The 138718-nt window shown below is 41.7% G+C and overlaps 1 protein-coding gene across 4 annotated transcripts; it reads right to left on the reverse strand.

Moving 5' to 3' along the window:
- Positions 1 to 30340: 30340 nt before the first annotated feature.
- NPR3 (natriuretic peptide receptor 3) lies at positions 30341 to 92540 on the reverse strand. 4 transcript variants are annotated; one of them, XM_080933779.1, is made up of 8 exons: positions 92327 to 92540; positions 78869 to 78991; positions 71542 to 71708; positions 47982 to 48117; positions 40931 to 41025; positions 38721 to 38856; positions 37046 to 37133; positions 30341 to 36099 (listed from the first exon to the last, which is right to left on the reverse strand). In XM_080933779.1, the coding sequence occupies exons 2-8, from the start codon at positions 78981 to 78983 to the stop codon at positions 35988 to 35990; spliced, it is 849 nt and encodes a 282-aa protein (XP_080789905.1). In that variant the 5' UTR covers positions 78984 to 78991; positions 92327 to 92540; the 3' UTR covers positions 30341 to 35987. The 4 variants fall into 4 exon arrangements, with proteins under 4 accessions (XP_080789905.1, XP_080789904.1, XP_080789903.1 ...); XM_080933778.1 differs by lacking the exon at positions 92327 to 92540 and adding an exon at positions 91804 to 92160; XM_080933777.1 differs by lacking the exon at positions 92327 to 92540 and adding an exon at positions 89980 to 90760 and having other exon boundaries at positions 37046 to 37130.
- Between the last annotated feature and the right edge of the window lie 46178 nt (positions 92541 to 138718).

A 138718-nucleotide genomic window follows, 5' to 3' on the forward strand; every position in this document is an offset into this window, starting at 1 on the left:
TTTGCAGATACTAATATTAGACCCAGTTAATCATCATACATTCCTTTTATTAGGTGAGGAGCTACATTCTTGAAACCACTCTCGGGAAAACAATCCTTCTCTTCCAGACCACCCTGAGCTGTAGACTTGGGGTTTCGGCAATGGTAGCATTGCTGAGCCAAGTGGCAGACATTTGGGCAGCCTAAAGACATCTGCTCTTCAGCCTCAACCCCTTGGAAGTGGTTGGGGAACTTCCTCTTTTCTTGTTCACTTGGCCCAAGGTCGTTTCTTCTACAAACACCATGAAGGTGTTAGTACCACCAGAGTACTAGACTTTATTGTGTCTCTCCCTATGGGCAGAGCCACCTGCGAGGAGGGCAGAAGAGCCAGAATAGGATGGATTCAATAGATTTTGTTTGAAAGCACTAATTCAGACAAGTTAGAGCCATCCAGCTATGTACAAAACGCTAAACCATTATACTACACTCAATTTCATTCATAATTTATTTCATTCTAATTGCTTGTTTATAGGCTAGTTGCTAGAAAATTAATAACCAATTTGCCCTAAAAGCATTGGGAGCTAATCTCCCAAAAGCTTCTCAACTCCTGTTGTGCATGAAGGATAGATAGTAAGAATACCATGAAACCTCTCAAGTCTTCAACTTTGCCTTTGGAATAAAACCACCCAAGTTGCAGGTCAGAACTTCAAAGTGTGGTGGCTCAGGTTCTTCACTCCTTTTAGCTGGACCGTGGTGGTCAGCAGGATTCCAAAGGGAAAAGAAAAAAAATAAAAGAAGGGACTACCAGAAGATAGTTTAGACTCCTAAGGAGATGGCAAGTGATGAAATAGCAGAAAGCCAGGTCTTCCATGAGAATAGGAAACAGTGTCAGGTACCTACATATCAGTGCTTCCTGATGGGTGACCATGTGGATCAGGAGTGAATGAGAGGACAAGAGTAAATAAAGGTGGTGTGTCTCTCAGAAATAGTGATGCTGATAGCAGTGAGCGAAGCATCTGACTTGCCACTGTTCTACCCAAAATATAAAAATAAAATAAAATACTTAAGAGCCTTGAAACCCCAACTGGACACAAGGCAGTTGGTGTTTTAACCTTCTTCCAAGCTCAGGGCCATATACACCCTTGGAAGTGAATTCTTTGTTAATAAATTCTCTCTGCTTCTATTATGGAGTTGGGAAGGAAGAAGACAGGGCAGGGGATTAAGGGAGGGAGAGAAGAGAAGAAAGAAAAAAGGGGATGGGGAGAATGACAGATGGGGAGGGGAGAAGAGAAAAAAAGGGGAAGAGGGGAGGGAGAGGGAAGGGAGAGAAGAATGGGGGTGGGACAAGAGAACAGAGCTGGTTACCCATATTATGATTAGAGTGAAACAATTAGACAAAGGAATATGTTGCCAGCAAATCCTTATAGGATCAGCTTCACCAAACTAAGTTATAATTTGTCTATCAATCTGAGACCTAAAATATGCCAACATACTTGAAAACTGCCTAAGTCTAGTCTCTACCACTCTGCCAACTAAACTCCTTAACTAGACCACAATCGGCAACTGTTTGTTGAGCCATGGGCACACTTAGATAATATTAACCCAGCCTACAGATCACATGTGGTGTCGTTCCCACATGATGCCTCTGGAAGCCTGTTTTCCTCTTAGTCCTTCTACCTAGCTAAGATGTGCTTTGACTGCTCAGTCCTCCAGAGGAACTCCTGGGCACTGATGCTTAGAATCCCACTCTTCACCCTCACGTGAGAGACCAGGCAGAGATCTCTTGCCTGCTCTAGAACAAGCAAGATGATGCCAGTCCCAGACTCAGGCTGATAATGGGACACCTGATGGCCTTCCCTGCCTACCTTCTGTTTTCTAGACTCATTTGAATTGTTTCTCTCTATCTATCAGTCCAACAGTCCAACCCTTCCTCCCTCTCTTCCTATATTTCTTCTTTTTCTTTCTTCCCTCTTCTTCCTGCCTTTTCATTCTTGCCTTTACATCCTCCATTTTTCTTTCTCCTTGGTTTTCCTTCCTTCAAAGATGTACCTTAAAATTGTGTGCATTCTCTTGAGCAGGTCAGAGACATTATACATAACAACGCCAGCACACGGAGGAGAGATGTATACGTTAGGTGCTGCAGATAGTAAAAACTACACTCTGATTGACATTCCCAGCATACTCTTGGGGAAGAAATCCTTACAGACATTTGTGGAAGGTTCCAGCCTCTTAAGCTTCATTTACATTTCATAGCTTTGACTGAATTTTTCTCAACTGTGTCTCAAAACATACTTCTCTGGTCCATGAACTGTTTCAGTGAAAACTTGGACTACCTCTGATCTAATTCCTGTAACTGCAAGAATCTGAGACAACCATTCATTTTGAAGCAAACCTCTCTATTTGAAAAATTTCCTGTGCCAAGTCTCTGTCAGGGTCCTCAATCACAGCACCCTCGGTGCCCTCTGATAATCATGGTGGCCTTCATCCTCCAAGAATAGCAGCCACTGAGACCCTGCTTGTGGCTTCTTCATAAACCCTTATTTGTTTATTGAACTATAGACAAGCCAATATGAAGTTCCTGCAGCCAAATCTGAGATGAAGGCTAGTAACATTTGAGATTTCCATCCTTTCCCTGACTATTCTTTCTCCTTTTTAATAAATTTTATTTATTTGTTAATATTATTTCTATTTTGGGGGATTATAATTATACTATTTCTACTTTCCCTTTTCTCCTTCCAGCCTCTGCCCCCCCCCCCAGTCTTTCAAATTCATGGTCTTTTTGTTATATTTGTGTGTGTGTGATCCAACTTTAGGTCCTTATGTTTGCAAGGCAACCCGCAGCCTTGACTTTTACTTGGTGCTGAATGATTGTGGAATTTCATGAAGTGGGCATCGAGGATGTGTTTTAGTGTCCTTGCATCATGAGACTAGCCAGTCTCAGAATCCTCACTGCTTTGTAGAGTTTCACCTTTGAAATGATCAAGGTGTAATTGTAACAGTGGCTCAGATGAGCCTGTAAGAATACCTAAAACAGGGAGCTCGACTGGCAGGAAAGGACATAGCTAGCTCTCACCTCTTCTGAAATGAGGAAACATGTGAAGGCTCTGGAAGCCCCCTAATAGGAGAAGTCTTTCTTTTAGGCCTTGAGCCAACACAAAGAACACTCTGTTGAGAGTGTTATTCAATTGTGAGTTTGGCCAAAGAGTGGTTGTGGGCTGGAGATGTTTTCTGTTTTGTTTGGTTCATATCTGTGTGGGCACAGGCTCTGAGCGAGTTTTGTGACACCACTTCGAAATTCCGGGTGGTTTCTCTGAGGCAGAAACTCTCCAACCTGTCTTTACAAACTTCCATTTGAGTCTGTTTCACCTCAGACTTAATCAGTTTGGCCTTATGTAGTCAGCACCTTGATGGGTTGAATTGAATTCTCTGTATCTCTTTTCATGAGACAGTTGTGCCAAGCAGCTTATTCATGTGCACCTTGTGCCTAACTAATTAATGGTGAGCACAGTTGTAGATTGTCCTGAAGCTGTATTTTAATGTTAATTCCACTTCCCCAAGAAGGGCTGCCTAGTCATGTGACTCCAACTGAACCTTCCCATTTTAATTAGTAAAATAAAGGAAAGTCAGTGACTGGGCAGAGCAAGGGAGGTAGAGAGGGCAGAGAGGTCAGAGGAGATCAGAGGACAGAGGGGAGGATCGTGGCAACATGGAGCTTCCCAAGGACCAGCTAGACCCAGGTGATATTGATTGGTGTTAAAAAGCTATGAACATTAAGGATTTTATAGATCTAATATCTCATATAGAAGGGCAGTTTTTATCTTTGCCTATTTGATGCAATCTTGTTGTGTAGAGGATTTATGGATTGAGAGTTGAATATATAAACCTGTATGAAAAGAAATTGGGCTTTAGAGTTGTGTTTGTAGGATTTGGGGGTACAGAAACACCCAGAACAGAGGCAGAGAACAGGTGGTAGTAAACTGCCAAGGAAAAGGAGTTGTGCAGAGAAGTTGGGCCGTGGTGGCAGCTCAGACCAGGTGCCAGGGGTGCGTGCAGCTCTGTATCAGGGTCGGCCTGAGGAGTGAGACCTCAGGGCTGGTAAAGAGATAAAGCAATTATTATTTTTTAATATTTACTGCAACACACATTCATGTGCAGTTCTCTGAAACAGCACCTCCTGCCCTGAACTCTGGCCTCCCTCTTCTCTTCCTGAAGATAAGATCTTCAAACAGTAACCTTGTTTAACTTTAAACAAGCTCTCTGCCCTCAGCAAAGGGAAAAGTCCAGTAGGAAATCCGCATTTGCCATTAGCAATGGCAGATAGGTCCCGCTAATGACTCTCATTCTCAAAGTTGCTTACAGAGCCAGAGCCAAGTTTTTGTCTCCTGGTAAAATCACAATGGGGAGAAAAGAGGAGTATTTCTAGCACAACTCATCTACCTGAGTAGGTAACAAGTGTTAGTGTTTCATTTCCTGAGATGACCTGGAAAATATGAGCAGCTTTTTCTCATCCCATATAAATATGGAAAATCTCAAAGTATTCTTCTGAGATCCCACCATCCACCAAGCTAGATGGGTGAAGACTATCATGATTCAAAAACAAAAACAAAAAAAAAAACAAATTATTGCATTAAAAACAAGTTATTCTTTCCTTCTTTCCTAGAATTTGAATTTATGATAACAATTCTCAGGTATTTGACTAACCCACATTTTTTTAAAAGTGCTATATATAAAGTAAGATAAGCATATGTAATATAAACTATATAAGAATGATATACATTACATACATTACCTAAATGCATACAAGTATTTACCTAAAATATATTCTATGAAACATAATTCATCCTTACTACATATCATTAGTGTTAATGCTCTGTTTGTCATTCCGTTCTGTTAAGCAGAAGTGTGTGGTTCAGCGGTAGAGAACTATCTGGTATAAACAAGGCCATGGATTCAAACCCTAATACCACAATAACAAAAACCACTAGCTGTGACTCAAAACTGATTTTCCAATCCATGATCAAACCTATGAAGAACACTCTGAAAGGAGAAAGGAAGATAGAAATATAGAAAGATAGATAATTGATAGATAGATAGATAGATAATAGATAGATAGATAGAAGATAGATAATAGATAGATATATAATTGATAGATAGATAATTTAGATAGATAGATAGATAGATAAATAGATAGATAGATAGATAGATAGATAGATAGATAGATAGATAGATAGATAGATAGATATCACTAATCCTATAAACCTCCCACTTCTGGAAAACCAAAAACTTGCCCCTGAGGATGCCATTTGGTCAAAAATGTTCACTAAAATGCAAGTAAACTATATTTATGAGATAAGAATGTCCTGTGCCGTGTATTATGTCACATCTGACATGTCATATATTCCATCCCAGTGGAGAAGGGAGAATGAACACAGATGGGAGTGGATGAGGGAAGAGATGCTGATCTTGAAAAAGGTCTAAGGAAGAGATCTAGAAAGACTTTAGGTGCTTGGTGTGCCTCCGTGCCTTAGGCATTGGTCCCCTTCCCATACACGTGTAGCCAGCTCATCCAGGCTGAAGTCTTCCTCAATCCACCAGGGATCCCTAGCTGTCCCTTTCCATTCCTCATATCCAGGGCAGGAATGAAAATTGCTCTGGACAACTGAAAGGGCTGAGCCAGAACCTCAGGATCCCCCTATGTATACAGCCCCAACTCCTTTCCTCAAACCCTGGCCCACATTCAGGCATATTGTTCACATTTCTCTTAATTTCAGACATCTTTCCCAATGGGAAAGACCCATTGCCTGTCCCCAAGCTTCCCAAGCAGCATTCTCAGATAGCCCTTCTCTGAGTCCTTTCATAACACAGACAAAGGTGTCCACCAGACAGCTGTGACAGGTCAGAGGCATATACCCCATCTTCACAGCTTCCCTGTAGCCACCTATCACCTCTAAAACTCAATCACTGACATAACCATAACCCTGAGCACATGCTTACGGATGTGCTTGTTGGGTTATTTGTTCATAAACCCCATTTATGTTCGTAAATTGTGAAATGTCCCTTTGGCTGCCCTCTTCTTAACCATTCACATTTTAAATCATACTTTAAGAACTCCCATTGTTTTTGTTTGTTTCCTTGCTTGCTTGCTTTGACTAGCTCACTAGTACTCCCTCCCTTCTCTCTCTCTCTCTCTCTCTCTCTCTCTCTCTCTCTCTCTCTCTCTCTCTCTCTCTCTCTCTCTCTCTCTTTCTCTCTCTGTCCTTGACTACAGGAGGATTCTCACCAGGGTTCCAATAGAACTTTCTGACTTTATCTGAAATACCCAGGCTCTCTTCAGCCAGAAGCAAACTTCAGAAGGTGTGAGGCTCAAGCACTTCAGAACCATAGTCTTAACCTATGCAGACAGTCTGTCATGACAGAAATTAAAACCCATGAGAGAGAAGGGCTACCCAAAGAGAGGCCAGTGAAACTGGAAATGGAGCAGAGAAACTCCAGGACTAGTATGTCCTTTGTCTCATTTATCCCTAAACTTCAGTGGCTTCCTTTTCCTTCCCCAGTCTGGTTATTCTTGCATTCTGAGAGCCAATAAATCCCCCCTTTGCCCTTTTGCCTAATCCCAGCTGGGTTTCTATAACTTGCAACCACAAAGACTCCTGACTAATACAACCCTTAATTGTTTCTTGCTGGGTGCTGCCCTGTTGTTACCAAGCCAAATATTCATGTCTTGTATTTACACCGTTTGTTTTGTTTAACTCACAGGCAGGACTTATATTTTCTGCTGTGAAATAGATCTTGTCTAACCTGACTCCTAGCCACCAATTTGCATACACTGATGTCAGTTGTGAGAAAACATAGCTTTTGTCCATTTTTTGAAAACAGCTAGTTTCTCCAGAGCAACTAAAAGAATTGCAATGACAGGTCTTATTTGGGGAAATAAAATAAAATAAAATGTTAAAAATTATAAAAAAACCTACTCATGTTCTTTTGTAGAAATTGTCAATCAGTACCCCAGAATATTAACTGGCTAAAAGAGGAGCTAATTAAGACCTCAGAAATAGGACAGAAGGGTTCCAAATCCAAGTGACACTCTCTGATTAATAGTGGCCCATTCTATGGAGCTACATCTCTGGTGTCTTGAATGTAGTAGACACCTCTTCTGAACATGCAGGCTTCACACTGTCATCCACAGCTACAGTTAGGAACCCAGCCATTTGCCTCAGTCACAAGCTCACTATATGCTGTCATGAAACAAAAACAATTCAGGCTTAGTAAATATTCAAAATATTCTTGCAAAAGAAGGAAAGACATATGCCGATGACTAGAATGAGACTTATCCATAAAGTTTGCTAATTACTACACCCAAGAAAACAAGCCCATCAGTCCAAGTGTGACCTATCTGGATTTTTTGCAGTCCTAAACGTTTATTTTTAAGGAGGTCCCTAAGAACTCTATTGCCTGACTCCCATATCCCATTCTGACCCCTTCCTCCTTTCCACCACCTATTTTTGGGCATTTAGGGCATAGGCTGCCCCTCCTTGTCCAGGGCTTCTGAGCATCATTACTAAGTTCTCTCTTCCTTATAATTTACATTTAAACTCTGTAATTAAGAATGGTACTGAGAAACAGATATTTATTTCATTTAATTAATTTATTTATTTATTCACTTTTCATCCTCAGTATCAGGCCCCCACCTCCCAGGACCTGCTCATGCAGATGCTCTCCGAATTCTGCCTTCCTCTTCCCCTCACACACTACATCCCTCCTCTTCCTCCCCACCCCCCCCCCACACACACACATCAAGACATCAAGTCACTGTAATACTAGTGTATCCTCTCCCACTAAAGCCAGACAAGGTAGCCCAATTGGGAGAATGAGATCAGTATGCATGCAGAAAACAGTTTCAGGAACAGCCTGGGCTCCAGCTGTTGGGGGCCCACATGAACATCAAGCTGCACATCTGTTACATATGTGCAGAGGACCTAGATCCAGCCCATGCTCACTCTTTGGTTGGTCTGTCTCTGTCTCAGTCTCGGGTGGCCCCCAAGGGTCCCAGTTATTTGGCTCTGTTGGCCTTCCAGTGGAGTCCCTATAAACAGGTATTTATATCAACTCCTCTAAGGCTTGGGGAACATCGTGGAAAAGGGAATGGGAAGAATGAAAGGCTGGATGGCAGGGAAAGGACTATAAAACGCCATCTTCTGCATAACATCACTTCCTCATTATATGGGTTTATAAATGAGCAGTTGCCTACACTAGGCCTGCAGAAGACTTTCCTGTCAATATAATCAGTCATGAATTGGGAAGGGGCTCACAGGGCCTTACCCCCTCCCTAGGGAACTATTGGCCATGGACTCATATCTGAGGAAAGGAAATCATCTTTCATGGATGAGCCTACCAGGTTCCAATAGATAGTTTCATAGTTATATAAACCCTGCTGGTTAAACTCAATAAAACATACACACAAAGGCATAAACATGAGGAAGGAACTTGCAGGAAGAAAGACAGGTCGCAAGGGTAGATAAAAGAGAAGTAGTTGAGAATATTCGGAATGCATTATATCACTGTATAAAGTTTTGAAAAAAATTAACTTATATTTTAATGTTTTATTTTTGAGATCATAATAAAATTATATCATTTCCCCATTTAGTTTCTTCCCTCCAAACCATCTCCTGTACCCCTCATCCTTGCTGTCTTTAAAATTTATTGCCTTTTTCCTTAATTACACACACACACACACACACACACACACACACACAATTACAAACTGCTCAGTCCACATAATACTACTTGTGTATATATTTTCAGGGCTGACCATCTGGTTTTGAATAATCAATTGGTTGGTTCTTTTCTACCAAAGACTATTTCTCCATCATTCCTTCTTGCCTATAATTCTTTGTCTAGTTTAATGCATTGGAATCTCTATTCAACTGTCACATGATTGTTTATGTACAAAAGAACTTGGGGGGTGGGGAGAGGAAGCCTCCCAGAAGTAACAAAATAAAATGCAAAAGTAAAGACAACTAAACAAAAAGCAAAACAAAGAAAGAAACTGGGGGGTGGGGAGGCTGGGGATGAAGCTTCCTCAGTGGAGCGATTATTGGGCCTGCAGGAAGCAAAGGGTTCCCACCCAAGCACTACACAGAGCATGTGCAAAGGCTCCTACCTGTAATCCCAGCACAGAAGTAGAGGCAGAAATACTAGGTGTTTGAGATTATCCTCTGCTACAAAAAAAAAAAAAAAAAAAAAAAAAAAAAAAAAGTCCAAAGTCAGCTTGGATTCAAGAAGGGAGGCAGTTGAATGTCAAGAGAAAAACAGAGAGGAAGAAGGAGAGACAGACAGACAAAGACAGAAACATAAACAGAGAGAAGAGAATTGAGAGCTGAAGAATTTTAGAAAAGCAATTGTTCTGCCAAACTCTACTTTTGTTAGTCTATACATGCAAAAAAAAAATACATTTGAAATATAGAAGTTACTACTTTATGTTTGCATAGTCCAATAATCCTAATTTCCTTTAGAATGAATGGATTCTTCCTTCTGGCTCAACGGAAGACACATACAGAAAAGTCCAAAAGCAAAGTCTAAAACATCAAAAATTCTGTCCCCTTCACATTACTAGTAAAATAAAACTGGATTCTAATGGTGCCACCCAATGACTTGCTTACTCTGATTACATTAATTCAAAAATTGAAATATCCACCTATGGAATCTTCATGAAGTTGCTGGTATAGAGTCGTTAAGCATGGGAGACAAGGCTCTGAGAGGTGACACTAGAAATATACTTTCAACTTACCAGCGATCTAAGGTGAAAACATTACCTGCCCAGAACTTACTCCTCTTAGAGAATCAGTCCTTTGTCTGGGGCCATACAGATAGTTCCTAAAGCAACTGCCAATGAACCTCACGAAGCAGCATCTGGGACCTGGCATCGTCTCTCCATGAGTTTTGGTGTCATCTACATCTTGTTTCTATAGAGTGATGCTCTGTCTCTCCCATAAATTATATTAAGTCAGAAAAAACTCCATCTCATCAAGGACTCGCTATCTCTCTTCGTGTACCGGAGGAAATGGGCATGATATAAAATGCAGACAGCAAGGATGGGAAGGTGAGCACCAGTCACAAGCCAGAATGAAGCTAAGGCACTCAGTTTTACAACCACAGGGAAACACACTCTGCCAACAGCATGAGTAAGTCTGGAAGATGATCTTCCACCAAGCCACAGAAGAAAATATAACCCAGCTGCTACTTTGATTGTTGCATCCTGAATCCAGAGTCTCTAGACAAGTTTTGGTCAGACTTCTAATCCTCAGAAATTACTATATGCAAACACATGTTGTTTTAAGATACAGTGCCTATGACCATTTTGGCAGAGCAATAAATGCAAACCCAGGGGCATATAGTAAAAGAAAAAATCATCCAGACATGTGTGTTTGCTCTGACCCCTGTGAAATATTATATTGGCTCACTTCTCAGCTGAGTCACTTCTTAGCAGGGTGACATTCAGGCAAATCCCAGAGAGCAGTTTAATGTCCAGTGATGCCCTTCCCTTCTCTGCATCTACATTCCCTCGCCTGTAAAATGAGAGTTGTATAACTGGGGAAACCAATGAACTTGTCAGGTCAAGAAGACTCTATGTTTCAGAAAGAAAACAATGCCCTTTGAATCCTATTTGATCTGAGAATTAGCATGTTAAGGATGGAAGAGAAATAAACAGGTGTTGACAACTCACACAAATTTCTGTTCTGAGGAGACATTCAGAGGACCCATTCAGTGACAGCCCTTAGAAATCTGTGAAATGTCTTGACCCAGACCAATCATAGACCATTGTTTGCCAAGTGGACTATCTTGGTCAGGGTTTGCAACAAAACACAATCATGATCAAGAAGCAAGCTGGGGAGGAAAGGGTTTATTCATTTTACACTTCCACATTGTTGTTCATCACCAGAGGAAGTCAAGATGAGAACTCACACAGGACAGGAACTTGGAAGCAGGAGTTGATGCAGAGACCATGGAGGAATGTTACTTACTGGATTGCTTCCCCTGGCTTGTTCAGCCTGCTTTCTTATAGAACCCATGATTACCAGCCCAGGGATGGTACCACCCACAATGGGCTGGGCCCTCCCCATGTTATCACTAATTGAGAAAATGCCTTACAGCTGAATCTCCTGGAGGAATTTCCTGAATGAAGGCTCCTTTTGCTGCAATAACTCCAGCTGTGTCAAGTTGACACACAAAACCAGCCAGAACAACTGACCCCTTGTCAACTTGGCACACACACACACACATCACTATTAAGCCTCAACCCTTATTTTCTTATTCATCCCCAAGATCTAAATAACTCTGAAAGTCCCACAGTCTTCACAAATTTCAATCCCTTTAAATATCCAATCCTTTTCACAAATAGCTCATAGGCTATTTTCATGGTGCTAAGCCTCAACTTCTCTGCATGACCCCTTCAGTACAAGCTAGTCCTTCAACTGCCACTGAGGCTGCACCAATGGCCTCTCCTGGCCTTTCACAGTGCCAAGTATCAGCTGCTACCCTTTCATGTTTCAAAACCAGTACCACCTGGGTGACTCATATACATTACTAAGTCTGTCTGCCAACACGAGATACAACTGTGGCTGCCGCCGGAACACAGCTTCTTCTCCATGCTCTCAGAAAAAAACTTCCCAGATTTCACCTCAGCGATGCTGGTCTCTTCTTAATCACTGCTAATTTCTTGGCTCCAGCTAACCAGCATCAATCATCCCAGTAATGCAAAGATTTTGCTTTAGTAGTTCTGGTATCTTATTACTCACAACTGATTCATCAGCCTCAGATACCAAAACCACAGAATCTTCACAATCAAAACAGTAATGGCCCTGATAAGACTCTTCAATCTTCCCTATGAAATTTCACAAGCCAGGCCTCTATTTTCTGCACTGTTCTCAACATTATCTTCCAAGATCCTACAGAACATCCCACAGAGCTCTTAACATCCCAATGGCTCTTCTACCTCAAAGTTCCAAAGTCCTTCCACAGTCATCCTAGGCTGTCACAGGATACCCCACTCCCTGTACTAGGTTTGTCTTAATGGGGGTTTATGTTTCTGAACAAAACATAACCAAGGGGAGGAAAGTGTTTGTTCAGCACAAAACTAGCCACTACATGGGCAAATGGGCTATTAGTACTTCCAAGCTTCTTTTAATATTCAATATTAAAAGAATATTCTGAAGAAGCTTATTTGTTAGTGGAGGTCTAACTCAAGTCTTTTGGGATTTTGTTTTTGTTTTTGTTTATTCCTAATGGAAAAAAAAAAAAACACCCTCAGACCAATTCTGAGAAAATGAGCATGGAATGCCACAGGCACACCCCTTCCCTAAGAGCAGACACGGCTTCGTGATGAAACTGCTGGCCTGACTTCTGGTTAGGTGGGAGAGCAGAGCCAGTGTTCTTAGAAGTAAGCTGGAGTAGCACATTCATGCGAAATAGTTCTGTGAGTCTCCTTTTCCTGATGCTACATAAAGAAAGGCTTTCAATGGAGCCATGGTAAGTAGTTTTTAAGATTTCAAAGTCAATGGGGGATATAACTGAAAGCATAAATTCAAAAACCATAGTGTGCTGAATGTTGGAAATAGAGAAGTGTTCTTTACAGTGTGAAAAAAAAAAAAACCTGCTCATTAGGGCCTCAGAATGAATCCACTCTTACAAGCCTAATCCATGAATAAACTAAGAAATAGAACTTTGCTAAAAAATTCCTCATGGATTTACAAGTTGCTATAAGTCCCTGAGGAGCAAGGCTTGACCTATAAAGCTGCCCAGGGTACACAGGTCTGTACAGTGTGGAGAAACTTTGGGAACTGACATCTCTCCACAACAAAGACACTACTGATACCAAAAACCCAGACCTATCTGGTTTTCTGTCCCCTGCGTTAAATAGCACTTGGTGTGGGTTTAAGAGTAACTTGGTGGCTGCTGGCTTAAGAAAAGGCAATTCTGAGAGACTTTTAAAAATGCAAAAACAGAAAAGTCAATCTTGAGTTCATAAAAGCCTAAGACTTAAGAATCAATGAATTGAATTTCTCTTTATCTTAAATTTTATAACTGCAACTATTCCAATAATATTTAATTTTTTTAATTACTTAGAAATATATTATTTAGAAAACAAAATGCATGTGCACATGCCTTTTTTCCTCTTGTCAAATGAAAGAACAATGTCAAAGAGCCCAGTTAATAGGTTTTAATAGATGTACATTTAATTTCATCTCCCATTCTTTTTATTAGTCAAGCGGTTCATAAGGAGGCTAGATCAACTCTTTGCCAACTCTTGGATTTTGTGATTAACTCAGCTAAATGCTAAATGTGTTGTTTGGATTGAACATATTTAAAACACAATAACAAAACTGAACTATAGTAACCAAGCTGATAATCAGCTACCTTGTAGGATAAATCTGTTATTAAAGTTTGCTTTAGCCAATGCAGAATTCCTTCCTCTACTGAATAAGAATCTAATTTGGGAGCACTGTATGAGCAAGAAAAGTGTTTAACTTTGGAGGGGAAAGGCATAAAATGCCTAGTCAAGACAAGAATTAATCCACCATTTGTAGAACATGCACGGTATAGAACATGCACTGTGATCATTTGATCAATTTAACCTGAGGAGCCTGAGATTGGTCCTGATCTTACAATATTAGCAAAACATCAGTTCAAACTCTTACTGGGTAGAGACCTTCAGAAGCATTTCAGTTGTAGAAACACTCAGAGTGTATTTTTTTTTATTTATCACTGGGTTGTCATATTTTCTAGATCATATTTAAGAATTCAACAAAGCAGACTTCTGGTCATGACAGCACTCACAGCAACTGAGGCTGCTTGCACAAGACTTGCACAAGATCAAGCCAGTTGGGGAAATCAGGTCCAATTCTTTGTCCTTTGAGTTCTAAGATAGAAGTCCATGGGTTGTCTCCATGGTGTTCAGGTCTCTACATTACCTCTCACTCTCAGTCTTAGGGACTCTGCCTCTTTCTTAGCTTTGCTATTAATGCAACATTTTGCAGCCTTGATTTCAGATCCATCTACACACATCCACTCACATTTTTTTTTCTGTAATAAAGTCATGGCATTTGGTGGTAAACACTAGCAGAGCAGCAACTGGGGTGAAAACTAAGAATGAAAATACTCTGGAGGGTTTATGTCATTAATCAGAGGGCTTTCTTTGTCAAAACTTCATTACAACTTGAGAACTATTTAAATTCTTGTCTTCCCTTCAAGGATGAACTCAGCTACACAAAGTTGACTGCCATACTTTCAAAATACCCATATTGATTGTCAGTTTAATTGCTAAGGCTGTGTGTGTGTGTGTGTGTGTGTGTGTGTGTGTGTGTGTGTGTGTATGTGTGTGTGTATGTGAGAGAGAGAGAGAAACATTTTTTCCCCACTGTAAAACCTGAGAAAAAACAACTTAAAAGAAAGATACTTTTTGAGATAGTCTCATGGCTGGCCTCAAACTACACAACCAGAGGTGACCTTGGTCTCTGAATTCTCTGCCTGTCTACTACTTGTGTACCAAGACTACAAGTATGTGCTACCATGCTCAGTTTATGCAGTGGTACGAACTGGTCCCAGGGCCTTATGCATGCCAGAGCATTTTAGCACATAGTTTCAGAAGTTTTGTTCCATAGATATCTGGTTCAATTGTGTCTGTGAATGGTTGAGATAAGGCATGGGAGAAGAGTGTAGCAGTCAGGGAGAAAAGAGATACCATGCAATGTGAGACAACTCTTTCCTTCCCCTTTTGTTCCTTCAGTATTCCCATCTCTGGGTGATTCCACCCAGCCAGGAGCCATCCCCTTTAGTATCACCTCTGGCAATGTTCTCACAAGATATAACCATAGGTGTGCTTTCTAAACTCTAGGCACTACTGAATCCAAGGAAGTTGACATTCAAGATTGACTTTCACATTGACAACAAATAGCATAGGATTATTGGCACACATTGTTGTCTTTCTAACCTAATCCTCATTCTGCCTCCAGACCCAGGTACTTTACTGACAGTTTTGTATCTCCACTAGAAAATCAGAAAGCCACTTAAAAAGAACCTGTCTTAGATGTACCTCACAATTTCTCCCATTGAACTTGCTCTACTTTCAATCTTCCTCCTGAATCTGTCCTTAAACTCTGATGATCCTTTCTTACTACACTCAAGCATCTTTAAATCTGCATCTTTCCATGTCTCATTGTTTTACTAAGATTTCTTGGCAACTTCCCAGTGTTCATTAGTCATAGGATAAAGTCTACATGTGACTGCACAATTACAGATGCTTTGAGCTGAAAACAGCAGAATGTCCACAACCTTCAATTAAGTTCAATAATAATGGTGCCACTTAACAAGAGATACTTGAAAATAGTGACTCTGACTTGGGTATAGCATCAATATTCAAGGATTCAATTTCCTTCCACCTTTCTCCTCTATAGTTATCTGTGAAGAAATTTGGATTAGGTTCATTATCGTTTTGCTCATAATGAAAAATACTTTTCCAATCAATACCTCATTGAACTATTGTTTTTTCAAGGAATTTTTCAATGTGAATACATTAATGGTCATGGGTCCAATTTCCTCAGTAGGGCGCACAATTTTGAGAATGTCTCCCCTCCCCACATGACCAAAAAGTATCACAGTCCCATACTAATTTGCATGGCACATTGTGATGCCTTTGTGTTATCTCTGTATAAAGTAAAATATTCACCAACCATGAGTCATGAGTTCTCCATTTACCCAGTACTTTTCTGTGTTGATCAGCAGTGAATGAGGAAATAAAGAGGAATTTCAAACATCCAATTTTCTTGTTTGAGAGCCACACAGAGAAGAGGCACACTAAACAGAATGGAAACACAAGACAACCAAAGGTATGTCCCTCTCTCCTTCCTTAGGAATTTCATGATGCTGACAGGAACATAAAGTTGCCAAACTAAACATAACACATTCTGATTTGATGCCAACTGCAAATAAAATCAGATAAACATGAAAATTATTAGAGATGAAAATGTCTATGGCCATTCCTTAAAGATTCTCAAAATGGCTTTTGTGAGCTCCAAATGAAGCTAGACACTTCAGTTTGAGAAGAGATGAAGATTTAGGATTAGGAGGGGGAAGATGACAGTAGTTTTAGTCTGACCTGAGAAGATGAAAAGCGTGACAAAAGACTCTACAATGGCCTTGAAGGTGATGTGGACTTCTTATTACTGGGGACACTAATAAAAAGGCATGTAAGGACAGCTCAACAGTTTATGTAATGAAACCAGGTGGAATTTGGTGATGAATGTTAGCTGAGTGACAATTTTGGAAGAAAACCAAGCATGAATATTCTGCATGCTTTCTGCTCTTGATCAGAAATTTCTTAATTTGTCAAAATGCCTTTGCAACCTGAGTATAAATTGAACTTCTACTGCCTTTCAAAGTAGAGCAGAGCTGCCCAGGGGTGACTAATTGAATTACCTGTGCACATCCTTAATTCCAGGGATTAGATTAAGACATGTTAGAAAGATAGTGTTACCTCAGACTCATTAAGATGCTCACATTCGAAGCAATAATGGTAACATCAATGGTAGTAAAACATGGAGAAACTGGAGGTCTTGTGTGTTGTTTGAGAGGCTGGGGAAGGTTCAGCCTTGGTAGAACACAGAGCAGAGGTTCCTAAAAATGTCTAAAGTAGAACTAGTACATGACCCAACAACCCTTTTTTGAAAATATATTTCAAAAACTTGAAGTGTAGAGTCTGAGAGCTATAAGCACACCATGTTCACATCAGCGATATCCACAACAATCCAGGGATGGAACAACTCAAATACCAAGCAACAGATAATGAATGAACAAATTAGGCATTTGTATGTATGTATGTATGTATGTATGTATGTATGTATGTATGTATGCATGCATATATAGATATTAATCAATTTTGAAAAGAAGACAGTTTATCAACTACTGTAACATAGATGGATGTTGAGGACAGCACAGCAATTTAAATCATGAATTAAAGAATGATACTATGTGATTCCACTTACAGAGCTATCTAAAATGGAAAAAAATAGGACAGGATGAGAGGGGGATCTCTTATGGGCCACCCAAGGTGACATCTTGCTTCCTGGTAGGAACTAGCCACAGATTTATTATTAGGTTCTTCCTATTGTTAGGTTCTAATGAAAATACCATGGAATTACCCTAATGTTTCTCCTACTTACACTTTTCTCTTTTGGAAAGCATGGGTCATTGAAGCAACAGTGGCACAGGCTAGAGAACAATGGTGCCCTTCGGCCTTGGAAGACTCTGGTGGCCTAAGAATCCTCTGATTTCCTCAACTGGTCCAGAATCACAAATTTAACAGTAAATCTTCTGTACCCTTGCCAGTCCCAAATGATTTTAGACTCTAGAACCAGTGGCCTTGAATCTACTTTGCAATAAAAGAAGCTTCCTGTCCTACCTTAGCCGCTTCTTCTGAAGTATCATATACTTCTTTTTAGAAGGAAGAAGTTGATCTTTCGTTGAAGCTAAATATGGTGTCATTCCTTTAAAAGATCTCAACAGTGGTAGTTCGAGATCATTCTTATGTCAATCCTGGGTAAATCAACTGGAAGAATTGGAAGTCTCAGAAAATGACAGGGAGCTACTATACATGTGCAGGGGGGAGGAGCCCAGGCTAAAATGCAAGAACAGAATTCCTTATTGGTGGCATTCATTCTCCTAAACAAGGAATTCCATGTTCCCCTGAGAGGGTAAATATGAGAAGGTCAGTTAACTCAAGATGACTCACCAAAATATATCCAGAGTAGTTGTATGCTCACCGGGAGACCCCCGTTGGCATTAGTGGCTGTAAATTATGGTCATTCCTAAGAGGTAACAAGAGAGGTTCTGTCAGCTGTGCAATTACTTTGTTTTGGCAGGACACTTTGGAGTCAAGAAAACATTGGCTGGAGTTCAAGGCCAAGATTTTGGATCAGCTGCCACCATATTTTTCAGAAATATGATGACCGTTCCTCAAGAAATAGTTTCCAAAGTAGGCTGCAGGCATGCCCTGCTCCCCCCTCCCCCCCCCCGTACATGCTCGAAAGGGATTTAAAGAATGAAGCCCTTAGGGACCTCTGAGCAGAAGGTGAGCGAGGTCCAGGTCATATGAGGAATTCTCCTCACCAAATATAGTGATAATTTAGAGAAGGATTTCAGTGAAGCAAGATGGACATGTGCCCTTTATCTCCTAAATGACAAAGAATGCATCGGTATAAAAACCTACCTAGGCTACCTGTAGAGGTCTTCTCTTAAATGCAGGTTGTGTGCTAACCATAACAAGGGAATTGTCCTATACTACTCAGTAGAGGTTTGTGTATGAGGCTAGAAGAATTGTATAAACAAGTGAAATACACAACAGTGGGCCTGGTGGCCAGTAAGATCCAGAGTGGGTTCTTCTCACTTTCTTATTATTCCAAGACTTACATGCATATACAATAAAACATTTTTCAGACTTTCAAATTTTAGGGAATCATTGAATCATTGAATTTGAATACACAGGTCTATGGCTTGTCATAAAGAACATGCTCAGTCTTTTTTTTTTTTTTAATGTTACATGTCATCTATACAAACACCAAAGCCATATTAGGGTTGTTTTATTTATTTGTTTGTTTATTTGTTTATGAGATACTCTCTGTATTTACATTTAAAATGTTATCCCTTTCCCCAACCCCACTCCCATCCCCCTTGCCACTCCACTTGTCTTCATGAAGGTGCACTTGCTCCTAAGCACCCTCTTGACTCCAGTGCTTTGGTGTTCCCCTACACTGGGAAAACTTGCTCTCCCTGGACCAAAGGCCCCTTCTCACATTGATACCAGACACTGTATAAATATGCAACTGGAGCCATAGATCTCTCAATGTGTACTCAATGTTTTTAGTTCATGAAAGTTGTGGAGGGGTTGGTTGGTTGATAATGTTGTTCTTCCTATGAGGTTGCAACTCGTTTCAGCTCCTTCAGTCCTTTCTTTAGTACCTTCATTGGGGTCCCCATGTTCAGTATAAAGGTTAGCCGCAAGCATCCTTAGCTGTATCTGTATGACTCTGGCAGAGTCCCTGAGAAAGCATCTCTATCTGGTTCCTGCCAATAAGTACTTCTTGGAATCAGCAATAGTGCTTACATTTGGTGGCTGCATATGGGGTGGATCCCCAGGTGAGGCAGCCTCTGAATGATTTTTTCTTCTATCCCTGTTCCTCTCTTTGGCCTTGTATTTCCTCCTAGGAGCGTTTTGTTCTCCCTTCTTAGAAAGACTGGGGGCATCCACATTTTGGCCTTCCTTCATCGTGAGCTTCATAATGTCTGTGAATTGTTTCTTGGGTATTCAGAGCTTTCTGGGGCTGGTATCCACTTATCAGTGAGTGCATACCATGTGTGTTCTTTTGTGACTGGGTTACCTCACTCAGGATGATAGTCTTTAGTTCCATACATTACCTAGGAATTTCATAAAGTCATTGTTTCTAATAGCTGAGTAGTATTCCCATTGTGTAAATGCACCACACTTTCTCTATCCAGTCTTCTGTTGAAGGACATCTGGGTTCTTTCCAGCTTCTGTTATAAATAAGGCTGCTATAAACATGGTGGAGCATGTGTCTTTGTTATATATTGGACTATCTTTGGGGTATATGTCCAGGAGTTGAATAGCTGGGTCTTTGGGTAGTACTGTGTCTAATTTTCTGAGGAACCATCAGAATGATTTCCAGAGTGGTTGTACCCCACCAACAATAGAGTGTTCCTCTTTCTCCATATTCTCGCCAGCATCTGCTCTTACCTGAGGTTTTTATCTTAGCCATTCTGACTGGTATGAGGTAGAATCTCAAGGTTGTTTTGATTTGCATTTCCCTGATGACTAGGGATGTTGAGCATTTCTTTAGTTGCTTCTTGGCCATTCAGTATTGCATTGAATGTGTAGATTGCTTTTGGTAAGATGGCCATTTTTACAATGTTGATCCTTCCAATCCATGAGCATGGAAGATCTTTCCATCTTCTGAGATCTTCTTCAATTTCCTTCTTCAGGAATATGAAGTTCTTGTCATACAGATCTTTAACTTGCTTAGTCAAGGTCATACCAAGGTATTTTATATTGTTTGTGACTATTGTGAAGGGTGTCTTTTTCCTAATTTCTTTCTGAACATGTTTATCCTTTGAGTAGAGAAAGGCTACTGATTAGTTTGAGTTAACTTTATAACCAGCTACTTGCTGAAGTTGTTTATCAGCTGTAGTTCTCTGGTGGGATTTTTGGGGTCACTTAATTATACTATCATGTCATTGGCAAATAGTGATATTTTGACTTTTTCTTTTTCAACTTGTATCCCTTTGACTTCTTTTTGTTGTCTAATTGCTCTCACAAGGACTTCCAGTACTATATTAGATAGGTAGGGAGAGAGTGGGCAGCCTTGTCTAGTCCCTGGTTTTAGTGGGATTGCTTCAAGTTTCTCTGCATTTAGTTTGATGTTGGCTACCAGTTTGATGTATATTGCTTTTACTATGAATAGGTATGGGTCTTGGATTCTTGATCTTTTCAAGACTTTTAACATGAAAGGGTGTTGAATTTTGTCTCAGAATCTAGTGAGATGATCATATTTTTTCCCCTTTGAGTTTGTTTATATGGTGGATTTCATAGATAGATTTCTATATATTGAACCATCCATGCATCCTTGAGATGAAGCCTACTTGATTATGGTGAATGATTGTTTTGATGTGTTCTTAGATTCGGTTTGCAAGAATTTTATTGAGTATTTTTTCATCAATGTTTATGAGGGAGATTGGTCTGATGTTCTCTTTTTTGTAGGGTCTTTGTGTGGTTTAGGTATGAGTGTAATTGTTTTGAAGAATGTTCCTCCTGTTTCTATTTTGTGGCATAGTTTGGGGAGTATTGTTTTTAAGTCTTCTATGAAAGTCTGATAGAATTCTGCGCTGAACCCATGTGATCCTGGACTTTTTTTGCTTGGGAGGCTTTTGATGACTGCTTCTATTTCTTTAGGTGTTATGGGACTGGTTAGATGGTTTATTTGATCCTGATTTAACTTTGGTACCTGATATCTGTCTAGAAATTTGTTCATTTCCTCTAGATTTTCTAGTTTTATTAAGTATAGGCTTTTGTAAAAGGATCTGATGATTTCTTGAATCTCCTCAGTTTCTGTTGTTATGTATCCCCCTGTCATTTCTGATTTTGTTAATTTGGAAACTCTCTCTTTGCCCTCTAGTTAGTCTGGTTGAGGGTTTATCAATCTTATTGATTTTCTCAAAGAACCAGCTCCTGGTTTTGTTGAATTTTTGTACAGTTCTTTCTGTTTCTACTGGTTGATTTCTGCTCTGAGTTTGATTATTTCCTGCTGTCTTGAGTGTATCTGCTTCTTTTTGTTCTAGAGCTTTCAGCTATGCTGTCAAGCTGCTAGTATACGCTCTCTCCAGTTTTTTTTTTTTTTGTTGTTGTTGTTGTTGTTGTTTGTTTTTTGTTTTTGTTTTTTGTTTTTTGTTTTTTTGGAGGCATTCCTCCTAGTACTGCCTTCATTGCATTCCATATGTTGTGATTTCATTTTCGTTAAATTCTAAAAAAAAAAAAAAAAAAAACCTTAATTTCTTCTTCCTTGACCATGTTATCATTAAGTAGAGCATTGTTCAGCTTCCATATGTATGTGGGCTTCTGTTGTTTTTGTTGTTATTAAAAACCAGCCTTAGTCCACAGTAATCTAATAGTATACATGGGGTTTTTTTAATCTTCTCATATCTTTTGAGGCCTGTTTTGTGACTGACTGTATGGTCAGTTTTGGAGAAGGTATTGTGAGGTGCTGAGAAGAATGTATTTTTTTTTTATTTTAGGATGAAATGTTCTGTAGATGCCTGTTAATTCCAATATATTAGGGTTGGTGAAAGAAAAATTTACCATATGCCCAGGTTCCTCAGGCAGATATAGTTTGGGTGGAAAGAAGTTGGGTTTTAAATATAGTGTCTTGTGTCAGAAAGACCGTTATGGAAACATATAAGTTCCACATGATGCCTATGGAAAAGCATATGTGACTAGTGAGGAGGTAGGAAAGGCCATCTAGAGAAGGCAATAGGGCAATTATGAGTTAAAATCAATACACGTGTTTGAAAGTGTCATGACAGTACTAGTTTGTTCACTGAAAAGGTATGGACCATTAGCCTACATCGCTGTAACAACACTAACAAAAGCACCAGTGTTTTGAAGACTGTAGCTAGACTACAACATAACATCCTTAAAATACAAGGTAAATCACTTATTCGTTATATATTTCTTATACATAAATAAATTATATCTATCCTTATTGGTATTATAGGAATAAAAGTAAGTATATTGAAAACCTTTCTGCACTTTCAGAAATGTTGATAGTAGCTGGTTAATATATAAAGTATTTATATATAATATATAAATGGAAACTAAGGAGATCATCATCCTACTCTCAGGGAAGCCTATAGAATAAAATGCCTCTGCTCAGCAATGAGCTCATATCAGTGGCGTGTCATAAACACTACATTCAGTAGATCCAGCAGCAACGTCCAAGTTGTATGAACTAAGTATTTACTTGAAAAACCTACTGTGTTGAACTCAATTTGAATTTCTATTTCCTATACTTTTATCATATTTTTGACCATACTACATATGTGGGGCACTGGCTACAGAAATCACTGGATTTAGGAAGAGGTAGGAGACCTGAAAGATTCAACAGTGAAGTCCCACTTGTTCTATTCAAGGTAAGTTTGGTCCTTTTGTGTTACTGTTCCCCTTCCCAATCTCCAAGGGCTTCTTCCAAGACGAAAGTTTGGGACGCTTAACTGAAGTCACAAAAGCATTTTTCTGTGTAAAGATGGCTGTTTCGGGAATCTTAACTGCCAGTGTCTTGGCAAATCTCTGCAACTTTATTTAAGCATGCTGTGGAACTGGGACATTCTTTCTGGTTGAAAGTTGTTTTCTGGTTAGGAAGAATCTATCCCCAGATCAGTGTGCACTAGGTGGGCTTTGGGACTCTGGCAAGGAAAGCTCATGAATGGATTGCTCAACATCAGAGAAGGAAGGCTTCCTCTTCTATAAAAGAATGATGTCACTGGTAGATGGGTTGTCCCAGTAAGAAGAGGAGGAGAATGAACATTAGTTATGCTAGTCACCCCGCAACTAACAGGTATGAGGGTAGTACCATGATCTTCAGTGTGGATTTCTGTAAATACTTACATCATAGCCACTTTAAAGATTATAACATAATAATACTGGCATGGATTTGGGAAATCACTTAGTATGCATACCATAGATATGAGATGGGAATTATTCTAACAACAAATGCAGTGGAATAATAGATAATTAACAAGCAATGTGTTTGGGGTTTTTATTACCTTTGCTTTCTATGAAAATTTACTTAATTATAATTTTGATTTTTAAAGAATGCTAGCTTGCTAAGCACCTCACAAAATTCCTGAAATTATAATCATTTATACTCATAATCCAAACCAACTAACTCTCAAATAAACTCTGAAAGTAGCTTGAAATCACAGCTTCTTTGGATTTGACCATATAGGATGTCGAATGGATAGAAATGAGGAGAAAATGCAGAAAGCATACATCCTGATATGCAAGAAATTGGGATCGGGAGCTTTTCTTTTTGGTTCTTAAGCCAAGGGAGCCAAGTTTACTACCATGTCCATCCAAGCTAAGTAGAGATCACTAATCTGTCTTAATGCTATCATTCAAATAATCTCTGTAGTGATCTATTCTGTTATAAAATATGCTTGAAAGTTGGAATTAAAAGGTCAATGTTTGAGGCTGGTGATATGGTTCAGCTAATAAACTACTTGCTTCGAAAGCATATGGACCTGAGTTCAGAACCTTAGGATTCACACCAAAATCTGAGCACAGTGACACAGAGCTATAGTCCTAGCCCAGGGAAGACAGAGACAGAAGGAGTCCCTGGGGCTCACCAACCAACTATCATTGCCAAACTGGTGCACTCTGGGTTCAATAAAAGACTCTGTCTTAAAACATAAGGTGAAGACTCCTGCTGCTAAGCCTGACAACCTGAGTTCAATACCTAGGTCCCAAATGACGAAAGTGGAAAACAGATTTCTTCAAGTTGTCCTCTACTGTCCACACATGTGCCATGGCACATGCATCCTGATACAATCACATATCCCCAAAATAAATCAATGTTCTTAGTAGGTGAGAAGTGGTTGAGGAAGACATATCACACTGCTCTATGACCTCCACACACATCCATGCACACCTCCATAAGTGTGCACACGAATACACCCGCCACATGCACAAACATAGAAGTTCAATATTTTGAAAATCAACTAAGAAACTTTTCACAAAAGAGGCAGTTGTCTTAGATAGTTTTATCTATCCATAGTTTGTGTCTAAGGGTGACGAGTTGATCATTCGACAATCATTTGACTATAGTCAGAATGTGAGAGATTTCTCAAAAGAGGAAAAAAGACAAAACATGAAGAAGGTTGAAAAGTAAGTTTTGTGTGACCCTTGAAAGAGCCAACTCTAGGTGACTGGTAAGTAAGTTCTTATAAACATGCTTCACTGACATGTTCTGGCTCTAATTTCCCAGTCACATGACCCAGTCACTCCGTGTCTCAGAGATAACCACAGAACCTACCTCCTTAAGACAGAAGTGGGGACTGTGTGATATGCAGAGCTTAGAGCAGCACATGTTAGAAAAGCTAACCCAATCTGTGTGTGCCTAGTGTTCCCAGCTGAATAACCAAACTACACACTGGAAAAGAGACTTCCCTACCCCAAAGCTGTACACTAACAAGGCTCCAGTTTCCTACTTATGAGCCAGTCTTGACCCTAGGAGCCTAAGAACGTGAAGAACAGTTGGTAAAATTTACCTCATTAAAATATGAGCCAACTCATTTGTTGAGCTTTTGGCACAGGGCTTCTAAACCTTACAATGTCTTCATTGCCTGCTTGTTTGTACAAAAAGGGAAACCGAGGCTCTGAAAGATACTATGGTTTGGGAGAGCACAGTCTATCAAAGCAGAACATGAGAGTTTCAAACCCTTCTTGAGAGACTGGCTTTAGAAACAAGGAATATTGCTGGGTGAGTGTATGTGTACATTTGTACATGTGTGTACGTGTGTTACATGCATGTGCATATGCATGTGTGTGCTGGCAACTATGTTCACAGAGGTAAAGACTAGACAAAGATATAAAATGTCTTTCTTTTTTTTTAATTCACTTTTTCTTGGTGTCATGGGTCTCTCATTGAATGGGAAGTTGTCATTTCAGCTAGGCAGGCTTTCTGGAGAGCTCCCAGGAGCTACCTGTCTCTGTGCCCCAATGTTACAGTTAAAGGCGTATACCCCATTTGTTTGATTTTTGGTTGGTTGTCTGGTTGGTTGGTTGGTTGGTTTTTTTAACAAAAGTGCTGGAGATTCCAATTCACTCCTGTCCTCGAGCTCAAATGGGAAGCATATGACCCCTTGATCCATCCTCCCAGCTCCATGGGATAAACACTAACATTACGAAAACCGTGTTGGACTTTAAGTCATAATTCCCCAAATGTAAGAAATGTTTTGTTTTGGAACCAGTAACTGATTGACAGAGACACTGAAAGAAAAGAAGCAGTGTCAGGAAATTCTAGAACAACCAGAGGCTTGTATGCATGTGTGACGTTGAGAGGAAATTCAGACAGAAGGGAAGCCACATGGCCTGCATGCTTGCCCAATTATATGTGCACTCAGTTTGCAAGACCCAAAGCCCCAATAAAAATAAGTGAGGAAAATTATCAGAACATTAGGGGTGCAGAGGTGGGGGTTGGCAAATTAGAGAGCTGGCTCTACCCATAGACATCCCTTTCTTTTCTAAGCAAACAAACAAATCAAAACAAATCCACAGACCACTGATTCATAGTTCCTCACTAGAGATTATGGGGAACAGGGAAGCTTATGGGTGAAACTGGATTTGAACTTCAGATAAAGGTTTGACTAATATGAAGTAAAGAGTAGTTAGGCAGGAAGAACCGTGGGAAATAAAATCTAAATAGGCAGTCAGGTAGGTTTGGTGATAGCAGTATTGGGTAGGTTAGGGTATAAGGGATCTGGAGTTCAAGTTCATCCTTGGCTCTATAGCAAGTGCCAGGCAAACTGCATGAGACCATTTCAAAAATAAAAAGTCTGGGGCTGGAGAGATGGCTCATCGGTTAAGAGCACTGACTGCTCTTCCAGAGGTCCTGAGTTCAAATCCCAGCAACCACATGGTGGCTCACAACAACCTGTAATGAGATCTGATGCCTTCTTCTGGTGTGTCTGAAGACAGCTACAGTGTACTTGATTGATAGATAGATAGATAGATAGATAGATAGATAGATAGATAGATAGATAAATCTTTTTAAAAAATAAAATAAAAAGTCTGACAAGAAAGTAAAAGAGGTTTGGGGGGTTTTTTGGTTTTTTGTTTTGTTTTGTTTTGTTTTTCCAGGCAAGAAAGAAATCAGTTGATGTAATCAAGCTCAGCACAATTTGCATGAACCATACAAATAGTGACTCAGTGCCACAGGACTCAATCAGAGTGACAGATTGTGGAATCTGACCTGTGCAGTGTGTGAGTCAAGGGGCTCACAGTATCAAATGCACCAAGTATTTGAGGAATGCAGATACAGCAGTTGTGTGAGGAATGAGAAGGGGAAAAAAAATGCTCAGAAACAGCATGAAGAAATTGTCTCTTTCCTGCTTACTTGGGATCAGGAGACGAAGATCTCATGTAGTAATGGTGAAATGAAGAGCTGGGATCTAACTGGATATAAGGTAATGGAAAGAGAGGTCACTCACAGAGAACAGAAAATGCTTATTCCTAAACGGATGGGTGACAGCACTGCCATCAAGAACCAGGTTCCTGACTTGAGACTGTAGCTCTGACCTCTTGATCACTTTGAAACCCAAAGCAGGTTACTCAAAGCCTCAGTTTACATATTTCTGAGGTGAGGAGGGAGACCAAAGTGCTCCCTACCCTTGTTACAGAACTGAGGAAATTGAAGGAGGGAACACAGGTGTTGAGCCCAACCCTGGCCCTCAGGAGACACTTAGCGTCCTCCAACATGTACTCCGAATGCTTTTCACTTTCCTTCTGAGGGGAATAACTTATTGTCTAAGCTGTGCACAGTTAAGACATGAAGCAAGCTCTGCTTCAATACATTCTCTTGCTAGACATTTGCCCGGAAGCATGAAATGCCTTTAAAACCATCCAGGATAGTTCTGCTTTGAGGGATATCTTTCCTAAGCATCTTTCCTTTTCTTTTTTCCTAGGCCTCCCCCAGGCCAACCTCTTCTCCACCAGAGAGTACCTGGAACTGACCACTCTGCTTCATGGCAGAAGTGTTGCTATAACCTGAAAGGCAGACCTGTTCTGGGCCTTTTCTGGAAGAGTAAGTGTCTGCACTATCCTGGCCTAGAGGCTGCTGGATCTGGAAAAAGGAAGGCTCTCCGGAGACTAGGAATCCCATGGTCTCCCCTGTAGAGTGCTCTCATAGCTGCATGCTCCTTCACAACTCTTGGTTCCTTGGAATGTAATATTTTTAAAAAAAATCTTTGGTCTATACTAACAAATACACCAGTTGGTAACACTCTTCTACTTTTTTCATTACATGTATTGATGCTTTAATTGAAATAGAATTATATCATTTCCCCCTCCCTTTCCTTTCTCTAGCCCCTCTCAGCAACCCTCCATCAAACCCCTTCCATGCTCCCCAATTCAAGTTGATACCTTATTTTTATTTGATTATTATAGTCACATGCATATATGTGTATGTATGTATGTATGTATACACAGGGACTGTTGGGTCCACTTTCACTGTTTGTGTGCATGCAGTTTCCAGGCTAGCCACTATCTACGCACAGGGCAACCAATTAGGGGGCCTCATCCTCTTAGTGAGGCATGGTGAGAGAACTCAACAGCATACCCGTTGTTATCTGAATGTGTCACCAACAGGATCAGGTTTAGGAGTTTGACTGCCAGAATCTGGGCTTTTGGAGATAGATTGATCCCTTGGTGGAATCAGAACATTGGTGAATGCCATTGGGGGTTGGTTAAAAGTAGATGGGGTCCAGTCTGATAAAATAAGTGACTGGGTGTGCGTTTGGAAACTATGGCTCACCCTCATTCCTTCCTGAATCCCTTCCCTTGGTTCTTGTAAGTAGCCCTATCTATTCCTCTAACCATGCCCTCTGCCTTGCACAAGTCCAGAAACGTAGGTCTAAGCAGCCATGAACTGAGCTCTCTGAATCTGAGAGCCAAAACAAATCTTTCTCTTGTTTCTGTCAGATAATTTGGTCACAACTGCACAAAAGCCTTATATGCACAGAAGTCCTGGGGCTGAGGGCAGCTTATAGTAGGGAAGCTATTCCTTACAACAACTGACAGACAAGGGTCTTCTCTAGCAAACCACATCTTCCCGGGAGTGAATTCTGAGGAGCAGTTCTAAGGACTGCCTCAGCAAGAGAAGAGGTAGAAGGCATGATATGGCCACGGGTTCAACACTGGCCCCTCTGCTCCGATGAGAGAAGCCATATTTGGATGTAAGTGTTCAGCCCTCTGAAATAATCCAGCTATAACAGCCTCCCTTTTAGTCCTCCTCCATGCCTTCTTCAGAGGTACACTTTATTATCAAGACACAGAGGCTACTTGCCATCAAAAAGGACTGAGAAGAAAACAGACTGACTTCTACCAGGACTCTCCTGGCCTTGAAAGCCCTCCAAATTACTGTAGGTCTGTCTCATTTTATGGAAACAAACAAATATAACAAGTTTGTTGAATGTTTTATGGTATGACAGGTAGGAGTCTAAGTCTAATGTCATGGCAATCTGGCGAAGTTGTAACTGGTATTGTTTCCATTTTTCACACAAGATCGCATAGCTCAAGGGTCAGAGCCAAACTATAAAACAGAAAAGACACCAGTGACCCGGAAGCAAACAGCAGATCTACTGCCACAAAGCATGTAGTACACAGGTCCTTCCTCACACCCACTTCTGGGCTCCCTCCTCTCTGCTCCCTGGGAACTTCTGCCTCTGGCGATTGTGAGGCTTATACCAAACCTGCAAAAAGAACTCTTTTCTTTGGCTCTATTTTGTTGCTAGTAGATGGTTTGGGAAGAAGCTCTTTTTTAAAGGTGTGAAGCCATTGGTACCTTTGACATTAATATTTGCTACTTAAGTCAACATTAAATGTTTGTGCTTTAGGGTTGGGTCACATCTCTAAAGCAGTGGGATTTATGTCTCCTTGGGAATCCTTGATAAGACATAGGTCCATTATCCCAATAAGGCATCCTTGGCCTGTCAAAAGTTGCTGGCTGAATATCATGTTTTGAGGGAACTGAGCTGTATGGATAGAGGGAAAGAATTAAAAAATCCATGGCCCCAGAAATGGATGGGAAAATAGCAAGAATGAATACCTTTTTTCTAGAGGTCACTCCAGGCTTACCCCTTACCTCTACCATGCCTTCCCATGCTGCCTCACTCCAAACAACACCCTGCTACAACGTCACCTCAAGTAGGTTCCTGGTGCATGAGATACCTGTGGCCTCATTCAAAGACTTCACTGACCATGGCATCAGGACCAAGGGGACACTGCTCCTGCCATGCCAATCACTATGTGTTTCTCAGGCATAATGGGTGGCTTTACAGAGAATGGGATAGCCTTTTTCAGCCCAGATGAAGCTAGAAATGCTAAAGCTAACCACTCTGCATGCTACACAGGAGCCTGAGAACTCTTTGGAAAATAGGACTGAAGTGCTGTGGGTGATAAACACAATAACAGGAATCAATGACGTCAGCTGGAGCATGCAATGTCTCAAGGTGCAGGCTCATTCCTCTAACTAGGCTGCCTCGTCTGGCTCCAGTGGGAGATGTGCCTAACCCTGCAGGGACTTGATGTGCCAGGGTGAGGGGATACCTAGAGGACCCTCTACCTTCTCAGAGGAGAAGGGGAAGGAGGGATGAGGGGAGGGACTGTGTGAAGAGGAGACAGGTGAGGAGGCAGTGATGGGGTTGTAAAGTGAATAAATAAACCAATTAATGGGGGAAAAGATGCCCAGGTACAGAAAGCGGGTGTATTCTCCATGCCTTACCTGCTAAGTCAATGTTTTCAGGCCTTGGCATTCATACCAATGAGATGTTACAATCTCTGTAAATTTTGTTTTATGGGGCAGAAATTCTCAAGTTTTTTCATGGACTCAACATTTCACTCAAACGTTATTATACATCATCCCCAATAATTGATCTTTTACTTTGGCTTATCCAAGGGACTATAAAATCCTCAGAAAACTTGGATATATGCAGTGTATATTAGTTGAATTATAGACAGGAAACTGTTTCTGTAGAGTATACTTTTAATGAGAACATATTGTTATATTTGGGCTATGTGGTATTCTCGCTAAACAGAAACCTTTACAAGAACACATACACATTTATATCCAAAACCAAATGAAGTAGATTGCTTAAATGACCAATTTTGCACCAGAAACAAAATATATTATACAAAACAGGGCTATATCCACAGTCATTAATCCTCACTTTCTACACAGAACAACAATAAATTAAATCACATTATATGCAGATAGTTATACTTACATTAGAATAGTAAGCTATATGTAGCCGGTGCAGCTTTGACTTTTCTATCAGATTCACGGTAAGATTTTATTGTTTGGTGGTCCTATTTTTAAATTATCCATGAATAAAGTGGCTCAAAAAACACAGGCTGTGGGACTAACCTTCTGCAATGCCTAACTCGTGGCCCCCTGGTTTCAGCTATGCATGAGGAACAAAGCTCTGATTCTGACCAGTTGAGGGCACTTAATTGCTGACTTAAATGCTACACCACATTGTACACGTTCAGACACAGGCATTGAATAATGAATAAGATAATCCATGTCAAAATTCATGTTTTCCTCTTTCTTTGCAGAAATAACTCTTTCTCTAACCCAATAATAGGTATATACTATGACAGCTTTGTTCTAGAAAATAAAAACGAATTTGGGAGCCTGTTATGATTCACACTTGGTAAATGGGCCCTTTGTTCCTGTGCATATAAATTTATGCCTCTAAATATGAATCAAAAAATGCAACGTGTTTTATTAGCTCTAAGTTCTACTTCATTCAAATCTCTCCCCTAGGAATCATATGACAACTGATATACCAAAGAGTTTTTGTAACATACTTATTTTTACCTCCAAGAGTCAGCTCTCGTTGAAATCCATTTGATTATGTTTGAAGTGACTTAAAACAGAAACGCCAGCCTCAGCTGGCTCTGAGTTTGGGATGAATTAACATTAGTGGTTAATGAGAGATTTGAACAACCTCCAACTCAGTGCCTTTTGAGGATTATTTTCATCCCACAGGCCTGCAGAAGACATCTGAAAAACCCATATGCTGAGAACAAAGCCTGGCTCCTTAGTTTACATGAAAATCACAGATGTGAACTGTTCAAGAGCATGCATGGTCATGTTACTGTCAGCTACCTCCTCACAGTGGTGCTATTTTGTCTTTTCCTCTAAGTAAGTGTGGAGGCCTCCTCACAAGTTCCCAACTGCATGGCAAAGGTGCTAACACATCCACAGAGACATGATCACTGGTAGGTGGAGCTCTGAGAAGAAGAACAGTAGAGCATGTGTCAGCTGCAAACTCCTTCTCTCTGTCACCTGGGGAGACATAAACTCCTGGCTCTTCTCTTTGGGCATGCCCAACACTTCTCGTGGAGATTGGCTATTGAAGAAGGTCTAAACTGTTTATTAGTCTTTCATTCTGAAGAGCAACTGGAAGAGACATGGGTCCCTCCAGTACACTGGTCCATTCTCCCTACTTCTACGCTGCCCCTAAAGCATCCTGTGCTTCTAGACAGTTTCCACTTCTTCCACTGAATAAGAAATTCAGCTCATTACCAGCTTTCTTTGAAGTCCTGAACCACAGGGTGTAACTACATAAAATGTGACATGTAGGTAGAGGGCCAAATTTCAATAGGCATTTACCTACATAGTTGCACCCACTAGGGATCTGAATTCTTTGTATCTCAAGAAACTTAGGCTCTAGTGTTTTCCAATTTATAAACACTGTTCTTTCATTCTCTTTTACTTAAGTGTGTGTGTGTGCGTGTGAGTATGTGTGTGTGTGTGCACATCTAAAAAAAAAAAAACCTCACAAGTAGTTGTGCTTCAAGAAGCAATGTCTGCACTGAAAACAGCTTCTGAACCTACTCTGTCTGTCTGAGATCCACAAGGCCTCTCTTTTTGCTTCCCACTGGCTGTCTTAGAGCCCTACAATCAGTCCCAATCAGAAGAAGTAAGGGACACAGATGGTAGTTGTACCTTCAGCAAAGGCACAGGATGCCTGCCTGTAAGGTGGGGGAAGTGATTTGGCATTCTAAAGCTTTTCATGTGAGAGCAAGAGGAAGTGGGGGTGGGAAATTTGCTCTCATTCCATAGGATTCTCCCTCTCCTCCATGAATTGTGAAATGTAAACAACTATTTCAAGACATGTGGAATTCTCTCTGTGGTTCAGGAAAAGACATGCTGATGGTTCTTCAAAACAATACATGTACAGATTCTGTGTGAAACCTGTTTGTGTTGGAAATAGATATGACTCTAGCCAGAAAGTTTTATTTCTGAGTTAAGCTTCTCTCCCAAATCTAAGACAGTAATATTGGCTATAAAATTTGTGTTTATTTCCATCACCATAAGTATATGCTTATTTTAGCTTGCATATGAACTTATATTTGACCAAATATGAAAAATACTAATAAAATACTCATTCTTTAAAACCTTGATTTAAGAGTAAAAAATTAAAATAGATGCATCTAGAGAATATCATCCTGAGTGAGATAACCCAGTCACAAAAGAACAGAAATAATATGCAGTCACTGATAATTGGATACTAACCCCAGAAAGCTCTGAACACCCCAGAAACAACTCACAGACTGTGTGAAGTTCAAGAAAAAAATAAAGAAAGAAAGAAAAAACCATTATGTTTACTCCTTACACATCAAGAAAACTTTGACTAATTCCAGGTTACATCCTGTTTTACATGTACTTTATGCTCATTGTAACTAGTCAGATCTTAATGCACACTATCAAACCTTATTTTTAAAAAAGCCAAGCAATGACAAAAATGTATTCGTATACTTTTATGTAAAAATGCTTAAAATTTGCACATTTACCTTTGTTTTTTAAAATAAAGTTCTTCAATTTAAAAAAAGAGTAAAAAATTTATCAAATGGCTTAAGAACTAAAGTTCCATTTTGTTTATTATGTAATAGTTGACTACTGGCAGATTATGAATGACTGATTGTCAAAGTTGATGCTTAGCAGTTAGGAATTTAAGTTCTTCAATACAATATCAACTGTTGTGTAGCCCAGAGCCACCATGGAACAGACATCTATGCTCTCAGCAAAGGTTTGCCAACTTAGTACTGTTTTCAAAAATTAATGACGTTTTGTCAACTCATATGAAGATTTATTTTTTCTGAGACTGTGTAACTACATCTGACCTGAAACTCACTCTGGAGACCATCCTTGCCCTAAATTCACAGATACCCCCTGCCTCTGCCTCCCAAGTGCTGGGATTGAAGACATGGGCCATTTTGCCTAGCCATGTAAAAACATTCAAGAAAGACAAACTATATAGCAGACGTGTAATTGAGCAATCAATCTTAATATGAGAATTGCTTTTAAATTGTAAGAAATGACTCCAGGGTCCTCATGATCAACCCTGCATTTTTGAAGAAGGCTAGCTTTCTTCTCATCTTTAACATCTAGTCTCAGAATATGCTATTAACCTTGGAACAATTCCTCTAGCTGGAGCAGAAACAGAAGATACTTGTGATAGCAACACTGCCATTAGTGGGCCACTATATAAATTCAAGAAAAGATTAGAAATATTTACACCCAAAGAATATATCCAGGTAGAGGATTTGCCCCACTGCTACCTCCTGCAATTAACACACAGGTTAAAAAAAAATAAACATTAGAAAAATAAGTATCTCTGAAGCACAGGGGAAATGTCATGAAAAAGTAAGAGAGAAACAAGTAGCCGTCTGGTTCTGAGAACTGGGCTAGTTGCATTCTGCCTGTCTGTCTTCATTATGTGAGTCTCTGACCATCAGCCACTGCCTTCCTAATTGTGCTCCACAAGCTCTCCTCTTAGATTGGAGTGTTTGAAGTTTGCCTTTCTGGTCTACTTTTTTCTGCTCTTTTTGAAGTCAGCACTTTTCGCTCAATATCCCACAGGCAGAACCATGATGTACCTCCTTCCATTGTTCAATAGCTAATTCATTGTATCATGTGGCTTGCTTCCCATTTTCTGAACCATAAAGAAGTTCATCCCTCACAGATGCAGCCCATTCCCTTTGACATAACTGAGAGAATGAGACTCCTCCACTCCTTCTCTGGGAAGTTAGCTACCAGAGCTTGCTCTGCTTGCTCTGCTTGCTTGCTCTGCTTGCTCTGCTTGCTCTACAGTTAACCTGTATAGATATGACCTCCAAGCATTTATTCATTTCTCCCCTTTAAAACTGGGTTTCGGATACTCAAAAATGTTCCCAAGAAAGGCATAATTACAAGACTGTACCCTTGTTCTCTCCTCAAATGATAAACTAGGAACCCAAATTTAAACCTCTGCACACAGAACTAAGTGCAAAGCAGACACCCAGCAAAGACTGGCTCAATCTTGGCCATGCTGCACTTGGCTGTCCTAGCTCACTGTCCAAGCTAAGTGTGCTTTGTGGTGGCTATAGAACTCTATGAGGTTAAAGGGACACGGCAGATATCAACATTCCCTTTTTTAATCAAAATCATCACCTCAAATTTTGATAAATTTTGTGCAGTTTTTAAAATGTATCACTGCTGTGTCTTGTTGTCAAATTCTCACTGCCTGCTTGTTCTTGTGGGAAAGGGGTTGTATTTCTTTATAGACTCTACTTAAGTCTACTGGTTTTGAAGGGCATCATTTGACCATTGTTAGAAAGGATGTAGCCCTCCAATAATATATTTTAAAACAGTCAAAAATGGGCAATGGCTTAGCATCAATGTATTCCTTCAGAGTTCATAAGCTCAACAGACTTCCCCACATCTTCGGTTCAGAGCAGCAATTCGTATTAGCCACAGCCAAGGGAAAGAGGACAGCAGAGAAAAGGAGAACTATTCGTCCCTCACCACAGATTTGTCACACACCTTCTCCATGCTCTTAAAATATAAGTGAAATTTAATCTTCAAAATGAAAAAATAGACACATTTCTAATACCAAAATATAGGATTAAAATACTTAAAAATAAAATGTTAGTGTGAAGTAGGGCTTTTTTTTACATCATAAATGAAACATTTTAGATTCATTTTTCTTATATAAATCCTCCTAGCTCACTAATATTTACAGTTTTCCAGAGTAGCTATGATGAGACACTAAAGGAAACAGGGAGGATCCTTTCTTGAAATATGAAGTCAGACCTGAATGTGGACATTGGACAAAGCCCTCAGCAACCACAAACCTGTCCCCCAGTTCCAGAGAGAGGGCCACTGCATTCCCAGCCTTGAGATTTCTCTCATTCCATTGTCCTCTTATTGAGTGTTAAATTCTTTCCAAGATTATTCTACTTGTAAAAATTGTTTTATTCTAGCTACAAAACATTTCATTTCAGAAAAACCACGTTTTTCATAACCTTGTGTGAAATGCCCCAAAGCAATCAAGATATGGAGGCACCAGACTTTCAAGACATAAATCTATTCTGATGCCCCTCCAGCAGCCAGAACACTTAACAGGATTATGTTATATCATTATATTTGTTTGCCATGAGATGAAAGGCCAGAAGGCAGATAGTGATTAATAATCATTCCTGAGCTTCTAAAGAAAATGTAAAAATGAAATGACTACTGCTTAAAAGAATGAATTCTCCAAGAAAGCCCTTCCTGTTCCAATGATGCCTGTCCTTTCATCTATCTCTTTAAGGAATCTCAAGCAGACAATGTGATAGGAGCATTTCTTTTAAGCCACAGAAAAATGGGATCTGATGGAATCTTCCCGCAACTCTCGATGTTTCCCAATGTTGCTTTCTTCTTGATGAGTTCGCCTCTCAATGGTTATTCTGTATTTCTTCCTGGGTAAAGGCAAAACAAATGTAACATAAAACCTCACTTGACTATAAAAAACTATGGTTCCTCTTACAAAGAGTGCCCTCCAGGGACATCTGGGTTAGGTTTGATAAATGACAAGTGACACAATACGAAAGCCTGCTGGGAGATTAAAGTCATGTGCCCTAAGGCATCGTGTCCTTATTCAGAGAGGAAAATTGGCATGCTTTCTGAAATGCCACAGAACAAGCCTTCCCCTTCTTCCTAGGAGCCTTATCTATTCTGCCCCAGAATCTCTGCTTGACTCCCAGGATATGCACCCAGATAAAGATCAGACTAAGTGTACTGTGACTAAAGGAACAGGAACACGATTGTTCCCACAAAGAGCCACATACACCCAGACTTTCATCTCCATGCAAAAATGAAGGAACATTACCAATAAAACCATGATGAGTTACAATGACCCATGAATTTAACCACTGAAGATTACAAAAGAATGGACCACCATCACTGCAGCAAAGGACTAAAGTCTTGAAGACATATGCATATTACAAGTTTATGAGCTTTGACGCTGAGTCACAACAACAGCTAAACATGTGACTTCTCCAAATACAGAACACACTGCAGCCTGGGATCATAGACCACTGGGAGCTCCTTCCAGCCTTTCAGGTAAACACAGGCACTTGTTCTAAACCAAAGAAAGCCTGAGGATAGGAAGTTCATTCTTTGCTAAATGGATCAATGATCTGGAGATCCCAGCCACTTTCTAGCAAGTACCATAGGAATCTACAAAGCACTCCCTGCCAAACCCAAGATCAAGCCAAAAAAATGACTGATTAATTTAACCGCCATCCTTCTTGCTTAAAAGAAGGGTGTGGGCAAATCACAGGGAGCATTATGCAAAGACAGAAGACAAAAGCAAAAAGGGCAGAGTGAATTTTAACTACATAAATTTTAACTTCAGGGACCTACCTGAAAAAGTAGAAGGCCATTAGCAAACCAGCACCTAGTAGGGCCCCCACAACGATTCCTGTCACTGCTGATTCTTCTAGGCCACCTGCTTGAAAAGAAACATCAATAATCAGAGTTTATTTTGAGAAATAAGTAAAAATACTTTAATTTTTGTTCATCTCCCAGTTGAAACTCATTTTTCTTTCTTTGTAATATATGTGTATATAGTATATTATAACATGTTACATATTATTCCTATATAATATTATATATGTTTTATATATATATACATATATATGTATAATGTTCTAAGAAAATGCTTTCAGAAAACACTAGATAAATGTACTGTGACATGATAATGAACAGAACAAGGTCAAAACAAGTTCACAGTTGGACCAGGGACAAACACCAGTCATCCCAGCACTTGGGAAGATGAGGCAGAAGGCTCTCAACTTTGAGGCCATTCTGAACCACATAGCAAAATCTGTGACAGTGAAGGAGAATGGAGAGAGCAAAGGGGACAGAAGAGAAGAGGGTTAGAGAGACTAATAGATGGAGAAAGAGACAGATTCAAGATGGATTTGATGAAAACTGCAAACTGAAAATCTCAGCCACAACCATCCTGGTTTTGAGTTTAAAGTTGAAGATGTGTGGATGGACAAAGGCCCAGCACTCTGTCTCTCACAGGTGCATGGTGACACTTCCAAGTGCTAGAAAGTTCGGGGGAAATTACATTTGTTCAGCATTCTGTTTACAGATGCTCTCTCACCAAAGCCAGAGTTCCATCCCAAACGTCCTATATAGCTTTGTGAAAGTGTAAACTGTGTGAACAAATTCTTCTCAGTAGGATCTCAGTTCACAAAAAAAAAAAAAAAAAAAAAATCAACAGCCACTTTCTTTGCAGAGTTTAGAGCAAGCCTGCAGTGTATGGGCTCCTTGGCCCCTCAAACCAAAGCTGGGTCAATTCCCTTTGCATGTGGGAAATGTGAGACTTGGTGAGTTGAAGGGTATCTCCTACAGTCTCCAAACTGGCAAGAAGGAAAGTGAGATTTGGGATCCACACCCAGCGATTATGTGGTCAACACACTTTCTTCTTAATTATTCCTCATAATTATCACATGGATATGAATTCCTCATTATTAAAAGATGTTCCCGAAATATAATAACCATTCATAGATTCACCTAAAATCATTAACTGGCCTTCAAGATCGATATCACTTGTTCTTACTCATAATTACAAAGCCCCTCAAGGACAGTCATCTCCCAAACTGTCTCTATTGCTGTGCTATTTGTTTAAAAAAAAAAAAAAAACTTGCTTCTCATCTGTACCTGGAAACTGATTGTTAATAATATATATTCAATACGTATTTATCACTTTGGAAGTTGTTAAACATTTGAGACTATTATCTGCCCTGTCCTGAGGACTTGGAGGTCAACTGTGAACTTTGAAATCAATAATTAAATTTCTTACAAGAGATGAACAAGAGACAGCTAATAACATTTTTATTTTTCCTAAAATTGGAAGCCTCTAACTAAGATACTGTAGTGAGAGATATAAATCCAGGCAGAATACCCTACCATTTGGAAGAAAAGAATACAGGGGAAAAAAATATGAGTTCTTGAGAGAAACATGTTCCAGACTCACAAGACCCTGGGGTTGGAGAAGAAGGACAGTAAATTAAGTCTCTGAACTTACATGATTTGCAAGGAGAGCTGTTAGTATGCTCCACAATTCTAGTTTCGTCTATCCTCAGTTTCAAAGGTCCCCAGGGATACTTGACATTGGACCGCATTTTGAACCGGCCTTCTTTTCCAAAGTAATCACCAATGACCTATAGAAAGGCAAAAATCAGACCGACAAAAGATAAGGCCAAAGGTACCTGTTCCCAAAGGAAGCACAAAGCTCACAGCCGTGCAGGCGCTCTCCAAAACACAGGACCTGATCTACACAGGCGGCCTCTGCACATCACCACCTTGGGAAGTGACAGCAAGAGCTTCAGGAAAGATGAGAAATGGGAGAAATGCCCCCCTGTTGTACACACTGTGACTGCCTCAGGGGCTCCTACTGGTAGGGAAGAAATCCAAGTCATGTGGGCTTAGAAGGTCATGGCCTACCAGTGTTGGCCCTAGGTATTCATCAGTTGCTAATGCAAAGTGAGAAGAATGGATTTTTCACTTTCCTATGAAACTATAATCTATACATTTATAGGTTTTTCTCTTTCTCATCCCATAGGACCTTGTCTGCCCTTCTGCCACAGAGCAGTCCACACTATAAGGCATGTTAGGCCCATTTTACTTAGGGATATGACACAGAGACAATGCCACTACATACATGCATACATACATACATACATACATACATACATGCCCAAGTTAAGTATGTGACAGGTACACAGCCCACATTCTTCAGTTAGATTGGCAATACACACACACACACACACACACACACACACACACACACACACATACACACACATTTAGAATGACAAGATAACTTAAGAGCCTTTGTCACCAAGTCTTAAGACCTAAATTTGATCCCCAGGACCCACATATTGAAATAAGATAACTGACTCCTACAAATTGTTGTCTGACCTACACACACACACATACACACACACACACACACACACACACACATACACACAAATAGATACATAAATAATGCAATTTTTAAAAAATTTAGAGTGTCGTTGAAGAATTCTCTGACCCTCTTTTGGTCACTGCCATTTCTTTAGAGGTCGAATTCATCTATGAGAAATTCACTCCTTGTGCCCTGTCATTATCAGGCTGAACTCTGTGCCAGCTGTCACTTTAGACCCCTAGAAAGTCATCACTCATTCATGATGTAATTGCAGGGTCACGATGCAGTTACATGACTAGTAGATTAATCACGTGAGCTGATCTGCCTTCTCACCCACAGTTCCTAAGAATTCTCTTCTGTCTGGGCACAAACTTGTGGCTTCCAGGTGGCCTGAGACATTTTCCTCCCTCCTCACTGAGCCGCAGCAGACCCTCATAGGCTGTCTCTGGTCATGGTCAAAACAATCCTAGGTCCTCCTGAAGTTACTGCTATGTACTGAGAAAATTCCAACCACGCTGCCATGAGGTGAGATGGGCTATCACTTCCTGCCTTCTCCAGAGAGGGAAGGTGGATAGCAGATAAGAACCAGAACTGGGGGAAAGGGGTGGTGTAGGATATGAAGTCACTCAGTGAACATAGTGGGAAGATTCCTGTTCTGTCACCAAAGGTTAGGTGTACCCCTACAGAGAGGAAAACAGCAAGTCCCTCACGCCTGTGTCCACAAAATCAATGGCCTTCCTAGGAAACAGGGGGCAATCATCTTTATCTGCTGAAACATACATTTTTCAGTAGAAACACTGAATGTGTATTTAATACTTTTTCTTTCTCTATATTTGTCAATTAGAGATCATGTGTTGCTTTTCTAGATCTCATTTTGTATCGCTCTAATGATGTCACAAGACCAGTGAAGAAAATATTACAACTCCTATGTTACAGCCCCCGGTGAGTGTCACAGGCATACATAACAGACTTCTCTGACTTGAGACTCCACTGTCTTTTAAAATAGTGACACCTGAAAATCCGTAACAACCACTAGAAAAAGAAATCCAGAAATGCAAGAGGCACGTAAGTTGCACTTCCTCTGTCGACGGATGCCCTTATTACACAGGACTGAGGAGAGACTCTTGACCACTTGAATGCTAGGATTTCTCTACCAAGAACACACATGGCACCATGACCTGCCTTCTGTCTGACCCCTCGTTCAACAGTGAGCTTTCACTCGATGGAAAGGCTCATGTTTATTCGAAGCATACTTTGGACACCAAGACAAATACATTCTGGGAGTCCCCACTTGCGAGAGTCACCAAAGCAGAGCCTTCTCTTACCTCCTGGGTGCCAGCTTCTGTGTCAGTCATGGCGACCACGGAGAAGTCCCCATACCGGTCCCCATTGGCATCTATGGACACCTGCCCGGCGATACCTACAGGAGAGGTAAAGAACTCTGAGTTAGAGACTTATGGTGCCTCTGCCTGCCAAGGAAACGAATTAATGGGATTTCTTTTTGAAAATTTTTAAAACAAATTCATGCCACAGGGAATCACATCAGACTGGGAGAATTTTTGTTGGCATTTGGAAAGACATTGTAATTTCATCTGTGTCTGCATTCCTAAATTCTTAACATTTCTCCATTTAAAAAAAAGAAAAGAAATAAATGATCTTTGGGAAATACTTTTTTAAAAAAATCAAGGCCAGGGCTGAAGCAATGTGTTAATTCTAGTGTTTTGATTTTTTTTTCCTAAGACATAGCAGAGAAGTAAAGATGTCTTATCATACATAGGTTGACAGGATCACTGGTCAGCTCTCATAAAGAAAATCGGTCTGGCCCAGGATCCAGTGCGTGGTTTTCATACAGGCTGCATCAGCACACAGGAAAGCTAGAGAGCTGGTTGTTGGGTCTTTGAAGCCAGTGTCTAGAGAGCGTTGCCTGATGTGTGTCCATTTATTGGTTATCTTAACATTATCCAGGAGATTCCTGGGGGCTGAGTTAACATTGCAGCAGAGGTTAAATTAGAGCAGATGGATCCTTTGCTCAAGGAGGAGCCTAGACTGAGCATTCAGTCCAGTGAAGGAGGGACCAGTGAAGTGCATTAAGGTGCTTGCCACCAAACTGGACAGAGGTTTGATCTCTGGGACCACATGGTCGAAGGAGCAAACTGACTTCTATACCCAAACTGTAACACATCTACACACACACACACACACACACACACACAAATGAAATGAGGGATTGGCCTCTCTACAAGTGGCATAAGCAGGATCGTGTTCCTACCGAGAGGATGTAGAGATGTTTGCATGAGATAAAATATCTCCAACAGATACTTAAGCGAAGCCAGCTGTTTTCTTCTTGTGCTGCTCCTACTGCTATTATTCCTACAGGTTGGGTGCCCTTTAGCAGAAGTACTTGGGGCCAGAAGCGTTTCAGATTTCAGATGTTTCCAATTGTTTGAATATTTGCACGCACATAATGAGGCATCTTGGAGGTAAGACACAAGTCTAAACGAAATAAAGCTTCGTTTCATACACATGTGCACACATAGCCGGAAGGTAATCTTAACACAATAGTTTAAATGATGGTTTTGCATGAAACAAACATCCATTATAAGGACGTTTCCACTGGACACTGGATTTGGGGATTCTGAGCTTGGGATTTGGGAATGAAGGATGCTATTTTAAAGTTATCATTATCACTGCTGTGCTTCCAGAGTCGAAGAAAGCACTTGACCATGCTCAATCACTCCAGATGACTCAGCACATGAAGGTGGAGTTCAGTAAAGGAGTAGGAATTATAAAAAGCCCCCGAAAGTACACAGGAGGAAACCTATGATTCAAACCACTATCAAGAAGTGTAAGTAACTGACCTGGTTTAATTTACAAAGACCCCAAGACAAAGAAAAGAACTGGAGAACTGTGAAGAGTCTGTTGAAGGGAGTCTGTGTTTATAACCACAGCCAGTGAGGTATGAAGCTGGAGCAGATCAGTCAGAACATGGAGGACCCACCCACCAGGACCAGCAATGATGGATGCTCACAGTAGCCAATCCCCAACAGGCCACCGGAGAACAATGGCTGATAACAAATAGTCTGTTATTTCACCTTGGTTCACTAAGTAGTAGAATGAGTGTACCAGCCATGTTGTAACTAAACAAAAGCCATTTATTTTCTTTGTGGGAGAATTCTGTGCTGTTCTTAATTGCTGCTCCCATCAATTTGCTTCTCTCCAGAAGCAATGACTACCCCAGTAAAAAGAGTGTCTGCTGAGAAGCATCCCAGGGGAAAGTTCCATCCTCTTGTGTGGTTTGGATAGACAGTCTTTTGGGTTTACTGTCCTTTGGGCTGTGGTTTGAAGGTCCACTGATTTTTCCAGACTTTGGATTACTTTGCTGGAAACAGAATGGAGGTACCCATTCGTCTACATTTTTTTTTTTTTTTGTCTTCTTAATACAGGCAGGTTACAAAAGATACACCTATTACATTATTATGTATCATTGGGGGCATATAAAACTTCAAATTATATACATATAGTTTGCACATGCATATGTACATATGACTATACATATATAGTCACAAATAGAGGCAAATAGAGACCCAGAATTTCTTCTCCAAATATTGTGGCTATCCAAAGTCACTTGCCATTCTGTTCAGAGGTGTTTGGGAAGGTGTGTCCTGCTGAGTGTTTTGCAGAGTATTTTATAAGATGAAGTGGCCCTAGTAATCCAAGACCTCATTACACCTCCAAGTTATTGCAATTCTGCCAGGAACTAGGGTGAGAACTCTTGGGGTGTCTGCTTTGCGAAGTGAGACTTCACCTGAGAGTATCAAGCAGAAGGTGAAGTTGTGAGGCTGAGAGCAGAATTTTCCTGTATATCCGCAAGGATTCTTTCTACCCCAGTTTCTGTTTGCCTGGAGTGGAGCTTGTATGCTGTGCCGCAGTCCTGTTTACTTTGTCCTCCTGACCTCTCACACAGAGGAAACATGGCTTCTTCTTGGACCATTTATTGAAGGTCTTCAGAGTTGATCATAGGTTTCATGGCAATAAAATCCAATTTTGTCAAATAACATCCAGGGTATTTTTTTCTGCTGACAACTTAATGGTCACTTACAGCAACCACTAAAATTAAAATTGTTTTTAATGTTAGGAAGGCTTGAGTTTTTCTTCACACATCTACCTTAGAGTTCTTGGAGGGGCTGCCTTCAAATGCACTATTTTTTAGCAAATAAAATACACTTTAAACCATTCAAATCCAAACTTACCTTGGCATCAGTCTTTACATTTTGGACACATAAGGTTATAGTTTTAAACTCAACTATACAATTAGTTACACTCTTGGTGCATACTGGCTGTGTAGACCTGGCCCTAAAATGGAACCATCAAGATGGCGTAAGAGAAAATTTAGCACATGTTTTGGCTCTAAACAAAACTGTATCCCAGCCATTATGGGCACCTGCCCTTCTCTCAACAACCTCCTTCACTGGTGCCTTTCAGCATCCCCAACTCTGGCTCCTGTCCCGCTGTCAGAAGACCAAGAACAAATGACCACACCATGAAGTGAGTAATAGCTAAGATTGGGATGTGCCTGACCAAGGTTGTGTCCCCATGCACCAGTTTCTCGGTGTATTGTGCACAACTTCTGGGAAACTTGACTTTGTCCTAAAATGCCCCCTGAATTACCCTATTTAATTCCTGCCCCCTCAGCTGAAGCAGGAAGAGGCAAAGCAAATTCATCCAAGAAGCTTACTCACCCCCAAGCAACTACTTGTCTAAACTGAAAGCCATCTCTCTTGTCTAGAGAAAAACATGGTGTTCACTGAAAATACCATAGAATAGCAGTAGCTACCATAGCTACCCAGGCAATCCTATCTGGAGCCTCACTCCTCTCTATATCCCTTTCCCTTTCATCTCTGTGGATGAGCTAAGGCTATAGAACATAGAACATAGAGGGGACCATCCTGTACTCCTCTCTCAAGTGTACCTTTGGCTCTGTTCTTGTCATTGAAAAATTTCACTTCTCCATGAAAAGTTTCACAAATAAGTATAAGCATACTCCAGCCCACTAAAGGGCCCAGGGACGAGTTGGGCACAGGGCAGCACTGAATAGATGCTTTTCGGGTAACTTACTTTTCAGCCTCTTACAGAGCACATGGGGTGCTAAAGGATGGCCACTCCTGCTTCCTGTTTCCCCACTCTGTGTTCATGGTTCTCAGAAGATGCTCACCAGCAAACTACAGTTATGTGCCATAGAGCAGCCATAAGGTGTGCCATCTTCCTGGAGTCTAAAGAGGTGTACTGTTTCAGCAGGATTTCCATGGGTCTGCTCCCATTGCATCTTGAACACTGGGTCCCATCACACTGTCCCATATATTCAGGTGTCATTCACATAGACCTTCCTCCATTGACAGACAACCTCCTACCACATACACTCAGACTACAATGAAAGTAATGCTCCCTGTGCAGCACGCTGTCCTAAACAAAATGACTTCCCCCGTCTCCCTAAGGTCTCACTCTGCCGCCATGTTCAGAGACCTTTCCTTGACCACTCTGATCCAGCGGTCCCCACCCCACCCCTCTCTACATCTCCCTTCTCCACTTTATTTTACAGGGCCTGGAAGGGGCTGTGCGTTTATTGCCTTTTCCTACACACACATTTGCACATGAGAAAAACTGATTATGGGCCACATCTTGACTTCAGTGCTTCGTCTCCTGTTCCTTGAACAGTGCCTGCTACACCATAGACACCTGTTGAATGGATTGAGTGAATGAACATAAAGTGGGGCCTGCTCTAGGAATCAACTCAGGCCAGGGAGTGTTAGTGAGGTAAGTCTTAAATACACAGTTAACAAAAATAGAGATTAGCAGAGTCTTCTGTAAAATTTTCAGAAAATGCTCAAACCTGGAAACATACTGACAAGTAACATTATATTGACTGAACAGGCTATCTTTAGAAATCATATGCATGTGTGTGTGTGTGTGTGTGTGTGTGTGTGTGTGTGTGTGTGTGTGTGTGTGTACGCTCACGCATGTGCATGTGTGCGAGCAATAACAACCAGTGAAAATAAGAAGGCATGAAAGTGAAGAAGAACAGGAGGGGTTTACATGAGGGTTTGGAGGGAGGAATTAAAAAGGAGAAATGTAATTATAACCTCAATTTTTTTTAATTTAAAAAAGAAGCCACTTTGATGGTAAATGAATCAACAAAGCCAATCAAAAGAAAAAGAAATTTGGCAATATTCACTGCACTTTATAAAGCACCAACATCAGTTGAGACCCCAAATTGTTCAAATTAGGAATGTTCTCTGTGAGAAATATTCACAAAACTCCAACCACGCATGCAAGAGCCTGTGACATCATATTGCAGAATGGCAAGAGCTATAAACAGCTGAAGAATCCACCAGTCAAAGAGAGATTAGAAGCTGGGGCTGGGGTCACCTGTAATCGTGTGCTCCGGAGGCAGAAGCAGGAGTAACACCTCACACTTAAGGCCAATCCAGTCTAGGTAAGCAAGTTCCAAGTCAGCTCGGACTACATAGTAAGACCTTGTCTCAAAACAAACCAACAAAAAGAATTATGGAAATTATTATATAGCCATAAGGCAGAACCATGTTTCTCATTCTAAAATATATTGGATCTATGAGTGCCTATATAAATTTTTTGACATATGAAAATTTTAAAGTGTAATATAAAACTGCAGGGAAAAATGGTGTTGACAATGAGACGCACCTTTTAAAAGTTTTATAAGGTATATAATGATGCTACCTTATAAGAAAGCATATGTGCTGTAAGAAAGCATAGCACACCTCTGGAGACATGAAGAAGAAAGGTTGTTGGGAAAGGTTGCACTGGGGAAAGGAGACAGGGGTGGGAAGCAAAACTTTAACTTTTAATTCTATACATCTGTATTCTGTTTACGCTTCCTAGCCAAGCACACTCTCGTTTTTTAAATGTCAACATAGGAGGTTGGGTCGATAATATGCTGTGCTTTTTGTCGCTGTTATCCTTACACTTTTCTGGTTTGTTTTTTGTTTGTTTGTTTTAAGCAGGAACTAATATTCCCTGTCTTAAAGTAAGATAAAAGCCAAGGACCTGGGCCTGCTAGGTGGCTCTCAGTACCAGGATGGACATGACAGCTAACATCTTCTTCATTCCACTAAAACCAACATGGTCTGATCGTAGGAACGTACATCCGGGTTAGCACGCTACTATGCCTGAGTGCAGGTCTTTCCCACCGATGTTTCTGTGGTGAATAACATGTATGTTAAATGTGATTTTTAAGTACACAGGGCTAGGTAGATGGTTCTACAGGTAAAGCGCTTCCTGTGCAGGTCTGAGAACCTGAGTTCAGACTCGAAGCCCCATGTAAAGAGCTGGGCACAGCAGTTCATAGCTGGAATCCTTGTGTTGGGAGAGGCAGAATCAGGCAGGTCTTAGGGGCTTGCTACCCAGTCAGTCTAGCCAAACAGCGAGCTCTTGATTCAGTGAGAAATCCTGCCTGAAAAACTAAGTTGTAGAACAGTGAAACCTGACATGAGTCTCTAGATTTTACACACACACACACACACACACACACACACACACACACACACACACACACACCATAGTATACTTGTTATTTAAATAAACAGGAACAGGAACATTTTTATTGCAGTAAAATTTGCTCAAAGCATGTCCACATACATTGCATTATTTGGCCTTATTTCCACAAGATGTGACTTGAATTGACTTCTCCTTTTAAAATGGAGAAAGCTACGCGACTGTAGCATTTAGAGAGGGCCTAGTCAGACTCATACAGGATCCCTGGGTATTGGCTCAGTCTCCCTGTGAACCCAGGTTAGTTGATTCTGTGGAGTTTCTTGTGGTGTCATTGACCCCTCTGGCTCCTTCAATCCTTCCTTCACCTCTTTCACAGGATTCTCTGAGCTCCTTCTAATGTTTGGTGGTGGTTCTCCACATCAGTTGCTGGGAAAAGCCTCTGATGAAGCTTGGTCTTCCTTAGGACTCCTAACAGTGGGAGTAGGGGGCTGTCTATGACTCTTTTGCCTGCTTTTGGTTCCCTTTTTGTCCTAGGTTGCCTTGTGCAGCCTTAAATGTGAGGCGAGGTGCCTAGTCTTATTGCAACTTAATATGCCATGTTGATATCCCTGAGAGGCCTGCCCTTTTCAGAGGGGAAATGGTGGGGGAGTGGATTGGAGGAAGAAGCAAGGTGAGGAGAGGAACTGGGAGGAAAGGAGGAGAAACTGTGGTTGGGATGTAATATATATGAGACAAATCTCTTAAATGGAGAAAGAAAGACGCTAGAAAGGGCCTTAGATCCAGCAGACAGCAATCACAGAAGCAGCAGCTTATTCGGCCTCTGTGCTGCTACCATGGAAACAGAATCCCTACCTTCAAATGTCCTGTTCCAAGTCTGCTGGATGATTTTCCCCCCATCCTTCTTGCTGTAGCCAGCTCTGAGCACTTCATGTAAAGCCAGGACGTAGAGGAGGATGGCATCATGGAACCCTTCAACGAACATGTTAACCTGCAAAGGGAACACACTGGGTGAGCCTGAGACCCTGCTGATTCCTGTTCAACAATGATACAAGCAAGCAAAACGGTCCAGCCTGAGTCTGCAAGTGTGAAATCCGTGATGGAAGTGGGCAGAGCTATCAGAAGTAACTACCAAGTCTTATGTTCTCCTGGCACTGAGTAGGAAAACCCCTGAGCACGCAAAGCATCACAGAAGGCAAAGAAACAGTTCTGTTGTCTGGGTTAATCATTCCAGGAACGTCAACCCTTACAAATAATGTTTTCCATGCAATTAGCCTGCTACCCACATCTCCTGTCAGTCTCAGTATGCATCTGATTCCCTAGTAAAGTGTGCTCCAACTTCCACAGCCCTTGTACTCTCCACATCCTTGAGTGTAGGACACACCAACAGAACAGTACTAACTGGGCAAGCTGAGGTACAGAAGTCAGGAGTCTGAGGACAGCCTGCACCACATGGCAAGAACTTGTCTCAAAACATTGAAACAAAAGAAAAATGTAGGTATCCATTTGTTCATAATCATCAAAACTGTTGTCAATTGCCTATATATACCAAAGATACCAAAAGTGAACAAAGTGCTCTCTGCCTGCTAGGAAATGAGGCCATGCTGTCTTCTGAATTGGCAATAACAAGTCTCTCAGTCTCTCTTTCCACCATTTGCCAGACTCCAAGGACAGAAATGGATACATTCTTGACTGTTGGTACATTCTGTTTGATCTCTGGTTCCAGTAAGGTATCTCTGATTTCCATAACCTTGGTTTAATAAAGGGAAACACTGGCCATTGAACATAGGGAAGTTGCTATGTCACATGGAATTTTATTTCATTTGTACCCACACACATGGTGTAGAACCTTCGTCAAGGGTAATTGCAAGAATCATGGCGCAACAGCATAAAGTACTTGGTGCATATCAAGTATTAAGCCACTAGTTATGTGAGCCACATGATGTTCTCAGTAGTGCACTAGAGACATATTCTGGATACAGTAAGAAGACATAAGACAGAGCAGTTAGTATTGTAGATTAGGAAGATGATGCTGAGAAGCTCAGTTGTGGTAGCAAAAGCTAAACTGAGTTTTGAGAATGAGCAGGTGTGTGGGAAGGGAGGAAGGTTGGTAAAAACACCTTGAACAGAATAACGTGGCGACAGCATATCCTGACCACTGAGCTGAGGCCTGAGAGATGAGACCACATGGAGACAACCAGTGGAAATTCAAACTGCTGGGGTCAAGCGTCCTCCCCAGGGAACCTGGCCTGTCCTTGGCACTCGATGGCTTGATTTGCAGTATTTTCTTCTTAGAAAGACTGTAAGCCCCCTTTGGTAGGTCCTGCTTCCACACTTAGACCATTATGACATAAATAGGAGTGAAGTGATCAGATACCATCTTGAAATCCTATATAATTTGCAAACTGTCCAAAAGGCACAAAATATTCACATCTTGTTTCAACAGCCAGAGTTAATAACAGGAAGCCAAGTTTACAGGAAGAATTGGACATTCCTCAGAGGACCTGGGAGGTGCTTGTGTAAGAAACGGCCAACCCAGTTTTTCTAAAGAGGAACCCACAGGAAGAATGCCTCCACAGACCTTCCGTATGGCCCAACTCCAGAGCATATTCACAGATGGTGTCCTGGTTCAAAGACACACTCATGATGTCATCACCTCTTTCATGGACACACCCACAGAGGGCAGCTCAACACCCGGTTCCATTTGTCCTCATCTGCCCCTCCTTGAGTCCCATGTTGCATTGTAGGAACAAATTCTTCAGATGTGCTGAAGCCCAGAACCTGGGCTGCTCCAGCTCTGCCCTTTGTAGCTGTGTGCCTACATTGTCCTGGGCCTTCCTCAGTTCCTCATCTCAAACGTTAAAGAAATAACCGTGCCTTTCTGCTGGGGTTGCTATCAGGTTAAGAAATGCAAAGGACTTCCAACAGCTTCTGCCACAGTCACCCGTTAGCTTTTATTGCTGCGATTGTCCAGAGATGATGAGTTTTAAACCCAAGGATTCTGCTTAGCTTCTAATTCTGACTAGCGGCATCCAATAAGCAACATTATTTATTGACCCATTTAATTCTTGATGGAAAGTAGGGCTCCTCATTCACACTCTGGTGCCCTGGACAGATCTCTTAAAGTGCTATATCCTAATTCTACCTAGTAAAGAGCACAGCACTGTCCAAGCTGGTCTATCCCACTGACCCTCCTCAGGTATAAACAGGTTCAAGGTCACAGAGATCTTAAAGTTGGCAACTAGCTGGATCTATAGCTCACTCCTAACTGGAACTCCTTACTCAACCCCCCAATCTCCAGATTCCTCATTTGTGAAGTACAAGGCTTAACTTAGCACTGGTTCACCTCACAGAGATTTTCTGGGAATTAAAATGAAACACCCACAGAAGTTCCTGAGACTATGATGCCTTAGGTTCTAACTCTTAGCTGCCAACCTTACATCTCAGAGACGCTGTTTTCTTAGGCAGGGTATGCTATAGAAATAACATCTACCAGTCAAAGGTAATTCTCGGCTGCCTTGAATATGCTAATTTAATTTTCCAAAGGAATATAAATTTTTCACTTAGACCATGACATCATCATGATTTGAGAAAGCTTGCATGCTGATGAATTTTAATAAGTAGAGTTTAGCTGTTAAATTTAATTCTCAAGACATGGTCATGCTTCTTCTATGAGTCTATCCTGTCTTTTATAACTTTATAGAAATCACCTTGCTACAGGGGGAAAGCTTGGAATCCTAGTTGGAACATGTGAGGGAGGGAGGTGCCCTACAAGAGCACTGGACTTCCCATAGCTTCCTGAAGAGCTCTTGGCTGCTAACTGTTAGCTTCCAGAGGAGTTATGTTCTTCAACAGCATAGCCACTATCACGTTGCTCAAACTATAGAAAATAATGGTCCACCCATGTTCATGCGAGCAACACTTCCATGAGGAATACCACGGTTTTGCTGTCTTCCTGAGTTTTTGTTCTTGCATGTAATACTCTGTAAGTACCTGCTCCTGGACCACCTGAGGCATCAGCCCTGCTTAAAATATGACATGAGTTCCTGGGCCTCACCCTGTTTATTTCAGTCTGCCTCTCCTTTTCTTCCTCTTCCTCATCCTCTTCTTCCTCCTTCTATCCTCCTCGGTAAATCCTCATCCAGAGACACCATACTGATGTTGGCCATTGATGGGCCTGGTCAGACACCCTAGCACCAAGCCCTAACTGACCCTTTCCAGTCCTTCCTTTTTGAGGCATTCTTTCCCATCCACTACAGGAAGAACAATCATCAGCCCAAGAAAGATGAATTTGAATTGTATTTGTCCTAACAACTTTATTGCCAAACAGAACAGATAGACTCTGGACATAAACTCTGGCCTGAAATCTCTTTCTATCTTGATTTCCAAGTGGATTGCAACAGTACATTCTTAAAGGGGCAGAGTGTCTCCCTCTTCGGCCACAATTAGCAGAAAGGATGCTGACCCCACTGAAGCTGTGGCACCCTGGCCTTCTGCAGAGGAGGTTTCATCACACCTACCTCATAAGCCCTCAAGTCAGAAGCAAACCCCCAGATGCTGTCTTTTCTCAAGGAGAACATTCTCACTCTCACACATGGTTTTTAGTAGGAGGGAAGCCCGTTAGCACATTACAGCTACTGAAAATTGGAAGTGCGAATTAAGGAGAAAAACAATGAGCGAGGGGGAGAAGACAGTATTAAGTTGTATTAGGAACACTTCCCTTTGGACTCCCCAGCTAGAAGGAACCAGATTATTTGGTGTGCCTCCCCGCTTCTGGACAAAAGGACACTTGAACCTCAAGGTCATGGCTATTACAGATGGCACTGTTGTTACCAATCACAGGAAATGGGATTTTCTTAACTAGGCAACTTGTTTGAGTGTTCATTGTCTGTTTCAGGTACCTAAGTGCCCTGACAAGAAAACAGAAAGGTTTATTTTGCCTCACAGGTCAAGGAAGCCATAATCAGGGAGGCTAAGTCCTGGTAGCAGCAGCTTGAGCCGGCTAGTCCTACTGCATTGCCGGGATTGGGAAGCAGAGAGCAATGAATGCTTGCGTGAGCCAGCTTCTTCCTGTTGATGCACCCCAGGATCCTAGTCCAGGGAAGCTGCCTTTTGTGTGGCCTCTCCCACCTCAATTAGACAACCCCTCACAGGCATATCCAAAGACTTAGGTAATCTAAAAAAATCTCTAGGATGTGCCCAGAAGCTTGTCTTCCCTGGAATTCTAGATCCTCGAAAGCTGACAATCAAAACCCACCATCATGACATTCTTTGAGCCAGAAAATCCTCCCTTAGCATCATTTGCTGAGCTCTTAAATTCCTAAGTGCAGCCACTCCCAGGCCAGATGATGAAGACATTGGATTAAGAAAACATGGCCGTTTGCAATCTCCACCAGACAGCATCCCTGCCCCTTGCAGACAGGCTGTCCACATGAAGTCATGACATGACCTCTTGTCTACCAGCACTGCTTAGCCACATTCTCTCTCCTGGAGAAAGCTGAATAAAAGTGATCATATCTTTTCTTTGTCAAATGAGCATAGGTAGCAGTTGGCATTCTTGCATGGCCCTCTCTGGTTACATTTCACAATATCTTACCCCATTTCTCTCTGGGGAGGCAAATTTATGTTTAGATAAATTGCTCAATGGTTGTGAGTAAGTAAGGCATGCCGGATAGCATGAGAAAGACCTGTAAAGAGGGTGTCAGGATACCAGAAAAGCCTGCGAAGCTCTCAGAAGGGGAGTGCCAATCGGGACTGCCCTGGGGTTTCGCTTGTGGCATTCACATGAACCCAAGCTTGTCACACAGTGGTTCTATCTTCCTTACCACAAACTGTTGGTTCCTGATGCAAATGAGGAAATGTGGGTGTTAATTTCTCAAGATCCTCTGAAAAAGACATGCCTTCTAACCTCTCATTCGGCCAAAGATCACATAAGAAAAAAAAAGTGGAACTTTTGAAAGAGAGCAAGTAAGAGATGAGCCTCGGTCTACTCTCTTCCTTCATTGCTAATAATGGTAGTATCGCCTGCTCAAATGGGCATAGTAAGGCCTTGGAAGCGAATCTCGTCTGAGTCCCATGTACTATTTAAGACAGCAGGTATCAGGAGTGGCTTGGGAATGCTACATGGGTAGCTCAAAAGCCCAAGATAATTCTACATTTGGTAAACACTTAATACATTACTTCTAGTCATGACATGTGTATGATACTTACATACTTTAAATATGTTATCTGGGGCTGAGGGGACAACTCAGTGGATACAGTGCTTGCTATGAAGCATGAGGACGAGAGTAGAACCCATGTGAATGTCAAGTGAACGTGGTGGCTCCGCTCACCGGTAATTCTAGTGCTGGAAGGAGGGAAGCACTGCTGCACTCACTGGTTTGGAAAGTTCTGGGTTTAAACTGAGAAACTGTGACTCCATGAATAAGATGTGGAGCTACCTAAGGAAGACTCCTGCCATCAACCTCAGGCCTCTACACACATGTATACACATATGAAAACACACATGTCTACCTCCATGCATGCAGATACCACAGAAACATACTCTATGTATTATCAGTTTTTATTTAATTTCCCTGTAAGTCATAACATTAACAGTCTGAAACTCGGCAGCAGTAGAACACACCATGTTCCAAGGGCTACCACACTCCTTCCAATGTCTCATAAAGAGAAGCCTCACTTTACAGATGGAGACGCTTGACTCCTGCTGATGCATTTTAGCCTTGGGGGAAGTTAATCTAAACACACTGAAGCTTTCCTGAATTCTGAGAAAATAAAGCAGGTAGCTTTTGGAAAGTCAGACATCAGACATCTTATCAACAATGGAGTTGAGGTTCCCAACCTACATCTCTACACATAGCTAAAATATTGCCGTTGCTTCTATCATGGGAAATCTCTTCCTTCCTAAACTGACTTCAGGGTAGGATTTTCCCATAAATTGCCAAGAATACTGAGCTTAGCTCCGCCCTTGTACCAATACTCTGGACTTGCGAGCGACTTTGATCATGTGTAGCCCAGAGAGCAGCTGTTGGCAGACAGAAGGAGGATTTCTTCTCCTCATCACCTAGAGCAAAAGGATTTAGAAAAAAAAAAAATGTGTCTTTGCAAAATCGTAGAGTTATTATGCCCATGTTCACCATGACAATATAGACGGGGGACCTCAGAACTGTCATGTTGAACCCACTGGGATGAGAGAACACAAGCAAAGAAGTCAATCCAAGAAATCTCCTGTAGAAGAGTGATCAACAAACGGGGCTCTAGGGCTAACACAGAACACAAGTGTCAATGACCGTTTTACAAACTTCCAGTGCTCACATGGGGAACTGCATCTTTTGATATGTTTGCCCTGGGAATGAATCACTCACACACACACACACACACACACACACACACACACACACACATTTACAGATGTATCTCATTCCCCATAGCACTGGAAAGCTTATTTGAAAAGGAATCTCCATAATGGTGTAATTGTCACTAGCTTTCAGATGAGCTCGTGAATGATATCTGTCCTTAGCTTTGATAGCTCACCTCATATGGCTGTGCAAAACCAATGTGATCTGTGTCCTTTTCAAGGGAAAATGTTCACATGGGCAAAGACATGAATCAAAACTTAGCAGAAGGGCAGGTTCAGACAACAGGTGACGTGCAAATCAGTGACAAAGACACCAGAAAAGGAAGAGAGGAGAGACCAGGACAGAGGGAGACCTCGAAGTCAGAGAGAGAGAAAGGTTAAGTGTCAAGCCCTGCTGTCTTTCACAAACAGCACAGAAGGCTCTTTCCAGTTGCTGTAGGCCTTACAGTTTGGTACTCTCCCCTTCCCTCCCTCCTTCAGCCTAGGTCTATAGCAGCTTGGCATCTTACTCTGTTTTTCCACAATCCCTCTCTTCCTCCTCCATACCTGCCCCTTTGCAAACAGTACCTTTATCGGGTTCTGTTCTTTCCCTTAAGCAGGTCTTCTCCTTCCTCCCAGGACATTCACAGACACACCCACTATAGGTGTCCAATCACGCTTGTTCTCCCCGAAACCTCCTTCCTCCCACCACATCTGCACTGAGCACAAATCTGAGTCATTTTACTCACCCGTCTCTTTTTGCATATTTTCGTGGCTGCATACCTAAGCATTGCACAGTGACTGAGTATATCGGCCATATTACAGGTACATCTCTTTTGGCAGGTTCCAGGCCCAGCATCTAATACAGAAACTTCATTCGCTTAAGTTGACCTGTAACCTGACACTTCCTACTACTCTCACCTGTGCCTGCCTCTAGCACGCCGCCATCTTGGTTATTTACTAATATTAAAGTTCTGTCAATGGGGGGAAGAAATCCCAACGTTTGTTACAGTGATGTTTAAAATGAGGGTAAAACCGGGCATTGTGTAATCTGTCCCTGTGACACAGGCTGAGATCCAGATCACTAAAGCTCACATGTCTGAGGCCAGTCCGGGCAACATTGTGAGATCCCATCTGAAAATCAGAACAGAAATGAAATAAATGGATTCAAAGAAAGGATTTTAGGGCCCCTCCCATGATAAAAACCAATAAATCACACTGTGTCTCAGCTGCTCAAAGGCCTTCTTCGGGCACTGTTAGCTGAGATTGCTGTAATGTGGCTACTGCACCTACTGCTTAAAGGTAAGACTTCCAGACCAACACCGGGAGGGAAGCTTGTACTGCAGCTGGCGATCTCAGACAGTGAATTAGGACTAAATAGTTGTTTATGAGAGCGTTTCCATCAAGGTTTCTACCAAACTAATAAAACTGAATTAACTCTCATTGCCTTCAGAGGAAGCTCAGTGTTCTACACTTTGGAAACTATGTATAGATGAAGCTACAAAATTATTGGTAACTTCAGTGCGTAGTGTATTAATATCATGTGCCTACAGAGTGAGATTTCTGTAAAGATAATCAGAACAATGGAACAAAATAAATAATGTAAAACACACACACACACACACACACACACACACACACACACACACACACCTACACAGTCTTCTTCAACAGGGAAACAAGTCTTTTCAGCATATGACAGGACTACAGAAAACAATGGGGAAAGATTAAAGTTTGACTCTCAAATCACAACAGATATAAAAACTCACTTGAGATGAATCACAGACCACAGTATCCTGTCTAAAACTTTTATAAAGTCCAAAAGAAAATGGAATATCATTGTGATTTTGGCACTGGAAAATTTTTGTTAATGAGAAAGTACAAGAGGCACTGAATATTACAAAATAAATAGGCTAACGTATTCCATTCCTACAAAAGACTGACTTCCTTTAATTTGACTTCATAAGCACATAACAGGCTACCCTGCTGCTATTTGCACTCAGGAAAGCTGGGGAGTTGAGCATTATAACTGCAGTTAGGGAGGTTGGCACTGACTCGAATTCTTCCTCCACACCCTGTCTCCACACTCATGGTGGCCACTTCAGTGTCCCCATGTGTGATACACTCACTCAGCACCATACTCCAGGATTCTTCCTTTCTCATCATTGCAGTGGGTCCCATAAACTCATGCACAGCTACATACGCCAAAGACGTTTCTCCGACATTTGAATGCATACAATTTACCATGGAGCCTTGTTCAAAAATACATCTTGATTGATTAAGTCTGTGGACCTGGGATTCTAACTGTCCTTGTTCCCGTGATCTCTGAAATGATGCTACTTGATGCTGATGCTTGTGAGGCTGTCCAATTTATCATCATCTGGAACTCCCGAGTCCTGGGACTAGTACAGTGCCCTGTCCTCCCATTCTCTTCGATGTGCAAAACAAGCTCTTTGAACTTGGACTTCCCTCCTCTGCATTTGGTTTCAGAGCTCTGAATGGAGCCATCTTGAGGGAACAACAGAGTAGGTGGATGAGCATCAGGTACAGATGCCAATGGGAAACTACAAGTAGAAGCCTGCCTGCTACTCAGGGGACAAGTTGTACTGGAACACACAAATTGGATATCATCTACAGAGAAACAGTTATCCCTGCCTATAGATGAATGAACATGCTACACTCACATGCATATGCATAAGTATGCACAAATACACACACACACACATACACACACACACATGTTTAGAGAGAAAGGGACCAGACGAAGAAACTAGGGGAGTGGCAATATTTGTGGAGCAAGAGGCAATCATGAAAGACTTAATACAGAGATCTGGTATTTGGGCAGCCAGGACAGGAACAAGTTTCCAAATGAGAAAGACATCTTTCCACATAACTCTTCTAAGGAAGCCCTCCACTTGAGCTGTTACTTTATTGTCCCCCACCCAGCCGTGTCTAATGCATCCCTGCTCCTTAGCTTGTGCTCCTTTTATTTGTCTCACTTAAAGGCTCTTCGTTCCTTGCCCACCCAAAGCCACCTGCACAGGCACTAGGCTGTCCTCAGAGTACCCAGGACATTACTTCACCTCAAGGAGAAGCTTAGTAAGTGCTTGATAGTATTTACAGAAGCTCAGTCAACAAACAGCTTCCAGCTCAACCACCTATTCCAGATATCACATAGGTCAATCAAGTGATCACTCCAAGGGAACCATGAACTTAGGGGACACCAAATAAGATAGCACTCAATCTGGCCAATCCAAGAAGTGGGCAGATTGTCTCCATAAATATGCATCACTACTGAGTACAGAAAGGAAGAAATGCCCAAAGATTGAGGTGAATGGAGTCTGTACTGTTACAGGGATTAAGTTACTATATTAATGTGATCTGCAGGACTTAAAGAAAAATTCCAATTTTTTTAAGATCTTTAGGCTAGAATGGAAGTACATACAACTGACTTCATTAATTTGATAATCAGTCGTCATAGAGATAGCAGAGTGGATAAAGTCATTGATAAAGCTCTCAAACTGAAGCCAAAGTCAAAGTCTTCTAACAAAAAATGAAAAGCCCTACCTCTAAATCGCTATCTGTGGGGCCAACATTTTTAGATCATTGTCAAATGGAACAAGCTTGCTCTGGTAGAGGCCTCGAATGTACAGACTGATTCATGATAGTGTCCTAAAGCTCAACCCACTTTCAAATTTCAAGCTGGTTATGATGGTTGAATCGTCAGTAATATTTTATTGTTCTTCTTGTTTACAATGTGCTAAACCTCAGGAAAGATGTCACTTAAAACTAGTCCTATATGACGCCTGAAGGCCCTGAGGGTGTTCTACTTGCAGCTACTGGGCTGTTTCCTTTGGACACCCTTACCCAGGGCACTTAGAGTTATAAACTCCCATTTTCAATTATTTTTTCATAACTTCCATGAGTAATTTAATGTGATTTTTATCCATTTAACAGACTAGGGTCTCTGGCACACGGGTGTCCTTGTGTCATTGGTTGTATTAATGGACATTGTCTTAGTTTCACTTCTGTTTCTGTGACAAAATACCCTGACAAAAGCAAAGTAAGGGACAAAGGATCACTTAACTCACAACTCCAGATTATGCTCCATCAGTATCAGGGACTTCATGGTGACCAGAGCTTAAGAAAACTGACCACATTGAGCACACAGTCAAAAGTGAGCAAAGGACACTTGCAGACTTGTGCTCTGTTCAGTTTCTCCTCTTAATCCTACAGTCCAGGACCAGGGACAGGTGCTGCCCACTTGCTGACTCATTCCACATCAGTTAACAGGATCAAGAAAATCCTTCAGAGGCCTGCCCCTAGATCCACCCAATCTAGACAATTCCTCGATGAATCTCCCTTCTCAAGTAGTTCTACACTGTATCAAAACATTAAAAATGACCACCTCACTCATCAACTGACTTTTTAAAATTATCTCTTTTGCTTTTTGAGATTATATCATTTCCTTGTTCCCTTTCTTCCCTCCAAATCTTTCCTTATATTTCTTATTCTTTTTCAAATCCATGGCTTCTGTTTTCATTAATGGTGTTACTTACATGTACGTATGTGTGCATGTATTCTTAAAAACATAAGTACAGCCTAGTTGTTCTATATAATGTCATTTGTATGTGTGTTTTCAGGGATGACCATTTGATGCTGGGTAAACAATCAGTGTGCTCTACCCAAGGGAAGACTTTCTCTCCCACTCTCCACATTCCTTAGTTGTCTATAGTTCTTTGTATAGGGCTGAGATTTCTGGATGTCTTCCAACCTCTTTCACTTTAACATAGATCGGGGTGATTGTGGAAGAAGACACAGAAAGATTGTCAGAGCCAGAGGAACAAGGAGTTTGCTGTAAGAGTGTACCTCCTAGAAGATACACCCACAAACATCTCACAAACATGGCTATCTAACATGAGCTGAACAAAGCCAACCAACATCAAACCACTATCTTGGGCTCTCCTTCCTCATGTACCAATGCATCCAACATCAGCATCCCCTGTTAGCCAAGTGGCTGGGGAAGCTGGAACTGGTCTGCCAGGCCCCTTGCTTCCAGGCTGAAAGTCTTAACATATGTCATTTCTTTCTAGTTTCTACCAAGTGACTTGAGGTCCAAAGTTATTCTGCCATGACACCGAGCTAAAATCAAACTCTCATGTAAGAAAAGGTTAAATTATGAAAGGACCATATTCCTCTAGCCACTGGGTGATTTCAAGAGTGGTTCTACTACTCTCCTGCAGCAGACAGGGAATGCCTGATGGTCAAAGAGCATCCTCTGGTAACACAACAACAATATCACCTCTAGATTCATTCACCTCAGACCTTCCTCTTCCACGTTCTCCCTTTAAGCTCAGTCTCCTGGGGAATCAAATCTACAGCCCCAACATCACTGCATAAAGGAGCCCTCACCAAGTAAAGAAGGGATAGCGAGACCCCAGGTTGACACAAAGCCTTTAGAAAGGATGAGAAATGCAGGGGGAAAAGCAGACTTTCATCCTCTGATCTTTCTCTCCAAGGCTTTTCCAAGCTCACAAGTGCAATTCTTCAGCCTTAGGTATGTTCTTCCTATAGGTCAAACTGGTCTTGTGCCTACAGTATGGAATTGAGGTGACCAGACTTCTCTGAAAATGATTATGTTGTATTTCAGATGTGAGGAAGTTGCCCAGAGGAGCGGGCATGCCCTTCTACCCCAATCAGTAAAGAAAACTCCTTAGCCTTTCAGCTGTGGGTTGCTTTGCATGCATGGAGAGTGTTAACACCACTGCTGCAAACATCTTTGTGTCTTCAGTTAGTTGTATCACCACAAACACTAACAACACCCCACATTCATTCAGAGGGATGAAACGGGATGCTTGGCTTAGAAGTCCTTTTGCATCAGCCCTGAGCCTCTTTGTATTTTTCCAGTGTGCTAGGTCAAAGCTTTTTACAGGTAGAAAGCCACACCTAACAATGTGTAACAATCACAAGTCAATGAGTGCTTATTTATAATCCAAAACGCTTTAACCCAGAATTTCCAACTTTGCTACTGGATGCTATTTAAAAGTTACCAGAATAATTTAAAACAATTTCCTCCTTTAAGAAAATGACAAGGATTTTTTTTTAAGTCCAATATCTTCATTTAGTTTTGAAGGCCAACCAAGATTTCTTTAGCTAACAAAAACCCCTTTCGATGCTTCCACAACCCCCCTTCTTTTTTTCCTAATAAAATCTCCATCTACTTTCCTAATAAGAATAATCTTATTAATATGTTTGCACACAGACTCACGATTCTTTCTGTTGTTGTCATTAAAACCAACTTGCAGTTGAATTTTATTCTCACAAATAAAATTAGCAAGGACTTCCTTCATCTGAGAAGGCCTTTTCATTTGGCTATGAGGAGACCGTGAGAGCTGAGGAGGAGGAGCTGCAGAGGAAGGGGCAGCCCCTTCCATTCAGATGCAGCCTTGCAGAAGAAAGGCTTGACTGCACAGTGTTGCCAGAGTGAGGCCAACAAATTTTGCATCAGCTGCATTCTTTTCTCTTTCAGTCGTTGGGCTGAAGACCTAACTCTGGGGTTGCAACCTCATGGGAAGAACAACATTATCAACCAACCAAACCCTCCACAACTCCCATGGACTAAAACACCAACCACTGAGCACACATTGAGAGACCTATGGCTCCAGTTGCATATGTAGCTGAAGATAGCAGTGTCTGGCATCAGTGTGAGAAGAGGCCTTTGGTCCAGGGAGGGCACATTTTCCCAGTGTAGGGGAATGCCTAGGCAGTGGGGTGGAGAGGGTGATTAGGAGGGAGTGCACCTTCCTGAAGACAAGTGGGGGGGGGGTGAATCAGAGTGGGGGAAGGGGATAACGTATCAAATGTAAATACAGAGAGTATCTAATAAAAAATATGAAAAAAGGAAATTTTGGATCTTATTAAATAACATGAGACCAGAGGAGAGTGAAATACCTCGCCGAGACTTTATTGATGATTGATAATTTTCAACTAATGTCACTTCCTATGCAGCTTCTGTGCCAAAATGTGTATCAAAACACAACTGAGATTAAATACCATGAGGCCTTCCCCTCAGACAGATTACAGTATTATTTTTCAACATTTTAAATGTCTCAATATGTCACACCTAGCCTCTTTAAACAATTATTTATTAAACCTTGTCTCTCTCAAATACTATGCCTAGATAAGCCGCCCATCCTCCCCCACCCTACATTCATTTGTGAACATTAGAAGGATACCGGATAGGAGGCCTCCCACACCACCTCCTGCCACAGGGCCATGCATCAGAGTCTCCCACAGTATTTGTTTAAATAGTCAAATTTGCAACTTTTAAGGAAAAAGAAAAAGCAAGCTATGGGTGGCCTGCTAACCCCAAATGAGCAAATACCCCAAGTCATAAAATCCCCTTCTGCTCAGAATACCTGGTTAAAAATACAAAATAGTATTTACCAAATGCTACCCAGGGTTAAAAACAGATCACAAAAAAAAAAAAAAAAAAAAACGTAAAACTGAACTCAAAACCACAAAGCACTAAGATCCACAATTGTCTTTTTTTTAATGTACATTACACCTTCTTTTTAATATTTTTTCTTTTAATGTTCAGTTGTTTGCTTGTGAGGAGACATGCACAAGCTTTGCTGCCCATACAGAAATCAGGGCAATTTGCAAGAGTCAAGTCTCTCTTTCCACCAGGTAGTTCTGGGGATCAGAATCTAGTCCTCAGGAATATGCCGTGGGTGTAATTTATCAGAAGAATCCTGATCCATTCTTTAGGATCAGGCTGCAATTCTGCGACTGTGTCTTTGTGAAACAAACTAGGCACAGAACAGTGCAGTTCCTTAACTCTTGAGTTCAGCAGTGGGGCTTCCCTTTGCAGTTAAACAATAAGGGCTGGTAGCCAGCTTAGGGCTAATGAAAAGCTGGTTCTGTGTCCTTTAAGTCTAGAATAACATTTCCAAGAAGCATTTCTGATGTGGTGTCACAAACAGCAGAATCCTCTTAGGTAATAAAATGTGCCTGCAGTGCACACAACCCTATGGTGGCCCTGCACATGTGGTAACTAGAAAGTAATTCCACAATAAAGAATAAACAAATTCCATACCCGGGCAATGGCAATGACACTTAGCTTTTAAACTGAGCCTTGGTAGAAATAACTTTGAGCTTTAAATAGCAGAGACCTAAAATTGAGACAACCCGTAATGCAAGTTTTTTAAAAAAGACAGGCATGAACCAGAAGGCAGAGAAATCTTTAGTCTTCTGTCTGGTAAGTCCAACCTATTAGGCCAGTTCTATACCAGAGAGAAACCCAGTCTAGCCATATATATATATATATGTATGTGTATATATGTATATGTATATGTATGTGTATGTGTATATGTATATGTATATGTATGTATATGTATGCATACATACATGCACTGTCATACACATACACAAAAATAGTCAGAATTCCTCTACCAAGCTTACACTGAGAAGAAAGAAATTAGTTCCTCCCCATCCTGGCAGCAGACAAGTATGTCACTGAGTAAAGATGTAAGAGCAGAAGACTGTACCTGGAACAGACGAAGACAGGTGAAATACGATGTTGAGAATGTTGTTAAAAGTTGTAAATCTGGAGTCTTAGATGATACTCTGCTCCTGGCTTCCAAAAGTTAATGCAGCCTAATGACCTCCAGAAGGTTCAGAAGAGATTTTTTTTTTTAATGAAATTGACCATCCTATGAGAAAATGTACTCAAAATAATAATATTTGTGATAATTCTTCAAAATAGCTGAGTTGATGCTCATGGAACTCCAGTACAGTTCAAAATTAGATAGATTCATTACATATACAAAGCTCTGGGGAGTACTGAAGGAGGCACTCAGAAATAGATGGAGAAACCACTTATGAATTGCTTCCAATATTAAAGACAAAAAGATAAATGTTAGCAAAACAGCAACAAATAAGAGCCTGAAAGAAATTGGCAGTGTAGGATGGATAGGACAATAAAAAGGATGACAAGAATCCTACCTCAACAAATGTAAATTGCATCAGTTATAAGAAAGGACTCATTTGATGTGCCTTTTGATATAATAATATTTACCTTGATTGTTTATTAAATTATGACAGAACACCAATTACAAAATTAATTCCAATGTTGAATAAATTAAATGAAAGTAATATATACTCTAGAACTGGCAGAAGGCATACCAGGGAGATAAGCCTCTGTGTCCAAGAACCAAAGTTAAGGTGCTGTTTCAAAATGTGGATCCACTCAGACATGTGAAAAGTATACAGGTTTTTCTTTGTTGTTCTTATTTCTAATCTCTTTTTTAACTCTTTTTTTTTCTTGAAGAAATCATCTTCAAGTTTTGGCTTGTCTGAAACTTATTATGTTACCCTGGCTGACCTGGAACTTGTGGTGATCCTCCTGCCCTGGTTTCTCAAGTACTAGGATCATGGACATATAGCACCAAACCCACCTAGAAAGTTTTTGAAAACTAAAAATATAACAAATTTTCAAATTCAGTAGTTTAGAAGATAAAGTTAGAACAATCTTTCAGAAAGGAAATGAAAAATGCAGAGTTAAAAGTAACACTTGCTTTGACAGCATATGTACTAGAAGATGAGACAGAAAATATAAGAACCAACTAAAGATGACTACCACTCAACTCTAAAAGTTTTGGAAGAAGGAAACTAAAAGCATGACATCAAGATTTTGAAATATACACACCAAGCGCAGAACAGTGGCCTACATCTGTAATCTCAACACATGGGAGGCTAAGACAATAAGCTTGCCACAGTTCCACAGTCTGAGCTACATAAAGAGTTCCAGTCCAGCCAGGGTTACATTGTAAGATCCTGTCCCCCAAATAACAAAATATAAAACATAAATGAATAAGCAAACACACTCAGCCAGGACTCATCACTGTGAATTTTCAGATCACCAATCAGTTTTCTGTTTGTTTTCTAATTTATTTCCCTTCTTTCTTCTGTTTCACTTCGCTTTACAGCATTAAAATAAATAAATAAATAAATAAATAAATAAATAACTTCTCTTGGTTGTATTTCACTGTCATGTGACTCTGATTAGTTCAGTCTGCACAGAGCACAGGAAGGAAAATATAACTAGAAGGAAGAGGAAAGACATGCCCCCTTCCAACTTTCTCTTCGCTTTGAGTAATACTTCTAATAAAAACTGTAGTTTTCCATACTTCTAGCTTTTGTAGGCAGCCGGAACTTTGGAGACCTAATAGATCTAGGAATGCTAGTGACATTTTGCAATTCCTAATTTCTGGCTTGCTTCACTATTCCATTTGGAATATCAGCTTCTCTAACACCTTGAACTCATTCTATTGAACTATTGCTGAACTAGCTCCATTTTCCTTACTAGATCCTCACTGATACAATCAATCATACAGAGAAAATACTAAAAGCCTTCAAGGATAAACAATAAAAGAAAAGAAAATTTAAAAAAAAACAAAGAATTAAAATTATAATAATAAGAGCTACAAAACAAGAGTAATAACATCAAAGTTTCATGGAAAAATAATCCCTAAACTACAATTTTATACCCAGCTAAACTGTCAACTTAATGGTGAAATTATTATTATTATACAAAATGTTGTATAATGTACAAAGGATCAAAAACTTTTTCTCATTTATGCACTCTTTCTTCAAAACAAACAAGAATTCTAAGAATTTTTAAAAAAGAGATGTAATATCCAAGAAAAAGATCATGTAATACTAGAGAGAACTAAAAGATAGTTCCAAACTGATGTTAAATGAAATTATTTCAAATTGAAGCAGAAAGATAGGGTTCAAAATATTAATGTCATTACATAAAACCCTTTACTGAGGCACTAAAATAAAATAGTGAGAACTATGCGAAAGGAAATTAAACATCCATTAAAATTCAAGAGAATGTACAGGAGGAACATCAAGTGCTCACAAAACAATATATGATTATGCTGTAAATCTTTACATGAGAATAATAATTTTAAAATCTCTGAATATTATCTCTTGGCTTTTCTTCAGGTTTTATTTTGTGAAAAAAAATTAACAAGAAAAATATTAGCAGGAAAAAGATCTTTTTTCTTTTATTTCAGAAATCAAGATATAGTATTAAAATTTTACTATCAACAATAGCAACATAAATAATCAATTTTAAAATCATACAGACAGTATCAGGAAAAGCATCAACATGAATCAATTCTGTGTAGTCAGAAACACTGAAGGGAGGAGATGGAGGAATTTACGTATGTCTGCAATCCTTATGGTACTATAGATGTATTACTTAATTGAATGTACTACTTTTTTCATTCATTGTATCATGCCTTTTCAATCTGGAAATCTATTATATTTTTATTTAAACAACATCAGGAAAAGAAGGTGAAGTTCACCCAAGGGAAAAGTCAACTGTTAAAGTTCCAGCAGGTGAATTGGTCTTAAAAGTGCCAAATACAATAGGAAGAATGGATCAAGGCCAGGAGTGGGATTTACAGGAAGAAGAACCCAGGGATGCTGCTGGGGCCAAAAAAAAAAAAAAAAAAAAAAAGTGTCTTCAACTTTGGCTCACCCAGTCCTAAGAAATAGTAGTGAGAACAGCAGGTCTTGGAAAGTTAGTGCAGAATGAATGAATGTGTAAGTCAGTGAGTATCTCTTTCCTCTCAGAAATAAAACTAATGGTTTCTCAATATAAGACTAGATAGTACTTTAGCATTTTTTTTCATTTTTCTTCTGGGGAAATTTTTTTCCAGTGGAACCCTGAACAAATATTGTTCTTCGTGTAAGTAAACATGGCTCAGGACAATAACAAATGGCTTATTTAATAACCAGCTATAGCCATGTAACCCAGTAGTTCTCCTCTCTTTTATACATGGATCACATAGGTGAAACACAGACTCCTCTCTCCAAATGTACATACTGTACACTTACAGAGTTGGGTGCATAATTACAAGAAGTTAACAAATGCTGAGGCAGGAAACCTTCGTCCCCTTAAAGCTCCTATGGAAACCTGAAAGCCTGTACGTAAAAGGGCCTCCGACGCCATCGTTCTGCTGGAGATGAGTACCATCCACATGTCATGGTTAAGGCACGTGGCATTTCCTGTGAGCTGACTCAGGAATGCCTCTATGCTCAAAGCTCAAGGTTGTGGGTATTTTCTTCTTACTCGTGAGTTTTTAGAGGATTAGGATTCCATCTGGGAACATGCATTTTCCAGGATCAGGTTCACAGTTCTGTTCCCCAGAGAACTCAATAAGCAGTATCTCATGATCAAGAAAATGATGGCTTACATGTGGGCAAAGGGTGACTGCAGCTGAAGAGGACACTGAATATTAGCACACTTTATCAAGTATGAGAGAGTGAAGGGAAACTGATATGTTAAAAGTGTGTAATTTGGACCAGTGAGTACAGAGGAAAAAAGGAAATACTTCAGCTGCCAGGCTCACATGGAGGGCCTGATACACTTAATCTTTGGGTCATAAGTTTGCCTCCTTATTGGGTACATTGTTGTTAAGAGGATCAGACTGATGTAGTGGAAAAAGAAAGTCACTGGCCCAGGAGTCAAGGGATGCAACTAATCTCAGCTTGGCCACCATACAGCGCATTCTAAAACCAAATACCAGCACTCTGGACTTGGAACCAGTCCTAGGGCAGAGTGCTAGGCAGCTCCATTAAAATGCCCTTGAGTGAGAGCCACTGCACATGTAGGTGACACAATACAAACCAATGGTGGAGGCCAGGCAGGCACTTGTCAAAACCTTTTCCAAGCCAGGTCTCAAGCCTCAGGGGCTTCTCCAATGCAACATACTTCTCAGTGGTCTTCAGAACCCCTGTTGTGGATATGTTTACTACACTGACACTTTTACAATGCTGATGAGCATTGCTGACAAAGACAGATACTGGGAAAGGTTTTAGCTATTTGAATGAGAAGAGATAGGGTTGATGTTTCCCCAATATAACAATTTTAAATATATATATATATATGAACAAAACAGATTGAGTATCCCTGAAAATTTAAGTGTTAGTATGACATCGCAAATGTAAACTTCCTTATATCTTATGGTAACTTGCAGTAAAAAGGAGGCAGGGCAGTTAAGATAGTGTACAAAATTATCTTCAATCTAAGGTATATAGGAATCAGTGTACTTTACAATTAGATTTGGATTCTGCATTCCAAATACTGTGTGTGTGTGTGTGTGTGTGTGTCTGTGTATGTGTGTGTGTGTGTGTGTTGAAAACAAATCTGAAACCCCAAATACTTATGGTCTTAAGCATTTCAGGCAAGGGACACTCTTAAAAAGAAAGAATTTAACTGGGGGCTGGCTTACAGTGTCAGAGATTTAGTCCATTATTGTTACCATGGCAGAGAGCATGGCAGCATGCATGACCCTGGAGCCAGTACCTAAGAGGTACATTCTGATGTGGATGTGCATTCAGAGAGAAAGAGAGAGAGAGAGAGCCCCTAGTGACACACTTTCTCCAAAAATGTCTCCACCTACTCTGATAAGGCCACAGCTCCTAATCCTTCTAATCCTTTTAAACAGCACCACTCCCCAGTAACCAAGCATTCAAATATATGAGCAGTCAAATACATACAGGATTCTCATCAAACCAACACACACAGCCATGAGGAAACAAACTAATATATGACCTTGTAACAGAATAAAGGATCTGATTGTCACAATACACATAGAGCCAAGTGGGCAACACCTGTAATCCTAGCACTTGAGAGTTTGAGGCAGAAACATTGGAAGTTCAAAGACATTTTTCACTATATAGTGAGTTCAAGGCTAGCTTGAGTTACAGGAGATCCTGTCTCAAAAAGTGAAAAAAAAAAAAAAGCTTATCAAAGCATTAATAGAATTCAAACATGAGAATCTACACAGCACAGAACTTACCACATGTACATGCACGCATAGACACATACAAACACACACACACACACACACACACACACACACACACACACAGAGTATAAGGACGAAAGAATCTTGAGTATGCTGAGTGAACTATATTAGTGCCAATTACCTGGTTGCTCTCTTACACATAATCTTCCCAAGTGATACTCTGAGGGGACTACACATTCTCTGTAAAGCATCTTACACTCCATTTCCTACCCATTTCCCTTCATTTTTGTGAATTTCATACATATATGCAATAAAAAATTATCCTATCTACCTTCCACCCACCTCCAGTCTTCTCACATCCTCTGAACATGCCCGTTCCCAACTTCATGTCTTCTTGGTTTTTTTTTTATAAGCGACTAATCCCAGTAATTTTTGTCCATGTGTACATGGGTGACGGCCATTCACTGAAGCCTGGAAAACCTGCCTGTGGCCACATCCTCAATGAGGAATGACTCTCTTTCCCCTGTTATTCTTAATTAATTTTTTATTATTTTTTTACAGGGAGCAAGTTATAGAAATGAAGGTCAGTTGTACAAAAACAAAACTGTATTAATTGAGGCTAGGTAAGTGGCTCATTCGGTTGGTTGAATCCTTACTATAAAAGTTTTGAAGACCTGATTTCAACCTCTAGCCACCATGAGAGAATCCATAGGTAAGCAGTATGCACCTGTAGTCCTAGATTAGGGAAGGCAGAGGCAGAAAGATTCCCATGGGGTGCTGACCATCTGAGCTGGATCAACAAACACCAGGTTCCATGAGAAACTGCCTTAATATAGAAGATGGAGAGAGAGAGGGACACCCTACACAGTCCACTAACCTCAGCATACATGTACACACAAATACATACATGTTTGTGCACACATATGCTCACACATACACTCAAAAATTGAATCAATCCATCCAAGTCAAAACAAAAATATAAAAATCACTGTGCTGTTAAAATAGTCAAATAACTTTACTATTTAAAAAATCTTGTTTCTCTGTCTTTCTAGTGTCACAGTGTAGCCTGTAAAAAAATTAATTTTATTTTTTTTTCATGTTTGAAAGGATTATAGCTTTTCCATGGGTGCTAGCAACATGCTAATATCGATGTGACTCTAATAAATATGAAATTGGATGCAGGGTAACATTTAATTTGCAATGCTAAAGCAAAACTCCAAAGGCAAAAGGTCTTTCCTCACCCTGGTCTAGGCAATACTTAGTGATTGAGAATTTTTATTTCAGTTATGCTGAAAAAGTATCTCATTTTTTAAAAAGCAAAAAAAACCTTCACCGAAGAAAAGTAAAAGGGAATTTCTCAATGTAAGATACTGTCTCAACCCCTACGCTAAGCACCACGCTTCATGCATCAGCCAGACGAAACGACATCCTCTGCAGTGACGCAAACAGATAAGAAATCTGTTACATTTTAAAGAGTCAACATCTTGTTGGGATCCTCACTGGTGCTGTAGGCTTATAATTCATCATATTTTATTTTCATCCAACATACTTAATTTAATAATTCGACTCAACTAAATACAACTTTAATTTAGCAGTGGACACATCAGCATAAGCATTATGAAACAGAAGCATTAAAAGGAAACAAATCAGAGCCTACCTGGAAGTCACGTGATTACCTGGGGACCACATAGTACATACGAGAACGAAAGCGTCCACCACACTTGAAGACAGGTGCAGAGTCCATGCGAGGCCCTATGAAGTTACGTTCTATGCAAACAGATTTGCTCATGGATGCAAACATGAAAAGCTAAAGAGCCTAGAGCAAAGCTGTCCGCGTGATACCTTTGACTGAAGACTCACCGCCCACCGCACTGCCCTACTGTCCATCCTCAGAAGCCCAGGCTCCTGACTCTGGTTCCTTTGCTCTCTCCCACACCACAGCACAGCCACCTGTGTGAGCTAACCTCATAAGCAACTGCTCAGAAGCTATGGAAAGGAAGGGGGACAGGCTGGAATGCACACATAAAGCTCTGGGTTTGACTCACAGAGCTGGGAAAAAAGGGGGGAAATTAACATATCTTCAGAATTAGAGTAAATTATTATAATAACCTCAATTCTACTTAAAATTGTAAATTTATTTATTGTAAAAGTCAGCACAGAGAGGCAGTATTATAGTTCACAGATGTGAATACTCAGGAAAATACTAGAATTAGGAAAACACTGAAGAATTGTGATAGCAATGTCTTCTTAATGAGATTTTGCTTAGACTAAAATTAAAATGAGACTTAGCTTTCTGAGCAAGAATAACTGATAACTCAGAATGTCCAGAGAGTATCTTGAGAACCCCACTGACCATTGTGTCTCGTTACGTCAGACAACATATAATGAAATAATTGAACTTTAACCACTTCAGAAAGGAAGCCAGACAAAATGACACTGTCGCTCAGCTTTCAAACTATACTTAATATGGACCACCAGGTAAAATAATACGAAGGTGAACATGAAATACTTTCATTATTGGCTGGGAAGCAAAGGCAGACCGACACACTCACCCCAGCCCACAATCTCATCCTACCGGAAGAATAGATTATGACACAGGAAACATCCCAGAAACATAGCTAACTATGCCAAAGGCTGCCCGGACAATAGCAACCGGGGAGGCGCTTGACCCTTCACCCAGGCTGAGCTTCTTTAAAATGCCATTAGTAACAATAACACGCCTAGAGTGGGAAGACTTAGAACACACAAGGAGGAAGCAACTGGCCACAGCGGAGAAAGCTCCACTGCTAGCGAGGGACAGGAACAGACCAACCAAGAAGAGGACGTGCACTGTGTAAAGAAAGAGCCTCCGAAACCCAAAATATCTTCTGCCACCAAGCCTTGGACAAATTAGCCATGCAAAGTTCGGGCATTCCTTCAACTGCCTCCTCCCACTCCCACAACACACTCCTAACATCTTGGTAAAGGATGGGAGTCTGCAGACGCCCAGTTCTGCATCACATCCCGGGGGGGGGGGGGGGGGGGGGAGGCAGTTTTCCACCCTTCGGAGAAATGTGAGTGAAGAGCAGGAATGATGGTGGGGTGGGGGCTGGGGAGAGGAAAAGAAAACACACAGGAGGCGACAGCGACATTCAGACTTGAACTCTCGGAATTTTTGAATGGCTCAGAATGGGACACTTTGTCACCTCTGGTTTAATTAGAAGCCTGTTTTCAGGATGCTGGAGGGCGGGGTTCATAATCAAGCACTTACGTAATCCTCCTCATTGAGCCCTTGTTTCTCAACAGAACTTTTCACCTCCATGGAAAACTTCTCAAACTCGGGTTTCACGGTCCTCAGTAGGGTGACTGTTTGGAGGGATGAGTATGCTTGCTTAGCTTCAAAGTCGTGTTTGTCTCCTCTCTTCCACGAGCCATCTCCTACGGGAGAAATGAAAATATTTATAATTCCAAGCCAGTCACCATAAAGAGGCCATTCTGTCTTTTCAACTGCAATGTGTCCCTACACAGTACCTTTGGCAGCCAAGGCAAGAGGTATTGTCATAGTTTTGCGCTTAGGTATAATATGACAATGTCAAAATCATTAAAGGAGAAGCTGTCTCTTTGGACACATGTTCCTTTGAAATGTGAGAGAGACAGACAAGCTCTGTTGATGTAATTGCCTTATAATAACCATGGAATTGCAATTGTCAGCCCCCCGGAACTGCGGCACTGCAGAAGCAAAGGGGAGTTTTTGTTCCCTTCCATTCAGCCTTTCTTTCCTTTATGAGTGCGTCTGTGTGTATGCATGCATGAATCTACCTATCTATCATCTGTCTATCATATATCTATCAGTAGCCATCTATCAAATATCTATAATCCGTCATGGAAATGAACCAAGTCACTAATATGGCCGAATAAGCTTAATGCCATCTGGACCCAGAATGGCAGGTCACAGTAAAACATGAGAATAGACTACATAGGAAGTTAGTACTGTTAGAAGTTGGGGGTCAGTGATACTTCTTTCGCCTTTCCAAGATGAGAAGGGTAGACTTCAGGGCTTATATCTGTACAGTATTGGCAAGGCCATCAAAATTATTAAACAATACTAAATCAGTGTGTAAAAATCATGAATATTTTCAGTACACTTATAACAATAATAAAAGAGAGATTATATATAGATGATAATGATTGACAGATATTAAATAGATACACAGATATGATAGATAATAGATAGATAGATAGATTGATTGATTGATTGGTTCATACATTCATATCTACACACATACACACAAACACACAGGTGGTGGATAGATGATAGATATCTTGAACACTTTATATACATAAACTCGGGCCTTAAAATATCCTTTCTCCTTGACAGATGAGAAAACTGAAGCAGAGAGGCACTGTTCCTTCACAGCTCCTGCCTCACAAAAGTGAAGGCTAATCATCTCAGGAAGTCTTATCCTTGTCTCTTAATTTCGTTTTGGTGGTTTGAAGGGCCCCAAAAGACAAGATGGACTTCTAACTTATAATAATAAGCTGCTTTCCAAATGAGTCATCATTATAAATCCTGCCTCTCTCTCTGAAAATAAGATAGCAGTCTGATAGAGTACCACATAAGTCAACTGTGCACCTCAAGCCCAAGTCTGCACTGATAGCTTGAACCTAACAGCTCAGAGGCAAGGGGGCCTCTGGCACCTCATGGGATCTCTGAGCATATGGACAGGCCTATGGTATACACTCCACAAGTCCAGAAGTCTACTAAAGAATGACTGTCTCAGGATCTCTAGCATAGCTTGAGCAAGAGACGTCTGAACTGGGTGCATATGTGCACAAGTCTGTAATGGCCATAGAGGACATCGTAGATGCCTTCAAGAGTCTCTGCACATTTGAAAATGAGATTTGAACCATGTAAACAACCAAATAGCCTCCTGTAGGAGTCAGGGACAGAAAGACAAAGCAAAGGGAAGAAGCAACAGCTCCAAGCAGGAGCCATCTCATGTGAAAACAAGCAGTTTCTCTGGCCCTAAATGTGTAAATAGGATTTTAATAGGTAGAGAAGACAGTGGAAAGGCATGTTTGACAGAACCCATACCACTGGGAAAAGATACAAGTGTGTATAGTATCCAGCAGGCAGTGAGTGGAAGATGGATCTCAGTCTGGAAGATGAGAAAAAACAGAAGTAGAGAGTGTGTCTGTGGAAACATCTGTTTCATCACAATCCTAAAAATAGCAACCATTAATTAATGGGTTACTATGCCCAGGAGCTACTTAGAGATAAATAAGACAGAGCTGATAACATAGTTCATTAAAGACTAAATCTGTGCTCAGTAACCACAAAATTCAATTCAAGCCACCAAACAAAAATTGACAAGACTCATCCTCCCTCTTCTTCCTCTACTTCCTCCTCTTCCTCCTCTTCTATGACATTTTCCAAATCCTTAGGAGACTGTAGCCTAAGAGAAGCCATGCCTGGCTCTGGAGCCAGTGAGGGATCCCAGAAGGGTATTCAGTACCCAAGACCCAAACAGTGTTGCAGTCATTAGCTGTGGATGACCCCAAAGCCCAAGAGTTCCCATGGAATAAGAATATTTTTCTTGTTTTCCATTGCATTTGTTCTTAATCATGTGTTGTATGCATGCCCATCTGTATATGCACCACATGCATACACATGACACTGAGACCAGAGAGAGCAGTATACCTGCTCAAACTAGGGCTACAGGGTTTGTGAACTGCCAAATATGGATGCTGAGAACCTAACTCAGATGGTCTGTAAGAGCAATACACACTCACTTGACTGCTCAGCCATCACTCTGGGCCCTACTGACTCCGTTTCTAATTGAGGTGACAACATCTGCTGAGACTAGGATATAACACATGATATTTCCCTCCCATACATGAGTGCCTAAATTTGGTCCCCAGACTAAGTTTAAGAAGGTACAAGTAGGGATGCATAAAAATTCTCATCTTTCTAGACAAAGATAATTTTAGTCTTTCATCAATGGAGAAGAGTTCGGTTTCTTCCGGGACTTAAGAGAAATTCTTAACCTTGTGGGCTTTTATGCTATCTTAGAAAATATATGTGAAAGTATAACATCAATAATCTCAGTAAATAAAAAACAAAAAATGTATTTTCAAAAATGAGGGGAATAAGCATGACCTATAATAACTTTAGAAAGTTGTTTTCTAGAAAATCATATAAATGATAATGTTTAATAAATTCAAACTAACCTAAGTGGGTATCTTTCACAACCATAACTTCTTCTCTGGTGAGCTCTTCTCCCACCCTGGGGTTGTTGACACGAGGAAAGCAAAGGTGGATTTGGCATAGTATCCCACCAGTGGGGACAAATTTAATTCAGCAGACAACTAGATGCCTCTGGAGATTTATGAGCAGAACGGAAGAATGACAGGAGAGGAGCATGCCTCAGGAAATAGCAGTGGATTAGAATGGGGAGACACTGAGCATTCGCAGCCACAGTAATCCAGGCAAGAGGTTAAGAGAGGTCATATGTGGGAAGTCGCATGCCAAAAACAAAGCAGGTCCTCTAGGAGATCAAGCTCACTAAAAAATTTTATTTTCTATTTTCTTTTCCCTTTCTCTTTTCCTTTTCCTTTCTTTTTTGGGGGGGGGGCATTTTGATATGATAGTAACATTTTTCAAAAATAAATGTTTCTACTTTTATAATCATAAAAAGTGATAGCACCCATGAGAATGGAAACAAGATAACTGTACAAGAGGAACTCCAAACTCTACAATGATTAGGGAGGGACAGTCAACAGAAAGGGAAATGCATCACAAATGGCATCAAGGAGAAGAGCAGTGATCCTTGGAAGAAAAAACAGAGTGAAGTGAAGAAGGAGAGGAAAAAATGATAGTGTTGGTTAGTGTCGGATCTGTACCCTGGACTTCCCACAACCAGCGCTCTTTCGGGTATAAGAAACCTTTATGTGTGTGTCACTGTAACTGAGTGTAGTGACTGTTCATTTACAGGTATAATTCAGAGTGTGTGCAGCCCCTTAGGGTGGATTAGCTCTGAGCCAGTGAACACAGCAGCAGAATGAATCACCTGAAATGTGTGGATAAAACACCCATCAGAGAAAAGTTTGACAACTTAACTACAATTTTAACATTTCGTGTGCAGTAGTCAAAGCAAACTAAGACTAATAATGAACGTGACAAATATTTGTCAAATATTTACCATGCTTCATCACATCTGCTGGGTAGTTAAAACAATTCCTCTCATGTGTTTATCTGCTACTTAGCCAGATGAGCTACTAGAACAGACCGAGGCTACAGAGGAGGGCAGATTAACTCACTCTTCAAAGATTAAGGTTGTAGCTGTTAACTCTCAGGTCTTAACAGTTAAGAGTTAGTAGATAGGAGAGTCTCTCAGGCTAATTGAGACCAGAGCCTGAGCAAATGTAAAAGAATCAGATTTATCAGAAACATCAAGTACTCATTGTGATTTGTGTAAAACCGTTTCACGATTAAATTTTCAAGAAAATAAGACCTGGAGCTAGAGAGATGGTTTGGCAGTTAAGAGCCGTAGCTGCTCTCTCAGAGGATCTGAATTTGGTATTCAGCCCCACGTGGTGGTTCACAACAAGATGCACTCTTCTGCCCTCTGTGAGCAATAAGCACACATGTGGTACACATGCATACATGCCAGGACACACGCATGTAGAAAAGAAATTTAAAACAATTAAAAACAAAACAAAAATTGGGCCCATGGAATAAGGTTTCTAACATTTGAATAATTTAATTATTTAAAGTAGATAATTTTTCCCAGATATAGTATCATAGACCTTGAATGCCCTCACTTGGGAGCCAGTCTAGTGGATGCCTGTGAGTTCAAAGCCAGTCTGGTCTAGCTGTTCCAGGACAGCCAGGACTACATAGAGAGACACTGGCTCAAAAAAAAAAAAAAAAAGAAAGAAAGGAAGGAAGGAAGGAAGAAAAGAAACCCTCTATGTTTCTAAAATTCTAAATATAACTTTTAAATGTGTATATTAAAAGTAAAACTAGAGAGATTGCTGAAGAGATGGCATAGAATAAAAAGCACTTGCTGCTCCATCGGAGAACTCAGGTTTGGCTCCCAGCACCCACATGACAGATCACAACTGTCTGGAACTCCAGCTCCAGAGGATCCAGTGCCTTCTTCTGGCCTCTTCAGGCACCCACCAGGCACACAAGTAGGACATGAGCATGCATACAGACAAAGAAGCCTATACACATAAATTATAATAAAATTGAAAACCTAATAAATAAAAATGGGCTTCCACAATGGCTCAGTAAGTAAAGGCACCTGATGCTGCATTCAGTTCCCAGAACTCACATAAAAGCAGAAAAAATAAGCTCCATAAAATTGTCATCGGACCTCCCATGTACACCACAACAGGTGCATACACACACACACACACACACACACACACACACTGAAATAAATTAAAACTACAAAAACTTTGCTTATGGCATAAAAATAAGTTCTGATAAATAAAGTTATATTTTGCAAGATTTATAAATGATAAAGAAAATTTCATCCCTGGTATATAAAATATAAATTGGTAGAACCTCTGTATGGGAAACAGTGCCAACTCCTAGCTATGCTTGTATATAACCGTTAAGCCAGCATTGTGCCTCTAGAGATTTATCTTATGTAATATATATGTCTAAGTATATGACTGGAAGTGTATATATACTTCGAACTATTCAGCATATACTGTTTTTCATAACAAAAGGTGGGAAGCAGTGTTAAGAAATAAAGGTTGATTAAAGGTATACTATGCATCTGCACCATAATATTATCATCTTATTGAAAATTATTCTTGTGAAAATACACACACTTAGACAATATATATTCCTAAGAAACTGCAATGTAACTTTTTGTCTGAGGTGCATATTTTTAACTTATTTTCTTCCAGCTTTTAAATACTTTTCCACATTTTCTGAAATGTTCATGTATTGTCATAGCAGGGTTAAGCCACACAGGTTTTATCTGTAGACGAAAGCAGTCCTAGTAGTGACACTTGCTTCCGGTAATACATGCACAGTGCATGTAAACGTGTGCCCGTCTGTTCATAGCATATGCTCTCACATGTCACTTTAAATCCCATATTTCACCTTGTGAAACGGAACTGATATTTTCCTTTAACCTGCTTTTATCCCTGTGTTAAAAAACTCTATGCTGCAGCCATTAGTATAAGCAAGAACAACACTCCACTTAATGGAACTGGAACAGAGGAAGGGTGGGAAAGACCAGAATGCTAATGAGTAGGATGAACTGTATTCATCCTGCAAGCACCACACACATACATACACACACACACACACACACACACACACACACACACACACACACACACACCTTGCTGTTCACCACAGGAAGCAGTGGCTACTTTGTCTCATCAACTTTTCTTTATCCCTGGGAGAAGTGTGTTATATTGTATGTATATATACAATGATCACTGCTAAAGTAAACCAGGAAATCGGGGCAGGAAACCACCGTGAATGTTTAAAGGCTTGGATCCTATCTAAATAACTATATATCATCAGCAAGCACTCGGAAGTGGAGCTCGCCATAAACATGCCATCTGTAATCTGCATGTTTACAGCTCTAAGGCTGTGTAGCTTTGAGCAGACATTGTGTGTGTTTGAGAAGATATTCTATAGTCCTGAAATGACTACTTTCATGGCAGTCCTAACTACCATAGAAGAAAAGGCTTTGGATCTGTAATCAAGATGAGACCCTTAAGCATTCTTCCATTACACAAGAGCTGAAGAGATGGCTCAGCAGTCAAGAGCCCTGGCTCTAGTAACACTGGTTCCCTGGCTAGGCAACGCCCTCTTCTGGCCTCCTTGGACACTGCACACATGTGATACACAGACTTACATGCAGGCAAAATATGCAAATAGGTATAAATAAATACTTATTTTAATTTTTAAAAAGTAACCTTTATTACACAGACTCTGCCAGCTTCCCTAAATCCATCATAAGGAATCGCAGATGCCTTTGAGCTATTCATCAGTGGCTTGTGAAATTCTACTTAAGAGCAGATTAAGCTATAGTAAGCTACAAGAAAGGGGACTTAGGAACAAAGACTTCCACGTGTTTTTATCATTTTCTTTTGTATTGCTGCCTATAAGAAACACATGTGGTATGTGAATACATATTACATATAGTCACATACTATTATATATATATAAAACAATACATATGCTAATTTTCTATTCCTGCTGCCTAAAATCCTACCCCAAATCATACCTAAATTATCCCAATAGTCCACCAGAATCATGACATCTGGTGCCTCATGTACATTCCTGCAGAGTTAGGAATGGGCTACATTGATGCACTCAGAACTTTCTTGGCACCACAGGTATGTGGTGTCTTTTGCTCCCAATGGATTCTCAGAAAAGATGAAAAGCTTGAGAGACCATGAGGCATTATATATGGGAGTGCTCAGAATCATGAATTTCCAGAATCAAATATGGTTCCCATGGCAACCAAAAGCCACATCTGTGGACCTCACTAAAGCTTTTGACTCTTCCTCACTCCTCTTTCTGACATGTTGACAGGGTTGGAGAAGCTGGAAGTTACCGTAGGAAGAACTGTTGAAGAGTTCAATATTGAAGAAAGCGTAGTCTCCACTGGTCATGCCATGTCTGTGAACCGCCAACATGATTCTCCGAATGGTGTCTCCACTGGCACACATGATCACCACTGGGGAGAGAAACAGTGTGTGAGTCACCCAAACACAGCAGAAAGTAGGCCAAAAGAACCAGGGGACAACAGGCACACAACAGGTCATCTATATAGTCTTGAATAGCAACTCATAAACTACCTAGTACATGGTAACCACTTATCCACAGGAGGGCCTTTCACACATCCCGTGGGATTCCCAAAGTTGGGTAGACACATACTGTGCTTTTTCCTAAACAATCATACTTATCATAAAACTTAACTTCTAAGTCAGACACTGTGACCAATTAACAATAGTAACTAATAATAAAATTGAACACTTATAAAAACATATTACAACAAAAGTAACTTGAAACTTAACGAATTGTTTGCTTGCAGAAATTTTCATTTAAAATTTTCAAACTACAATGGGCTATGAGTAGCTAAATCCTAAGATAAAGCCATATCTAAAAGGGACAAAGGGAAATATATAATTTTAACTTAAAATCAACATAGCAAATAGCAACAAAAGCAAGTGATAGGAGCAACACAGACATAACAGCATATGGATAGAAAGCAGAGAGGACTGGAAATTATACACAGGGGCATCAAAAGGAAGCAGCTACAAACCCAACCTAGAGGATCCTAGGATAAGTGACTGTACTGGCTGGTTTTGTGTCAACTTGACACAAACTGGAGTTATCACAGAGGAAGGAGCCTCAGGAGGAAATGCCTCCATGAGATCCAGCTGTAAGGCATTTTCTCGACTAGTGATCAAGGGGAGAGTGCCCAGACCATTGTGGGTGGTGCCATCCCTGGCCTGGTAGACCTGGGTTCTATAAGAAAGCAGGCTGAGCAAGCCAGGGGAAGCAAGCCAGTAACATTCCTCCAGGGCCTCTGCATCAGCTCATGCTTCCTGACCTGCTTGGGTTCCAGTCCTGACTTTGGTGATGAACAGCAATGTGAAGTATGAGCTGAATAAACCCTTTCCTCCCCAACTTGCTTCTTGGTTATGATGTTTGTGCAGGAATAGAAACCCTGACTAAGACAGTGACCATCCATGCTCCTTAAAATATTCAAATTAATGAAGAACAGAGGCAGGCTCATAAAACATACTAAACAGCAAGAGACTTAAAATAAAAGAAAACTAAAAGCAATGCACGCTACTCACATGGATTATAGACCTTAAAATACAAGCAAATGATCTATAAAAACATCAAGAGACAACTGATGAAATTTGACTTAAGGTCTGTAACTAGGTCACAGGATATGTTCACATGAAAGCTCTTATTTTATGACTATTACTGTAGTTATTTATGAAAACATCCTTGTTCTTAAATGTTTTGAGAAACCTTGGGACATGAATGAGTCTATATAGAGTCCTTGCCTAGAGTGCCCACAGCCATGGGTTTGATCCTCAGAAACACATAAAACTGGGTGCAGAGGTATGCACCTGTAGTCTCAGTGCTGTGTGGGTCATCCTGGAAGTTAAATGAGGCTCTACCTCAAAAACATATATTTAGACAGTATAGAAATCCTGTAAATTATCCTTGAAGGTGTCATAAGATTATCTTTGCATTATCTTCGTAAATGTATACATTTGTATGTTTATACAGACACATAGCAGTCGTGTTCACACACATATACACACACACTCACCTGTGTTCTATCGGTTTGTGGTCACACTGTCAAATGTAAGAGGCTTTAAGCATTTATCAGAGATTGTTGCCCATGGCCTAAGGGAGACACGGGCTACAGTGAAGTTGGGGGGACTTGACCACTGGCCAGTCAATCTGATGGTTCTTGGCTCACAGGCCCATGACCAGAAGAACTGAGGGGAGACCCACAGAGGCTTGGATGCTGCAAATTGCCATAACATGCTTCGTGCCAGCCCTCTGAGATGTGTGTATGTTAAAGTATGGGTCAAAACACAAAACAAATTGCAGTCTGAGCCTGACAAGCCTTGGCATCCTGTATGAAGGCCCGAGCTCCTATTGATAATGTCAGTCATTCACACCCACATTAGCTCAGAGAACCAGAATATGACTGACACTTTTAACTACAGAAAGGCTTCACAGTGCACAGTAACAGCACTAGAAAATATGGTTTTAAGACAATACAAGACACCTGAAGCCCATAACTGTGAGAGTAGGTGTTGTTTATTTTGGAATTATAATTATACATTTGGGGTATTTTTTCTTAAAATTCCAAGATGTCTCCATAAGGAAGGTCTCAAAGAAGCCCTTAATTACCAACTTTGGCCCTCACTGTAGATCAAACTCCTTCCATGGAAAAATCACAGGCATGGTATCTCATAAAACAGTTAATAAGAGGCTCAACCTGGACAAGTTCAAAGAGCACAGATTCTAAGAATGGGCATCCCCAGAGGGATCCAAAAAGCTCTGGTTGGGACTAAGGAACTCTTATCTATTTGTATCAAGTGTCTCTCAATAGATACATATAGAAACTGATTCTGCTGGCACAATGGCCAAATAGCCAACATGACATTTATAAATAGATGATCAGAACTGCAGATTGCTTCATTTCCATGGGGACAGAAATGGTCATGAACACTTGTGTAGAATGGCCTCTATTGAAGTGTGCTAACTGGGGAACCAAATAATAAGCAGAAGGCTGCTTCAGAGGAGGGAACGTGAGTCAGAGAAGCTAGTGGGGCATCAGGTGTTAATCCTAAGCATCCTTTTGAGAGCTATACCTGCCCTGGGATAGAACAGAAGTACCCTGAGGCCAGAGAACTGGCTTCCATCCCTAAGTCCTGGACAGACTCTGGTCTTTTTTTTTTTTTTTCATTCCTTTTTTCATTGCCTCTTTACTACTTCCCCTATTTCTACCATGTCTTCTGAGGAATTTCTTTTTTGAAGTGTCACTACCCAACTGTGACTGAGAAAGGTTGTTAGACAGTGACATATGCTTAGACTTGTTCATTTTGTGTCGACTATATGGTTCGCTAAAATAATAATAATAATAATAATAATAATAATAATAATAATAATAATAAAATTAAAATAACTCATTCCCAAGGTCAGGTGCAAGACGTTGTTTCTCTCAAATAATTCAAATCCATATAACACACATAGTTTTGTTCATGTAGAAGCAATAGGACTTCATATAATGGATTACCACCAACAACACCGTCAGAATAAAGAACCCTGTTTTTTATGGTGTGCCTCAACCTTTCAAGATCGTCTCTTTCATACCTAGTTGAACTGTGGGTACTTTCAGCAAACTTTCCTTTGTACAGTTTATCGAATGGCTTGAACTATTTTTCCTGAGATAGTTTTCTGTTCCTACTCCTATTTCATCGCTTTATACCATAACTGAATTGCACGGTAAACAAGCACTCGTGACACAGGAAACAGTAAGTACAACTAAGGAAATACCTGGAACTGTACATGTGTGCCACATGAGGAAAACACTCGAGCTCCCCAGACCTACCAACGATAGACGAGACTGATAGAGACAAGATCAGCCAATCCTCCTGCACAGGTTGGAGTCAGTGCAGGCTGCTTTTGCTGTATCCATATGTCTTTCAATAGATAAATGTCAACATTTTCTAGACAGCTCCTGTCTGTGTAACCCTGTTCTGTCCTAGAAATTGCTATACCAAACAGGCTGCAAATGTCTACAAATCACAGAAATCTACCTGCCTTTGCCTTCCAAGGGCGGGGGTTGAAGGCGCATGCCACCAAGCCTGGTTTTAATACATAACTATTTATTTGAGATAAAAATATTACACTTCATAAAGGATAATGACTGATCCTACATGCTTCTTAGTAGCCTTTTTTTTTTAACCTGTCCCACTTACTTGTGACATTAGGCGTCATCTTTCACCATCTGGGCGCCACATTGGCCCCCTCCTTCCCCCCTTAAATGGCTTCTCATTATTGCAGCATGTCCTTGTAATCAAAGGGGTTAAGCACACAAGAATGGCTTTAAATGCTAATTAAAAGAAATAATCACATTCCAAGCGGTGTCTATACATACATATTATGGTAAATCTCCTTTCCCCTCTCTTGGACTTCCACTGAGAAAGCTTCCAATGGGTTAGCTTCCCTCCTCTCTCAAGGAACACTCATTTGTCCCAACAAGAGGGAATGTAACAAATCATCTCATTGGTGAATCTTGTCCCAGAAAGAGGGAATGTAACAAATCATCTCATTGGTGAATCTTGTCCCAGAAAGAGGGAATGTAACAAATCATCTCATTGGTGAATCTTGTCCCAGCAAGAGGGAATGTAACAAATTATCTCATTGGTGAATCTTGTCCCAGCAAGAGGGAATGTAACAAATCATCTCATTGGTGAATCTTGTCTCAGAAAGAGGGAATGTAACAAATCATCTCATTGGTGAATCTAGAAGAATGGAAGAGAGGTATGCCAGGCTCTTTCTTCAGAGCAGAGTGAGCCTCCTGCTGCATACTGAGCATGTGATCACAGAAAAGAAAAACGTAGCAGTAGGATCTGGGGGATTGGCTCAGTGGTTAAGAGCACTTCTTGTCCTTGCCAAGGACCCAGGTTCGATTCCCAGCACCCACATGGAGGGTCATCACCTCTTCTGGCACCAGAGCCCCACGCATACAAGTGATACACAGACATACATTCAGACAAAAAAACCTCATACACATAAAATAATAAAAATAAATCTAAAAAGAAAATTAATGTAATAGTAGTTTTGGAGAGCAAAGGGCATTTTTCTCAAAGAGGAAAAATGGTAGGGGACAAGAAATGTAAATAATCAGCCAGATGGCCTGACATCAAGTTTAAAATATACACTGAGTATTAAGTAAATAAAATCATCAAAAAATAATTTAAGAAATTTTCTAAATTTCTAAAAGACATGAGTTTCTGATATACCCCCACGGACACAAAAAAGTTACACAAGAAAAAAGGCCCAAGTGAGGAAGCTTGAATCCCACTTAGAAGAGAGAACAAAATAGTCATGGGAGGCAGAGGGAGGGAGGGACCTGGGTAGGAAAGGAGAGGGGGAAGAGACAAGGGGAAGGATCAGTTAGGGAGAGAGAGGAGAGAAGCCCAGAAAGCCAGAAAAATTAATAGAATATGCAGCTGCCAGGGGTTGGGGGTGAAGGGAGTCTCTAGGAAGTCCCAGAGACCTAGGATGGGAGAGGCTCCCAGGACTCAGTGTGGGTGACCTTAGCTGAAATGCTCAACAGTGGGGATATGGAACCCGAAGAGATCATGTCTAGTGACCACACAGGACCCCCAGTGGAGAGATGAGGACACCAACTGACCTACAGAATTTTCAACCCCAAATTTCTCCTAAAAGAAACGAGGGACAAAAATGAAGCAGAGCCTGAAGGAATGGCCCAACCAGTGCCCCGCCCAACTTGGGATCCATCCCATGAGTAGGCTTCAAACCCTAACTCTATTATTGATGCTATGTTGAGCTTGCAGACAGGAGCCTAGCATGGCTGTCCTCTGAGAGGCTCTACCAGCAGCTGACTGAAACAGATGCAGACACCTGCAGCCAAGCATGATGGTCTGCTACCCCTATGGAAGAGTTAGGGCAAGGACTGAAGGAACTGAAGGAGATGGCAACCCTGTAGAAAGATGAACAGCATCAACTAACCTGAACCTCTGGGAACTCTCAGAGACTGAGCCACCAACCAAAGAGCATACACAGGATGAACCTAGGCCCCTGGCATCTATGTAGCAGAGGTCTGCCTTATTTGACCTCAGTGGAGGATGCAGCTAACCCTGTAGAGACTTGATGCCCCAGAGGGATACCTAGGGTGGAGGCCACCCTCTCAACAGTGAAGGGGAAACAATTCTACAAGGGGAACTCCTTGGAGGGGCAGCATTTGGGATGTAAATAAATAATAAATCAGTATATAAGTACATATATAAATAAATAAATGGCATAGTTTCTGAGAAAAGGGTCACACCAAGGTGCAAGGAGAAACACTGACAGCAATGTGCACAGTGACGAACTGTTGGGCTGATGAGAGCAAAGAGAAGATTCTAAGAAATGTTTGTGGGGGCAGGATGGTGATAATAAACTCTAAGTCCAGAATAAATCAATTCAAACTACCAGCAACTTCAGAATCTAGAAGCCAGTGGAGTGGTGCCATCAACATTTGAGGAGGAAAATTAATTACAGCATGGAGTTCTGTGCAGAATTCTATAATTATGGATAAGGGAACCATGAATATGTTTGCAGTTGTGAAAAGTTTCAAAACACTCCTGGAGGCTGTGGTCCTCCAACAAGGAAAGGAAGGCGCACAGGGAAGGGGCACAAAGTGATAGCAGATGCAAAGTCTTGGGAGACACTAAACAAAGGGCTCAGGGTGATAATAGAATAGAATGCCAAGGAAATGGCTGAGCTGAAACAGCTCTGGGGCTTGGAACAGAGAATTTACATATGATTTTAGCAGTCACTCCATAGCAGACTAAACAAATAAACAGGATATATATGTCTGTGTGGTGTGTGTATGTATGTATATGTATACATATATGCATATGTATGCATATGTATGTATGTGTATATGTGTGTATGTATGTGCAAATATATATATATGGAGACATACTCAACTGGATTCACTGTAGACAGCATTTGGAAGGTAACATGAATATCAATACTGAGCTAAGCAGAAATGTTGACATGACCATATTGGAGAAATAAATAGAACACACTTGCATGTGTAGTTAGCAGAGAGTAGATGAGAACTTAACCATTTTCCACTAGCATTCCAAGAGATAGAACCTAAAACTGAAAAAAAAAAAATCCAAAGTAGCTTCTGATTGAGAATTCTAAAGGAGAATTGCTACGGAACCGCCACAAGAGTCAGAAATGATGCTCTAATAAGTCCAAAACAATTAGTAGGGGACAAGAAGGTATTTTCCAGACAACACATGGGGATTTGGGGGTTTGGGGGGGAGGCAGATACTTAACCTTCCACAGATGTGTACTTAACTTGGATAAAAATAAAAACTTAATGTCTTTCAAAAGCATAGTTCTCTGTTCCAATACTACATAGTATCAAATGCCATTTATAAAATACAGACCATGCCCTTCTTTCTCTCCTTCAAAGCTCTGTTCTTTCCAAAGACCTTTGTCATGTCTGCACTGTGACCTGGAGCACCTTTCTTTCCCAGTGCCATATACTAGGGAGATTTATGAGGGCTCTTCGCTTTAAAATTCTGCTGACAAAGTATTTGGTCATTATGACCAGAGTATTAAAAATAAATTGATCTTGTATTCATTAAGTATTGCTATCTCTGGGGTCACTCTCCAGGCTCAAATACTTAACATACAATAACTAAAAGAATAAAACTAGTTTTTATACAAAGCACTTCGTGTAGGTTACTTTTGCATCTCAGAAAGCTCATAAATACAACACTCTCCTTTAAAAAAAAAGTATTCATGCATTTTTATAAAAAAATGTATCATTTCCTGTGATGTATCCAGATCAGTAGCCAACTATACAAATAAATCCAGTACTAAATACAAAGTTGGTGTCTGTTGCTTGTTTGTTTATATTTTGGGACAGGGCACATTCTATAGTCGAGGTTGGCCTTGAACTCACAAGCCTTTTGTCTCAGCTTCCTGAACGCCTGTGCTCCCATTCCCATCTAAGATCGTATGTACGTATGTACATATGTATGTATTTCTGTCACTAACATCTATTTCCTAAAGTGTCTGTGAGATTCCCATAGTACATGAAATAGACCAATCCTGAATGTAAAAGGTTAGCATAGCCTAGCTACCTGCCTAAGGAGTCTTTTTGTCTAGTTTTCCTTGGAATTTGGGGGAGAGGGGAAAAATAACATCTCCCTTACAACTCAAATTTTTATCTGGAAGTAAACACAGAAACGTTTATAAAAGACTTGAATACTCAAAAATTACTCTCCAGTATTCTCTGCCCCACCCCATGTATATAAAAATTGGTAACAATCTTGTAATAACCAGGATGCACGGACAAAAAAAAAACAAAAAAAACAAAAAAAACAAAAAAAAACAAAAAAAACAAACAAAAAAAAAAAAAAACCTTGTGAAATCTCATCTTCTGCTCCCCAGTGCTAAAGGCTGCCTGACTCTGGATCTTGAGAAACTCCACTGTCCTGATGCCTAGGAGTTAAAATTGATTCCATTCTATCATCTTAGCTGCTGAAATAAATGTGTGCTGTGAGATTGCTGTTACTTCTTTAAATCACGTGTTTTCATTATATCAGACTTTTTTAAAGCTTTTCAGTTAACTTAGATGACAAATCTCCTAGGAGGTAAGAATAGTTTTGGGTTTGGGGGTGTTTGTTTAATTTTTCTTTCTAAAGGGCGTTATGTAGCCAAAAGAACATTTAGCCTCATTATTGAGATGGCCACAGGTCACTTTTTATCAGTGAAGATATTCAGATATACATAATTTGATTTTAAAGTTGGAATATCCTTTCCAAAAGAGGGATGGAAGGGACTCTGAAGCCCGCCCTGGCTCATACAGATAGAAGATGCTCTGTGGCAGAAATTGTGTTCGTTACATTTTTACATTTGGAGGAAAAGGACTCCAGATCTGAATAGCAGTTGGAAGAGGCCTCATTCGAATCTACCTCCTTGTTTCAAGTCCAGAGGTATGAGCTTCTCTGCCTAAAGTTCTTCCTAGGACATGGCTTCCCCTTCTAGGTAAAGACGATTGTTATCGAATGTAGCACAAGACCCACTACGATGAAGCCACACACACTTACTGCATGAGTCTGTTTCAGGGAACTCTGGTAACTCTGTTCATTAAACCCTTCCAGCATCCCCAAGATGTGGCTGTTTGCAGGAAGCCCACTTTACCTGAAGAGGCTGGGGTGTAGTTTAACAGTCCAGGATCCTGCCAGCTAGCAAGTGGCTGAGCCACAAACTCCATTGAAACCGTGCACTAAGCCTCTACTACTTAACACCTTGTCTGGCCATGTTAAAGTGGGGATTCAGGACTCCAGAAAGTACCCTGAGAGCTCACAACTTTCTCTACAAAGAGTAAGAAATTGAGAGGAGGTCAGCCTGAAAAAAGAAACTAGTTTCATTTACAGTTCAGAAAATCTGCCTCGTTGCTGCTGACACAGATCTTAGAGAAAGAATCATAAGACCATAATATTTTCACCTTTAAAATACACCAGACTAACAAGCTTGAGCCGCTAAACTGAATGAGAAATAAACGTGGGCTAGAGAGATGGCTCAGCCGTTAAAGGTTAGGCTCACAATCAAATATATAAGAGATCCAAGTATGTCTACCAAGCTTGGTGTATTTAAAAATAATAATAGGGACAGAGCACAGGCTGGAGTCCTTATAAACCAAAACACACCAGCCCTCCCCCCACCCCAGGCCACTGTCACACTGTGACCCTCCTAACACCACATTCCAAGAGCACAGTGAGGCAGCAGAGCATAGAGATCCGCCAGGCCACTGTACCAAGGTCATCACCTTTCTGGGTTCATCAAGGCAATGACAGAATTTGCAAATCTGGGATCTAGCCAGGCGTGAGGACACGCCCCCATCCTCAGCTTGCCCTGGAACGTCACCAGCTTTTAGTTAAAGCTCTGGAAGCCCAGAACTGAAGGAGTACCAGTACCCAGTAGCGCGAGAGGGTGCAGTGGCCGGAGGACCAGGAGTGGGAAACAAAATAGATGTGAGTTTCTCGTCCAACGGGGGGCAAATCTGCTACCTTAGGACAGAACTTTCCTTGTACATAACCAACGCCCTGCCTGTGCACCTAACAGTGATTCTGCGCAAACAGCCTGGGGTTCTTAGGTCGAAACTTGTCCTGTCCACACTGTCCACGATACCTTGAAGTCAGAGTAGCCAAATTGGAGAGAGCGGAGAGGCAACGGTGACCCCACTCTTGAAGCTTTCTCTGCCCACACACCTGTTCTGAGCCTGCAAGCTTAGTGTCCCGTAACAGCCAGGCCCAGGTCCCCAGTATTCGAATTGTGGCCAATGCCCGGCAAGCCAGGTGCCTGGCTTGGCTCAGCTCCCCCTAGGTCTCACCAGGATAGCACCCCTCCACCCCCCGGCATCGGAAGCATTGCGGCTTGGGGGGAGGGGAGGGTAATGCACCCCCACCCCCGCGCACATTCTGGGCGCCTGCGCACCAAGGGGAAACAAAGGCGGGATTTCTCGAATGTTGTGAACCCCAACTGGGACGTCCGGACTCACTGCCCAGTAGGGGGATTAGGCTCCTTCCTCTATCTACAGAACGAAAACCTGGGCAGCTGCGGGGGGGATTCCCACGCTCCCTGTAGCCACGATTACAGTCCCCAGTACCTAGCTCTCTGTCTGGTTTGGCTATTGTTTCAAACCCTCGGCGACTGGCGGAGAAAGGGCCGGGAAGGGGACCGATAAGAAGGAAGCTCCGCGCCCGAGCCTCCGGCGCGCGCTCCGGACAAGCACAGCTCTGTGCGCTTTCAGAGGCTGCGAAGCCCAATGCGCCCGGGGAAAGACTAAATTCAGACAGAGCGACGCACTTAGGTGCTTGTACAGAAGCTTGACACTAGAAAGAACATAGAAGGAATTTAAAGGGAAGGCTTTTAAGAGACCTGGGGTCCGTGGAAAGAGCAGCCAGGGAAGCCAGGAGACCCCCAGCTAGTCAAGAAGCTGCACAAGGCTGCTGGGTGTCCCCAGACGCTGTGGCCCTACCAGGGGGTACGCTACAGTAATGAACAGAACGCATTCCTGGAACGCACGGGACCCCGGAGCTGTAGAGAGGGGAAAGGCTTGTTGTTTGGCGAACACCTGTCATACCTGGGAAGGCGCTAGATATCGGCTCAGACATCCCTCGACTGGTCAGGTCCACCTCCCCAGGACTGTCTAGGCACACCCCTTCCACGCGATGGGCTATCCTCCACCCGCCCCTGGGTCAAGCAGCTCACACTTGAACAAGCCCCCGCGCGCAACCTTCACGGGTCCTCGGGTTACGGGGAAGGGTGGGGTCTGCAGAAGACTGATATGGTGGGGTTTGGGGGTAACCACCAAGCACCGCTGGGTCGGAGTCAAGGACCCCTTGTCGCACTCCTGCTCACCTCGCTCGCTGCCCTGAATGTAGCGCACTATGTCGTCCAGGTCCAAGTCTTTGGTCTCGTCGAAATTGTAGGCAGACGTGTGCAAACCCTCCTCCTGGAAAACTTCGTGGACCCCCTCGAGGGTGAAGTAGCAGTTTCTCTCGAGTTTGTCGTCGCTGTAGACCAGGGCAGCGCGGCTCCAGTGGTGGTGGCGGAACAGAGCGAGCATCATCTCTCCCATCTTGGCGTAGGCAGGCGCCACTCGCGTGAGGTGCGAGTACTCGGTGTCCTTGTGCTGGAAACCGGCGGCCAGCGCTCCTGCAGACAGCATCGGCAGGTCCCAGTGAGACGCCAGCCGGGCCACCGGCGCCGCCGCGTACTCGCACACGGGCCCCAGAATGAGGTCCGGCTTGGCGCCGCGCGCCGCCGCCACGCGGTCCACCAGACTGAAGAGCGCACGGTTGCCACAGTCTGAGTCTTCATAGGCCACCTGGAAGCGAGTGCCCGGCGGCAGCAGCTTCCTCCCGGTGCCATTGCCCTCCACGCTACGCAGCGCGTACTCGATGGCGGGCCTCACCCGGGCCAGCGAGAACAAGTACGAATCGTCCTGGGGCAATAGCACGAGCACCTCGATCTTTTGAGCCGCCAGCGCCTCTCTCTCCCGGCGCCTGTTGCCTGGCCGGGTGTCCCCGCCGCCACTACTGGCACCGCCAGCCGGCAGCGCCCGAGCCAGCAGCACGCACGCCGAGAAAGTGAACAGCAGCAGGGATCGCATCGTGTTGCCAGCAAGCGCTCGCCCTGGCCGCCGGCTCGCCCTCTGCCCCCCACCCACCCTGCCCCTTTCCTCCCCGCTCTTTTCTTTCCTCTGTCCCTGCGCCCCCTTGGGCGCTTCAAGAAAACAGAATACCCCCTTCAGTAACGCGCCAACAGATAGAGAGGAAGACTCCTCTGCAATGTCCCTAGGTTTAAAAAAAAAAAAAGCAAAGAAAGAAAAAAGAAAAAAAAAAGAAGTTCACAGAGTGTAAACCTGTGCGTCTGTAATATGCATATAGACTTATTATAAATATATATATATATATTCTCCCTCCCTTTGCACATAGGCTATTTGGCTTAGAGGTGGCTTCTTATTTGGGCGTTGCTAAGGTTGCGTTTGAAGGCCTTGTTTGTAAAAGAAAAAAAAAAAGTTAAACTTGTCCAAGTGCTTGTAATTGACGGTGCACCTCCTTCGCGTTTGATCCCATTGATTCGCGCGGGTTTCTGGATCCATAGCCGGTGTTTAAATAGCGTGGCAGCGGCGCAGCGCGTTACCACACATGGCGCGCCGAGGCCGGGCTTGTCTCTGCAACGGGTGGGGTGGGTGGGGGTGGGGAGGGGTGGGGGCTGGGCTGGGGGAGCCTCTCATTAACATTCTTACATCAGGGCTCCTCCCCGCATCCCTGGCCTGCTCGCGGTTGCCGGGTCCCTAAGTCCCACTCGTTACCGGTGCTCTACTTTGGCCCAAAGCCTCAGCCGCCCACGTCTACACCCGCGGGAGCCCTCACGGCTCAGCGTTACTCTAACGTCCCCGCCTCTCCCTGGCTCCGCTCTCTCCAGCCTCAGGATTAAAGAGAGAGAGAGAGAGAGAGAGAGAGAGAGAGAGAGAGAGAGAGAGAGAGAGAGAGAGAGAGAGAGAGAGAGAGAGAGAGAGAGAGATGAAAAGAAAGAAAATGGATAAATGTTTGAAAGAAAAGAAATGAGCGCGTGCACATGCACAAAACAAACATGCATACACACACGCTACAGAAAACGGAGAGGAGATATTTCTCCAAATTGGTGGCTTCCTTGCAAGACTCAGTGGGCTCTCACCTCTTTTCTTGATCTGCCACGTTCTTTCTGGATGCTCCCAGTCCTGTCCTGTGTCTGACCTTTCTGGTCCCTGGAGCAAGGTCAGGGGACAAGGACCAACGTCCCAGTGCATGAAGATTCATTTGCAGATCTGGTATGCCCATCTGGCCTGAGCGGTGCCCGCAGCGGTCCTTTCCCACCCGTAGTGGGCTGGCTCTCTCTCTCTCTCTCTCTCTCTCTCTCTCTCTCTCTCTCTCTCTCTCTCTCTCTCTCTCTCTCTCTCTCTCTCTCTCGGCTGCTGAGACAGGCTAGAGTCACAGTGGCCGCAGCATCACCGTTTCCCAGTGCTCAGACCCTCCGCAGGGTCATGGAGAATAGCGAAACTTGCTGTTTCCGATGTTGGGTATGTGATTCCGCTCCGGGAAGTGTCGCGGAGCTTGAAACTCATCACCCAAAGGTAGTATTTGCTAAACCCGGTAACTAAAAGAGGCACACACACACACCCATTTGCCCCCAAATCTTCCCCCAGAGAATCCCTAAGTACCGAAAAGCAGTCTGCCAACCCCAGCGCTTCTGTTCCAGGATGCCCGATATTCTGGGATGCCCAGAAAGGTCCTGCCCGGGAGACCCAGTCTTCCCACTGGGCACAGCTACCACAGCGATGCAGACGGAGTGGAAACGGTTGTGGAGAAGTCTCAGACCAGAGGCGCGTCTCAAAACCGAGCAGCTGCGCAGGTCCAGAGGGCCCTGCACCCTCTTTTCGTGGTCACGTAGCAAAGACATTTACGGCGAGACAGGGCTGTATTGCACAAGGTAGTTCTGACACCAAAGTCTCGCAAATTAAAGTTAATTTAAAATGTTTCTAAATGTTCTTTCATTTGGCTGGACGTCAGTGTGTACTCGAATTCCATTAGTCTTAAACTTACGCCCTCTTTCGGCAGGAACTTGAACCGCGATCTTTCACCCGCTGCGGCCCCAGGGTCTTTTTTTTTTTTTTAATAGTTACGGGGGTGGGGGGGGGGTAGATGGGGGGGGAAGTTGAAGTGTCCTTGCTCTCATTTTTGACTATGAAGTGATAAATCGTGGTGTCCGAGGACATGGCAAATCCAGGCATCAGCCCTCCTCGTGGCTATCAGCCCTCTCTCGGTCGCCCTTTCTAGCAGTGAAACTAGAGGGTAACTTTTCGTACCCAGAGCTGGTTAGATTTCCGTAGTAAACTGCGGTCCCCAAACCTTCGCTGGAAGTAGGGACTTCTAAACCCTAGATAAGCTTTTGTTTATTCAATTAGAGCTGCTACCCAGTACTAAGAGAGGTACTTATATAAAATTGAATTCTGAAGAGTTATCCACGTACATTAAGAACCTGACATTTAGAGCTTCGCAGCAGTTAAATCCTTCCCGAACTCTTGGGAGAGCAAACATTTGTTTATAGAGTCATAGTTATTTAAGAAAAAAAAAAAAAGACAACAGCTAAATCCTGGATTCCGAGGCTCTTAGTGGAGTTCAACTGGTTGCCAGGAGACTGAAGGACGGAGGTTTCCTATTACTACCCCGTATGCCCTGTGTCTGGGGAACACCAGCCAACTGCGCTTTGATTCTGCAGTGTATGGTGTGGGCTCATTGGAAGAGTCTGGGATTTCAGTGGCACCGGGTATGGAGTGCCTGTCACATCTCTGGAGCTGCCCAGCCTTGTCCTTGGGTCACCAGCAGGGCATTGCTTACGTTATGGTTAGCACCATAGCCTTCCTGTGGCCTTCGGGTAGAAGTGCTCAACTTCCAGCTTGTTTGTTAAAAGAGCACAGACAACAGGAAACTGTGGATCAGCAGAGAAACGGGGGCGGGGGGGGGGGGGGGGCGGAGTATACAAAGTTGCTGCCCCTGTGCATGTTTGACACATCCTTGCAGATTCCAAATGAACAGAAGCTGAGGTTTTAAAAGAAAGATCTTTCAATGCCAACAAGCACAAGATTATTAATCATAGTACAAGCCGACTGTAGCAGTATTGGGAGGGTTTTGTTTACTTATTGTGGGTGTTAGGAGGCTTTGTTTACTTTCCATCAGAATTTCTCTGGGCAACCAGCTGAAGCTATTATGTGTCACTACCATGTAATTCTGCAATCTTAGGCCAGAAAAAAAAAAAAAAAAAAAAAAACGAAGAACTGTGGCCCAAAGACTGTACATGATACACTTAAATACCTCTTTGTCTCCTAGGATATTTTCTATTGGGAAAGGTCACCTAGAATACTATGAAAAACAGGGTTGGTAACCAAGGGGACTCCCACTGTAAGTAATATTCTTTGAATCATGCTGGTAGCTGGGCCTGGTGGCACACGCTGCCCTGGAAGATATCAGAGGTAGCCTGGGCTGCAGAATAATCCAAGGCCAACCTGGATGATATAATTTTACAAGGCCCTGTCACCAATAAAAGGTAAAAAAAAAAGAAAGCTGGGGATGGGAGTGCTTGCCTACGATTAATTCAATGCAATGTAACACACACAGTCACACTCAGACACACACACACCATCTTAAGATATATTAGCGATATATTTTCAGGCTTTTCAGAAGAGTAAAACTGAACACCACTTGATAATTATAACTTTTGTAACATTTTTTTATCATAAATGTTAGCAAAACAAGAAAGAAAAGGGATAAACAGAAACAGTCTTGCATTCAGGCTTTAAATACTGTTCCTTTCAACTCCAAAACAAACAAACAAAAAAAACAATAACAAAACACTGAAGTTGGGGAAGAGCCATGTTTTTCACATTCAGAATTCAGTTATCAACTTCAATTGTCAAAGAAAACAAAGGAATAAAATTAGCTAGTTGAAAGCCTAAACACATTACTGTTAAATGTGATATTACAGAAACTCAGAGAGGTTTTATGGGATTTAGAAATTTTTTTATCAATATCCAAGAGCTGTTTTGTTTCTAGTTCTGTCAAGTGAATTTTGTGTCCAGGTGTATGTTTTTGTTTTGTTTTGTTTTTTTTTTGTTTGTTTGTTTGTTTTGTAGCTACAGCCATATAGTATGGAGAAACTATGGTGTCATTTCAAAGAATGGGGACAAAGTGTGGAACAGAGACTGAAGGAAAGGCCATCCAGAGACTTCCCCACCTGGGGATCCATCCCATATACAGTCACCAAACCCAGACACTATTGCAGATGCCAAGAAGTGCTTGCTGACAGGAGCCTGATATAGCTGTCTCCTGAGAGGCTCTGCCAGAGCCTGACAAATGCTTGAAGCCAACCACTGGACTGAAAATGGGGTCCCCAATGGAGAAGTTAGAGAAAGGACTGAAGGAGCCAAAGGGACCCATGGCTCCAGCTGTATATGTAGCAGAGGATGGCCTTGTTGGGCATCAACAGGAGAGGCCCTTGGTCCTGTAAAGGCTTGATGCCCCAGTGTAGGGTAATGCCAGGGCAGGGAGGCAGGAGGGAGTGGGTGAGTGAGGAAGCACCCTCATAGAAGCAGGGGGAGGGAGGATGGGATGGGGGGTTCCAGAGAGAAAATAGAGAAAGGGGATATCATTTGAATGTAAATACATAAAATAGACAATTTAAGAAAGAAAGAAAGAAAGAAAGAAAGAAAGAAAGAAAGAAAGAAAGAAAGAAAGAAAGGTACTAAAAAATGCCTGAGGCATTTTCTCCACAATTTCCCTGCCTCAGGACCCTGGCCTGAAACCCATGAAGTTAGGGTCCTTGCAGATTTCCAAGGTCTTTCCATCTTGTCCAGACAATCCTGAGGTCTAAAGAATACCACAGTGAAGCCTTAACTCACAAGAAAATACCTTCTGCAAGACAGAATTGTTGAAAACACACTTCCCCCTAGAGGCAGAAAAGATGAAAGGCCATGACACAGAATCCAAAAACTCTTTCTGAAGTTCAGTGAGTACTAAGATTTTTATTTCTAAACATACAGTTAATGTTTTAGAGAACAGTATTGAAAAAAATGAGAGAAAAATCAGTGGACAACAAAAAATTAAATTAGAAGTTTGCCTCTAGGTCTCTGCTCTCCTTGGGAGAATTCTATTCATTGGCCCCATTTCTTCTATTATACAAATCTGTGATTTTTTTTTTAGCCAATATTACAAATAATAGTAAGTATGTATTTTGATTTAAATGTATGACTCAATTTAATTAGAAGCTATAGTTGCATGTGGCCTTCAAGGGCTTCTCTTGAAAGTTCAGAGCTTTCTATTACAACAATGTTTCCATTTCTCTGAAGATGTTCTGAGGCTTGCCACAGTAAAAATATTTCTGGAACCCAGCTAAGACTTGGCCTGAGTACAGACATAAGAAATGCAAATAATATAGTGTTGCTAATTTACAGACAACGTGTCTAATGTGGTAAAAACAAGTGTGTGGGCCAAGGAGATGGCTCAGCATCCAAAGGTACCTGCAACGAAGCCTGATGACCTGAGTTCAGTCCTTTCAGACACACATGGTGGAAGGAAGGAGAGAAAACTCTCTTAAGTCTCCCCATGATCTCCACAGATGCCACACACAGACACACTGTTATTTTGTAAAATTTGAAAACTATGTGTTTTAAGTTCATATATAGTGATACTAAGTGTGATTTTTTTTTCCTTTTCTTTTTCTTATAGCTCTCTATACTTTCTTTGGAAAAGAATCTGAAAGGGGGGCAAGGGGTAATAAAAAAAAAGAATCTGAGAAAGTGCATAAATATATAAAATGGAATTTGGGGCACATGAATAATCTCCTCTGTTGGCTTTGCTATGTGAGGAACTCCTTCTTAAGCTTTTAGACTTGGCCCTTATCCTCAAAGATATTCACTCTTCCATCTGAATGCCACAGCATTCCTCAAGTCTGAGATCACACTAAGTTGCACTGCTATTTACTTTTATTTTTTTTTAATTTGCGTGTAGGTTGGGATTCAGTCTCCAGAGGAGTTAGCATGTGCTTAGAAATCTCACAAACAAACTTGTAAGCTGTCATCCAATAGAGTAAGCCTTCGGTTTTTTTACTTGTTCAATTTGTTTCTTGAGACAGGGTCTCACGTAGCCCAGGCTAGCCTTGAATTCCTTAGGTAGCCAAAGATGACTTTGAATTCCTAATTCTCCTGCTTTTGGGATCATATATGTGACCACTACACACAACAGTTTTCTATCTTTTAAATCTAAATATTAATCTAGTGCTGTACAAATAAAATTGGGGGGAAGCAGAAGCTAACATCTTGGTGGACACTTGAAAATTATTTAATGCTCATTATTGTCATGGATTTGCTCTAATACCTGGTTTTTAAAGTACTACACACTATAGATTTTGAGTTAGTGATTTACAAGGAATAAAGAAATCAGTTCAAAACTAAAACATTTAGCCTCTGTGCAACTTGTTTAAAATAACCCATGGCTACAAGTGACCTAATTTATGTGCTTTTCTTCTTTGGGGTTTGTTGCAAGAAGATTAATTTTTTGCTTTTCCTGGGGTGAAGTTTCCCTCTTTTTGGTAGAGTTTTCCATTTATTATCCTTTGTAGTGCTGGATTTGTGGACAGATACTGTGTAAATTTGCATTTGTCCTGGAATATCTTGGTTTCTTCAACTAAGGTAATTGGGAGTTTTGCTGGATATTGTAACCTGCACTGGCATCTGTGTTCTCTTAAAGTCTTTTTGACATCTGTCCAGGATCTTCTAGCTTTCATAGTCTCTGTTGTAAAGTCTGCTGTAATTCTGATCGGTATTCCTTTATATGTTACCTGTCCTTTTCTCCTTACTTCCTTTAGTATTCTTTCTTTGTTTTGAACATTGTTGTTTTGACTATTATGTGCTTGAAAGAATTTCTTTTCTGGTATAGATTTATTTGGGGTTCTGTAGGCTTCTTGTATGTTCATGGTCATCTCTTTCTTTAGGTTAGGGACGTTTTCATCTATAATTTTGTTGAAGATATTTTCTGGGCCTTTTAGTTGGTAGTCTTCACTCTCTTCTACACCTATTATCTTTAGGTTTGGTCTTCTCATTGTGTCCTGGATGTTTTGAATTAGAAACTTTTTGATTTTTGCATTTTCTTTGATTGTTGTGTCAATGTTTTCTATGGTATCTTCTTCTCCTGAGATTCTCTCTTCCATCTCTTGTATTCTGTTGGTGATGCTTGTGTCTATGACTCCTGATGTCTTTCCTACGATTTCTAACTTCAGGGTTGTCTCCTTCTGTGATTTCTTCATTGTTTCTATTTCTGATTTCAGTTCCTTCACCTATTTGGTTGTGCTTTCTTTTAGCTCTTTAAGTGATTTTTGTGTTTTTTTGTGCTTCCTCTTTAAGGGCTTCAACTTGTTTGTGTGTGTTCTCCTGGCTTTCCTGTACTTCTTTAAGTGTGTTATTTATGCACTTCTCGAGGATCTCCATCATCATCATGAAGTATGATTTTAAGTCTAAATCTTGTTTTTCTGGTGAGTTGGGATATCCACTATTTGCCGTGGTGGGAGAACTGGATTCTGATGTTGCCAAGTAGTCTTGGTTTCCATTTCTTAGATTCTTGTGCTTGTCTTTTGCCATCTTGTTATAGGTGATGCTAGGTGATCTTGTTGTCTCTTACTGGAGCTTGTCTCTGCTGTGGGTCTTGGGCCCATGGTCTCCAGAGGGAGATTGCTCCTCGGTGTTTGGCTTTCTGGGTAGTCTGTGAGTCCTGATGGAAGTGCCCAGTCCTGATGCAACTAGGCCAGGCCTGGTCTTGGGCCAGAAGTGTCTGTTCCCAGGCAGCATCAACACCTACGCCCTGAGAGTTCCAGGCAGCCTCTCCCCAGATGAAGAGGGAGTGTGGACTCACCCCTGTGCTCAGGAGTGAGAGCCCTCCTGCGGCTCTTCCAGGTGCCCAGCAACCTGCAGGCAGGCCCAGTGACCTAATTTATAGTGGATGGAACAATTTGACAATATCACTTTGATATTGGCCCCAGATTTCCAACCAGATATTTCCGGTTAAGCTTGAAAAGAGCTTTGATCAGAATTCCTTCTATAGGAGTTCATTTGCTCCTCCACCATGCAGCTGCCTAAAACTGATACAGCAATCCTCAGAAATTCAAGCCAAAAACTAGGGAGAGCAGAGATTGATCAAGAAGCAATAAACAAAGGGGAGAAAAAGGTACAAAACCCTAATGTCAAGGGTGGGAAGGAGTGCAGAAGTACACTGCACAAGATGTATACAAGATTGTGTTGGAATGAATAGATTTACTTCATACATCATAGGCATTGCCATAAATAATGAGAGTAGGCTCAGTGGAGAAAGACTCTTGCTACTAAGCCTGACAACCTGATTCTGATCTTCAGGACACATAGTGGAGGAAGAGAAACCACTGACCTACACACATGCCATGACATTCTTGTGCATATATGCAAGTGTACACACACACACACACACACACACACACATACACACTGAATAAATTAATGTAATTTTAAAGTAATAATAAAAGAAGATTAGAATGTATTGCAATGTATTGGATGCCCAAGCTATACAAATTTAGGGCACCAAGCTCAATGCTCCTGTTCAATAAAACAGTCACCATTTTTCCCCCCACAAAGGAATTTTGTTCTACAAAATTTCAACTAGTTTATCTTCAATGAGATTATTGATTTATCTTTTTGATGGTGCCCTTCCCTCAGTACATCTTCACTGTGCCCGAGGATGGCCATAAGGACAACAGAAGGACCGGCGCCCTTACCAGCGAATGGGAAGACCTGACAATTACATCATTGGTTTTGAGCTCTTCAAGGTAAGAACAGCAAATTGGAGCAGAAACAATATGAGCATTCAGAGTCTGAGTTTGGAGATTTTAGAGTTAAGAGAATTATGAAGGAATAAAGAAGAGAGCAGAAATGGGACCTTCTACTATTAAAGCTCTGACATTAACAGAATGCACCGCTTCATCTTCTTTGCTTCTAGGTGGAGATCAACCAAAGATTCTGCCTTCGTCACCTGTATATTCAGAAGTGTGCAGGGACTTCCACCTATACTGACACCCGTACTGTGTTTCTGAGCAAGTATCTGAAGAAGGGTAACTATGTGCTTGTTCCAACCATGTTCCAGCATGGTCGGACCAGCGAATTTCTACTGAGGATCTTCTCCGAAGTGCCTGTCCAGCTCAGGTTCAGTTTTATTGTGATGCTTTTCCAACCCTTGCTCTCTTCTTTCAATTCTCAGCCCATATTCCTCTACGCAAATACTCAACGAGACAATATGCTCAAGTCAGACCTCCCTAATTGACATGAAGGTGGTCAAAATATTTCTCAGAGTGGGGTTATAGAAAAATCCTCCAGTGGAGATCAAACAGTCACCTTTTAAACATCTAAAGATTTTTTTTTTATAAAACATACCAATTGTACTGGGGAAAATCTCGAATAAACCCACTCCTAGATAAAAATCTATAGGTAGTTATGGCTTCTAAGAGAAGAAGACTTCGTATTATTCTCCGGGAATGAGACCCCTGATAGGTAACCCAATCCCAAACCCTAAGCAGATTTAACACAAGCAACACTAAGTAAGCCTAATAGACACCAATAAGCCTGAATAAACTGAGTGAAGTATGTGTGGCAGGAATAACTAGAGAAGATAAGGTCAATAATTTGGGGAGTGGGAGTGGGCATGGGGGAGCTGGATGGTTAGAAATGAAGTATATACGATACTCATGTGAAAATTCTCAAAATAAAAGCTAAATTAAAATATATGCCTATGAACCACAACAATGACCAGCGTAGAGTAGTCACACCAAGGCTGCTGTCATAGTGGCACTCGCATCTTGGTAGTAACCAACAGCTCTCTTCTGTACCAAAGGCCCACTCAACAAGAGGAAAATCATGTCTGACTCTGCAAACCTAGCCAACAACCCAGGCTACAGAACTCAGGAATCCTGAAAGAGATCCACCATTTTACTAAGCCAGCAAAATATCTTTAACTTCATCTTAAATATCTATCCCTATGCCCACAGATAATTGTAACTCTCACCTGTCACCAAAGAAACTTCTATATACAACAGGTGGAGATCATCACAGAAAACCGCAGCCTATCAAAACACAAAGAACCCTAGACTAAGAACTCCAGGTAACTAAAGAATGTAGAGAATGGTGTTGCTACCGCCTCCGACCAGCAGAAAAGGAGCGATGACACAGCACACAGCGTTCTTCTCAAAGCGGTTTATTCCGAACCTTACAGCATGCAAGTTAAAATCTTTTGTCTCCCCTTCTCTTTCTCTCTCTCCTCGCCCCTAAGCACAGTCCCTTTTATCCTCTCTCAACTCCACCTCCTCAGTCCATGTTGCGTGGCTGCAGTTCATAGGTTCGAGTCATCTGGCCTGATCTCGCATCATGGGTGCGCCTGCGCAGCTTGCACGGTGGGAGTGGCTAATTTGGGGGGGGGGGGGAGTCAGGTGCTAGTCACAAGACTTGGCCCGAGTCCCAAGCGCTATCTTGGGACTGCTGCCACACCCACTCTCCACAGAGTGGGAGAGTCCTCCAACTTGCTATCCCATACCAAGAATCATATGCATACAAACAAGTAACAGTATACAGACTGAGCAGGTTATATTGTTGTGTTTGTCTGTGTGTGTGTGTGTGTGTGTGTGTGTGTAAATATCTGAAGAAAAAGGCCATGAATTTGAGAGACAGCAAGAGGGGTAGATGGGAAAGGTTGGAAGAAGGGAAGAGAAGAATTGGAATGATATGATTGTAATTTCAATTTTTAAAAAAAATGTTAAAAAACAAAGAATGTCAATTTTTAAATATTCTCTAGCTTTCCTCTATTATTTCAGATATTTTTTTTCTTGTTTGGGGGTATTATTTGACCCAGGTTACATTTAAGTCATTATGATAGGCTATATGTTACAATAATCAAATACCCTAAGGTCCTGATGAACAGCATCAGAACAAAAATTTGCCAGATTTCAAAAGTACATTATTAAAGTTATTTTTCTGATATGACTGCATCATAATATCAAAATATTTATACTCAAAAGTAACCAGAATAAAGTAATAAAATAAAACCTCTATAGGGTGGAAATTTTTTCTTCAGCCCTTCACCTTGTCTTACTCAAGACCAATTTGGAGACACTTTAATTTTTATTTTTTTAACAACGATAAATCTGAAGAATTTGAAGACCGCTATATAGCAGATTTGAAGAGAAATCAATCAATAGTGATGAATCAATTAAAGAAAAAATTTGGAGAGAATTTAGCTCATATAACATAAACTCATAGACTTCTAAAATCATATTTTTTCAAAACATTCAAGCATCCCATTGGATTTCAGATATAAGAGGTCAATACCTTAAATACCAGCCTTAAGCCGCTGTACTGTGTTGATCAACCAGCACATCAATATTCTGAGTTAGTGCTTGATCTCTGCTAATAAGAAAAATTAGTCAGTATATTATTTAATCTATACACTATCTTTTATCATGTTCTGACCAGGCATTAAAAGTGATATGGAAAATATCTGTTATTATAATGTGTAATGTTGTCAGGTGGTTTTTTTCTTTCTTTCTTTCTTTCCAGCAAGTACATTCCATTTGGCATTATAACATGGATAGCTGATGCAGGAGACTGAAATAGAATAGAACGCCATGAGGAAAACATCAGGAAAATTCTTGACATTTGCCCTCTCATATTTTTGGTAATCATGTTGTGACATCGAATTTCGCCCTCAAGTTGCTGGAGAGAATTGCTTCATCCAGCCTTTATGCTTTCTCTTCAGTTTTAACATGAATCCTGCGACTTTGCACACTCTTGGTTATCTTGTAGTCTGACAAGTTCCTCATAGTTCAATAGGTGCACACAACACCTCCTCAAATTGCAAATAGCTCTTAAACCATCCACATTCTAGAGAATCCTTTGGGGGCTCTTCTTAAGTTTCACAATGCACTTTTTAATTAACCCTCAATTACCATCAGACTCAATTACCACAGTTCAAGGTTCTTGCCTTAATTTGACTTCTTCTCTTCATTGCCCTAGGTTCTTTAAGTAAGTTTAATACATACCACAAATAAACCAGTATCCTTGAGAGGGTGTTCTTCTTGTGTGTGTATTATTCTGATATGGAAATTATATTGCAATATTTCTCGTTTTCGCAGGGAACATGGATGGATACATCTTCACCCTGGTGTTAAAAGTAAAATCTACATCTCAATGTGCATAATATAGCATTCTACCACAATTTCCTCTTTCTGTTCAAACACTGCAGCCACAGGAATAGTAGTTAAATACTGATTGTCCTAAGTAAAACTATAGAGTTGTTAACAAAAAAAAAAAAAAAAAAAAATTGAAGAAATGAGTAATGAGTGACCAAAACCAAATGGTAGCCTTTGAGGACAGGGTTATGCATTCTGGTTCTTAGCAAAATCCATAAAAAGTAGATTAGTGCTGTCGTCTAACCCACACATCAGATGCTTCAAATCATCTCCTGATTACCTGTAATATATAAAGTGCAAATGCTAAGTGAGTTGTTTTACAAGGAGATAACAACCTGGACGAAGTGTTTTCCTGCATATATTTACCCATAGTTGGTTGGACCCACCAGTGCGGAAACAGCAGCAGAGAATGCTGGCTGTCTACATTTCAACCCACAGCTTCTAGTCAGGCATAGAACTAGCCTAGTAAGCTTAGACCATGAGCTCTAGAATTAGCACATAAAATAATCTGAAACGTAACTTCTCTGAACAACATCCAAGTCGTCTCCGTGTTCTATTTATGCATAACGAACCACCTCAACATCTAGTGTCTTAAAATAGCGGCCATCTATTACATCTACTTACAAGTCTTCAGCAAAGAGGTTCTGATGTCTATTTCTTCGGGTGTCTACTCCACGACTGCTAAGATAGCTAAAGCCAAAGTTCAAGAGAACCTCACTTAACTGCCTGGAAGCTAGAGCTAGGGCTATCAACTAAGGTTTCAGCTCTCAGCCCCGCAGCCTCTCCACCTGGCTACCCTGGGTTTCTTACAGCATGGTGACACTGTTCTAGTCACGCAACTTAGAGTGCACAAGCGCTTCTCAAGACTCTGGCATGCATGACACTTGCTAAAGTCTCGTTGGCCACAATACATCATACGGCCACAAGTGGAGAGGTCTTAGGAACATTATCTCATGGAGAACATAATACATTAATATGCCACTCTACAGGACAGTTCCACTGCCCCATATACCGAATGGTATGTTCCACTGTGATAGTAAATCTTTTTTTTTATTAGATACTCTCTGTATTTACATTTGAAATGTTATCCCCTTCCCCCACCCCACTCCCAACCCCCTTCACCTCCATTTGACTTCACGAAGGTGCACTAGCTCCCAATCACCCTCTCCACCCCACTGCCTTGGTTTCCCCTACATTGGGAAAACTCACCCTCACTGGACCAAAGGCCTCTTCTCACATTGATACCAGACACTGCTATCTTCAGCTACAAATGCAACTGGATCAATAAGTCTCTCAATGTGTGCTCAATGGTTGGTGTTTTAGTCCATGGGAGTTTTGGGGGCTTTGCTTGGTTGATAATGTTATTCTTCTCATGAGGTTGCAACCCCTTTCAACTCTTTCAGTTCTTTCTTTAGCACCTATAGATAGTAAATCTTGATTATTAATTTGGCAGGATCTAGAATTACCATAGAAATAGGCCTTTAGGTGTGTCTTAAAGGGTTATCTATATTAGGTTAAGTACTGTAAGAAGATCAACCCTAAATGTAGTTGGCACAGTTCCATGGACTGGGAAACCAAGTGCATGTAAAAGAGGGGGCTAGCTTCGTACCAGCCTCCTTCACTCTCTTCTTCATGACAGACTATGTGACCGGCCACTGCCTCCTCCTACCACCATACTTTTCCTGTTGTGGTCGACTGTCCTCCCATGGGACTGTAAGTCAAAATAAACCCTTCGTTTCTCCCTTGAGTTGCTTTTGTCACAAAAACAAATCAGGTGATTACCGCAGAAAGTCACAGGCGATTTGTATGAGTGTTGAACTGAAAACAGCTATAACAGTCCCAGAAAGGCATTTGGCTCTCTTCTTTTTGAGACAACACATCTAAACCGAATCCTGACGAATGCTCGAATGCTCGAAGATAGGATGTTACTTGTATTATATAAGCTGGGTTCTTTGTGGCTTCTAGAAACTTGATGTTTATTTTCTTTTGTACTTTCTTGTTACATAGAAACGTCTTTTGAAAGTCTGCAATTGTTCTCGTTTTACCCAGGGAGTGCAAGGGGAGCTGACTCTGCCTGTACAAAGAATGTAATGTCAAGGGGTCAGCATAGTGGCCAGAATGGTGGTGGTGAGAACAAACTGAGAAGATACATAAGGGAACACAATGAAAACCACAAAGGGGGTTCTTCTTTTCATTTGAGTGCATTGTGGGACAAACACTGGACGTCTAAATTACTAGTGCTCTCCTCGGACCCTAGGGAGTCATCAGATAAGCCTTGAGCCATTCCGAAAAAGATGGACAAAGCCTGACATGAGAAAGCCCAGAAACTAGGGAACAAAACATATTCCAAACATGGCTTTTAACATAACACGGAGCTTTGTATCAGTGTGGTCGATTAGTTGTGCACTGAAGAACGGAACTCATTAGGAGAAATCGTTTATATTGGAACATCATGAGAAGCTAGTTTGTAGAGAAGAACACAAAGAAAATGGAGAAAGCATTCAGCAGAATTGTAGAGCTTAAATCTTCCCGGAATTACAGAACAGAGCCTGGCAGTCTCTGAGCAAAAAGGTAGAAGATGTAACTAGTGATTTTTAATATCAGCCTGATATTAGTGCATTTGGAACTAAAAGAGTCTAACCATGAGGAAAATATTGTTTTTTTATAATATTCAAAATACAAAATAATATTTTCCTATATGGACGAAGGGGATGGCTGTGATAAACAAGAAAGGAACAGTGAAGAAAGAAGTCACAACATGACTAGGACAAGAAGGATGGACATCAATGACTTCAAACTACAGCCTAATTCTGACTCTATGACTATTTAAGCTTTTATTTAACAAAAAACTAAGAGACCCTGGAAGTTGTTACCAAATCTGAGTGTTTACCTCAGGTACCACATATCTGAAAGTTATTCTAAATGAAAGAGATTTAACCCAAAGTGTCCCTGTATTGCCCTTGTCTGATGCTGATTTATTGGTTTATAAGCAGTTCTGTAGTTTGGTTTTAGACTTTTGTTTTTTCAGTTTTCGGAGACAAGGCCTCGCTATGAAGCCCCATCTGTCCTGAACTAATTGTGTAAATGAGGATGGCTTTGAACTCACCACACTTACCACACACAGGCTTAATTAAATAGTCTTTTTTTAAAAAATATTTTAGGCTTTGTGAGTCTTGGAGGAGATGGAGAATGGGAAGATACGCAGAGTCTGTGCAACCACTTGAAGCCTTGGCGATGTCTGGGGCCATGCTGCCACAAAGGGCCATGACTGGGTCCTTGGCCCTATCGCAGCCAGGATCTGCGGTGACATCTGTGGTCTGTGTTCCCACCAAAGACCATTCAGATGTCCGAAATCTGAGCTGCCACCTGAGGCCATGGTGACATCCTGGCCCAGATTGCCCCCGAGGCCCATGTCTAGGTTCATGATCCTGGTTCGGCTGTGAACTGTGTTGCTGTCTGTGGTTTGTATTACCACCAAAGGCCATGTGGATATTCCTTGTCTGGACTGTTGCCTGAGGCCATATTGATGTCTGAGCACTGTGTTTAGGCAGTGGTGGTGTAGAACTGGCCCTGATGGCCTAGGCATGGGAGGGCTGGCCCCTCGCCTGGGGAGTATGGGTGAGATAGCCCTGTTGGTGAGGGTACAGAGAACTGGCAGGCTGACCCACTCAACAACCACATATTCTGGGCTTTGGTCTGGAAACCCAAGCATCTATCCCATCCATGAGCTGCTGGAGTACATGAAGGGACCAGTCCTACAGAGCTAAAGCTGCAGGGTCTCATGACTCGGGAACCACTCAGATCCAATAGGTATAACATAATTTGCCAACACAGATAAGTCAAATGATCTTGTACAATTCCATACCTTATAAAACATTCATAACAACCTTACTTATGAAGAGATGCACCAAGAGAAACATACACATCTGCCTCCATCTTCCTTCCCCTTTTAGTGGATTTAATGAAAAAATTGAACATCTCTACCTCCAGCTGAGGTATACTTTGTGGCTAGGCAGCCACTGGGCAGCCACTGCCTATTTTATCTACAGACTAATACTGTCCAGAAAGGGACACTTTATGCAAAATAGTCGACTGATAGTCTTTGTGGAGCCAAAATTATCAGCCCTTCAAGATTTCTACATTTCAAAGTCTGTCAGCAATCCTGGGCCAAGAAAAAGGCCAAAGACTTACTCTCACATGTTGCTAACAGGGGACTGCTAGTAGAGATTTGTCTGTACAACCTGTCTCTGCTCTGGAAACTGTATTAGGCTTCCTATGTTTTTGGATATTTGGCCACTCTCAGATTTCTGATGGAGTTGAAGACTAATTTAGTTTTATAACCTGCCCAAGCTAATTAACTTTGAGAAAACATTGTCATTTAGAATATTTTCAAGTGGTAATAGTTGTACATATCCTACATTTGAGGGTAAGGTTTTTTTTTAAGTAAACAGCAAGGGTGATGTGTAGGTTATATTAAGGTGATATAAGATTGGACATTAGAAAGATAAGTGGGAAAGGTGTAGGAGTAGAAGAGGAGGCAGGAGGCAGAGATTGGAGGGGAGGGCTTCTGGGAGAAACAAAGATGGAGGCAGATAAGTTTTTCTCAGTGCATCTCTTCATAAATAAGGTTATTATGAATGTTTTATAAGGGATAGAATTGTACAAGATCATTTGCCTTACCTAGGTTGGCAAATTATATTATACCTATTGGATCAGAGTAGTTTGGTGTGTTCTTTGATGTTACTACTTAATTGGGTTCAAAGGGTGTAGTGGCGGAACACGAAAAGTCCGCCACAGAGCTGGGATGTGTGTGTCTAAGGCTTGGCAACAATAAACCAAGGGGAAGTGAGTGAAAACAACATGCTGGGGCAGTCAGCAGGGGTGCTACAGTGGCCCACGCCTGAGTTCTTAGAGGCAGCCTGGAGTGCCAAGTTTACGATCCCTGTAGTGCCAGATGGCCCCATGGGAACTGGCAAAGCACAGAATAAAAGATTAGCCATCATTTTAATATTTACCTCAACACACAAAGAGAAAAAAGAAGACTAAGCAAGCCATAAAGATCAAGCTACCAGGCAGCACTCCAACATGGACTTTGCTTCAGTTCCTGCCTCCAGATTCCTGCCTTGAGTTTCTGACCTGACTTCCATGATGGACTAGCAGCAGTGAACTGAAATAAACTCTTTCCTCCCTGAGTTGATTTTGGCCATAGTGTTTATTACATCCGTAGAAAACAAACCAGAATGCCTTCTAAGTCATAAAAGACACAACCCAGGGAGAAATAACTCAGTTGTAGGGCCCTACAAACATGAAGACCTGAACCCCAGAACCCACACAAAGATACCACTTATAGATAGTCCCAGCACTGGGAAAGCAGAGACAGGCAGATGCCTGGGAGCTTACTACACAGTTAGGCTAGCTACCTGGAGAGATGCAGGCCAACAAGAGACATTCTCTAAAATGAAATAAGGCAGATGACACCTGAGGATGTCCTCTGGCCTCCGTATGCACATGGACACACAGGCATATTCATTCACATGCATATTCATACAATTGATTGATTATCTTTGTAAAATATATAACCCAAAATGTCAGGTCAGAATATGAAAGCATTAGCAATGGTAAAGTTGGATACATATGACTAAGGAAGCTTGGGGATCGCTAGCCAAGGTAAAGTCTGAAGTAAGATTTTGTTGCTGGCAAACAAACTCCTATCAATAAACTTAAAACAAAAAAAAAGTATCATTCAAAAACAATCACTTCTACTCCAGCATTAAAAATAATAATATTGGAAGAACTAGAGAAACGGCTCAGCTTTTGGCCAGAAGTTCACACCACTCACCTGAGCTGCGTGTTTTACAGTTTACACCGATACTCACACCTATATGTGTGTATAAGCATTAACAGCTAAGAACCGCATGTTAGAGAGTGCGTGCAGCATCCGTCTTTCTGAATTGGGACCACCTTGCTTACTATCAGAATTTCCAGACTCATCCCTCTTTCTGATATGTTCATGTTTTCTTTGCCAGTGAATAAATTCTATTGTGTAAATATGTCATATTTTTAATATCCACTGATGGACATACAGGCTGGTTCCACTTCCTTGTTACTGTGAACAGAGCAGCAATAAACATGGATTATGCAAATATTTAAGGCGGGTTTCTCACTGGTAAGTTTGCAATATAGTCCATAAGTTACGAACCATAATAGAATCGCTAAATGCCAAGGCTGACCCAAAAGCTATTTACCACTGTTCAATTTTGGATGTCCTCCTTTAGCATAAATGCTTAATGCATTTTTAGTGACTAAAGAACACATTTTGTTCGGCATGTGACCATTTTGTTTGGATGTGTTGTATAAATGCAGGTAAAAATTGAGCTGTCAAAGTGACTGTTCCAATGACTACGGGTCAAAACTTCACCCACTTTGTCCCAACTCTTTTTGTCCAGCTTCAGATGATGCAAGAGTTCTCTACTTCCCATTGTGGACATCAGATCAGAAAAGACCATCATCATCATCCTCTGCCCTGGCAGCCTACACATTATCTGTATGATCTGCTCTTATTAGGAACCAGAATCCTAGAAAGAGGGGCCCTAGCTGGATGGAACTATAGGGAAGATGGGAATTATCAGGAGACAGTAATAATGGTGGTGTCCCTGACCTGGAAGTTGTGAGCCTAACTGTAGTTCAGATATTCTATGTCTTACAGTTATGACTCTTGAGGACCTCAAAGCAGCTCAAGCAATGTGGAAGATCCCCAGCCACCCTTGTCAGCTTAGCTCTACCATCTCTGTCCCCAGCCAACAATCAACTGTCAGAACCTGCATCTTTGAACTCTTTGCTCAAAACAGGAGGCTGCCTATGCTAATGGCATCCACAAAGACCAGACAATAGGTGAGCCTCTGAACAACCCCTAAGCCCAACACAAGCAGAAGCCAGCCCATAAACAGTCCTGTTCTGTTCAACTCCAGCAAGATGGGTCTCTAAGACATGGGTACCCACAGGTTTCCACTTCAAGACTAACGACAGAGGCCACAGTGAGCAATAAGTTTATGCACTTCCTCAGCCACCTTGCCACCCCCATCTCATCTCTGCTCTCAAAGATGCCTAGATAAGCTTCTCACATCCACAGTTTTTCCTCTAGGAAAAATCGAGCTCAGTAAGTTCTCTTTGGCAAAATAGAACTGTCCTTGGATGTTAACATGGCTACTCTGCCTAGAATACAAGCCCAACCTTTAATCCCAAACAACAAAGGTAAAGTTAGTTTGTAAAAGGAAGCACCTGTGTTTGGAAGTGCTGAATAATTGAAAGGCAGACAAAATGATGAATCAAAGAAAGATTTGACAGAATAACATATGCTCAACTCTCACAAGAACAGGGCCAAAAGAGAGGTATCAAGAGACAGCAGCTCAGAGAAGACAGGGCAGTTTTACTAGGACAGTTGCTAGACACGGGTGAAGACAAAATAAGTCAGAGAATGAGGAGAACCCACATGATTAGAACAGATTGCCAAAGTTAGTATGAGCCAAGCAGAACAATTCAGCCAAAAGCTGAAAGAAGCCAGATTGAATCAGTCAGCATGAAACAGAGTTTTGAGTCAGAACAGCTGAGTTGAACCAGCCAACCAGAGTTCAGAAAGAACTAGAAAGGGTGAGCTATTCAGCAGTAAGTCTCAGAGGCTGAAAACATTCTAGGCCTGGATAAGATTGTCCAGAGGCTAGAAGCTTTGGCCTAGCAGACAGAGGCAGTAAGCCTTGGTGACAATAATTGCATCAGGAAAATAAAAGGTTCTTTTACATGGCACTTCACTAGGAAGGCACTGGTAGCTCAGATGTTCAAGCTCAGGGAAAACAGGCAACCCATATACACTCAGAAAGGTAAGCCTCACTAGATACTAGAAGAACAATGTCCCTCACAGAAAATCATCTGAGAGAAGTGTCCATTGGCAAAGTCCAAACCACAGTCTACCTCACATTATGGGTACAATTGGAAGAAAGAAAATGATCCTGTTGGCTTCCAAGGTGATGGCAGACGCCATAGACCATGCTCTGGGGACACTTGTAGTATCAACTGAGAGCTGTTATAAAGAAAGATTGGGAGCTGGAGAGATAGCTCAGTAGTTAAGAACACTGACTGCTCTTCTGAAGGTCCTGAGTTCAATTCCCACAACCACATGGTGGCTCACAACCATCTGTAATAAGATCTGATGCCCTCTTCTGGTGTGTCTGAAGACAGCTACAGTGTACTTAAATAAATAAATATTATTTAAAAGGGAAAAAAAAGAAAGGTTGGACTCTTGCAAGAAAATAAAAGGTAAAGAAAAAGACCACATAACTTCTAAGCAGAAAATAATTTAATTAGGGGCTTTGTATTTAGGTATAGATATAGAAGAAATATTCACTGGCCCTTATTAAAGCAGAGAAAAGAAAACTATATACAAGGCATTGCAGTGGGTATGGGAATGCAAGGCCAGGGACCAGGCTAGGGATGTGTTGGCAGAAGATTACTGAAGGAGTGTTCAGCAGGAGAGAGAGTCTGGCTAAATTGTCCTCACTTTACTCTTGCTGAACACTGGCCTCAATGACCAGATATCATCTGAGGAGTGGTGGGGGTGGGAAACGAGATTAAAAAGGACTTGAAATGTCAGTTTCAAGGAAATGAATAACTTAGCTAAACTTCTTCCTGAAACTGGATTTTACCAGAGAGAACAGATAGACACCTGGAAAAAGCTTCGGAAACCTGAACAAGAACCTCTGTTGACCATCATGAGGAGAGTAAAGAAGCCTCGTGGCTGCTCTCTGCTGATGCCAACAAAATGATTATCATAGCCTTTATCCTGTGCTTAACAAGGTATCTCAGCATTGAGGCCTCACGGGAGTAAACCTGCTGTGCTCTTTCTCGGTATGACCCGGACTTACTCATCTATTTACTTTCAGTCAGTTTCTCTGCCTTTCGTAACTCCTCCCATGATCTGTCTTCTCCACTCTTAGAACGGCTCACCTATCACTCTAGCTGGATCACCTGTTCTTATCTTACCAAACAGACTTTACATTTTCTCGAGTTCCTCTAATCCTGCAAGATAACCAGAACATAGAGCTGAGATCAAAGAAACTCACTTGCATTTTCTGGTTACCTACTACTTCTTGGTACTATGTCTTATGCATACCAAGCAGGCACTGTATTACTGAGCTGTACTTCCAGACCCTACTGCTTCTAGGGATCCCATCACATGGTAGAAGATCCTATGAAATATTCCTCATCCATTATCATTCAATTGTTACAGTTGCTTTCTGGAAGAGGCATTATCGTCAACTCCAATTCAGAGATGCTGTACACAAACGTTCCAAAACTTTAATAATTTATTTGTAGCCACCCAGGCAGTATGTGGGAGGGACAGGATCTGGATCTAGTCCAACTCTCAAAACCGATTACCTAAGAAAATAGTCCATGGGGTTGAGGGGTGGAGGTTCAATTCAGCCAAAACTAGACTAGAACTTTCCCACATCACTGGCACACCCATCCTGGGAAAACCACTCTGTCTCCATCTGTCTGACTAACAAGAGGCTCCCTCGCTCCGTTACTGCACAGAGGACTTTCTTTATCTTCTATGTTTTGGGAAATCATTGTCAAGGAGCTTTTTCTTTCTGTTACAAAATATGAGTTCCTGGTTCCATATATATTTAAACCGTTAGCTATTAGTAGTTAACTTAAGGACAGAACCTGGGGATGTAGCTCAGTGACAGGGGCTTACATAGCAGGCACAAGGTCTTAGGCTTGAGACTCTGGCACACCAAAGCAAACAACAAAGTTCTCAGTTAGTGGGACTGTCCATTTGAAAGTCAAAGGGGACCTTTGAAAAGACTACATAAGGACTCCCACCTATACTGTTAACAATATAGAGCCGGTAGGATTCAGCCAGACTAATCTATTCATAACTGAAGAGCTAACTGAATAGCTAGCTAACTGAATGCTCTCTGTCACCAAATATAAACAAGCCAAAAACCTCTCATCTATGCAGCTCAATGAGTTCTCACCTGTTATATTGTCAAGAACTTTGAAGGTTTCTGTTCTATGTCTGACATGTATGGATGTTGTAACTGCTGAGCAACAAACTAAGTGAATCTTCTCAGTTCGGCATTTGATCTAACAAGTCAGTCTTTAAAGTCAACTAAAAATAGTTCCCAGGAACATAGCTGTTAACACTTAGTCCCTTCGACTCTATTGTTTGAGGTACCATTTCCTAGTAAATCTCACTTTGAGCAGACACTTCTATTTCTCGATGGGGGTTACTTCTGAGGTCTCAGAGCACAGAGATCAAAGAAGCATTAGTTGACACATCTTTTACACATTCGGTTACTGGGCTCTGGGAAATGACTCACGTTGTATAAATTTTGCATCTGGGTGGCTACAGACATATTTTCATCATTTAAAATCCAGAGGGCCTCTTATTCCAGGCGGCCATTCAAAGAGGATGAAACAAAATGATATATTGTTTTCTTCCTTTGAACAAGGAAACACCATGAAGATCCAGTTAAAAAGCCAAGCAAACAAAAATAAATTGCAATACTCTAAGGATGTTCAATATTATGGAAGAAAACATTGTCCACACAGTGCACAGAACCACAGGCTGGGGCCATCTACGCCCTCAGATGCATACCAGCCCAGAGCGGGTATTGCTGCATGCTGGGAGTCTATACAAAGGACTGGCAGAGGCCAAGGAAGACCCCAGAAGTCTTAATGTTTATGCTTAAGAAGAAAATCACAATACTCTAAAATGTCCCCAAGATTTCCTTTTATCCTATATGGTAAGGAGAGAGATTCAAAAGCAAGCATGTCTGAAAGAAGACTTCACCTACATTCCCCAAGAAATATAGACATATTGCACCATGCAGGCCCACACTGTAAAGCATCAACCAGAAGTTGAAGGAGCAGTGAAGAAGGAGCTTAGAAAGATAAATAGACAGGCAGACAGATGTAAATGTTTATTGGGATGGTTTCCAACTCATCTTGATCTTGATCAAGGGTACTTTTAGCGATGCCTCGTCCTGAAGGACCCTCCTCTATTGCCCTTGCTTTCCCACCTGTCAGTGGTGTTCTCATTTCACAGTCTTCAAAGGGAGGAGAGTTTGTTCCTCTGCTGACAAGAAAGTTATTGAGCATGTGAAGGCCCCACATCCCCATCCATGTCTGCCCAAGTAGCCTATCCAAGATTCCCTGGAGCCTTTATCGTAGGTAAGAAATCTAGTGGGTCAGACGTTTCACTTGACACTGTGACTCTTCCCTTTGTCTCTTCAGCTGCACCAACTCCAAGATTATGGCAGAGAGAGGATTCCTCCAAAGATATCTGGAGACTTTCTGCTTTCTTGTGTGCATTGTTAATTCTGTTTTCTCAGCTTCATCTTCCTCTCATACTATTTAGGGTCACAAGAAGGCTGGTAAAAAATGCACGGCATACTTGAAAGAAATTGTCCATGTGACACACCTGTGTGCACTCTTTATTAAAACATTACTATTGCTATAGCGACTGATCCCCGCCACCAGCAACCTCCCGGTGTCCTTACCTCACTGCTCCATTGCTTACAGAGATGATCTGAGTAACCATGATGCCACCACATGCCTAATGAGAGGTAGGTCCTAGTGAGAAGGCTCTCATCTTACCCCAGTTCCTGAATTTTATATTCTGTAATCTATGGACTAATCTTCAAAATCAGGAAATAGGGAAAAGTTCAATATTCCACATGCCATGATATGTTGGCCTAATTATGACAGAAATGTTACTAGTACTGAACATCTATTCCAGTATGCAATCCAGAAATCCAGCTGACATTTAGTTATACTAGTTATAGACAAGTCACTGGGCCCTGTCTCTGAAGGGCAGTGTTTAAGACATGAGTCTTTTTCTCTTTTTCATTCCCCGTTCAGGAGGTTGGCAGCTATCAAATGCCACACACTCCAGCATTGACATGACACTCAACACAGATACAAAACCAAAGAACTAGTGTTCTGAAACTGTGTCAAAATAAATATTTTTCTCTTCATAAGTCAGCCACTTCACGTGTTTATCATATTAACAGAAAAAAATATATTCATAAATATATATATATATAGACATGTGTGTATATATATTCCTGGGTCTTTTAAATCATCTCCATATCACTCATTACACCTAATGCAAAATAATTTTATGTGAAGAGTCGTCATTATTTAAAGAATGATGACAAGAAAATTCTACACATGTTGAGTACCAGTTGTCAGGAGCCATCATAGGAGAAGCTGAAATTGTCAGGTGATCTTCCTGAGACGGATTTGCCTTGGGTTAAAATCTATGATGGATTTGCTCCGGTAGGAAAGACCCAGGAGAAATACATTTTAGAAAAGATTCTTCCTGTTAATATTTTCCTGTTATTATTAAATATCTGTAACGATCACTAGCTATTAGTCCAACCATTTGAGACAGTCTACGCACATCTGCAGACCTACAGACATGTGCTATCATGTAGTGATGCTCTATAGACAAATAAATAATAATTCTATAGAATTCCTGATTTGATTCAAGTAATTTTAGGAAAAATATTTTTAGAGATGGTCTAAGTTGCTAGAGAGATGTAATAAAGTTAGAATCAAGAAGGAGAATATGCCCATTCCTCAGAATAGTAAGTAAAGGTTGCATAATAAGGAACACAGTGAGCTTTCATAACCACAGCAAAAAGAAAGATAGACTTGGGACAATTTTGTGTTCAAGGAAAAACATTTAGGCCCAAGGATAAAGCCACACAGGTGTGCAATATGATAAGGCAAGGCCATGTAAAACTGTTCCTTTGAACTTTTAATGAGTATATTATAATGAAACACTACTTTGAACTCCATATCAGCATCCTTCTGTAACTCCCATTTTATGTAACATTTTATGTCTGAGGTAACTTTCTAAAGAACTTTTTTTCTAAGTAAGTATAAAAAGACCAGAGAAAAGAAATAAAATGGCTGGTTGAATGGTTTAGCTTAAGAAGCTTTGCCCCATCCATTCATCCGAATGTTTGTGTCTTTCTGTCTATATGTTTGGGTGTAGGTATATGTGTATTATATGTGAGCATGCATGAATACTTGTAGAGTTGTGGCAAACAGTTGGGCCAGGGTGTGGGTATGTGGATGTTTGAATGTATATGTGTCTGTGCATATTTGCCTATATAAGGCATCTCAATTCTTTTCCTTTCCTCCCTCTCTGGTTCACAAATAGTTAACCAGCCTAACCAGAGAAGCTTCTGGCTGATTCACCAGAGAAAGGAGCACCACAAAAAAAATCTTTTCACCTAATTTCCTGCTACTAAACAGTATTAACTGCCAAATATTAGCACTTACTAAAGACAAGTAATAGTTAAGATTTTAGCACTTAATGAAGCACAGAACAGTGAGAAAGAGTTGGGTTTCTCTAGTGCTTATTTAAGCGTAGAGTTCAATAAAGAACAGAGCTAAAGAGAAAAGAAGCCAGCGGTTTTTAACAATAGAAAATGCAATGAAGTGTGTGGAATCTTTTAGAAGTTATCAGCAAACATTCAGTACAGATAGGGAGCTGGAAGGCCAGAGCCCATCTGTCTTTGAAACTAGTCTAGAAAGCATCCGTCTTCAAAGCAACATCCTATGCTGGGTCCCACTTCAAGCCCAATCCAGGCTGGGCAGGCTCCTGGCAATCCGTGTCATACTTTTTCTCTGTATTTTCTTTTTTTATTATTATTATATACTCTGTATTTACATTTGAGATGTTATCCCTTTACCCCACCCTGCTCACATCCCCCCACCAGTTGCATTCTCAAAGGTGCATTCCCTTCCGGTCTGCCTCTCCACCCCATTGCCTTGTCATTCCCTTGCATTGGGACAATGTGCCCTCTCTGGAACAAAAGCCTCTTCTCACATTGATCCCAGACACTGCTATCTTCAGCTACATACAAAACGAGGCTACCTGAATCCAAGAACATGGAACCTGAATACGTAAACGACCACCTGGACTCTTAGCATCCCCAGTATCATAAGGAAATCAGCAGCAGCTGAGGCTTCAAGAGTTGACTGGCCATATCCAGTTATATTCAGTCAGTGTCAGAAACAGCTTACGCCAAAGGCTCCCTTCAGTGGTGTTTCAGAGCTAAGAAGGCCCTGCCCCTCAAAGGGCTGCTTACGTTCTTAAGTTCTTATGACCTTGTTTCCATATTATTTTTGCTGACTCAAAGTTCCCCAGTACCATCACTAGTCCTTTCTACAAAATGTCTCCTCTTCAAGACACAATCAACAATGGTGTGTGACCTCAATCAACAATGGTGTGTGACCTCAATCAATAATGATGTGTGACCTCAATCAGTAATGATGTGTGACCTCAATCAACTCTGTCGACAATAAGAAAGATTTGCTAAAAGATGAAAAGCAGCACTTAAAGTAACAGGTTGGTCGTTGAGCCTTGGAAAGGACAGAATCCAGGCAAAACCAGAAAACCCAGTAGTAAGAGCTGAAGGACAGGGCTCTGAGCCTTCGCCTCTGGAATGAATCAGCTTCAACTATTTTCAGTTCTGATGTCACCTTTCTTCAAGCCCTACATTCCAGTGAGAGTCTCACTGACACCGTCTGGATGCCCTGTCCAGCCTCGCTTCAGAGACCAAACTGGATAATGTAAAAAACAAACAAACAAACAAAAACAAAAACAAAATTAGAGGTAACATTTCCATCCGGAATTTCCACACCTGTTTTTCTTTCCTCATCTCACTCCCTCAGCTCCTTGACTCCATTCCCCTGCGGTGCCTTTATCAAGTATTCCTGCTTCTCCTCCACCCTCCCCCCTGCAAAAACAAAAGTCACTTTTTCCAGTCTCAAATGAGAACTATTTCGATGATCACTGGTAGATTTATAAGTAACTCTTTTTATATAAGGACAATGGAGAGAAGCATAAACAAACCATACTGGGAATATTTCAGAGAATAGCTCTCTTCTTATCCTTGAAAAAAAGGCCATTTTGACTATATTCACTCCAATGCCAAACTGATTCTGACTGGAGAATGTGGTGGCATGAATAAGAATATCCCCCATAGACTCATAGATTTGAATTCTTGGTCACAGGGAGTGGTTCTATTTGAAAGGATTAGAAACTGTGGCCTTGTTGAAGGAAGTGTGTTACTGGGCATAGGCTTTGAGGTCTCAGAAGCCCATGCCAAGCCCAGTGTCTTAGTTAAGGTTTTATTGCTGTGAACAGACACCATGACCAAGACAAGTCTTATAAATGACAACATTGAATTGGGGCTGGCTTACAGGTTCAGAGGTTTAGTCCATTATCATCAAGACAAGAGCTGAGAGTTCTACATCTTCATCCAAAGGAAGCCAGGAACAGACTAAGCATCCTCAGGCAGCTAAGAGGAGTGTCTCCAAGCCCACCCCCAGAGTGACACACTTCCTCCAACAAGGCCACACCTTCTAATAGTGCCACTCCCTGGGCCAAGCATATGCAAACCATCACACCCAGAGACTCTCTCTTTCTGCTGCCTGTGGATCCAGCCATAGAATGGCTGCCTGTCTACTACCATGTCTGCCTGGGTGCTGCCCTGCTCCCTGCCATGAGGATAATGAACTAAACCTCTCAAACTGTAAGCCAGCCCCAATTAAGTGTTTTCTTTTGTAAGAATGGTCGTGGTGTCTTTTCGCAGCAATAGAACAGTGGCTAAGGCAGATGAGTTAACAAGACCACCAGTTAGTTACTTGGTTGCTATAGACAAGCTTCATAGAAACCGTTCTGTAATGTTTAGTTTCATCTGAGATAAAATACCACTATCCTTAACTTCCATGGTCAGAAATTTAAAGAATTTTACTTTAATAATAACACACTTAGAGTAAAATGTTCTGGCAACATTTTATGCCTCTGTGTGAAAACTCCCATGATGAAATGGGTCATACTGAAAGAATGTGGAGTTGGGCAAATCTGTTTGCACGGTTTAAAATGAGTTAGTAATTGGGTTAAAAAAAAAAAAAAAAAGCATAGTTCTGCATTATCTCTCACTTTAAAATGTCATCTTTTGTAGTACCTCATGTGAAAAAGATTAGAAAACTTTAGAAACATAAGGAAATCTGTGGTTTGAGCCTCCGTTGGCATTAATCTGGGTAGAGAGTTCTGCAACGTGTAAAACAGATCGTAGACTTAGTGATGTGAGCACCAGGATGCTTACGGGTACTAAGCAACGGGATGAAACAGATGCACTTTGAAGCTAACCAGGTTGAAGCCTTGCCATTTGCTAGCTGTGTGATCATGAATTGGTATGTGTTTGTCGAACGGGTTATCCAGTCTTTCCCAACTCAGGATGCACCATGACCTCACCCAAGTCCCTGTGCTCCAGGAAATGGTCCTTGGCCTCGTCTTTCCTCCAGTACAAAGAAAGAAAAATCTGTAGTCTGCATGTGTTTGAGACTCTCAGGGTCTCTGCTTTCTGACAAGGGGCAAAGGCTCCCATGGCCGCAGTGTCCTGAGCACCTGTGGGGGTTAGTGATATAAAAACATCCTCAGAAAGAAGGACACAAGGGTGCTTCTGACCTCAGAAATGGCCACTGGGTATATAGCTAAATCAAACACACAGCTTGTGCCGCCCCTTTGCTCTACATTTCAATACCAACATCCTATGCTGACTGTGTTCCTGCTATACATTGAGTGTCTGCTTTATAAACCAAAAACCATGAGCCTGAAAACGTTATCTTCTCCGATTCCGGCTCAAGCGTCCAGTCGCATGGAATGCCACCAGTCAAGATCACTTGTTACCTTACAGTGTTCATTCATGGTCTGTTATGAACCAGAGACGATGCCAACTCTAAAAGACCACCACCACCAAGAGAAAGCACACCCCCCTTCAGCTGAGGCGTAAGGGTGTATCTCTATTCAGTCACAAGCTCCTTAGAAGGTCTATTGGCAAACACTGGCTGTTAGGTATCCTTTTGGAAAGCCTGAGAGTTCTGATTCCAGCAAACCCAAGTCATCTTCCAGGCAGATTTAGAGCGGCAGGAACAGAGTGGGGGCGAGAACATTTAAAACAGAAAGTGACGGGCAATCACTGAGCATTTCTACAGGGAAGCCCAGAAGGGCAACAGAAGCAAAGAGAAGCCTACCTCTTCGGGATGTACAGAGGGAAGGAGCCGGGACATGCACAGGAGAGTCTGACAGCCAGGGCACCCGAGGTGATGCAATGGTATCTTGAGAAGCCAGTGTTGAGGAATGTTTTAGAATCAATGTACTGTTTTGAAATGACTCAGCACACACCTAGAGAGGTTTGGATTTTATTATTAATGAGAACGCTCAACTCTTCTTCATCCTCTCCTCCTCTCTTTCCTCCTTGAACTATTCCTGTCTTATGCTGAAGGAGAGGCTGTGCAAAGGAGCATTGCCTGGCGCATCAGAACCTGGACAGGATCGCGGCTTACACTGTGTGGTGATGCAGACAATGAAAGTGCACTGATGGAGAAGTCCCTTCTGTGGTCTTTAGGGGTCTAAGAATAGTGAATCTAGATGACGCAGCACATGGAGGTGTCAGCATCGAGGTGATACTGAGTCACGACAGCCCAAAACAGTAGCAATAAGAACACGGTGTTCACAGGCAGGGACATCCCTCTGACCCTTAAGAGCAATTCACAAAGAGGAAGATGGCCACCAGTGAGGGACTGGGGTGACAGTAGGAAGATGTCCTTGTGAAAGGTCAACCCAGCTAGGAATGAGCACACCGGGTGAAGGGGGATGGGAAGTTGGTTACATGCAGGAAAGCTGACAAGGGGAAGACAGTGTAAGCAAGACAGAGATTTGTCGTGCAGATGCCATGTACAGATATGGAAAGGGGTAAACCTACGGTGTTGAGTTGGGGTTGGAGGTATGGCTATGAAATCACAGTTGTTCATAAGTAGACACAGAGATATGGTAATTAGTATGTATTTATATACATATACATATATACATATACATGCCTAATGTGTATATATACACATACATTATACATATATATACAGATATATATATATATATATATATATATATATATATATATGTAGAGAGAGAGAGATCATCAGTTTACTAAATGTAATCCTACTCAACAGCAATGAATACACATAAAGTTCAGGTCTTTCTTGAACTCTAAATGAAAGAAGAAGAGAAAGGTGAGAGTGGCTATCAAATCAACTAGAGGGACTTGTGGCAATCAAGCGTTCAGTGTTTCAGTTGTGACATTTCAATATAATTGGGCAAGTGTTCCCATTGCAGGGAGCTGGGTAACATGAAATCTCTCTGTGATTTTTTTTTCTTTTACAACCAAATACAAATCTTCAATGATTTCTATAATCTCGATTTTAGGGTACAGAAGGAACCAGAACTTCTAGGTGACCCAGAGGGTCCCTGGGATGAGTTTGGGAGCAACCTGTCAGAAAGCAAGGGATCCTTGAAGAATAGAGGACCTGCCTGGAAGGGAACCACAAGAGGAACAGTGTAACTACGGGGCCAAATAACACTCATGATTGATTATAACCCAAGCATGTGACCTTATATTAACATGGATAACAGGCGAATTCTAAGTTGAGTGAAGTGTAGCATATTTGCATAGCTTCAAAATTTCACCCCACAAAAAAAGCCTGTTAAATCCGGAGAGAGGAAGGTACACCTCGGGAGGACCTCTTCCTGTACCGGCAGGACTTCTGCGCTTACACCTGTATTCATGTATTCAAGGTTCACCTAAACATTAATTCAGTTCTACTAAAAACAGAATCTATGCTCTGGGAGGAAAGGGCAGTGTTTTCCATTCCTTTTCTTCTGATTTTGCTAATCCTAGCCAGTTGTTGGGAGCATACTGAACAATAAAATAAATCATTTCTAACCCAGTTGTTTAAACCATGTTTTACTATGTTTCAAATTCCAGTTTTCTGGGGCCTTTGATTTTCAGCCTGGATATGCATGTGAGCACTGTGGAAGCGTTTGGGAGGCACACCTTGGCACTGAAGCTGTTTGTTCCCCACCTACGGGTATTTGCAGGACCAGTCTGCATGCACTGCTGTATTCTGGTGCCTCAGAGCAATTCTGTGGCTTGCCTCCCCGAGTCAGTCCTTGCTTCCCCAGACTGTGCTGTGGACATCGTACTTGGAGCCATTCATCAATGGGAAATGCTGAATGTGTGCACAATGGAATATTATACAGCCATAAAGCCCGGTCATTTGCAGCCACATTGGATAAGCCTTGAGGGGAACTTTAGGTTAAGTGAAATCAGCCAGACATTGGACGTTGGAGATTGGTTCTAACGCTTTGATTCAAATGGGAATCTTCGTGACCAAACGCTGAAGGTCCTTGTCCCCACTTAATTTTTGATCGATCAATAAAGATGCTAATGGCCAATGGCTGAGCACAGGGTGGGACACTTAGAGTTGCACAGGTCGCAGAGTAAAGCAGCAGAATCACCAGGGTTGGGGGTTGAGAGAGACAGAAAAGGAAAGCTGCAGGAGAGAGAGAGCCCACAAGCCATGGAGAATTCGGAATTCCAGTGGTGGTCACTAGCCACTTCCCCGACTGGACCTGGGGTAGCAGGGGAAGGTTTAGGAGTGTCCAGCCTTTGAGGTAGCCAAGACATTTTTAAAAATAAGTTAATGTGTGGGTGTCTTTCATTCGTGGATCCAAGGATCCTGAGAGAGTGTGTGCATGTGATCCGCCGGGAGCCAACGTGGTGCAGCAAAAACTCACCGCTACAACAGGAAGACAAAAATGTTTTCACTCGCTTGTGAGAGCTAAATATGGTGGCGTCATAGAAGCTGAGAACAGAAGAGAAGCCAGAGCCTGGAGAGAGAAAAGGGGTGAGAGATGTCAAAAGATCTCCTCAAATATGGAAATGCACTTAAGAGACGAGAGATCGTTTCTAATGCTTTGTACTACTGCAGGGGAATTGTAGTTAATCATGATTTAATGTACACACATTGTGTAGCTATGTTAAATACAAGTATATACATTTAAGATACCCACAGAAACGATTTTGGTATTCCCAGCACAATAAGTGTGATTGTTTGAGTAAGATTCATGACTGACCTTATTTGATCCACTGCATATTATATTTATATATCAAAATGTCACCATGTAGTCACACTTACTACATATTAATTTAAAATGTTTAACGCTATTAAAACCATCACAGAGCTATTAAGGCACACACCTAGCCAGGCATAGTAATCCACACTTCTAATCCTAGCACTTGGGAGGTAGAGGCAGATAGATCTCTGTGAGTTCTAGGCTCGACTGGTCTACGTAGTAAGTTCTGGGACAGCCAAAGTGACATGGTGAGACGCTGTCTTCAGAATGGGGACAGTTGCGGGGTGATACAGTACGTGCCCAGTGGGGGCTAGCCCACTCAAAGAACGAGATAACTTCCTAATCTTGCTTAGAAGGGCTGTGTCGCTCAGCAACAGCTCAAATCTGTTACCTGAACAGCTCTAACCCAGCTGGTAAAGAAACTCTTCAAGACTCCAACGTCCACTCTCACTCAGCTCTGCTGTCTTTCAACGACAAATTTTTCAGGAACCGCATGCTTGTGATCTTAGGAAACTAGAAGAATAGTGCTACCCATGATAGTGAGCGGTAAGCACATGAAGGACCAGTGGGCTGGGCAGAAAAGGCAGGTTGCATTAAATTTCACAGTAGCAATTGTTTTCTTGTTGTTGTTTACTTTTATTGATCATTTTCGTGAGTTTCACATCACAGACCCCAGTTCCTCCCTGTCCCCTCATGTCTGCCCTTTGCCCTTGCAACCTCCCTGCCAAAATAAAACACACACGCAAACAAACAAAGCATTAAAAAAAGCGTTCTCATTCTGGAAGCTGTGGTGTGCCACCGTGTGTCCCACAGTGTGTCCCTCTGTCCACACATCTTCACTTGCAAATGTTCATTGCAATGCATTGGTCTGGTTCACGATCTCTGGCTTCTCTGACGCTGTCACTCTTGGACCCTCACTGGGACTCCTCCTGTTGCCCTGTGTCACAGAGGTCCTGCACCTTTGGAACAGCAGGATCTTTCAGGTTCCCCAACCATTCACAGATGATACAAATTTTGGGACAGGCTAACTGAGTGGCCTGGATCTCTGCCTGGGTAGTAGCGGAGCTGGTCACCCATCCTGGCTTTCCAGGAAAGGAGGGAGGGTCAGCTCTCTGGCTCCAGAAGCTCTCTCCTGCTGGCTGGCTTACCAGCCTCCAAAGCCGTTGGCACTGTGCAAGGTGTGGGCTCCACCCTGTCAAATGCTACAGCCTGGGAGGGGCTGGGCCAGCTCTCCTACCTTCACTCTCTCGGAGCTGGCTCTTCCATACCTTTGTCATCAGGATCAACTCTACTGTGTTGCCCGAGAAAGGTGCAGGCCTACTCTTCAGAGTGCTGCAGCTGGTGAGCAGCCATCTGGAGCTCATGATCGTGCTGGGGTATGGGGGTGTGCGGGCGGGTGGGGAGCATCACTTCCGAGCCTGTACCACCCCACAGTAGTTGAGTAGCAGGGTCAGCCCTCCAATACTCATACCCTCGGGGCCGACTCACCCACACCTCTGCTACCAGGATTAGCTCCACTGTACTGCCTGGGCAAGGTGAAGGGCCTGCTCTGCCAGTGAGAGATGAGAGCAAGCCCTCCAGAGTGTAGCATCCAGTGAGGGGTGGCGCCAGCCATGCACAGCTCCTAGACATCACATGGTCCCTAGTGGTGGCCAACCAGGGACACCCTTATGTTTTCTATTCATAGACATGGACACCTACCGCTGCATAGGCACGTTCAGACACGGTCCTCAGCAGCAGCTCGGGCTGGGGCCACACTCAGATGGCTCCATCTCTCTTCATAATATTCAGGCTGCTACTCTTCTCTTTCTCTCCCATCTTGCCACCACATGCTGGCACACAGTGATGGTACCCACTGCAGGTTGGCCACACAGCTGGTGGGCTTCCGTGCTGAGCCCAGTGTCCACAGAACGACACTGAAACTGAGGACAAACCTTCCTGCCCCTAAGTTGTCTTACCTCGGGTTTTTGGTGTTTTGAGAGGAGGTCGTTATTTTGTTTTGGTTTGTTTTGGTTGTTGGTTGGGTTGTTTGTTTGTTTTTTGCCATAATGCTAATGCCAGAACCCAACTAACACAAAAACTGTGGGAACAGCAAATACCTTCTAACTCTATATTCCTCCACAAAAGGGGATTTAAAAACAAAACAAACAAAAACAGGAAATGCAGCCCATAGGTGTATCTAAACAAATCCTAGGTGTATCTAGACAAATGCTTATAAAATCTAAGACAGACCAATAGAATCATTGAGAAAACAAGGTACATGTCAAATGGGTAAAGCTATTGGAGGTTTAAAGTTAAACATGACAACTATGGCATGCTGATTAATATGGGTTAATCCATAGATTGCCATACCTAAATCTCCGGAACCTGTGTTTCCCATGACAGAAGTCACTTCGTGGGTAACTAAAGACCTTGAGATAAAGTTATTATTCTTGATTATCTGGGATGATAACTCCAAGATTCTCAAGATACAGTCCGAGAATAAAGCTGTGTGAAGAGATCCCAGAGTGCTTGTGAGATAACTCCAAGGAAACCAGACAAAAGCCTTCTAAGCTGGTTCTCCAGCACATGGGTTGTTCCTGGAGTGTGCTTTTCTGTCCTTCCAGAGTGTAGTAAATAAGAGGGAGTTTTCTTCACACTAACCATCATCTTGCTTTTGTTATTCAGTGTTTCCAAGCACAGGTTATTCTTGTGATAGCACACGGCCTAAACTCGTCAATTTTGCTCCTGACTTTGCTTAACTAACCTTCAGGGTATAAATTGTCTGATGCCCTGAATAAAGTGAGACTTTAGTCCACCTTATTTTCTCCTGGGTTCACACCACCAACTACAGCAGTAAATACAATGTAATCGCAGGGATCCTGCTAAGGTGTCTTGGTTATTTTCCTGTTGCTGCCATAAAATACCCTGACCAGAGCAATTTAGGGAAGGAATGATTTGTTTTGGCTCACATCTAAACTACAGTTGAGAAGAGTCATAGCAGCTGGATCTTGAGGCATCTAGCCTCAAATCATCTGCTCCTCGGCTAGATTTCTCAAGACCACAGCCTAGGGAATGATGTTGCCCAATCATGATGAATTAACTGTTACTTAATAAAGTTAGTCCATTACAGGCATTCCAAGAGACTTGTGTCTTTGGTGATTGTTGATTCTGTTGAGTTGACGATCAATATTAACCATAATAGAGAGACTCAGGGGATCAGAGTCAAAGATTAGAAAATATGATGCCACTGTCTTTGGAGATGGAGGAAGGGCACCACCTGCCAAGTAGTACAGGTACATCTAGAAGCTGTGAAGGTTGAGGGAGGGACACTCAGAAAGAAGACAGCCTTCCCAACACCTTGATGTTAGTTAGCTCAAGGAGACTAACTTTTAGCATCTGTCTTTCACAGCCATGAGATAATAAATTCACACTGCATAAGTCACTAGGTTTGCTGGGATCTGCTGGAGATAATCAAGGTGAGGACTCACCTCATAGATAATCACAGAAGAAAGGGCTCACTGCTCCTCACAGAGGAGGAACAGGGCTGGCTCACAAGAAGTGCTGGGAGGGGAACAAACGGTGGAAGACGCCCACAGGAGCTTTTGTAATGCACACTTCATGCCCCTATTCCGTGATTTGAGACTTTGCTTCTGTGGACAGATCCTCCCTGTTTAGCAAATGGAGGCAACTCCCCATCAACTCACTTTGGTACACATACAGCCCCATTTCATAGCATCTGTGGAGTCCGTCAGCCTGTTCTACACCTGAGAGCTGCCCCTGGCTTCCAGACACCAGACACATGGAAACCTTCACTCCAGACCCTGAGGGTCCCTCCAGAGACCTTGATTTAAATTAGACCTCTGTCTGTGTGCCCCGAGCCTCTCATTCAGATTGGGCCTCTGAATATTGGCCTCTGGCCAGCTCCATGAACATGTCTCTGCTTTATCAACAGTGTGGATCTGTTGACCACTTTCTGTGACCTTGCTTTTTGTGTCTTCAAGCTTATACAGACGTCTCAGTTCTAGGCTTCGAGTCAGCCTTCATGGTCTCCTTTTACCTCTCAGATCTGCATAAAAGTAGCGTTCGTGCCTAGTTCTTATACCTGGCAGAGTTAGCATCCCCACACCAAAAGGAAGGTCTTCATCTTCTGCAACCTGAAGAAAACAGTGGACACAATGAATCGCCTGCCTATTACTGTGCCAGGAATCATGTTAGCTCCACTGCAAACATGTGATGTGTATGTGTACATGATGCATATGTCTATGTGTGTATGTATGTATATATGTATGTGTGTATGTATGTATGATTTGATTATTGAAGACCCCACAAAAAACAGCCAGATACTGTGGGCTATAATCACAGCACACTCCAAGTCAGAAGCAAGAGAATCAGGACTTTCAAGACCTGTCAAGACCCCATTTCAAAAAGCAAAACCCAACCAACAGATCCCAAGGAAGGTTAGAGTTCAGAATATCAGTGCCCTGGTCCTCCCATCTTGAGCACACACCATCCTTCTTAAGTAACTGTTCTCCATAGACCATGATCATGTCAGGGTAGTGAATGTGGATAATCACACAGTTGTGTTCCAGCGACAGTGAGTTTCACTGATTGGTGTGCTCGCCTCAACCCCAACCTGGCAATTGGCCCAAGATTGGACAAGTGACCCAAGACAGCAACTAATCATAGAATAGTCTGTTGCCAGAATGTCTCCATAAAAATTGGAAGAGGTGCCCTTTCTTGAAGGAGGTGAGGGAGCAAGATGGAGACAGCCAGGTCTCTGGTTTCATGAGAAAAACTTGATGATGAGAATAAAGTAGGCCAAAGACCAAAAAAGTCATAGCAAAAACACGAGCTTTGACAGCATTTCAGTCCTATGAGAAGCATACTGCATGCAAGTATAGGCTAACGTCTGAATGAATGCCTAGGTGACCATGAAGAACTTGCCTTCTCTGGGGTCGAGTTTCCTGGATGTAAAGAGAAGGTTACATTGGTATTTAGCTCATGGAGATACTAGAATAAAAGGAATTTATCCATATTGAGCATCTTGAACAAAGCCTGACACATGGTCATCTCACCATAAATAACAAATAATAGGACAGACAAATGCCCAGCAGGGAGAGGAGCTTGCCACAAAGCCTAAAGACCTAAGTTCAAACTCTAGACCTCCACATGGTAGAAGGTGAGAACTGAGTCCTGCAAATTGTCCTCTGATTTCCACAAGGGTGCTGTAGCATGCAGCCCTTCAACACTCTTTAAATAAATGTAATAAGTAAATGTATTTCATAAATATAAACCCTTCTAGTTGCCCACAAGACTATCCCTACCCTTGTCCTGATTTTGATTCAGTTCCCAGAGCAAATAGCTCCCATGTCTTGCCTGAGCTAGTAGTTGGCCTCTGTCACTGATGACCTGAAGAATCCTGAGAGGCGTAGTTGTAGTTCCTAAGCCCCATGAAATACTTTCATGAAAAAAAAAGTTTCCATAGTTGGGCAAGTTTGGGCAACATTTAGCTATTTGGTGCATTTTAATGTAAACATTCGCCCCTCTTTTGAGAAGAATCACTTTGATGCTCAAAGGCTCTGAGAAGCCTGCAATTCAAAAGCCAGTGGGATTTTATTCCACGGAACAATTCCAAACATATTTCACTGCAGCTGTCTTTCTTCTTTCGACCTCTCCATGTTCTTCACAAGTAGGGGTGCTTTGCTGACGTGAATGGACCATCCAGATAAGACAACTGAAGAGTCTTCGGGGGCCGCAAGCTGAGTCCAGCTCTGCTCAACTCTGTGACAGTCACACTCTTTCAGCAGCCCGACCCCATGCAGATATGCAGGGTTGTCACTGAGCATTTGAAGGGTGAATGCTGAACACACTGGTTTCCATTTTATGTTGTCCCCAAACTGTGCCATTGTCATAGCTTCAAGAGCTTGTCCTTGAAAATCAACATATAACCTGAAATTCTAAGTAGCATACTTAAAGTGACTTTTTTTAACAGTTGGAAAAAATTACTTGACACATGTAATGGCCCCTTAGGTAAAAGATAACAAAAAAAATCTCATTTTATTTTCTAGTAGGCAGGGTGAATAGAGAGAGAAAGCATATAGTTCAAGAGGATTTCAACTCACTCATAGTGTCAGATCCCTTCATTTTTATTTGTAGAACACCCAAATCATTGTACAAGTCATGCCATGTCTCTCTGAGCTAAATACTAATGTCTAATTATGCAAAGCTGTTTGTACTGACCTTTAGGTTAAATCTGGGCAGTAGGTATCATTCTTATAATTACTAATAAGTGGGTTGCTAATAAATGGTTAATAATGATTGTTGGGCCCAAAGAATGGTCAGAGGGGACTCTTGGTCCTAGGGGGAGACTTAGGTCCCTCTGGCAGCCTTACAACCTAAATTAGACTGCGTTGTATAACAGTATTAGGCATCTGATATGGGACTTGCCAAATTTCATGGCTTCAGGCTCACGGAATGTACATCCCTGTTCCAGGGAGGCTAAATATTTTTCCAAATCAGTAGATAAAACAAACTCCCTGACCTCAACTTACTTCCTGGCGCCTGGAGTCCTGAGTAGCTCATGAGGAGTGTCTGTCTGCTATCAAGTGACAGGACACATTCAGACTGGCTCCTGCACTCGGGACCATGTGGTACCTGATCCTGTCTCCATCTTCAGAGCTAAGATTTTGGCCACAACTTAATTTCCGAGTCCAGAGGGCAACAGGCCAGGGTTAGATACCATTATATGCCATTGAATCAGGCTTGAAGGGCAACTGGGGCTTCTTAGAGTGTGAGGCAATGTGCTGGAGCAAGAGGCCATTGAGGGCCGGTCATCACAGACCCTGGCAATGACGTCACACCTGAAATGGAGAGAAGGCTTTAAGACTGTCTTAGGACATAATACACACGGGCTTTAGACCTTATACAGCCAAGCAAGAAGGGAGTTAATCCATGAAAGGGAACATGAAGCTCCTTACCCAAAGGCTCACTGAGTAAACACCTTGACTCTTACTGACATCTACTGACTATGTTAGACTCTGTCACCTAACAGATGACACAGAACTTGAGTGAATGTTAGATGAGCAATGATAGTTTTCCCTGGGAGGTCAAAAGGATGAAATAAATTAAAAGCAAAGGGAAATGGCAGAAATTAGAAAGCCTGTAAAGCGTGAGAGAGAATGGAAGTTAACTTCCCAACATGATGTAATCCCAATGTCCTTCAAGAGATCCAGCACCACAGTGGAACCTTCATTTATTTTAAGTTGCCCAACACATTCAGCTTGCCCTCTTCCAATCAGGATTCCTCTGAATTTGTACTGGTATGCACAAGCAAGCTACACACACACACACACACACACACACACACATACACGCACGCACGCACTCACAGAGAGAGAGAGAGAGAGAGAGAGAGAGAGAGAGAGAGAGAGAGACTTAGACTTCTGCCTCTCCATATTTCCCTGTGAGTAGGTCATATTTAACCAGAAAGCTTGGATTTGTTTCTCATCTTTACTGAATCATTAAACACACTTTCCTTCTGGTTCTTCTCACTAAACATGGGGATTTGTACAGCCATATTCTTCCTATTTACATCCTAACTCGAAAGCCTGTGTCTAGCCCAGGAACTCATATTCTAAAACACACACAACCAACTTCAGCTCAAACTGTTTACGTCACACAGCCATTCTTCCCCCATTATGCACTAAGCTAAACCACCTACACTGGTCCCTCAGAGGATGCCTCAGTCCATAAAGGCCATGGCTGGAAAGCTTCGGAAGGTAGAAGGAGGTAAGGTCATCACTTGCCTCTTCTCTATCCTTCGACCTGCGTGGTACCCTGCTGTGCACACATGTGATCCTTGATGAACCTATAGTAGACTGAATGAAAGTAGAGCTCAAGACTCGTTGGATAAAGAAATTTTTTGTTAACTGTCATCATGACTAATTTTCCTTCAAATTGAAATCATAAAAATAAAACACCTTTTGAATGAGTTTTATTCCCTTTTTCAAATTTATATTATAACATAATTACATTTCTCCCTTCTCTTTCCTCTCTCCAAACCCTCCCATACACCCCTTCCCCTAATTATTACATGCATATAAGTATATACAAACATACTTATAAATATAACCTGTTCAGTCCATATTATGCTAGTGTGTGTGTGTGTGTGTGTGTATGCATGTGTGTGTGTGTGTGCATGTGTGTGCATGTGTGTGCATGTGTGTTCAGGGCTGACTATTTGGCACTGGACAACCAATTGGTGTGCTCTTCCCTGGAAGGCCACCTTTCCCTATCACAGCTCTTCACCACTGCCCATAGTTCCCTGTTGAGGCTCGCGGGTTTCTCCCCCGCCAGTTTGCCATGTTCTCGCTGTCATCCTTGTTCATCTCACATGTGGACAGCCATGTCGGTGACACTCTATAGGTTTTGATGGCACTAGGAGATGTAATCTCACAGCAAACTCTGATCTTTCAGCTCTTTCTGTCCCATCTTCTGCAGTGTTCCCTGAGCTGGGAGGTGGGAGTGTTTTGTTAGTCGTATTCTGCGTTTTGATTTACCATGGTTTCCTGTCATGATCGCCATCTGTGGCAAAGAGACGTTTTCTTACCTCAGTTTGACTACACTCATCTGTCAGCTTAAGGACAGATGTTTGATTGTTTGAACAAACTCTGGGGAGTGTGTCTGTCTTCCCCGCTTCTTCTATCACAGTCTGAACACAAACATAAAATAAAGCTTTCTTTTGAACTTTTGTCTCATCTCTATGTGTTCTGTGATGGCTTTGAACAAAGTACAGTGTGTGCAGCAGATCTCCAAAGAGACGGGGACTCTATGATCAAAAGGTGACAGTATTTTGGTGGTTTAATGGCATTTTCTTTTCTGAGAAAGAATTTAGCTCTTGTATCTGCAAACACAATGGTGGTACTTTGCAACTTTATTGCTAGATAAAATAATTTGTTTGAAGCCTTAAATGAATCTCAAACACCTAACATGTTACCTGGAACATGTTAGCCCCTTGATAATTATTTGTCAACTTGAGCAGCAGGTCAGAAGAAAGTGCTAATGGTATTTCTGATGTTCAACCTTGTAATGGTTAAGAATGTTGAATGTATCCTTATATGCCAATGGGAGCTCTTAGCTGAGGCCACACAACAGTCCCTAAATAAATGTTGACTATTGCAATGAAATTTTAAAAACAGGAATCCAGACTGTTGCAGTGTTGCAATAGCTGGTGAACAGTGCAAGTTTTTTTCTTTTTCTTTTTTCTTTTCTTTTTTTTTTTTTTTTTTTTTTTTTTTTTTTTTTTTTTTTTTTTTTTGCATTTGGATGAAATTTGCTGATGTTTGCCTCAGTTTGACTCAAGTTTCTCAATCTGCTCTTTCCCCCCAACATTCTTGGCATTACGTCAAAAAAATTATACAAACAACAATTTTAAGACAATCAGCAGAACAGCTGAGTCATAACTAAGACATACTTCTGGAATTCAAACTGCAAATGCACCATTTTTCCTATGCTACCCGAACTAACAAATACATACAATATAATGACGCAGACTACATAGAAGTCCATTGAGATGTATAGACTTTGGACCTGGTTCATTTTGGTTTACGATGTTTTTATTTGCAAGTTCTTTTTAATAAATTGATAAAAAGAATTATAAAAAATAATAGTTAATAAGCATAAAGCCATAGCAATTTCTCAGTGCTGTATTATTAAGTTTCTCCTTTCCTGTTCATTTGTTCGTTTGATTTTGAGACGGGATCTCACATAGCCCAGGGTGGCCTCAGAGTCTTCTGTAGCTGTTCACAGCCTTGAGCACCTGATCCTCCTGCCTCTGTCTCTCCAGTGCTGGGGTTACACACATGCATCACTATGTCCGGTCTGTGCAGAGCTGAGAGTCTAGTTCATGCCTTTCACATGCTAGACAACCTCTTATGAACTGAGCTACACCCCAGCTCTACAGTGGCTCCATCCTCTGAACCGGCCTTATCATTTGAAAGCTGTCTCCAACCCTTGTAAGTTAGACCAGTGGGTTGGATTGGATATGCAGTAAAATTCATAATTTAACAGCAAAATAGGACTGGAGATGGGATTTCTGTGGATATTTGCCTCAAATGCTCTACACCCTGGGTTCGATTCCCAGTACTGAAAGTAAAAGATGAACAACTTTAGGCAGGTAGTTTCTTGCATTCTCCACGATAGCAAGATGGGTGTTTATTCACTACGATGGTCATGTCTCTGTCTTTCAGTTACTGTCCCCAATGCGCCCCATTCAGTGGAAATGTCTTCCACCTCCATATTTTCCTGTGCTATGATTTTATAGTGAAAACTTGGGAGCACCTAGTCTCTGAGTGCTTCTGAGCACAAAAATAATTTTACTTTTCTTCAAGTGGATGGTAGCATAGTGCAGCTGGGATCGCATAGGGAAGTTATTGCCTCAAATGCAGGCTTCCCCATCCTGAAGGCCTTACCCTGACATTGTTACCTACCATTCTGAACACACAGAGAAGTTAACTTTGAATCTATAAAGGGGGGGGGGTCCTTTTCTGTTGTTGCTGATGTTCGGGGTCTTGTTTCTCTATTACCATGTCTTTATTGAAAGTGCCCATTTCTGGAAACCCAAACCCAGAGCCTAGCTTCCTGCAGTGGACATTTTACCAATTCTCTAGCTTTTTTTTTTTTTCATGGAAGCAAATTCCACAGAAATTGTTTTAGGTGAACTTGTTTGACCCACACATTTTGAAATCTGGGGGCTTATGAGTTGCCCTGGGGTTCCACTTACTATAGAATATTAGTGCCTTTAAAATGCTTTACAAAAGGAGGTCTGGGAAGATAGTGTCAGTCACAGAAGCATGAGGACCTAAGTTTGGATCACAGAAGAAAGCTCGGCATGATCACACACATCTGTAAGCCTAGGTCAGGCCAGGGACACAAGATCCCAAGACTCATTCTAACCAACCATTCTGGCTAGTCAATGGGTTGCGAGACCAGGTTCGGTGAGATCCTCTCTCAAAAGACAGATTAGGAAGCAGTAGAGGAGGACACCTAACATAACCCTCTGTTCTCCACAAAAACCTACACAGGAACCCACATGCACATGTGCACACGTGAATATACACAGACACACACTCATTACAATCACTAAAATTTAAAGATAAATAAATAAAAGTTAAAGGTCAGGTTGGAATGATGACTCAGCGGTTAAGAGATCTGACTGCCTTCAATTCCCAGCAACCACATGGCGGCTCACAACCACCTGGAATGTGATTTTGGTGCCCTCTTCTGGCATATTCAGGCAGAACACTGTATACATAATAAATAAATTAAGAAAAACAGGTTAAAGATCTAGCACCCAGGCTACACTCTCAGAAAGCAGCCCTTGGCTGTTGCTCTGTAGCATTCCCTGTTAACACAGGGCACATGTTCTTCAAGATGGTCAGTTCCACAGTACAGACCTTCCTACTGTAGGGGCCCCACCACAGACTCTCTTTCCATGTCTAGTTCACAGAGGCCCATGCATCTCTGGCCTCTTACCTATACCAACATATGTCCTAATTAATCCAGAGAGCACAATAACACCATGGCACATTAAGCAATTGCTATATAGACCTTCATCATGGTCACTAGTCACCTGAATGTGATGCCTATTCTTGGCTGCCAATTTGACTACATCTGGAATTCACTGAGAGGAAGTCACTGAGCGTGCCTGTCAGGGTATTTTAGTTAACTGGAGCATTTGAAGTAGAAAGACTCAACTTAAGTCTGGATTATTTCTGGTCAGAAGACCCACCTTAAATCTGGGCCACACCTTCTCATGGCAGCCTACACAAAGCCCGAGGAAGAAAGAAGCTTCTGTTCTTCGCCTGCTTGCTCTCAGTCTCAATTCACTGGCATCAGAGCCGACTTCTTCAGGATTATGACGTGTACTGAAGACCTGCTGAGACATCCAGTCTCGTGGACTGAGCTACAGAATTCTTAGACTTACTCACTGGGAGACAGACTTTATTAGACTAGCTGGACCACAGCCTGTAGGCCACTCTAAATCTCCCTTGAAGTATAAATGTGTATTTGTATGTATACACACATATATGCATACACATGTATATGTACATATGTACACATACATATACACATTATATATGTATATAAATATATATTCATTCTATCAGCTGTTTCTCTCATGGAACTCTGATACATGTGGCAACTGAGAACGTAAGATGTAACTAAGCTACAAAATAGGGTTTTTCAATTCATCTTTCCTTAATGGCTAAATTAAAATCTTAAAAATAATAACATAACATTCTATTGTATAATTCTGCCCCAAATCAAGTGAGATTATGATGCTTCTATAGGGTCTCTGCCTTTCCTGTGTGTCCTAATGAGACCCTGTGTTCTCTTTAAGAAAATCCCCAAGGACAACCCCTCTCTCTGCACCTCCACAGGCATGTTCTTTAAGAAAATCCCCAAGGACAACCCCTCTCTGCACCTCCACAGGCATGTTCTCTGTCCTTTTCTCTTAAGGGCATCCTCTGCTTTCTAGGACCCCCACGGAGCACCTACAGACACATTTTACCCTCTCAGGGAAGAGTAACTGCAGCACACACGCTAGAATCTCCTTCCTGTGTTTTCCCTCTCTGTCTCAAGTGAGTCGGAGACAAGCTGGCCAACCCCACAGACGTCACCTAAAGACGTGTTGATTTTTGTCTTCTCTGCAATGTTAGTGTGAAAACGTCATCCTGGTGATTGTCACTAGTCATTGTGAGCAAAAGAGGAAAAGAGTGAAGGGTTTTTGAATTGTTTGGCCTGGTCTCTTCGTGAAGTAACAGAGGAGGTATCTGTGTATGGGAGAAGCCACCCCTCCCCCACAAAAAAAAAAATCCAAATCAAGACGCCTGTTTTGATCTCAAGAAAAACAACAGCATTTGCATGCAGTTAACACCGTATTTCAGTTTTCTAATATCACAGGACACAGACACAAAGGTGACTAGCAAGGACAGATAATCAAAGGCAGATTGCTTCAGACGCCACCCAAACAGGCTATAGTGGGTTCCTGAAGCCGGGCAGTGCATGCACCTCTACCAAGGTGCACCTTCTCTACGGTCCGCCCTCAGAGATCTTTCCCTTTCTAGCCAAGGACTTAACTGTGGGGATAAACCTGAGAGTGACACACAGTGACCTGCTTTAGTCAGCTGTTTGCCTTCCGAAGTCCAACGTTCACTGCTTCAGTTTCCCAATGGTGAAGAAAGGGGGGTTTATAGAGAGTGTTTTCCAAGTACATGACCAATGTTGGTTCTCATTTTCAGTTCAGTATTTCATAATTGACATGACCTAGTCAATATCATACTATAAAATAGGTTTGTGTTAGATTGCACTCAACATTAGCCTAATGAAAGTTAGATTCTGAGACAACCATTGGGACCTCAGATTGCAATGTAAATCCGAGAGCTGGCTATTCCCATCCAAACGTTCAGGACAGCCCTGCAACTCAGACATCAAGCATGTGTAGTTTCCTATAGTATTTCCTATGGAGCAACTGTATCTTTCCCTCAAGGCATCCATCCTTGTACCGCTGCCCTCTGCACCTACTGGAAATCGTGCCATAGACCCTGGCTTATTTCCTGAGTGTTTCCATGAAATATCCTGACTCTAAAACCAGTGGGACACCAGGCACTGAAGCTCCACTGCCAGAGGAATTTGTGGAATTTTATTCTGTGGAAACAGAATTACAAAATTCTAAAGCTAGCCGATGCCTTCCAAGTTCAGTCCTGCCCAACAGTCGGAAGAACTGAAGCCCTTTACTTGGGGATACTGTACTGGACAGCACAGTAAATGGTCATTGTTGCCGTCCAGAGTTTATGGCCTGAAAAGGATCTCTACCCTCTCAGAGAATGCAGCTGGGTAGCACCACACCATAGTGTATTCTAGAATATAAAATGTGGTCCTTATTGGCCTTGGTCACAGTTACTCCTGTAACTCAGACCCTGGTATAAATGAGCTCAGTAAAGAAAGAGAGGGAGAAAAAGGAAGAGAGAGGCAAGAAAGGAGGAAAAGAGGGAGAGAGGGAAGAAGGAAGGGAGAGAAAAGAGGGGGAGGGAGGGAGGAGGAGACATTGCACTGGGTGGGTGACGGGGGTAAAGGAATGCTGAAACTTGGAACAGAAGAAAAATGGAGGCATTTGCTCAGGTTTCTCTCATTCCTTTAGCCCCATATTTCCTATATCAATAACAGCGTCAGAAGAGATCATTTCAATCACTAACCTTATCTCCCCTTTGGGAAAGTTAAGTTGAATGATTTGACCCCAGCTGGTTCGCCACTGTGAAAGCCTATAGAACACGGAACTTTTTAGTTGAGCTTTAATTTCATTTTTTTATTGTATCCTAAGTTGAAAGTACTGCTGACTCAGTCAGTCCAGGGCCAGAGGGGAGTTGTTGGGAAAGAGCTTCGAGCTGCCATACCAAAGGCCCAGCGGCCATCAGCAGCTCTAGAGCCAGGAATGTGGACAACTCCCATGGGGACAGGGTTCCTGCTGTCTGACTCTGTAAGACAGAGAAGCAGCGGCACAGCGCCCAAAATGGACTCCAGTAATACCCAATTCACAAAGTGCCCCTCAGACAGGTCGCAAAGTTTTCAGTGTGCCCAAGTGTGGGCTGACTCTCAAAGCCAGTTCCAAGGGTCATAAGAAATCTCTGTGTGAAATAGTCTGGGTCCATTCCATGACTTATAATACTCAGAAATCACACATGATCCTGTGACCAGAAACATCATCTGGAGAGAGGAAAATGGCACCTGGGAGACCCATGAGCACTTGGGGCATGACCGTGACCATCCATTAACTCTGTGTGCTGGGCTTATCACACTGTGATCTGAATCTGACCCCTGAGAACCCAGGCTGGACACTCTCATAGCTGACCTGCACTAGAGAAGGCCAGGGGCAAGTTCAGGTCAACGATGCCCACATTACACACTAGCATGCTCTCAGTGGGGTTCTTGGAGACCTCATGGACGAACTAAAGGGCCAGAAATCCAACATATCAAGAAGTTTGAGTCTGGTACTGTGGTAAGAGGAGGAAAAGCGGTAAGACAGAGAAGCAATGGCTTGGGCCCACCATATTTGTCTTCCAGCCATGGCCAGCTGTTCCTAGGACAGTGAAATACTCACCTGGACCTGGGCAGTGTGTGACCCCAAGATTGCTACATGAAGTGAGGCACAACCTGATCTGTCACAGCTAAGTACCTTTGCTGAGTTATGCAGAGACAATAAGGTGTTGGTGGACAGGAAGTAGGCGTCCACCGGTAGTGTCGGCAAGGACTGAGGCTCTGTGTTAGAGTCAGCAGAGCCAGGAGTGACACCAGCTGGCTTTGAGGCCCCCCATTGTGCCTAGATCCTGGTAGCCATAATTGGCGATAAGTAGATATGAATATTTTTAAGGGATTTTATAGGTCTTATCTCTTACAGAAGGGCACTTTGTATCTTCGTCTACTGGATTTAATCTTATTGTGTAGAGGCTTGTGGATTGAGAATTTAATATATAAACCTGTATAAAAAGCTGTCAGGCCTTGGAGTAACGTTCTTGCCGGGTGGTGGAGGAAAGAAAATGCTGGGGTGGTAATATCCACCCGGGAAAGAGTCAGCAGGGCCGGCATAGTGAACCACCTGGGAAAGGAATCCCCAGGAGTGGGTGGCTTTTGGGCCAAGTGACAGAGTCCCTGCGTTTGGCTCCATAATAAAGCGACAGAGTCCACTAAAGACCTCTGGGGGGGCCGATAAAG

The sequence above is a fragment of the Micromys minutus genome (genome assembly GCF_963924665.1).
Source record: "Micromys minutus genome assembly, chromosome: 20".
In the NCBI taxonomy this organism is placed as follows: Eukaryota; Metazoa; Chordata; class Mammalia; order Rodentia; family Muridae; genus Micromys; species Micromys minutus.

Excerpts from the sequence above, each read along its gene's own strand:
- NPR3 (XM_080933776.1), bottom strand. The coding sequence starts at position 90,733 with ATGCGATCCCTGCTGCTGTTCACTTTCTCGGCGTGCGTGCTGCTGGCT. Across the intron at positions 48,118-71,541 it reads GGCTCAATGAGGAGGATTAC|GTTAACATGTTCGTTGAAGG; the intron begins GTAAGTGCTTGA and ends TTCCCTTTGCAG. Across the intron at positions 41,026-47,981 it reads TTGGAACAGGACATTTGAAG|GTATCGCCGGGCAGGTGTCC; the intron begins GTAGGGATTCTG and ends CCTCTCCTGTAG.